Source organism: Felis catus, chromosome A2 (genome assembly GCF_018350175.1).
Source record: "Felis catus isolate Fca126 chromosome A2, F.catus_Fca126_mat1.0, whole genome shotgun sequence".
In the NCBI taxonomy this organism is placed as follows: domain Eukaryota; kingdom Metazoa; phylum Chordata; class Mammalia; order Carnivora; family Felidae; genus Felis; species Felis catus.
The window spans coordinates 105,694,600-105,838,778 of NC_058369.1; the positions used below are offsets into that span (position 1 = coordinate 105,694,600).

At 38.4% G+C, this 144,179-nt stretch overlaps 2 protein-coding genes, 1 long non-coding RNA gene and 1 other non-coding gene across 9 annotated transcripts; 3 read left to right on the plus strand and 1 right to left on the minus strand.

Annotated features, from left to right (window-relative positions):
* Positions 1–921: 921 nt before the first annotated feature.
* Positions 922–80,980, plus strand: SCIN (scinderin). The gene is made up of 16 exons (XM_003982807.6): positions 922–1,220; positions 6,872–7,026; positions 11,257–11,418; positions 27,687–27,836; positions 49,689–49,781; positions 52,470–52,602; positions 53,545–53,633; positions 54,482–54,697; positions 58,026–58,147; positions 63,553–63,643; positions 66,302–66,472; positions 72,564–72,741; positions 72,999–73,120; positions 77,170–77,247; positions 79,465–79,525; positions 80,157–80,980. Exons 1-16 carry the CDS (start codon positions 1,022–1,024, stop codon positions 80,282–80,284), a joined length of 2,148 nt encoding a protein of 715 aa, XP_003982856.3. The 5' UTR covers positions 922–1,021; the 3' UTR covers positions 80,285–80,980.
* LOC123383891 lies at positions 50,162–69,123 on the minus strand. Its single transcript, XR_006594244.1, has 3 exons — positions 68,649–69,123; positions 56,768–56,861; positions 50,162–50,799 (listed from the first exon to the last, which is right to left on the minus strand). It is a non-coding gene; the product is annotated as an uncharacterized LOC123383891 (long non-coding RNA).
* On the plus strand, positions 74,515–74,650 carry LOC111559681. Its single transcript, XR_002740793.2, has one exon. It is a non-coding gene; the product is annotated as a U4 spliceosomal RNA (small nuclear RNA).
* A 46,482-nt stretch (positions 80,981–127,462) lies between the features above and the next one.
* Positions 127,463–129,799, plus strand: ARL4A (ADP ribosylation factor like GTPase 4A). 6 transcript variants are annotated; one of them, XM_006929219.4, is made up of 2 exons: positions 127,463–127,602; positions 128,789–129,799. In XM_006929219.4, the coding sequence occupies exon 2, from the start codon at positions 128,878–128,880 to the stop codon at positions 129,478–129,480; it is 603 nt and encodes a 200-aa protein (XP_006929281.1). In that variant the 5' UTR covers positions 127,463–127,602; positions 128,789–128,877; the 3' UTR covers positions 129,481–129,799. The 6 variants fall into 6 exon arrangements, with proteins under 6 accessions (XP_006929281.1, XP_006929282.1, XP_006929284.1 ...); XM_006929220.4 differs by having other exon boundaries at positions 128,792–129,799; XM_006929222.4 differs by having other exon boundaries at positions 127,469–127,611; positions 128,792–129,799.
* The last annotated feature ends 14,380 nt before the right edge of the window (positions 129,800–144,179 follow it).

A 144,179-nucleotide genomic window follows, 5' to 3' on the forward strand; every position in this document is an offset into this window, starting at 1 on the left:
ATTAAGGAAAAATCGAATTGCATATTATTAGTGATCATCTGGGGACTCTTGTAATTTGGGAAACAGTGAAAGAAAATGCACCTGCATAAACATCAGTTTTCTAAATCTTTAGATCCCTAGTGACTGGCTTTTTCAGAACAAAAGCCTTTGCCATACCCGCTTCTGTTAAAAGAATGCACAATAAAACGTAAACTTCCACACACTCGTGTTACAGTGCTGCAAAAGCAAAAACTATAGGGTAAACAGTGAGAAATCAATCCCTTGAAGACAGATAACAGGTAACTCACAAGGCAAGCTGCGCATAACACCACAAACAACCCAGTCTTGAGAACACTCCAGGAGGAGGACTGCTCTCTTTTCAACAACTTTCCTGGACAAAAAAAGCAAAGAGCTTAACCACTGCTTCTGAACCCCGGGGGATTTACAGAGAGCTCTGTCTTCTGCGTAGGACCACCAGCCTACTAGGTTTTCGTCCTTTCCAAGAAACCTGACATTTTTGTTTTTCACGGCACATTCGAACTGGAAAGATCAAGACGGAAATTTCGGCTATCAGAGATGGAGCGACTGGCAAGTGAAATGATGGAGTTGGTGATTATGACTGTTACCTGGATAGTCATTTTTCTTTTTAAAAGAACGTTGCGCCCGTCCGAGTTTCAATTGTTAATCTCCTCCATCTGATATCGAAAAAAAATGTCCTTCCTTAGACTAGGAGGCATTTCCAGGAGTGTCTGTAAATTCCTCTCGGATCTCATGATTTCTGAGATTGTGAATCTGCTGCTAACTCAGAGTAGGGCGGAGGCGGTGGGTGCTAGGCGCATCGCTCAGATTGAGACGGGATCCCCTGCTACCCGAGCAACCCCGCCTAGGGTATTTAGCCCCTCCCGCTTCCGAGCCCCGCCTCCCCTCAGGGCGAGCTCTATAAAGTCGCGGAGCACAGTCTCTTCTGCCCATCTCGGATTAGTTCGACTCCAAGACCGACGAGGTGCCCCGCCCCTTGCCCAGAGCGCTGCCTGCAGGAGCAATGGCCCACGGGCTGTACCACGAGGAGTTCGCCCGAGCGGGCCAGCAGGCGGGGCTGCAGGTCTGGAGGGTCGAGAAGCTGGAGCTCGTGCCGGTGCCCGAGAGCGCTTACGGCAACTTCTACGTCGGGGATGCGTACCTGGTGCTGCACACGGCCAGGGCGAGCCGGGGCTTCTCCTACCGCCTGCACTTCTGGCTAGGTAAGGGGGTGGCAGGCTGCGAGACCACGACGCGCCCAGGTCGGGGTGGGGCGAGGCGGCTAAACTGAGATTTGCAGGCTGGAGGGGGGGGGGGGCGGGTGAGGTGCAGGTGAAGTTGGGGGAGAGGGGAGTCGCAAACCGGGCGGGCCCGTAGACCCGTCGCGCCTGTCGCGCCCCCTCCCGACCGCCCCCTTTGGACTGGCCGCCTTCTCCCCGCCAGAGCCCGCTCGTGCGAACGCGGCAGGAAACGCGGGGCGCGGCGAGGTCGGGAGCAATCTTATCCCATGGACTTTGACCTTTGTCAGGCGCATCACCCGGGCTTGGAGACTGGTTCCCCCATATTCTCCCCCTTTCACCTTCCATTCTGCAAACCCGCGCCCGCCCAGGGCCGCTACTTAGCGCACCCCGGCTCTGGCCAAGTCCCGCTCTCCTTGCGACAAGTTCAGTCCTGGTTTCCCTGTCCGGGAGGAGATGCAGTCAAACAAGTTTGCAGGCATCCACCGCAGCTGGCGAGAACTAACCGCCCCCCCCCCCCCGCCCTTTTCTCTAATTAATTTATTTTTAGTTTTTGCCTTTAGGCCCCAGCTTCTGTTTGTCCACAAATTTCGGCGGTTAATGCTCTGGGTGGCTTTAAATCAAGACCAACGTGCTCACGCGTTCTGCTAACAGAAATTCTTGTTGATCAGGTGTTGGCGACCCTGGATGGAAGAGAGGAAAAAAAAATACAGATATCGTCAATATAAATAAATAGCTTTATATGGCATATAGATGAGTTGCTCTACTATGATAATTATTTTAAAAAAATATTATTTATCTACTTGAACAAGGGCACCGTGCGAAACAAAACAGCTCCTTCAGCAGTAGTAATTATTTTGGGCTGCACTCGTGCCAGGATGTCAGAATACTGGGCCTTGTGTGTTCTACTTTTTCCACCTTCTACTTTTACTCGTAAACATCCTGAATGTCCAACCTCTCCCCGTAAGATCCTGTGCCAGTGGGCACACCCCTTCTAACAACGTGCCGATTATCTGAGACTTACTGCCTTCTTTTTAGACTAGATTGCCTCCCCTAGACTTCTGTTTCTATATTTTTAGCTTTATTCCTGAGCCTGTGGGAGAACACGAAACCACACACACACTTTGAGGTCCTTGAAAAACCATCATGTTTATTTCTAACGTTTGAAGCTTTTAAGAAATAGAATGGCAGAAAACATTGAGAAAGGATGCTCTCAGTGGTAGTGAACACCTCAGCAGACGCTCCAAATGAGAACTATAATGAGGGAAAAGGGCTGTTTTTATTATAGCATTCAATAGTACAATTTTGTGCTCACTTGGTGGAGTACAAGCTGAGTTCCAAGCACATTGTGGTTTCCTAGTGTAGTGTCACTATTCCTATCATATTAGACATTGATTGATTTAAATTTTACACCAGAAGTCACTGAAACCTTAATATAAAACCATGTTCACGAATGAATGATGCCAGAGAGAATAGTAATGTTCTCATCTTGGTTTATGTATTCAGAACTTGGATCTGGAGTGAATAAGAGTGTCTGAAATGCCACATTGGAAATTTTGGTCAATTAAGGTGTGAAAGGACTTTGTATCCTGCTGTAGACAACAGTTAAGTTTGACTTTGTTGGGAGACTGTAAGAGGGCTGTGAATACAGGTGTTTGTTTTTTTTTTTTTAATTTTTTTTGGTTTTTGTTTTTCTTATTTTATAGATTCTTTCTTATCCAAAGAAGCTCATTAAGCAAATTGTTTTTTAGGGTTTACAGATTCACATTAACTCATTATTCACATTATTCATTTAGGTGTCACCAATTTCAAAAATTGTAATAGAAAATGCCTTGAGCAGAAACACTTCATGATTTTAAAGACTTGCTAAAGCTGAAGTTAATAGTATGTTAAGTAATAAGTGAATTCAGTAATTACTCAGTATGCCCAACATTGTGTAAGGCATTTTTGCATGTGAATAATTTATGAGCCTTCCCTTAAAGTATATAATCTCAAAGATACAATAAGATGAACAGTGATACAACACAGATAAAATGTGCTAAACACCATGAAAAAGAGAGTGTCTGTATTTCTGGGACACAGGGAAGTAGAGAAGCTTTGACGGAAAAAAGGAAAATGAGGATAATTGGGAGGGATCGACTCCAAGAGAAAATCATGAGGAGCATGGAAAAGTTTAGAGTAAAATAGTAACCAGGGCCTTTAGATGGAATTGTTTAGCAGTTCTTCCTACTTTAGTTCCCTGAAGCTAGCTGTATTTCATCCAAAATATTCTACCCAGGACCTGAATTTGTATGAGTTCATGAGGGTTAATCAGAGAGACAGACTGAGAAAAAGTTCCAAGAGGGAGAGCTGAAAGTTCGGGGGGAAAGGAGGTTTGACTATAAATCGTTTGGAAGGAGGATGAAAGGCACTGAAATTAGAACCAGGTTGGGATGGAAAAGGTGCATTGGAGAGAAAAAAGAAACAGGCCAAGTGAGAGGAGGAAAGGGGAAACAAGGAGAAGCAGGACCCAGAATGGAAGAATAGAGGAAGAGCCCTCTTCCCTGCTCTCTCCCTCATTGGCTTTCTGCGATGCCCTTGCAGAGCTTAGATTATTCCCTTTTATTATTGTTTCTTTATTTACTTTACAAAATAATAATTTGTTGCCTATAACTTAAAAGTTGTTGCATTGGTCCTTCCTAAAAAATATTTTTAGCTTTGCACCTAGCAGTTTAAATGCATCCACCTTCTGCTTCTAGTTCCTTAGAGCATCATGACTATGAGCATGACTGGGTAATAAAGCTACTCTGTCACATCCTGGGCCTACACTACAAACATTCGCTCACCCCGATCCTTTCTCTTTCCAGTTTTAAACTTTACATAAATGTATTTGAGAGTAGCAAACATGTGTGGTATATCTAGTCTGTGCTTGGCTGTCTGCGAGGCACTGAAAATCCAAAGAATTGGATTGCAGTATGCAGTGTACAATACAAAGAACTTAGACTATACAAGGGCTGGTGAGGATGCTGAGAAACTGGATTTTTATACATTGCTTAGGGGGGAGTATAAAATGGTACAACCATTATGAAGAAGAGTTTGACACTTTCTTATAAAACTAAACTTGCAGCTGCCATATGACCCAGCAATTGCATTCATGGGTATTTCTTCCAGAGGAATGAAAATTTAGATTCATGTAAAAACCTACACACAGATGTCCATAGCAGCTTTATTTGGATAGACAAAAACTTGAATTAGCCCAGATATCCTTCCACAGGTGACTGGTTAAACAAACTGTGGTATATCTATGCCAGAGAACACTACGGAGCAATAAAAAGGAACAAAACTATCAATACGCACAACAACTCAGATGAATCCTTGGGAAATTTTGCTGAGTGAAAGAAAAAGCAATGCCAAAAGGTCCTCTGGTGTATGATTCCGTGTACATAAAACGTTCTTGAAATTATAGAATTTTACATTCGTTGTTATCAGGGGTTAGGGATGGGGTGGGAAGGGGGTGGTGCAGGTGGGAGGCGGTGGTAGTTATGAAAGGGCAACATTTAAGGGATTTTTAGGTGATCTAACTGCACAGTTTTTTTTACTGGGATGACGAATACATGAATTTGCACATGTGATCAAATTTTAGAGAACTAAATGTACAAACACACAGATCAGCACAAGTGAAATTGGGGAAATATGACAAAGATAAGTGGGTTGTATCAATGTCTGTATCCTGGTGTCTGCATTCTGTGCTGTGCTGTACTTATGTATTTGTGCTTTTTTTTAATTTTGATATTAAAACTTTAATATTAAAAATTTTGATATTGATAACTTCTGATATTAACCTTGATTTAAGCTTCCCTCTTAAAACATCTCAGTGCAAATCTACATCTTTGCCTTTATTAGTATTCTCGTTTATGGATGGGAAAGTGGGCAGAAGAATGATACTAGTATTCTTTTGGACTGTAAACTTTCATGTGTTTTTTTCCTGTGACCACAAGAAGTTCACAAAATTGATACCATGGCAAATATGCTTCTAGCTAGTGGATTTTTTTTTCCTGAGAAGATAACTAGCTATACAGGTCCCCTTTGAGAGTAAGGGAGGAATGTAAATAAATACACTTCTTAAATTAATATAGCTGACTGTTTTCCTTTCTTCAGTTTTAGTGAATACTCACCATATGGGGGTTTCAGGTGAACTATAGTATTGTTATAACTTCTACACTTTTCTACATCAGTTACATCTGGAGGAAAATAACTACCCCAGATATCACAGAATGTTTCTGCTGTGAGAATCTGAGTATAAAAACTCTCTATTGGTGTTGTGGTTTCTAAAAGCCTGTGCTTCAGAATCACGGAAACCCGCTTCTGGGTTGTGTTCTACCAAAGGTCAACTTTAGGACCTCAGGGAAGCTACTTGGCCTTTCTAAGCCTCCATTTCTTTTGTTGTGACATGGTGGGAAATATTTCTGCTGCATGCAGTTGCTTGAAGATTAAATGAGATCATCCATGTAAAGCACTAGCACAGTATCTGGCCCAGTGCAAGGATACTATAAATGTATACATGTTAGCTATTGTTATTTCTAAAATCATTTATCACTTGCACACAGCTCAAATATAGCAAGGGTTTTGGAATGTCTTTTATAAAATTTGAGTTCCTCTCAGGACTGTCCCAGCTCTGGTCCTTGTGCACACTGAAGGATGTGAATTAGTGTTTTGACCTCAGTGAGGTTGGCTAGATGCGATCTGTACTAGAATTGTGAAAACTAAGTGTGTGTTGTGTGTTAAATTCCTGGGATAATAGTACATACATTCACATTCAACAGATGTTAGCGTCTATTTCCTTTACTCTCCCTTTCCCCTCAGGGAATAGGATCTTACACCAATAAGATAATGAAGTGCGGACTGTGATACTTGAAAAGAGGGGTAAGGTCAAGTTACACTCATTTTCCCATTCTACAAACCACTTGCTTTTTTATTTATTTATTTATTTATTTATTTATTTATTTATTTAATTTTTGGGACAGAGAGAGACAGAGCATGAACGGGGGGAGGGGCAGAGAGAGAGGGAGACACAGAATCGGAAACAGGCTCCAGGCTCCGAGCCATCAGCCCAGAGCCTGACGCGGGGCTCGACCTCACGGACCGCGAGATCGTGACCTGGCTGAAGTCGGACGCTTAACTGACTGCGCCACCCAGGCGCCCCAACCACTTGCTTTTTTAAAGCTATTTATCTATGGCCTATGATGTTCATATTCCTTACAAATATTAACATAGTGACTTATTGGAAGCCTGAAGATCGACGGTAATAAAGGCTGAAACAATTGGAAAACATTCTCATAGTCTGATCTGGTTACCAAATGAATCTGAATCCTACTAGAATATAGTGTTATATCTTCTTAAGCGTATACAGACGTCAGTATTTCTTTTAGAAAATTTTTTAAAGAGAATTGGAAAGCAAGAGCAAAACAATTCTTTTAGATATTAGCAAAGTAGTATTTGTATATGACACCATTTCTGCTAAAAGACTGTTCCGCCCAAGACCATTTATTATATTGCTGTGTAACTCAAAGAAAATATCTGAGCTTTTTCTTATCAGAAGTTCTGCCTTAGTCCTTTGCCTTGCTCGAGTAGTGACGTGCTGTCCTGTGCAATTTCAGGAAAGGAGTGTACTCAGGATGAAGGCACAGCTGCTGCCATCTTCACTGTTCAGATGGATGACTATTTGGGTGGCAAGCCGGTACAGAGTAGAGAACTTCAAGGCCATGAATCTACTGACTTTGTTGGCTACTTCAAAGGAGGTCTGAAATACAAGGTAAGCAGTTCTCTCGAATTGTTTCCATTATGACCCCCTTTCTCTTCCCATGCATTCACACCTCATGTCTTCACAGGATGGATGTTCATGAAGGACAGGGTTTTTGCTTTGCTTTTGCTTCAGTCTGTTTTGTTTACTGATTTATACCAGTGCCTGCTGGACACACAGTAGGTGCTCATTAAACGCTTGTGGAATGTGGGTATAATATGGGAAAAATTCTGACTTAATTTCATTTAACAGGTCAATTTTTAATGAAGTTAAGAGCTCTTGGGCATGTTGTCACAGGAAAGCCCTTAAAAATTTTGTGGAGTTACTTCAAAAATTAAGTGTTGGCAACTTAGGTATTAACATTTTTTTTTTTAAAGCTATTCTAGAGAACATCTGAATTTACTGCAAATAACCCAGGACTTGGGAATCTCAGTTTTTCTGGAACAGGTTAATACAATATTTATAACAGTTAATATTCCAGTTAATAGCAAGAGCTATACACACATTTCCCAAATAGTGTGGTTTGATCTTGGAAATGATACAAATGAAACAACACTGAGTTGAATATATGTGTGGTTCAGCCTCACAAAGTCAAGTATACATATACTACCACACACACATATGTGCCCCATTTATGTGTTTTGGCCTGAAACACTAAGCATCAACTGGCTTTGTTTTGGGGGAAAACAAAAACAAAAACAAGTTAAATGGTTTTCTCCTTTTAAGGCAACCTTTAACGAAGGACCGCCTTTTTTCTGGAATTCTCTCCATGACTCTTACAGACCGGCCACCCTTCACGATCCCCCCTTCCCCCAAGAGTGTTCAGTGAAAGTGTGAGAAATACCTCCCTAGACAAACAGTTTGGAAGCAATCTTATTCAAAATCAAACCTGCTCTAACAGGTGTTCTGCTGACCCTCACCGTTTGAGCATATTAGCCTATTGAAGACCTAAAACCTCAGAGCTAAACCCGAATTCTGAATATATATTAAATTTGTCTACTACAGTGACGGGGTTTGTTTCTACTTTTACCTGGTCAGAGCCTTAATGAATATTTTGTGATGCCATGGAGATGAGAATAAATACTTAATAAGTTCTCTTCTCTCTTAAAATCTTTCTTTTCACTCTAGGATGTGAACAACCCTAAATATGAAACCATTGCCTCCAATTTTATTTAATTCACATGAGTTCCGACAGTTTTTGTCAAATGATCCTGAAACTTCCTTTGTCAGTGAGCTCAACATTTTGAATAAGCTGGGTCTTGTGGTTACTAAAAGCATTTACTGTGACATCATCTTGGTGATAAACCCATTTCTGCTACATATAACTTGTTTGCCTCAGGGCAACTGTGCTCAGTTTCCCCAAATATATAATGGGTATAAAACAAGCTTCCTCAAATAGGTGTTGTAAGGATTAAAGATTAAATTAAATAATAAAATACATATATACTGCATATGCAATCAGTAAGAACTTGTGGTATTATTAATCCTTCTGGCTATTAGCGGGACTACTGAAATCAAACTTCTGGATACATATTTAAAAGTGGACATGAAAAAGCAGTTTTACAGTTATAAGATAATTATCTTCTAATTATCAATGTCAAAACCACCACAAATCAGCATATTTTAGAAATAAGATATTTGCCAATGGAGGTCAAATTTATCAGGAAAAAAATCAATTCACTGTCTTATCATCAGTGACATTGAGCAGATGACAACGCGTACAGTTGCAAAGTACTTGATAGGAAACGTGGAAGCAAAAATAACTTGCTACCCAGAATAGCAAAGACTATTATGTTATACTTAATTTTATGCTTGGAAGAATGTGCTAAGCCCTTCGTGGGTGTTCGTGGGTGTTATCTCATGTAATCCAAGTAGTGCCCCATGCTGCAGTTTCCAGAATTGCCACCCTATTAAGGTAACTAAGCAAACTCGTTGAGGAACTATGTAACTTGCCAAGATCTAATAGCTGTTAAGTGACTAGGGCCCCATCTGACTTCAGTGCCTAAGCTGGTAATCATTATACTATGATGCTCTAAACATAAATAAATGGTTCAAATATCGGCATGAATTTCTTACTTAAGATTACCCGATGAAACAGGGGATTGTGTCTGTTTGGAACGGACACGATTTGGCAAAGCCTACCATTACCAAGCCAACAACAGCCATGTTTAGTTACCATGTATAACGTAAAGATTCAGCTAGGCAACATTAAGACCATCTCCTCATGTCATTTAAATGATGTGAGGGTTTTTTTTTTAATGAGGTTTTTAAGGGGGTTAGGGGGTTATAGATGACTGTTATTTGCCACTACTCCCTTATATTAAATCTCTGGTTAATCACACCTTTCCCAAGCTCAAGACCCAGCTCTCAGCCATGATTGTAATAGCGACCTTGAAACATCCATCAGTCAGCAAAACTTTATGGTGCCACTGACTTAGAGGATCATGTACCTTGCTTTCATTCTGCCTTGTGAAAGCAGAAAGAGACTGGGAGTTTCTAGGGTTAATTCAAACATTATTACAGAACTACTTACTATCAAATACAAACATATAGAAGCTTACAGTTTTTCTTTTGTGCCTTTCTCACATCAAATATTAAAGACAAAATTAATTTTTAAAATACTGTTAAATGTTCAGACTGGTTATCACTCTGATGGTTCACTATATGACATTAGGTTAAATGTTATGGAAGTATCCTCGGTCTAAGTCTGTTTTGTATTTTATAACTTTTTTCAAATAACAGTGTTCTTACACTGTTTATCAGGTGATAATGTACTTATTTTTTAAAAAGTGAAATGGCCAAGAACAGTAGTATATAGATGAAAACTTATATTTATTTTTATTGTATAATACCTAGTTTGTTCATTTATGGCATTCTTTGTAAAATTATGCGCTGAGGAATTATTAGGTATTTCTTAAAATATGTGGTTACAATTGTCTCAAAGTCAACATTTAGCCTATACTAATAAAACCTTTCTATTTATGAGGGTCCTTTCTTGGAGAATGGTGGAAATTTAAAGTCAATGGAAATTTCAAGAATGTGCTGACGGTTACATAGGCAACTTAACTTCTTTCTTTGGATTTACTGTGTATGTTTATGTAATAAAGTTGAAAATTAGATTATTTTACAGGTTTCCTATACTGCTGATTTTCTTACCATATTATTGTAGGAGGCTTGAGCAATAAAAGTGATTTGCTTACACTACATATTTATTATGCATATTGCCTCATAATTAATTATGGAAATAAATAAATATTATTGCTTCTAACATTTAATTGTAGAAAACAATGAAAAGGTAAAGCCTGATTTCAAATAGGGTAAGAAGATGTACTTGATCTGATTATTTTCTTTAACAATTTTTATTTAAACAAATTTTTTTAATGTTTATTTTTGAGAGAGCGAGACCGAATGCAAGGAGGGGAGGGGCAGAGAGAGAGGGAGACACAGAATCTGAAGCAGGCTCCAGGCTCTGAGCTGTCAGCACACAGCCTGATGCGGGGCTCGAACTCATGAACTGTGAGATCATGACCTGAGCTGAGGTTGGACGCTTAACTGACTGAGCCACCCAGGTGACCCTGTCTTTTAACATTTTTTTGATTGAACATAGTTTCATTTTGTTTTGTTTTGGGATGTGCAACCAAATTTAGGGTATAAATACTCAGGCCTGCATATTAAGAAACAAAAGGAAGAAAGATTTTTTAATAATGTTATAACAGAGACCATAAATAGGATCCACTTATATACCTAGCCAGTATTCATCCCCCCTTCTCTGTCCTATCACTGTGTGTGTCATGGGAATTTGGGGGTGTCTAGTTCTCTCCTCTCTTGTTCTTGTTACCTGTGAGTCTTCCCCATCTGCCTGTCTCCTTCTTCCCTGAAATTTATTTGCCTCCTCACTCAGTGACTTGAGAATCATTAGTTCCCAAAGGATAAGAGCTACTGCTTCCTCTCATTTATGTACCAGGTTTTATGCACTGAAGTAAAAACTTGCAATGTTAAATTGAATGGTTAAAACAGGAAAGACAAAAGGCCTTAAACAAAAAAAAGTTAAAAAAAAAAAAAGTGTTGATTTGCCAAGTCATTCTCCTCTGCATACTTAATTTTTCACATGTTCTTAGGTGCAGTTTTATTTTGGTCTGACAGGCAGTTTTGGCTTGTACACCTTGGTTTTATATGTTTTTGTATTTAGTTAGAAGCCTCATCTGTTTTTGTTTTGTTTTCTCTCTTCCTCCCACTGATCAGGCTGGAGATGTGGCATCTGGGCTAAATCATGTTCTCACGAATGACTTGACCGCTAAGAGGCTCCTGCATGTGAAGGGTCGAAGAGTGGTCAGGGCCACAGAAGTTCCTCTTAGCTGGGACAGTTTCAACAAGGGTGACTGCTTCATCATTGACCTTGGCACGGTAAGTCTTATATATACATGCAGACATCTAAAGGAAAGTGAATTGTCATTAGATCAAATCCAATGTACCTGCCATGGAGGATAATCCCCTTTTCTACACACTAGAAAGAGGTCATGTTTATGTGAGAGGCAATCATATCATATGACAAATTGGCAAGTATTTAAATAACACAAAGTGGGACTTCAAAGTTTTTATTTTCTCTGATAGGTTTAGAATGGAGTAGTGATTTAGTTCTTCCTACCATAGAACACACATTGAATAATTTTTAATATATTTACCCTTCTGTCTGAACAGAGCTTCCGCTAATTATTTTTGTCCTTAACTGGGTGTGGGAAAACATTATGTGAGGGGAAAATTGATCTCCCCAGAAAGCAAAGTTTCTAGAATTTCAAATGGATACAGGATGAGTCTAAACAGCCTGCCTGGGGGGTTTTAGGAGGTATTTTAGTATATATATCACTCGTACCCTACACTATATTATTTCATACTTTTTGATTATTTTAAATTAAAATTAGGCACAAGTAAAATATCAAGTATCATCTTAATGGGATGGGCAACATCTGACTTATTTTTTCTTCCAGGAAGAGAGGCCCCTCTAAGTTCAGGTATACTTATTATTAATCATTGTTACCTTGAAAAGAAGTATTATTGCAGGGTCTTGTGTGGCCTCTAGAAGGTGGGATTGAAGTTGGGGCTTTTAAACTTTGTAAGGTGGAAATACAATAAAGTAGAAATAAAAGGCATTCCCTACCATTGAAAACCCATGGGCAAAGTTGAGAAGGCGGGAAGACACGAGCACATTTATGATGCCCTTTGCGTCCTCCTCATGATCATAATTCTCACTACACCAAGGACATCAGCATCCTACTCACTGTTCCTAACATTTCTTGGCCGAGCATTGTACAGAGACTGGCTCTGACCTGTACTGCGTCGGTTAGCCTGAGGCTTGCACTGGCTGTGGAATTTGCTCAAGGTTGTACAGCCAGGGAATGGTGAAGCCAAGATTGAACCCTCAGGATGTCAGATTCCCACCTGCATGTTTTATTTTACTACCTCTCCTTGGACAGTATTTTGGGGGGGGGGTGTTGAAAGCATCAGACAAAAGCCCAAAGTGTTTATTCCACATGCACAGAGAAGGACACTAAGGATTTTGAAAATAGAGCTACAAAGTCAAGGTTCTGTTTAAGCAGTATTAATTTGGTGACAGCACAGAGATTAAGTGTGCTAAGGTTATAAATTGTTTGGAAAATGGCCCCAAGCTATAAACTTCATGGGTTTCTCTAAGGAGACACCTATAGTTGTTTTTTTGTTTTGTTTTGTTTTGTTTTACTGCTAGTGTGTAATTCAACTGCCTTCGATCACACCAGCTTGTGTACACAGTTGAGATCATAATATTAATGCCCAAAGTACAATTCTCAGTGTCACACTTAGACATATGCACCCAAAATGGCAGTACTGCTTCCCTGAATCGCACCATGAATTTCTTGGAAAAGTCCTTTTCAACTTTAAATGCTAACCCATTGTAACCACCTCAAGTCCTGACCCTTGGGTCGAGGCAGAAAACTGACACTGTTGCATCCCTCTGTTTCTCTGAGGCCAACTCCATAACTTACACAAATGTTGCCCACATGTATCATCAAGCCACACAGTTCCAAAGCCAGTTAAAACATTCAGAGTCTCTCAAGCCTATACATAATAAATTGTCTACCTCAACATTCATCTCACTACTTACATTTTCTAGCTCTTTATCTTCTGATAATTCATGAAGTGTTTTAACATATAAGATAGTATTTTTCGGGGCATCTGGGTAATTCAGTCAGTTAAGCGTCCGACTCTTGATTTCGGCTCATGTCATGATTTCACCGTTCATTGGATCGAGCCCCGCATGGGACTCCACAGTGACAGCAAGGAGCCTGCATGGTATTCGCGCTCTCCCTTTCTCTCTGCCCCTCCCCTGCTTGCGTGTGTTCTCTCTTTCTCAAAATAAATAAATGTTTAAAAAAAAGATACTATTTTTCATAGAAAAAAAAGACTTCAGTCTTCGTCCAAATTGACTTTAACCTCAGATTCATTGATAAAAGCGGGGTATTTGATTAGATAATCTTTGGGGCCCCTAAACGGAAGAGCATTTCCCGTTGATAATGTAATTCATTACTGCCATTACTTGAAAATATTTTTCTTAACATAACTTTGTATGTGTAATGTAATTGCTCCATACATGCAGTAATCTGTTTAATTACCATGAATGGCTTCCAGTTCAGCTTTACAACTACCTACTCTTTCATCTAGAGCAAGTCGTTAACCTCTTCAAGCCCTAACTTCTTCATTTATTGTTTCTGTCTCGACTCTGGTTTCTGATGGTACGTCTAACCTTTGCTGACTATGATTCAGTCTCCTCTGACACAGAGTCACATCTGGAAATGACAGTTGTCCTTGTGGTTTCACTAGAGAAAAAAAGTTATACAGGGTGTGAGCAAGTCACTTGCATTGATACAGGTTGGGTGGTGACCTGGGTGTGACCTGGGGTTTTCTAGTCTTAATTTATATTCTTTTCACTATACTAAGCTAACTTGGTAGGATAAGATGGTGTGGCTCTATAACAGAATCTGCTGAATTCAGAATTATGTCTAATCTACCTTAAAATCTACTGAAAGTAGTGTTGTTAATGAAATCATCTATTATTTTCTTGAGCAAGTATTGAGCTTCCACAGTGGGTAGATAGGTGGGTGCTGTGGTAGGAAGATTGTAGTTCCAATGACATATTTTCTCTTCCCATGGGTAATATCTGCCATGGAAGAGTATGACCCATAAATATAGGCTCATAAAATAGGGGCAGAGCCTGTATTATGAGATTCAAGGACATTCGTGTTATTCGTTTATTAGTAAATTACATTTCATTTATATAGTTAATTACCTGTAATGACTTCCAAGTTGTCTCCTGCTTTCATGCCTGGTTAGAGACGTTTGGAGTAATTTTGTTTTGGAGGTCATTGGGTTGGATTATCTCTTATTTGTAGAAATATTCTACATCCCAAAGGGATACCCTCATAAGAATCAAGCATTGGAGTACTACATACATTCTCTTTTACTCACATGATCTCTTTTTATGCTACTAACCTTTAACCAGTTGGTATGTTGCCAATAATTTCTAAATGGTGATAAGATCTTGCAATTACCTTGGGGACTTTAGTTTTGAGGTGTGTCACAGTCAACAAAGAAGGACATCAGAACAAAATTTTCTCTATTGTAATATTTTAATAGGAGTAACTGAGTTCACAATTTCATAGCCACTTCCTGCATTAGAGAGTACAAAAAGAAGCCAGTTCAATTTCTTCAAGTTTGTTTTATTATACAGGTATGAAAAAAGTAGGTTAGACACCCAAAGCTCTCATCTAACTAGAGCCAGCTGGCCAAGACTAAGGTTATGGATATTATCTAAATCCTATATTTTGATTGTGTTTGAGGGAAACCAACCTTTTTGATAAACAATCACTATCATTAATATGATATGCCATATATTTGCTGTTATAGGATATGAGACTACGGTAAATATTTCCTAGATATGACAGTGTAACCACCTCAATCAATTTAATCACTTTGAAAATCATCAGCATTTTAGAAGATGATTTAGAATAGCTATCTTATATTTAATGTATTTTCAGAAAATAATATGGAACATGGCTAGATCTTAGGAACCTGGAATGTACTGAATCTTGGGAGAAGGGCTTTTGAACTGTATTTTAATGTTGGTGAATTTATTAATCATCATTTCCCCACTGTTTTTAAAGCTATGAGGTAGTTGAGGTACTTGTAGATGACTAACAAAATCACACCTAAATATATTGCAACAAAGCCATCAGCAACTACAGAAGGTGAGTGATAATGAAAAAAGTCCATATTCCCAAAGTTTGGGATCTGGATCTAATTCTTTCAGAAATATGTGTCAGCATCAGCCACTAGGGGAGAGTTGGATTTCATAGGAGGAGGAATTTCGGTGGTGAGTTACTAATTGTGCTGTTGGGCATGTTCTGTTTCCTTGTTAACTTGTTTGGTCAGTTTTGTCCCACTCGCCTTGCTATTTATAACCTATCACCCCCTCTCTCATTGTTCCCTCCTGCTACTTTGAAACATCAGTCTTCACTTCCTCATTTACCAGTCAGTCTGCAACCCACGCTTCCTGACTTTCACTCCCACCATTTCTTTGAATCTGTTCATCTTATGATCAACAATGCCTTCTGCTAAATCCAATGGACATTTTGCACAGTACCCACTCCGTTCCTGGGCCGCAGTTGACACTGTTGATCACCTCCTTTTACTTCAGCATCACCCCTCCCCTGGCTCCCTGCTGCTGTTCCCTTTCAAGCCATTCTTTCTCATTCTTCTTTGCCTGGTCTGCCCACCCCCATGAGTCTTTGTTTTTTTTTTTTTGATTTAATTTTTAATTTTTTAAAATTTATATCCAAATTAGTTAGCATATAGTGAAATAATGATTTCAGGAGTAGATTCCTTAATTCCCCTTACCCATTTAGCCCATCCCCCCCTCCCGCAATCCCTCCAGCAACCCTGTTTGTTCTCCATATTTTTGAGTCTCTTCTGTTTTGTCCCCACCCTGTTTTTATATTATTTTTGTTTATCTTCCCTTATGTTCATCTGTTTTGTCTCTTAAAGTCCTCATGTGAGTGAAGTCATATGATTTTTGTCTTTCTCTGAGTAATTGCACTTAGCATAATACCCTCCAGTTCCATCCACGTAGTTGCAAATGGCAAGATTTCATTCTTTTTGATTGCCGAGTAATACTCCTTATATATATATATATACACACACCACATCTTCTTTATCCATTCATCCCTCCATGGACATTTGGGCTCGTTCCATACTTTGGCTATTGTTGATAGTGCTGCTATAAACATGGCAGTGCACATATCCCTTCGAAACAGCACACCTGTATCCTGTGGATAAATGCCTAGTAGTGCAATTGCTGGGTCGTTGGGTAGTTCTATTTTTAGTTTTTTGAGGAACCTCCATACTGTTTTCCAGAGTGGCTGCACCAGTTTGCATTGCCACCAACAACGCAAAAGAGATCCTCTCTCTCCTTATGCTCGCCAACATCTGTTGTTGCCTGAGTTGTTCATGTTAGCCATTCTGACAGGTGTAAGGTGGTATTGTGGTTTGATTTGTATTTCCCTGATGATGAGTGATGTGGAGCATTTTTTCATGTGTCAGTTGGCCATCTGGGTGTCTTCCTTGGAGAAGTGTCTGTTCATGTCTTTTGCCCATTTCTTCACTGGATTGTTTTTTGGGTGTGGAGTTTGATAAGTTCTGTATAGATTTTGGATACTAACCCTTTATCTGATATGTCGTTTGCAAATATCTTCTCCCATTCTGTCAGTTGCCTTTTAGTTTTGCTGATTGTTTCCTTCGCTGTGCAGAAGCTTTTTGTTTTGATGAGGTCCCAGTAGTTCATTTTTGCTTTTGTTTCTCTTGCCTCCAGAGATGTGTTGAGTAAGAAGTTGCTGCGGGCAAGATCAAAGAGATTTTTGCCTGCTTTCTCTTCGAGGATTTTGATGGCTTCCTGTCTTACATTGAGTTCTTTCATCCATTTTGAGTTTATTTTTGTGTATGGTGTAAGAAAGTGGTCCAGATTCATTCTTCTGCATGTCTCTGTCCAGTTTTCCCAGCACCACTTCTGAAGAGACTGTCTTTATTCCACTGGATATTCTTTCCTGCTTTGTCAAAGATTAGTTGGCCATACATTTGTGGGTCCATTTCTGGGTTCTCTATTCTGTTCCATTGATCTGAGTGTCTCTTCTTGTGCCAGTACCATACTGTCTTGATGATTACAGCTTTGTAGTATAGCTTAAAGTCTGGGATTGTGATGCCTCCTGCTTTGGATTTCTTTTTCAAGATTGCTTTGGCTATTCGGGGTCTTTTCTGGTTCCATACAAATTTTAGGATTGTTTGTTCTAGCTCTGTGAAGAATGCTGGTGTTACTTTGATGGGGATTGCATTGAATATGTAGATTGCTTTGGGTAGTATTGGCATTTTAACAATATTTGTTCTTCCTATCCAGGAGCATGGAATCTTTTTCTGGGTTTTTTTGTTTTTTTTTTTTTTTTTTTTTTTTTTTTTTGTGTGTGTGTGTGTGTGTGTGTGTGTGTGTGTGTTTTCTTCAGTTTCTTTCATAAGCTTTCTATAATTTTCAGTGTATAGATTTTTCACCCCTTTGGTTAGATTTATTCCTAGGTATTTTATGGTTTTTTGTGCAACTGAATATGGGATCAATTCCTTGATTTCTCTGTCACTCCATTGTTGGTGTATAGGAATGCAACCAATTTCTGTGCATTGATTTTATATCCTGCAACTTTACTGAATGCATGAATCAATTCTAGCAGTTTTTTGGTGGAATCTTTTGGGTTTTCCATATAGAGTATCATGTCATCTGCGAAGAGTGAAAGTTTGACCTCCTCCTGGCCGATTTGGATGCCTTTTATTTCTTTGTGTTGTCTGATTGCAGAGGCTAAGACTTCCAATACTATGTTGAATAACAGTGGCGTGAGTGGACATCCCTGTCTTGTTCCTGACCTTAAAGGATTCCACTTTTATCATTGTCTCTTTACTCATTCTTACTGAGCAAACATATCCTCACCCAAAAGCTTCAACTACTCACCCACTGGTAAATCTGCCTGAGCTCTGTATCAGTATTTCACACTACCTCCCAGATGTTTCTTGTGTATATCACAAGATCCTCACTGGATAAGTCTAAAAATGGAACCTACAACCTCACCCTCTGATTCCAAAATGATTTCGTATCTTCTTGTTCTCATGAGTTGAATGAAGCTACCAGTCATTTAGACCTCCAACCCCAAATCCAGAAGTCATCCAGATGACTTCTCCCAGGGGCTGCACATTCATTCAGTCACTAGGTCTGCTCTCTTCTACTTCCTGAGTGTCTCCTGAATCCTTCCCGTGTTCTTCATCACCATGGTACTATCTCATTGTGCTGGGCATGAGACTTCCCCTCAAGTCACCATGTTTTTGCTTTTACACACATTATTTCCTTTGCCTAGAATCCACTTTTCCTCTGCAACACTTTTCTTTGGTAAGCATCCCATTGTCATCTCATCCTTAATATTCAACTGTGATATTGCTTCTTTATAATGTACTCCTTGACCTCTTCCTCCCTTCTTCCCCTGTCCTACATCACGCTCCTGTAAAATTAGGCAATCCTTTATCTCATATTTCCTGTTACCATGCACACTTACTTTGAGTGTTTTCCATATTGCCTCTCCACTCACTTATTAGCCTCACTCACTCACTCACTTTGTCTATGATATAAGGCCCAGAAAGTACAGTCACTCAAGAAATGTTTCAACAAATGTACATCTGTCTAACATAAAGCGTATAGTCTCATGCAGTCATGTATATAGAGATGTAATTCTCTTTTTTCATCTATAGTTCAGCTTGACTTTATAGTTAAGCTTCTATTGCTACAGAAGGGTTAAAAATAAAATAATCTTGCCCTATTAAGGTGAGCTTTGTTTATCATTAAAGCAAATCATACTTATCTCACCAATTCTCTTTTCCATCCATCAGGTACAGGGGATGTTTGTGTAATATTATGGACTGGGGATGGGGGACGAGATTGACATCGGAAGTGAATCTGGTTTGCAGGCTTTAGCCCTCACTCCTCTCTATCATTCATTGAGTCTTGGCCCTTTCATTCATCTTTGAGCTTTGGGTTTTAAGCTTTGGGCTTTGGTCTCTGTCCCAAGATTTTTGCTGGAAAAATATCTATGGCCTTATTTGATCTGATATGTCCACATATCCACCGCAAGACCCTTTCTGGTTTTGTCAGTCATTCCGGTAGCCCCTCAGGAATTCTGCCTTATTTTTCCCATACATATTTTTCCCTTATTTTTGCCACATGCAGTTGTGGGGACACTGTACCCACATTGTACCAGTAGACATTGGTCTGATTGCCTGGACACTGCCCACAGGTGTTTCTACTCTAATGCTCAGGGTCATGGATGAATATATGACAAATATGTTGGAGGGGAATGTACTGAGCTCTTCTCAAAGATTCATTGCATCTGATTCTAGTTCCCCTATAATCTACTTTTCTCTCCCTGGACCTGACAAGTCAGCCTGACACCATTTCACAGTGCTGCCTGCTCCTTGGTTCCTGCAGTACACTCTAGCCCCTAAGGCCAAGACTCTTGCTGTGCAAAACTAAATTTCTATTGGTTGCATCCTCACTCCTTCCCTCAGAGAACTTTTACAAAATCAAAGCTCTTATAAATGAAACCTATGTTGGCTTTCAGACTTTGTGTCTGCTATCACTTAAAAATGTTTACCTTAGAACAAAAAAATGGACAATTCTTTGTTCTGAATAAATTTGTCATTACCCAAAAATAATGCATTCCATTAGACTGATAAGGGGAAAGCCTTGAGGCAGCAAGAGAAGATAATGGGAAAGATAAACCTATTATTAAATTTCTAAAATTTACCCTGCAACAAAAGTAGGGATGAATGATAGTTATTGTGCACTTAGTGTGCACTGGGTACCTGAGTATAATGATGGAAACCAGCTAACCTTTGGCCTCCAGGTGCTCTCAAATGGTGAGAGGCACAGACACATACAAGCCTTGGGGTATGACAAGGTAGAAGGTGAGAAGTGCTAGAATGCAGACACAGACACATTACAAGGGCCCTAGGAAAGACAACTCCCAAGGTAAAATGATTTATGTTTTAATTCTCAGTTTCACGTTAGAATCACTAGGAAGAGATTTGAATAATTTTTTTAATGTTTATTTATTTTTGAAAGAGAGAGAGACTGTGAGCAGGTGAGGGGCAGAGAGAGGGGGAGACACAGAATCCTTAGCAGGCTCCAGGCTCTGAGCTCTGAGCCCAGAGCTGGATGGCCAGACTTGAACTCACTAGCCATGATGTCATGACCTGAGCCAAAGTCGGACCCTTAACTGACTGAGCCACCCAGTTGCCCCATCACTAGGAAAAGTTTTTTAAAATACTGATGCCTATATGAATTGACCCATAAAGATTCTGATTTTAATGGTTTGGGATGGGACTTTGGTGTAAGTAGTTTTTGGGCCTCAACCTGGGTCATTTTATTGTACAGTTAACATTGAAAACCATTTCAATATGGCAAACATCTAAAGGTGCTGAAAAATTCAGGGTTATGTGTCTGAAAAACCAGTAAACAGAATTAAAAATAGTTAAGTCACCAACTTACATGGCTGGCAGAAGTTATTTTGATGAAAAGTGACGATAAAACTTGTTTGATTTTCCAAGTAGTCTGAAGAGTATAAAGAACATAATTTCACCACCTCCCACTATTGTTGTGAAAGGAATGATCCCAAAGCTGTCACCTCATGACATCACTACCAGCAGCCAGTCTAGAAGGGCGCAAGTCATATCCCCCTCGCCCGGTCTTACAGGATACATCCAAAGGGCATTGTAGACCAATCCTGTAGGCTTTAACCTTTTAGCTATTGCTCGATTCTTCTCTTCTCCATCACCATTGCTGTGCTCTAGTTCATATTGCAATCCCTTCCTTTCTTGTCACCAAGCCTTTAGTGGCCATACACACACAATCTATTCATCTTCCATTCTTCAATCAGAGGTGTTTTTAAAAATACACATATGGGTCAGTGAATGATATTGGCCTTGTTTGGGTTTGAACAACAAAATAGGATGTAAATAAATACTTGTTTGTCTAAAAGCTAAACAAAAAAAAATAAAAGTCATGGTTTAAAGTTTTGAAATAGAAACAGGAGGTATCTCACAAGTCATTACCATGTTTAAGTTATGCTTAGAGAGCCTCCAGCAAAAAGGGATATCTGAATAAACTTTTATATTTAGTTAACTAGATCTAAGGGAAAACTACACACAGTAAAAATAAAGCCAGTAGAGGCAAGGGAAAGGAAGAGGTCTGGCCCCTCTTTTCCTTTTATAAAATTATAGATGTATTTAGAATAAAAAACTTAGTAAAAGACAAAAGAATAATGAGTCTGTGATGAATTCCTTGCATGTTATGAGTCAACATCACATGGGCAGTTGTGGGTGCTCCTTAAACTCAGCTTCTGAAATCTTGTTTCCCTTCAAGGACATCACTGAGCATTGTTTTATTTCTGCTCTTATTTCCTGTCCTCAAATGAGGTTTGACTGCACTTTTATGTTTTGTTAACTCTGACCACGTAGTTTAAAGGAAATTTTGGAAACGTCTACTTTGTCCTTGGTGTGGTTGTTTCCATAAATTTCACTCAGTTGCTTTTATTTCTTGTTATTGGTGGTCCAAATGAATTGCCTGTAACAGATTTATATTTACTGTCTTATGTACTTTTCCAGTTATCCAGAGTAATTTTGTTTTCCTTTAATAGTTTGTATATTAAGAGTTAATTGTAATTTCACAAACTTCCAACTGTAGGGTGTCCAGAAGCAATATGTACATCAGCAAATATTTGCCAGAATTTAAGTGCATTTCATTCTGAAGCAAATGGATGCTTCCCTATTGACAAAGGGTTTTATGTCCCTTCCCCCAAAGAAGTAGAACATTTAGTGTTGAGTTGTCAAATTCCTTAGGATCCTAGAGGGTAAATAGTTACCCCTGAAACCATGTTTGCTTTGTAATTTTCAACGTTGAGTCTACTTAAATCAGATTTACAACAGGCTTTTTAAATAAATCCCATTAAAGTATTATAAATAAAACCATTTAAATTACAATGAAAACTTTTTGTTGTAGTAATACATATCAACCTATTACATCAGTTCAGGGATTTTTTAGCTTTGTGTAGCATTTTTGGGTTTTTTTTTTTTTTTCTTTAGCTCACTCTTTCCAAAAAATAGGGTGAGTTAAATTACAAGCACAAGGCCAATTGAGTACAGAGTTTCCTTGTGCACAGAGTGGTGAAGTGGTCTTAACCAGCTACCTCTGAATAAAGTAAGTGTTGTCAGTACAACTTATTAATAGTACTGCACACATTTATTTCAGTACAGTAGAGCTTTGTTAAAATGTGATGTCCTAAACACATCATCCACCCGTGATAGAATTTAAATTGCTCAAATTTAATGGATTGCTAAGATTCCGTTTAAAATTTAAATAGATTTTTCTGTTTAAAATGTAAAACATGTTTTAATGCATTGCTGCCATGATCAAATGAAATATATTTTGCAGAAAAACTTAAGCAACTTTGAAAGAAAAGGGTTTTTTTAATTAATATAACTCTTTAAACAATTCTGGCTTTTGGCAGTTTATAAGTGCAGTGTATATTTCATTGTATTTCATGTCTGAATTAACCATGGAAAATTAAGTCTAGTAAATAAGATAATCTGTTGCTTTTATAGAAATAGCAGCACAAAATAAATGACAAAAGAGTAAGCATAACACAAAGCGTTCATTTTCATGTCCAATTAGAAATTTTGTCACGCTTTCTTTAGTGATTTGGTCATTTTGAGTTAAAAGGAAAATTCTACTTTTAAAAGTTTTGTTATTTTTATGAGCATTTCCTACATAAGATTTCACTATTTAAAAATTTTTTTATTGAAGTATAGTTGCCATACAATGTTGTATTAGTTTCAGGTGTACAACATAGGGATTTGACAGTTCCACACATTACACAGCATTCACCACGATAAGTGTGGTCACCATCTGTCACCATATAATGTTATTACAATGTTGTTGATTATATTTCTTATGCTGTACTTTTCATCCCTGTGACTCATTTATCTTATAACTAGAAGTTTGTATCTCTTAATCCCAGTAACCTATTTCATCCACCCTTCTCCTTTCTGGCAACCACTAGTTTGTTCTCTGTATTTATGATTCTGTTTCTGGTTTTTGTCTGTTTTTTTTTTTTAGATTCCACATTTAAGTGAAATCTTGATATTTGTCTTTCTCTGTATGACTTATTTTACTTACCATATTACCCTTTAGGTCTATCCATGTTGTCACAAATGATATAATCCTGTTCTTTCTTATGCCTGAGTAATATCAGGTGTGTGTATGTGTGTGTCTTCTTTATCCATTCATTTATCAGGTGGATGTATAGGTTGCTTACACAGCTTGGCTATTATAAATAATGCGGCAGTGAACATGGAGTGTGTATACTTTTTCAAGTTAGTGTTTTCATTTTCTTTATTCCAAGAGCGGAATTAGTGGATCATAGGGTAGTTCTATTTTTAATTTTTGAGAACATCCATACTGTTTTCCACGGTGGTTGCACCAATTTACGTCCCCATCCACAGTGCATAAGGGTTCCCTTTTTGCCACATCCTCACCAACACTTGTGATCTCTTGTCCTTTTGATTCTAGCCATTCTGACAGGGGTAAAATGATATCTCATTGTGGTTTTGGTCTGGACTTCTCTGATGATGAGTGATGTTGAGCATGTTTTCCTGTGTCTGTTGGCCATCTGTCTGTATGTCTTCTTTGAAAACATGTCTATTCGGGTGCTCTGCCCATTTTTTTAAATCAGATTTTTTTTTTTTTTGGTGTTGAGTTGTATGAGTTCTTTATATATTTTGGATATTAACTCCTCATTGGATATATCATTTGCAAATATTTTCTCCTATTCAGTAGTTTGCCTTTTCATTATGTTGATAGTTTCCTTCACTGCACAAATGCTTTTTACTTTGACGTAGTCTCAATTGTTCATTTTCATTTTTATTTCTCTTGCCTGAGGAGGCACATCCAGAAAAATGTTGCTAGGGCTAATGTCCAGGAGATTACTGCCTATAATTTCCTTTAGGAATTTATGGTTTCAGGTCTTACATTTAGGTATTTAATCTATTTTGGGTTTATTTTTGTGTGTGGTGAAAGAAAGTGTTCTAGTGTCACTCATTTTCATGTAGCCGTCCAGTTTTCCCAACACCATATATTGAAAAGACTGTTTTTTCCTCATTACAAATGCTTGCATCCTTTGTCATAGATTAAGTGATTAGATAGGAATGGGTGTATTTCTGGGTTCTCTAATCTAAGTGTCTGCTTTTGCACTTGTACCATATTGTTTTGATCACTGTAGCTTTGTAGTATATCTTGAAATCATGGATTGTGATATCTCCAGCTTTTTTCTTTTTGCTATTTTCAAAGTGGAAACTGAGGCCTATCAGTAATGGTGAGGAATATTTTCTATAACTAAATTTATCTGTGAACTGATACTACACATAGAAACTCCCAGCCCAAGGTAATATCATAGAAAATATATTGGGTTTCATGGAACGTGGTAAAATTCTACATTAAATAATAATTATATTAAATTATTATCTACAATTCTTTTCGAAACACATTTTGCCAAGCTTCCATAATGCTTTACAGAAGCTAATGAAATTTAGCATGATTTATATCATCTCTTTGAAGTAAGGTAGGGAGAAAATAAACACCTGTTGGACAATTATATAAATACAAGTCAGTAGTGAAAGTTGCTAGTAAGTCTGAGAAATCTAGAGATCTGATCTTCTGATCTATGCCCTATATTTCCCCATAATGTAAATATTAGAAGTTTGTTTTCTCAAACATTCTGAGAAAAGAATCATTTACAAAGTCTCATGGAATAGCATGGGAAAGAAATCTGAGCCAAGAGGCTAGATGTACTTCGCAGAGAAGCCTGCTTGGCTGCATTGAGTAATTAGATGTTACAGATTCTTTGTAAAAGCCTGCCAGGCGCAATGTGCTAGGGCACCAGCAGGGCTGAGGGGTTCTCAGCACTTGTTGAATGCTAGAACCATCTAAGGTGCGTTCAAAAAACAGGGCTGCCCAGAACACACCTGAGAGTCCCTAAGGTATCACTCAAGTATCTGTATTTTTCAAAATCACCTTTCCTACCCCATCACCTGATTTTAATGCTCAGTGATAGGCACTGACTAATTGTTGGCGACCATTTGTTTATACTCTGTTAACTGCTGACCTGGGCATAGTATTCAAATTGACTCCAAATGTGATTCTCTATATTCAGATGCCTAGATGTAGAAAAGAAAATAGACAGGAAACAATAACAGTGTACCATTCTTTTAAAAACAGAAAAGAAATGCCCCTTGACCACGTAGACTAGTTCAGATTCTAGAGTGAAAGGAGTTGCAAGACATAGTCTTTTTTATTTTACTTCTTATAAAGGCTTGAATTCCTAAAACGTGTATTTTATTCTTGAAGAGGAATATGGAATAGGTGCATCAGGAACATGGTTGGGTGAGGGATCAGAGAGACTGTCCCAGGCCTTTGCGATTCAAAGTTGGGCCCCTAGGGCCCAGAAGACAGCTTGCCTATTTTAGCCAATCAGTAAACTAATTTTAAATAAAGAAAAGACTCTGAGCTGGAAATGTCTTATCATCAGAGAAAAGAGCCAATCTCTCTGAATGCTTGGGCGCTCTTTGATGTTGTTGTTAATTGATGTGCTCTTTTGAAAATTGTAAACCCAAGGTCATATAGATGGTAAGTTGCCACCGGGATCTGTCTTCTTCACACTAACCACTGTGGTAACCAGCTCTCTAAGACTAACTAGAAGAACCCTGTGTGGAACCCTTTTGAAAACTGAGTGTAGTGCAAATATACTAGCATTCGTTGTTTACATATCAATCCCTCCTTGCTAGCTTTCTCATTCTTCTCTCTATACCCAACCTCTAGCTCATAATAGGCACCTAATAAATGTGAGTGACTTTAAAAAAGAAAAGAAAACAAAAACCTTTTAACTTAGATACAGTGAAAGTTGAAGGCTTTCTTTCTGTGTATATGCCTCTATCCATCTGGTAAAACTGCGTATCTTTAAAAGTATTTTTCTGGGGCGCCTGGGTGGCTCAGTCGGTTGGGTGTCCGACTTCGGCTCAGGTCATGATCTCGCAGTTCGTGAGTTCGAGCCCCGCGTCAGGCTCCGTGCTGATAGCTCAGATCCTGGAGCCTGCTTCCGATTCTGTATCTCCCTCTCTCTCTGCCCCTTCCCTACTCACACCCTGTCAAAAATAAATAAACATTAAAAAAATTAAAAAAAAATAGAAGTATTTTTCTGCAAACCCAGAAACAGAGCTTATGATTTTGTTTCCACTTAAATAGAACTATATTATTCTGTGTCTTTATTTTATTTTGGATGGTATAACTTGAATAATTGTCTATGTCAGTATTTAAACATTTTCCTCAGTTTTAAGCCATTGAGGAATAGTCTGCAATATCCATAGAACAACATTTATACAGCCATCTCCCTATTGATGGGCATTTGTGGCTTTTTTGTTTTGTTTTGCTGTAAGCCATGTCCGAATATTTCTGTAATATAACTAGAAATGGAATTTCCTGATTCTAAAAACACGTATAATTTTTTGATACAATGTCAAACTTCCCTCATAAAATGATTGTGTCAGTTTATACAATCCAAATAGAGAGTGATAATGCCCATTCCCACACCCCCACCAAACCTAGGTACCATTATATTTTTCTTTCTTTCATTGAACCACATTTAATGGAGAAAATTTTATTTGGCTATTTTACATTTGTATCTATACCTTCTAAACACTGTACCTGAGTCAAAATCATACAATGTTTTAATCTAAATGGCAGCTAATATAATCTACTTACTGTATAATACATCAAAACTGTCATTCTATTTTTATTTTTATAAATTTCTGTGTTAAAATATAACTTTGATATTAAGTATCTGTTTTTTCTATGGATCATAATTATATATAACTGTTATCTTATTACTGAGCATTTAATGTCTTCCCAATGCCTTACTAGTTATATGGAAATGAAAACCCTTGTACACATGGTTTTTCCTAATCTTTATGAATAATTTATTAAAATGAATTCCAGGTAGTGTTATGACTGGGTCAAAGGTTTTAATTATTCTTATGGCTCTTGGTAAGATTCATTAGGTTGCTTTAGAAAAGTGTTAGATCAATTTTTATAAATCAAGAACACATTACTACAACAGACTCTCGACTACCTTTCTGAAATATGGTAAATTTTTATTTTAAATTTGAGTAGTATATACAACTCTTCTTTCATAAATTGTAATTAGTGGATATATAAAAAGAATGGTGAGTAAATATTTATGTTTCCCATGTTTAAAAAGTGGTTATGTTATGATGCTAACTCAAAGCAACAGGATACAGAATGAAGTATAAAATCATGTATATACCTCAACAGTAGATAACTTTAATTTCATTTTTTATATCTTTTTATTTTTTTCCTAATTAATCACAGTGAGTATAACAACAGGGCTGAATGTCCTCCACGTATTTCTGTGGTCAAAGGATCTGTCTCTTTCTTTTAGGAAATTTACCAGTGGTGTGGTTCCTCATGTAACAAATACGAGCGTCTGAAGGCAAGCCAAGTTGCCATTGGCATTCGGGACAATGAAAGGAAAGGAAGATCACAACTAATTGTGGTGGAAGACGGAAGTGAACCATCAGTACTCACAAAGGTGTTGTGATTTGTTTTTTAAAGGTTTACCACTCTAAGTCGTGTGTGTGTGTGTGTGTGTGTGTGTGTGTGTGTGTGTGTGTGTGTTAATTTAAGCTAATTCTCTAAAACTAAGTCTAGGCCAAGATTAGGTAAGAAGAAACATCAAGGTTGTCTAAGTGATGGTATAGAGAAAATAGAAAGTCATGACTGTTTTCTTTCACCCTTGGTATGACCACCAGAGGAGGCTCTGACTTCATCGTCTGTCACACAGGACAAACAGGGAACAGTTCTGAGATTGGCTATAGTAATATATTTTGGAAGTAAAATATATGTATTTTTAATGCAGGGATGTTTTTCAATTTTAAAGTTAATTATTATACTAAAAGACTGAAATAAAATCTTATTCCAAAAGATTAAATATACCAATATTTTAAATACTTCAATCATTTTAAACCACGAATTATAGGCAAGACACTTATGATTATAGTATAGTGGTTAAATTAATTTGAAAATTATCTCCATGGCTCTTTATACCTACGTTATTTACTTAACAATTTTAGCAGTCTTAGACGTTTAGTTGTGAACAATGTTACTCCTTAAAGAAAACTGCAGTGAGTGCCAAAGTGTATATATTTTATATTTGCCCTTACAATTATGGGTCAAGGGTATAATCATATTCATGTGTCTTGATATATATTGCTATATTGATTCCCATTTGTTCAATAAACAATATTTATTGAACCCCTGTGGTATGTCAAGCACTAAAATGTTTGTACCAATGTTTGTTCCCTCTTGACTTTACAGAACCCCATCAAAATTTACTGATATAATAATATTGTCTTGAATCCTCCTGCATATAAAGGTGATATCTCTTTGAGTTCTCATTTTTCTCATTTCCTGGGATATTACACATTTTCCTCAATGATTTTAGCTATTTGCACTTAAATTTTTCTAATGATTATCTTGTACACGTTTTTAACAATTTTAATTTACAGCGTTTTTATACATGAGAGTCACTTGATGTAGCAATAGCCTCCATAATCTGCTGATCAAAAATTAACTGTGAGATAATTTTATTATTGTAATTTCTTGTTTTTTTTTAATGTTTGTTTATCTTTGAGAGAGAGACAGACAGACAGACAGACAGAATGGGAGCAGGGAAGGGGCAGAGAGAGAGGGAGTGAAAGAATCTGAAGCAGGCTCCAGGCTCCGAGCTGTCGGCACAAAGGCTGATGTGGGGTTTGAACTCACCAACCACTAGATCGTGACCTGAGCTGAAGTTGGATGCTCAACCGACTGAGCCACCCAAGCACCCCTTTTATTGTAATATCTTTAAACTTTACTATTTTAATAACCACCAAACACAGATATTCATGTTAGTGATTTTTGAGAAGTGACTTTTATTCACTGGGAAAATGTTCATGGTTAAATGCTAAGAGAAAAGGCAGGATATAAAATTTTACATATAATAATAATATATAAGTTTATATATAGGTATATAGCTATATATTCATATATACATATATATCTGGAAAGAAATATGCTGAAATATTGGCAATATTACTAATTTTGCCTTTGGCTCTTGGCTGCTTGTTATTTTTTTTCTGTTTTTGTCTTTGTATTTTCAAAGTTTATTGTAATAGTGTAATAGATGTGTGTTTTCATTTTATAATCAGGGAAAAAAGGATATCCAACAAAACAAAGTAAAATTAGAGGTTAACTGGCTTTTCAATAGTCATAATAACATGGCTAATAAATTAGACTTTGGAAGCTATTCAAAACAACTTCTTGAACTTTTAATATTCTTTAAAGGCCTCTGTTGTAAAATGTAATCACCACTTAAGGCTTCCAAGTTTCATACTTGGAAGCAAAAATTTATAAGTAGGATGTACTTCTACTTGATTGTAACCTCTTGTTTCAGTAACTGTGCTTTGGTAGGTGTGGACCCAGGTCCAAGATTTGCCCTGGTGGAGTAGTGGAGGAGGGGCTGTGTTAACTATCTGATGAGCTTTTCTACTGTCATCTTGGGTCCCAAGCCAAGTCCCTTAGCTTCTGTTGTCTCTGGTTCCTCATTTGTGAAGTAAAGGGTTGGGCAGGGTGGCTTCTGGTCCCTTTAAGGTCCAGTGTCTGTCATTCCACCTTGTCTCTTAGGCAGTTTCTGTGTTTAATTACCAAATCATTTCTACTCTCTTCCAGGAAGTGAAACCACTGAGGTTGAGGGCCTGAATTATGCATATATACATTTGATACACTTGCTTATTGGATTTCTTTCAGAGTTTTGAGAGAAAAAAAGTGTAAGCATTACACTGTTAAATTTGTAAAGGAAGTGCAAACCTGAAGAAAAAAGTTGTAAAAATATAACTATGATTTTAAAATATTACTGATAGAGATAAAGGACATAATGCTTAATATAAAATGTGATGTCTTTTTTAAAGGAGATTTTCATTTTTTGGTTTTTAAAATACTCTAGCAAACATCTACTTTGCTTTCTATTCAATTCATTCAGTATATACTGCATTATATTTCATAGGTCTCAGTTACACAATGAATTTTCATTTTAAAAGAATTTGTTGGGCTTTTTGTTTTCACAAATGTTGTTTTGTAGCCTGATTACAATGGTAAATAGTTGTTTGATGAATAAATCATGCACCTATAATAAACTAGTTTGACTTTCTAGGCTTTCTTAATATTGTACCCACAAATGATAAAATTCAAAGAGCTCATTAACTAGGTTAGGAGAAAATTACCTTATTTCTACTAACCTTTTCATGAAAACCTTCTCCAAGTGTGAATTATAGTTGATGAAACAGTAGCATAAGCAGCATCTGTGACTTTTCAGGTCATGTTATTGCAGATAACTTTAAAATATCATTGCTGTTGGTCACTTCTTGGTAATTATGATAGTTATTAGACCTGCTGTTCAATATTGTTATTTAATGAGTAAATGAAAACTCTTATATATAACTTTATCACATTTAGAAAATACATTTTGATAGTTGTATCCCAATATAATAGGTTTCCATTGTAGTACTTTGTATTCTATTTTATGTGATTAAAAAGTTTTTTTCTTAGAAGAGGGTTATAGGATTCAGAAGTTATCCAAAGTGGTTTATAGCGCACGTGTGCGCACACACACACACACACACACACACACACGCACACAAAAGGTTTCCTTGTAGAAGACAATGGAATGTCATTTCTTTTTCTGAGACTCTAATGCAACTACTGATATTGCTAGAAAAGGATTCTAAAAATCTAAAAATCTTTCAAAATGTCTTTTAAAATGGTCCTTTTAAATGATTCGTTTTTAATGATATTCTTTTAAAGTTATTTGTCTTCAGAAACTTTGAAAGTATATGATTAGTAATGACTTAAAATCAAAGACTTCTAAGCTATTTAAATGATTCTGTTATCATTACTCTATATTGGATGCTGAGTATTTGGAATATGTCTAACATATCAAAGTGCTAAACACAATAAATAGTGAAAAAAACTTTGAGAGTTTTTTAAAGAATTCATCTTTATTTTTAGAGATTGCTGCTATCTGTTCATACCATACCATTCATATAATTTTAATATGATTTAATTCTATGATGATCGTAAATTTACCCTTCAAACCAAAATACTTGGGGGAGTAATTAAGGGGGGCCCACATGAGACAGCACTAAGAGACAACATGTATTAACAAGACTGTCTGGGGAAATAGGGTGTATGTTCAGCTTCTTTCCTGTATCTTTAGCACTTTTAAAAACTCATCTGCCTGGGGCGCCTGGGTGGCGCAGTCGGTTAAGCGTCCGACTTCAGCCAGGTCACGATCTCGCGGTCCGTGAGTTCGAGCCCCGCGTCGGGCTCTGGGCTGATGGCTCGGAGCCTGGAGCCTGTTTCCGATTCTGTGTCTCCCTCTCTCTCTGCCCCTCCCCCGTTCATGCTTTGTCTCTCTCTGTCCCAAAAATAAATAAACGTTGAAAAAAAAATTAAAAAAAAAATAAAAAAAAACTCATCTGCCTAAAAACGAAAATTATTCTGTCCATGGAACTAAACTAAAGCCTGTAGGTAAAGTCACATTTCACCCATATTTTTTCATCACTGTAAATGTATTTACCAGGAAAAACTGCCCATAAATTATGGAAAGCTTTTTTCTTGCTCTTTCTTCTTTTCCTATTTAAAAGAAACAATCAATGAATGTGAAGGAAAATTAAATATGCCACTAACCCTAAGGTTCAAAACTTTCTTCATTGGTCCTATTCATCCTCTAAATGTTAGGAGGGAAGCTAAAAGAGTGCCCTGAGGAAAAATTGCAAGGTTGATAATTTATCAGTTTTATAGACTCATTTTTTAAAAAGCACCATCTGGTAGATATCAAAAATAGAATGTCGAAGGGGCAAAATTTTTTGAAATAACAGAAATCAACTAATTTGCCTTAACCTCAAAAGACTTCTTTTCAATATAATTTAATGAGCTTATTAAGTCTATCATCACTGTAAATGCTAGCTGAAGAATACTGGCAGTAACCATTCTATAAGGAAATTGTAAGCAAGTGCTATATTGCCGAACCGTTAGATTTCTTGCTTTTATAAAAATACTAAGGCTCCCTGGGAAGTCAGTGCAATCATTTTTCAGGTTCTGGACAAGAAAGAAAATTGGCATATCATGTTATGTGTCAGTTAATAAGTATTTATTGAGCCCTCTGTTCATTCCCAGTGAAGCTCAGAAATTACTTATTTTATTGTCTGAGAAGAAAAGCACACATTAGATCTAAGACAGAGTCAGAAAATGGGAGCAGATTGTGAGGGTCCACAAATACCAGAAAGCATACCACCACGATTGGAAGCCTTCTCATGATGAAATTCGTATATTTTAGGCTATATGATAATAGCACATAGGCTAAATTAACCTCCGAAGGATCTCCCAATATAGGACTTGTGTTCATCTTATTCTAAGTCATAGTTGACAACTTGAAAATAAAATAGCGTTTTCAGTCATTCTCTCGGCAAGTTGATTGGATATGTATGATGTGCTCATCTGCGTATCTTGTGAGTAAAATCTGGAGTTAAATAGTGTAAGTATTTCTTAAATTACTCTTTAGAGATGTCTGTTTAAGCTAAGAATAAAAATTTAGTTCTATTTTTCCCAAGTATTTTGCCAAATAAAATTTATGTGTTATCATTTGCCAGGCTAAGTTCCTTGAGGGAAGACACTAAACTGCCTTTAGATCTGTGTTGCCTTTATAGCTCTAACTCCTTGATCATTCGTATTTGGATAATTAATACAATTAACTATGAACTACATGGTACCAGAAACCCATTACATTTGTTTTTCTATTTTCTAAAGGATAGTAGTATCTCTTAAAAAAACTCTTCTATGTTTTAGATAATAGTGTTGGTGAAGATATGAAAAAGATGTACTGTTGATTGTTTTAAAATCAACTGCATTTACAAAACAGCAGTTGAAATTTAGATAAGTACAATTCATATATTCTACTAGTCTTCTATCTGCAGGTGGATAGTTAACAACTAACCTTTTGGAAAATAATAGCTGAGTCTTGGGCTTGTTTATATTGACTACAATACCTTCCCATGTGTTAGTCCCATGTGTACTTCAGGTGAAAGCATGTAGCACATTAAAAATAAGTAACTGGAAGGGGCGCCTGGGTGGCTCAGTCGGTTTGGCATCCGACTTCGGCTCAGGTCATGATCTCACGGTTTGTGAGTTCGAGCCCTGCATTGGCTTCTGTGCTGACAGCTCAGAGCCTGGAGCCTGCTTCAGATTCTGTGTCTCCCTCTCTCTCTGCCCCTCCCCTGCTCATTTTCTGTCTTTCTCTGTCTCAAAAATAAATAAAACATTAAAAAAAATTTTTTTTTTTAAAGTAACTGGTATATCGGGACACCTGGATGGTTCAGTTGGTTAAACTCTGACTTCAGCTCAGGTCATGGTCTCATGGCTCATGGGTTCGATCCCCACCTTGGGCCCTGTGCTCTCAGCTCAGAGCCTGGAGTCTGCTTCAGATTCTCCATCTCTGCCTGCCCCTTCCCTGCTCTCGCTCTCACTGTGTCCTCTCTCTCTCAAAAATAAACGTTAAAAAAATTAAAAAAAAAAAAAAAAGAAAAAAGTAGCTGGTATCTAAAACTTTTCATCCTATGATAAAAATGCATGTTTCCAGGAGCTGTAGTTGGATACTCTTATCTGTGGAGTGCTTCCTTCCAGGTCAGCTCACCTCCCCACTTAACGTCCAGCTACCACAAAAACCCACTTCTCTCTCTCTCTAGCACACAACACTGCTGTCCACTGACCTTGACTACTTTGTTTGGCTGTGGCCCACAGTGCTGGTGCTGCCTCTTCTCATCGCTAGATTAAAAGTGAATATACCCCATGAACCCCAAGGAACTATACAAGTGTAGAGCTTTATTTTTAAAATCACCTGGTATATTTGTGTTATTCTTCCTCCAAAGTTAACATCAAAAGGAATTGCATATTATTAATGCTTCCTAAGTTCTTATATAATCTAAATTTACAGAGAGGTAAAACTTGGAGTGATTTTGAACAGCTAGTAACCTGGATATTGGAATAGTTATATATTTTATTTAGCATGCAAAGTAGAAGATTAAGAAAGAAAAAGTTGGAAATACTTGGAAATTTGGAAATTTATAATTCTGTCAAAGTTTCTCTGTGGAAATGTTTGTTTCATAACATAATGTTGGGCTTATTGAATTTCCATGGGATCACAATTCAATCTTTTAACTAAAATATTGTATGTTTAAATTAAGCATGATCATTTTGAAAATGTTGCTATATAGAGAGTGGGACAGACTATTTTCTGGGGATGACCTTTGTTTAGATAGATCAGTCCCCATTTATCTTTGTAGAATAGTATCAAATGATACCAAAAATAGAAATAGGGAGCTAGGGGTGCCTGGGTGGCTAAGTCGGTTGAGCATCTGACTCTTGATTTTGGCTCGGGTCAGGATCTCCTGGTTTATGAGGTCGAGCCCCACGTCAGGCTTTGTGCTGACAGTGTGGAGCCTGCTTGGAATTCTTTGTCTCCCTCTCCCCCCCACCCCTTTCTCTCTCTTTCTCAAAATAAATAAATAAACATTAAAAAAAAGAAAGAAAGAAATAGGGAGCTGTTTTGAAAATCCCCTCATGACCATTTTGGAACAATGAGTATATAGTATTTTTTAAAGGTTCTAAAGATTTATAGAAAAGTAATATAAAAATAAAAATCACATTGCTTTTCAGCATCTGGGAACAAACATGGGTATTTTGAGCTCCTTAAATGTAAGACTTAAGGTTGTTTTTTGGGTATGTAATAGCACCCCCCACCCATCACTCAGTAAACTATTTTCTCTTGCCTTCTTACTGATTTCATTGTTAGTCACAACTGTGTACTTTGTAAGGGTGGAAATTTGAGCTGCCTGAGATAATTTGGTCAATGGACACAGTAAACACTTAGACAGTAGGAGACAAAAGTTTCGTCAGATCAACACTTCATGAGTGCTGTGCAAGTAGCTTTAGCTTCCTTATTTATCCCTCCATTATTTTCCAGGGTCTTCTTGTAAATTCTTGGGAAGTTGAACATTGTCTTAAATGTTTTGTAATTTCCCATTCTTGTAGCACGTTGTCTGGCACATAGGTGTTCATCAGTATTCATTGCCTGAAATAATATTATTAAGAGAGCCGTGTGGAAAGAGGAGGCCCATTTATGGCCTTAACCATTCAAAGATTTTTAACTTGCCAGGATCCAAAGTATTTGCCAACCTCTCTAGTTTAGTCCTGAGTAGAAAGAAAGCATCAGAGGTACCCTGAAATGGGAATCTTTCCTTTTCTTCTCTCTGTTGCATTATAATTAAATCATTTTTTCCATTTTGCTTTACAGCCACGATACTCAGTACATACTCAAATCCCAAAATGGGTGATGGGTGTTGAGGAGGGCACTTGTTGGGATGACCACTGGGTGTTATATGTAAGCAATGAATCATGGGAATCTACCCCCAAAACCAAGAACACAGTGTATACATTGTATGTTAGCCAACTTGACAATAAATTTTGGTATAGAGAGGGGAGAAACTATTTTCTGGGCATTCACATGAATATGAATATGTATTCATATATAATCATATGTATGTGAATTATAGTGACAAGTAGCACATGCTGCAGAGTTGTAATGCTTTCAGGAACACTGCGGTTGCTATAGATTTTTTTTTTTTTTTGCTATAGCTATTTTTATCTACCATTTATTGATAGTTCACTATGTGTCAGGCACTGTTCAAGGCACCATTCATTGTTGCTATTTATTTATTTATTTTATTTTATTTTTTAAATTTTTTTTTTCAACGTTTATTTATTTTTGGGACAGAGAGAGACAGAGCATGAACGGGGGAGGGGCAGAGAGAGAGGGAGACACAGAATCGGAAACAGGCTCCAGGCTCTGAGCCATCAGCCCAGAGCCCAATGCGGGGCTCGAACTCACGGACCGCGAGATCGTGACCTGGCTGAAGTCGGACGCTTAACCGACTGCGCCACCCAGGCGCCCCTGTTGCTATTTATTTTAATGAGTCTTTTATTTGGATTTCTAATATTGAATTCAGGTACTCATTTAATTTAGGTACTCAGTTATCCAGTGTGGGAAGTTGAAATATTCTGATCAAAGATAAGAAATACAGCGCACTGGACACCTGGGCAGCTGAGTCATTAAGAAATACAGCAATAATGTAGTTAACCATATGCTGCAGTATAATAGTTCAAATAATCTTCCACTTTGTCACACTAAAGGTCAAATGAAGGCTTATGACCTTATTGATCAGGTGTCACTTCTGTATAATGAACGCAAATTAATACTATTTGACAATCATTTTTGAAGGAGGTAACGTTTCATTTAGTTTGCAGCTGAAGTGGGATCTAGTGTGTGATAGGACCTGTAAATAAGATAGTGTGATTCTAGGACAGATGGGCTATATAGAAGGATAGATCCTTTCCCCTACAAAGTCTATATCTGCATCAATAAGCCAATATAAATATTGAACTATAATGGCAGGTTTCATTTTCTTTATTTATATCATTCCTCGTGTTTGTTATAATATTAGTGATAGTATATAATTTTATAAAACTAACAGTAAGACTATTTTCTTTCAGCAGTTTTAGGTCAATTTCATCTTATTCCTTGTGCTAAGAATGAACCAAACTCAGATATCAAAGAACCAGATCTCTAAGATTCAGCGATTCATAATTCCTTGGCATTCATTTTATAACTTTGTTTTTCAATTATTTATTAATATTTATTAACAGTAATACTAATTTTTTAAATGTTTATTTTACTTTTTAAAATTTTTTTGAAGTTTATTTATTTATTTTGAGAGCAAAAGCAGGGAGGGACATAAAAGAGAGGGAGAGAGAATCTCAAGCAAGCTCTGCAGTGCCAGCACAAAGCCTCACGTGGGGCTCGAACTCACGAACCATGAGATCATGACTTGAGTTGAAATCAAGAGTCCTGTGCTTAACTGAGTGAGCACCCAGGCGCCCCAATGTTTATTTTATTTATTTTGAGAAAGAGAGAGAAAGAGAGAGCAAGCAGGGAGGGGAAGAGAGAGAGAGAGAGAGAGAGAGAGAGAGAGAGAGAATCTTAAGCAGGCTATGTACTGCCAACACAGAGCTCGATATGGGGCTCAAACCCATGAACTGTGAGATCATGACCTGAGCAGAAATCAAGTCAGATGCTTAACCAACTGAGCCAACCAGGTGTCACAGTATTATTAATTTTATATCAGTTTCCTCTTATATCTTGTGCTAAGAATGGGCTAAGTCCAGACATTAAAAGTTGACTCTCCAAGATTCAGCAATTCATAATTCCCCAGTATTTATTTTGTAGTGGATATTTGTTTAATATCGTGAGGAAATGTATTCACATATTGGAAAGAACTCCCTAAAATGGAGACCCATTTAAATTGTGTTTCTAAATCCTGTTATCGAAAGCCAAGGATTACACTGTGGTGGAACTGTGTTATATTGGCAGTCCTTGGGCATATGAAAAACCAGTAATTGCTATTAGAAATGCTATTGTGTTTGCAAGGGTATCCAGTACAATTCTACAGTTATATTATTGTGGATATATACATATACATATATATCCAATCATTATATGTATACATATATATAATTTATATTTATTTATATATTATATATTTATATTTTATTTATTATTTATTATATACAATATATATTTTTAAAATATACTTATTGTTTATTTTTAATTTTTATATATTATTTATATTTTATATATATATTAAAAGGATTTTATTTTTTATAAATTTTTTATTTATTTTTGAGAGAGAGAGAGAGAGACAGAGCATGAATGGGGGAGGGTCAGAGAGAGAGAGGGAGACACAAAATCTGAAACAGGCTCCAGGCTCTGAGCTGTCAGCACAGAGCCTGACACGGGGCTTGAACTCATGTACCGCGAGATCATGACCTGAACCGAAGTCGGACGCTCAACCGACTGAGCCACCCAGGCGCCCCTAAAAAGGATTTTAAAGTGACTTTTTCAGGAAACCATGGTTTGTTCACGTAAATATGGTATATTTTTAGTGGAAACCAAGAGGCAATCCTCAGTTCTGGGTATTTCATAACATTTTACAAATCATTAAAGAGTTACCAACACACTGTTAAAAAATATTAAAATATATGAGTACCTTAATGCAAACAAACAAGAGCTATGCAAAATGTACTGGGAAATGAAGTCCTATGCCATGCATAATGGAGAAATGAAATATCAATGCCCGATTTCAATGAATTCCAGCAACTAAAAAACAAACCAAAACTGAAAATAGATTTTAATGAAGTCTGACAAAGTGCATGTGGACAAGACAAATACATTAATTAAACACTATTTCAAACTAAGCAGCAAATGTACTACAATTAAATATCCGTTTTTGTGATATTCACCATCATGGAGTTTTATTGCTATGTGATGGCATAATTTCTCTCATCTTGTTGTGCTGTGGGGGTAAGGGCAAGTGGCTCACGGACAAACTCAATTTTGTTATGTGTTCCTTAATCTTTCAAGTTGTGCTTTTCTTTATATCATAGAAGTCCTACTTAATATTAACACAGAAATTCCATAATCTAAGAAACAAATTTGTGATGGATTTATTTTTGCTGCAGAGGAGGTAACAATAGCCACCATCACGGCAAACATCAGAGCCTACAATCCTTCTATGGGCGTTACAAGGATGAACTCATTTAATTCTTACAATGGCCCTAGAAAGTGGATATATTTGTTATCCACTGTCTTGGTTTGTGTTCCTCCAAAAAAACAACCCTATACAAGGACTTGGGGGCAGGTAGTTATCTGAAGATGATCCTGGAAACACCAAGGAGGAGTAAAGCAAGGCAATACTTTGTGAGTATGTGGTTTACTGCTACGGGGAACTGGGGCTTAGTCCCACAGGGACCCTATGAGAAATTGTATGGAACACACTTTGGAATCAGCCCACAGGAGGCTGAGGAGGCTGTAGGATTTAGGTAGTAATTCCCATCCTTCATTAGTTGAGGGTCACTCTGGGTGTTAACTCCCCAGAACTCCATCCTGCCTTGCGTATGGATACAGTACAGCTCGATGGCCAGATAATCCCATGAGACAGAGAGCAGAAGGCTTTGACCTTTAAGAAATCACCTACAAATGACCTCCAAAGTCGACCAAAGTGAGATGGGCAGAGCACCAAGGGTATCTCTCTATACCCTTATTTGACAGGTGAAGGAAGTAAGTCATAGAGAGGCTGCCTAACTTGTCCAAGTGAGAATGGGAATGGGAGAGCTGCAACTCACGTGCAGACAGTCTTCATTGCAGAGCAATGGTTTTTTTCCTTTTTATTAAAAAAAATTATTAATGTTTATTTTAGAGAGAGAGAGGGAGAAAGAGAGAGAGAGAGAGAGAGAGTGAGCACAAGTTGGAGACGGGGAGACACAGAACCCGAAGCAGGCTCCAGGCTCTGAGCTGTCAGCACAGAGCCCTATGCGGGGCTCTAACTCACAAACCGCGAGATCATGATCTGAGCCAAAGTTGGTTGCTTAACAGACTGAGCCACCCAGGCACCCCCAGAGCAATGGTCTTAAACATACGGACAGATGGGAATCTCATCTGCTGCCAAGTTCTTTCATAACTTCCAAAAATTATGCCACACGCATGTAAAAAAAAAATGTTTATTATGCTTGAGAGAGAGAGAGAGAGAGAGGGAGAGGATCAGAGAAAGAGGGAGACAGAAAATCCCAAGCAGGCTCCAAACTTTCATCACAAAACTCAACATGGGGCTCAAACACACAAATCGTGAGATCATGACCTGAGCTGAAATCAAGAGGCGGTCTCTCAACCCAGTGAGACACCCAGGGGCCCCTGCCGCACACTTTTGACAGTCATACCTATTTTATGTATTCCATATCATAAGTAATACCTTTGGTAACATAATGTTTGTACTCAGTACATTTGTTTCATATCTCTTACTGTCAGCATAAAACCTTTCATCTTTACTGTGGAGGGTCATACAGGATAATTGGGGTAGACATTTTCTTGGAAAGAAAATACATTTTTTTAATGTAGTATAAAAAGCATGGAAACATTTTTTCAGGTACCTCAGAATATATGAAAGCCATTTTGAGTTTGCTCAGTTAAATTTCAGTGCTTGGAAATTTTCTGAATTACGGAGCTAGAGAGGAAGCATTCACAACACTCTTGCCATAAAACATGACTTAGTCTGATCAAATATAATATGTAAATCATATTTATTGACCTCTTCCTAAGGGGATAGAAGGAGGTAAAACAAAATAAATTTATGTCAATATGTGCATATGTGTATGTGGTGAAAAGGAACAGTGAAAACAGTGCTCCTAGAGGTTTATTGAGCTCATGCTATCATACTGGGATGCCCTGTGTAGCTCTTTGTCTCCTTGTCTGCCCCAAAAGAAGAAAGTGGAGAAGAAATGCACTTTCTTCTTCTCCATTCCACCCTTCATCCAACCGAAAGTTTTTCCTCTGATAATCTCCAAATTTGGTGAAAATAAGCAATAAGTTACGAGGGGAGAAGCTCAGAGGCATTATGGTAGAGAGCCAACCTTGAGAGGAGGAAAGTGATCCTGTCTGGACTAGATTTACTTCCTAAACATTTCTGAATTTGAGAATCCTTACAGGCTATTTTCATATATTTAGGGTTAAAAACAAGTGGAAGGTGTGCTGCCACTTCTCCTGCCTTTCCAGGAGGGAAATGACTGGTGGATCATGTTAAATCTTCTCACTAAATTTGGAAGCAACCTCAGAATCTTTCTCTGCAGACTGCTCCTGCAGCCGCTGTCTGTAGTGAGGGTTAGCCAGGTGAAACCTATGTAGCATCCCTGCGCTGAAAGTCAGCTCACCGACGACAAGGGACCACAGCTAACGTATTAGCTGTTATAGCCACAGCCCTTTCCTTTGGTGCTGATATATCATAGACACTCCACGAATAAGCCTTACTGACAAATAAACTGTAACTGATGTATTCTGACTCACCAAAATAAGGTCATATGTACAGGACTAAATGAAATGGGGAGGTACGATTGAACCACATGGGAAGATCAGAGAATCAGTTTTATAACCAAGGATTACTAGGTCTTATTTTCTTTCTCAGCATTATTAACTATTCATTTGCTGATGCACAGGAGACTATTCTTTAGGTTTTGCTTGAAGAGGGATATTTAGATCTACTGGTTATAATTTTAAATCTAAAATGTAAGACTTTGACAAAGGTATGCTGTCAAGACCTAGACTGCTTAGTGACATCATTAGATTAAGACATGAACAAGTAATAAGTGAATAAATGTAAGTCGCAGGGAGATGTGTAGCAAGAAGTTCAGTGGTGAAAATCATCGCGCAAAGAATCAAAGTGGTGGTATGCAAGGTCATAACCAAAGAGAGAGAATGACCCTTTGACCAAGGCAAATTTGATTCAGTGTATATAAGGGTGGATAAAGGATGCAAGATCTGACTTTTGTGGCATTCTCACTATGTGCCAAGTATAGCGACAGTCACTTCACATACATTATTTCATCGTGATGATTATGAGTGGTATTAATTATCAGACCATTTGAAGTGTGGAAACAGAATCGCAGAGTCACTCAGTAGTGGGTCCTCCCAGCTCAGAGTGCCAGAGCCTGCCAGGTGAAGGGATTGTCAAGAAGACAAGGGGGAATGCTCATTGTTAAACATACACATCAGGAATGCCAGAGGCAAACAATGGAAGTTTCTATTCAGGCACTAATCAGGTAGAAATGCCCAAATGAGTTTGAGGTCTTACCCCCCCCCCACACACACACACACAAAAAAGTTTAATGATTCCCAGAAAGGGCAGAAGGACTAAACATCTTTACCTGAGATTTGCTCCAGGACAGCTTCCTGACTGCCAGGCCATGGTAATTTGTCCAGGGGAAGAGTTCCCTGGGAAGCTATTTTAATATCAGGAATGCTTGGCAGACCTGTCCTGATGGTTGAGATGGATGAACCAAGTTAACAGAGCTGATGTCACTAAACCCTTGAGTATACCATAGAAACAGGCCCAGAGGGCTTTGAAAACCCGCAACAGTACCAGGCTTCAATCAGAATCTTGGGCTCAGATTCATACTTTCGTACTGTTTATCATAACTACCCAGATGGTTCTAGAATGTAGCCAGTTAAAACAACTGCTCTAATTTAATCAGTTGGCATTCTGGCTTATGTATTTTAATAATTTGTGAGTTAGCTTTCCATGATAGTGTCTTGTAAGTAGGTTTCCATAGTATGGTAACTTGTGAATTTGCTCTCTACATTATAACTTACAAGTTAACTTTCTTGTGAGTTAGACCTTCTAAATCTAATATCTAATCTGGTGATGTTACTGTAACACTGAGAATCAGACCTGTATCAGGGTGAGTTCCCCAAGGCCACAGGATTCCCTGACTTCTCTAGAACTACACTGTCAAATACAGCATTGACACATATGGCTATTACCGTTCTGATTTAAATTAATTAAGATTAAATGAAATTAAAAACCCAGTTACATGGTCATACTAACCACATTTCAGGTGCTCGGTAGCTGCATGTAGCTAATGACTACCATATTGGACAGCACAGATATGGAATATTTCAATTACAGAAAATTCCACTGGGCGGTCCTGGCCCAGATTATTAAATAACCAGACATCTCTTGCAGACTTGCAATTTACTTTATCCTTTTATCCAAACATGTACTTCACATGCTTTATCTCAGTTTAAAATAACTTTAACCACTATTTGATATATTAAATTACCCTTTTTATTTGATTTCTCCATAAAGGGATAAAGGTATTTCAGGGGCAGAGAAACGCATCACTGGGAACAGCAAATGTTGGAACCTCATATCAGATTAGGTGGAGCCAGCTAAATGGGGTCACATCATTTCTCAGAATTGCCTGTAATTTTATATCTCTGTCTTCCCTGTTATCAAATGTTTATCTGACTTAAGCCATAAAATGCCACAAAGCAAGTAAATATACCATAACAACTAGGTTATATTTCGTCTTTATAATTTATTTGTATTTACCATAGGTTAGGAATCGATTGATTTTTTTTTTTTTTTTCCAGTTGGGGAAAGAAAATAAGACAGGAGAATTTCTGGGTAATTAAAAGGTTAGCCCTTAGGACCTGAGAGCCTCCTTCATTTTTGGTGAGAGTAGAAACAGCCATTTGTACTAAAGTGATTATGAAGACCATGATGCCTCCTTTGCTGTGGTGAGCACTATGGAAGGAGTCCCGAAGTCTGGTTTGCATCCTTTGCTTTACTATTTATAAGACTTGGACCAAAGGCAAAACTCCTAACTTCTCTCATCCTCATTTCCCTAATCTGCCAAACTGAAATCAGCGTTAAGAAACATAGAAGACCCTCTATGTTAAATGCTTTTAGGTCTTGACACTAACTTGGAACATTTTCATCCAACGTGATTTAGAGTCTCGAGTTAGGTATTGTCCTTCCTCCAGACCACACATTATCCCTTCTTTTCCTACTATTCACTCCAAATACTTATTGCACATTGTCCAAACATCCTGACTTTTCTGTAGAAGACAGAGAAAGCACATCCTAAGGGAGCAAGATCATAAATGTTGGAATTTCATATCCCAAATAGGTGGGGCTGGCTAAAAGATTCAAAATAAACAAAGGCAGATGTAAATGTGAAAATTAAGTAAAGATTATGAAGATATAGAAACATTTTTCTTAACTTCCTGGTCCTTCTTTTCTAAAACAAATTTACACATAGGCCTGTTTATGTTTAAAAGAACAAGTCACAATGGGTCATAGAGAAAAAACACAAGACACTGAGGAGGTCTTGGCCCATGTCATGAGAACCCAGGAAATCTGAAGCTAGGAGATTGTGAATTTAAAGCGAGATGGTGTATTTGCTGCCATGATTTAATGTAAATATCTTCTGATTTATTTTGGATTCAACTCCTGTTGAAGGTAAGGAATGAACAGCAGAACAGAAGGTCTGCTTAGTCATAGAACAAAATTGTATTTCCACAAATTTCCAACCTCTCTACTTAAAGTCATGTCTTAAATTGTTAAACATTTCCATTATGATACTGACAAACAGGAGAAGATAGAGGTATTCCCATTTTTCTATTCGTATCACATCTATAACAAAAATAGTACCTGTGACCTTTGGAACCATTTAATTCCTAGTTGAAAAATTAAGGCCCCTGTGCCACTGGTGGCCCCTTCTAGGTCTTTACATTAACAAAAGTTTCTATGATCAAAACACCTAGAGCATTTAGGAATTCATCAAGAATAGTTACTATCCTTTGATGAATTGATTGAGAAAGACTGAAGTAGAAGCTTAAGGTAGATTGTAAGTTAAAAGGAAGTTATAATTACTCCATTTGAAGTAATGAAGTGCCAACTATTTACTCCACAGGGAGAGAAAATAAATACAGAACAAAGAAGTCATTATTTTTTGCTTAATAAAAGCTTTTACAGTTTTATTAAAGAAAAATACCTGTTTATTACTGACATTTTAGCAAATGTAGATAGTCATAATAGAGAAGAAATATATCCCCAAGTCCCATTTTTGAGGAAAAAATAACCAAATTCTTCGTAATCTTTCTTTTCATCTGTGTATCCCTGTGCTTTCTCAAGAACTCTTTCTTGAGACTGCAGACGATGCTTTGCAATATAAATTTTTTACATGAAACATTATGAACATTTTCCTGACCATCAGTTTGTATAATATGTTAATGTCTGTATAGTTTTCCATTCCACAGGTACAGCCTAATTTGTTTAATCACTTTCATGTTGGGCATCTAGGAGGTTTGTGTTTTTTTAATATGTGAAATGCTGCTATGAATATTTATTAGGTTGAATTGTTTGTATGTATTTCAATTATTTCTTTATAATAAACCACTAGAATAGAATTATTCGGTTAAATGATTGGTCCGTTTCTTGGGTTTTTGTTACCTACTTCTAGGCACTTCCTAGAAAATTCCTAAGAATTTTCCTGCTCACCAGAGAGTGCTTGGTAGAATACAGAATCTTTCCCAGCATCTGATGTTGTCAGCTGCTTCCTAACCTTTGACAATTTTATGGGTAACAGAGTACTATTGTTTTATTTTACATTCTTTGGTAGCTCTTTCTTGTTTGTTGAACACTGTCCTATCTTGTTTTAAGGGCTGTTTGCTCACATCACACTCTGATGTGAAGGAAGAACTTCCCTTTAAGGCTCACTTCATAGGCAGAATCGAAAGAAAGGGTAGTGGACAGAGCTTTTGGAGAGAAATGAAAACAGCTGTGGGGAGAGGAGGACAGAAACCATCCCCCTCATAACTAGTGTGTATTTTGCATGGTACATGTGCTATTATGGCTCTAACTGGAACAAGAGAACGGAGAGTGGTCCCCGTGCAGTTTCTGCCATGAAATAGCTTCTTACTTATCTTCAGAGACAAGATCTAAACAGTTAAGTGTCAACCTTTTTGAAATGCCTGTAGAGGCAGCACAGCACACTAGTTACGAGCACATACTCTGGGGCCAGAGTTCAAACCCTGACTTTGGCATTTACCATAAGCTGCATGACGGTGGACAAGTTACTTAATCTGTTTCTTGAGGCATAAAATGGGAAAATAGCAGTGACAGGTTGATATAAAGGAGAAATGACTTGCTAGACCTACAAGTCTTAGACTGGTGTCTGGTAAGTAGTGATATGTAAGTGTCTTGTAAACAAAATTTATAAAGAACCTGGCATGGCACATAGCAGCACTTGAGAAGTGTTAGCTGAATACATGTAATATGCAATAAAAGGCAATACATAGACAAACAGGTTTCAGTACATGTGGTTTAGACAAGAGGGGTACTGGATGTTAAGGGATAGTTTTCAAACAACTAAAATCATGAATCTCATACAAATATAAAATAACCCATATCAAAGAGCTTTTTAATTCATTTAAGAGAACAATAAGATATTATAATTAGTTCAAAGAAGGATCCAAAGAACAGACAAGTGAATGAATGGGTGATCCCCGTTGAGATGAATTTGCTGACAAATGCAAAGCTGGCCTCTTCCACAGGGCAGACATTACTTTCGTCTCCACCAGACAAAATTCCTGTGCATCTCTGTGGACAAAATCATTTGCTGCTATCAGTCTTTACTGGATTGGAAGGTCACTCAAAGAAAAGGAAAGAAAATAACATCATGGTATCAGATCACCAGCAGGAGCCCCTCGACACCATCCTTGGAAAAAATCTTTTGGTCCATTTCCAAGACTTTCCTATTTTCCCTTGATTTAGGGAAGTAGACAACTAATTATTCTAAAAATTATTGAGATTAGGGCATTAAAGGGACTTTGACAGAATTGAAGCCTCAAGCACTGAACAGTTCTGTGAAACAATCACTTCACGACTTTGAGCATCAGTGACCTTTTCTGTAAAAGGAGGATAAGTGTGTCTCGTTCCTGGAATCTCTTATAAAACGAAACAATATGTGTCCAAAGATCCTAATACAGCGTGCGACTCATAGTAGATATTCAATAAGCAGTAGCTATTACTGTGCTAATTATGATGAGCTGAACCAACCAAAGAATAATTGCTCACTTTTGATTCTACCACATGCAGTCAGCCTAGGTAGAAGTTATGTGCAGTATTTGGTAAAGCCCTGGGGAAGGAAATTGTGTGGCTCCCACAGGGGACACTGAAAACATCAGCATGGGGAGGGGGGTTGGTAGAGAATACTGAGAAATAATGCAGTGTAGGTAGCATCCAGTGTCTGAAGAGGCTTTGGAATCCAGTCAGAAGTTTTGGCCGTCAGTAAGCAGCCAATTAAGCAGCATCTGGAGTGCAGATTCCTGGGCCTCACCCCAGACATAATGACTTAATGGCTGGCAGTTGAGAATGTGTATTTTATCAGGTTACCCAGTTACCAGTGTTGCTTTAGCATATTGGAACTTGAAGAATCACTGATGCAAATATAAGATATAAACCTTTATCTGGAGTCATTCTTGAAACTTAGGAGTAAAGTGAAGTAAGGGACCTTCCAGCCAGTGTACATATAGGATAATGTCTGAATGAAAAGATGAGGTGAGCCTGAAGGCATGAGGGAACTGGCAGGTGTAGGTGGAACCTATCCCTGAGGTGATGAGGGATTGCACTAAGGTGGAAATTAAGGAAGAGACAGGAATCAGTGACTCCAAACATTATTATAAAGAAGTAGACTTTAATGACTAAGTTGGTAGGAGATTCAAAATGGAGGACCACAAGTATTCAAAATGATTTTAAGTCCAGGTAAATAGAATAGAGATTCATTGACACAAATTGAGAATTGAGAATGGTCAGTTTCATGGAAAGCTAAGTTCAGTTTGGGGCATGTAAAAGGATGAAGATACTCTTAAGTGGAAATTTATGGAAAATGATTGAAGGAAGGGGAGGGATGAGGAGACTCCAAGCTTGAGTGACAGGTCTTGGCTAGAACAATAGATGAAATTTTTAAGGAACATCTTCAGATAAGTCTTCTCTGTTTCTCTTCCTCTTTAAATTGTCAAAATATATGTTATTTCACACACAAAGGATTTCATGAGTTAAATGCTAATCCCTGTGAGTGTTTCAAATTTATGTATTATCCTATCTATAGAGAAAAAGTAAAGCTGTATTTATAGTTTACTTTAAAGATGAAAACCTAAGGCATAGTTAAGAAGGTGAACATGTTTAATTATTTTCCTCTTTCTAGACAAGATATAAAGCCCTTAAGATTTAGGAAGGTTGTTAGAAACTCATTTGTATATCCCAGTGAGGTATTTGGTAAATGCTTAGTTATTGAACTGAATTTTAAAATGATTCCTGAGGATACCTGACAATGTACAGCCTCTGCCTACCTCTGGAGTTAAGCCTGTTTCTGGTAAATCCTGTGAGTTCAATTCCCAAATGTGCTACAGTCCTTTGAGAAGCTAATTAAGATCCTTGGCTTATATGGGGATTGTTGTCTAAAAATTAAAAGTTAGAGTGTGCTCTAAATCTCAGACTCACATCACCCACTGGGAAACTTCCAAGTATTAGTAAGTCCTCAACTTAAACTGTTGGTTCAAAACCACTCTCTTGGTTGGAGTAGAATCACAAAAGGGTATTTGAAGAGCCTTCTTTTTCTTATAAACTGTACAAACATCTAGCACAGTAAAGCCGTTTTTAAAAAGTGCCTTTGATTGCAAGTGTAGTAATTTTTGTTTTGATCCTACTATTAACAAAAACTAAAAACTGTATTGTAATCATTTAGGATGTACAATAATTGAAGTGTTTTATTGATCATTGTGTCAACAAAAAGATGAGCACGTTCCCAGAGAAAATAAGTTCTCTAGTGAATTTCTCAACTCCAGGCAGTGCCCATACTCCAACAAGGATTAGAATTTATGTACATTTTATTGTTGCCTGGTATTTGGCATTAGGTATTTTCACGCAATGTATTTTTAATGAATATAAAACACAGTATGCAAGGAATTTCGTTGCATATGAAATATTACTGAATCTAAGAGAATACCTCCTTTGCATGTTCTAAACTTGAATTTATGTTTATGTTGTTATAAAAGTCGCGTTGCTTAGAGAAAGTTTATATTTTTATCCTGTCCTTAACATTCTATGACATTTGTGTTGATTGGTTTAATTAAGTTGCTTTATACACCTATTTTTTGTGATTTTAAGTGTGTAGAAACTCAAAGCAGATTCAAATGTACCTTCTGCTAAATGTTTTATGCCCTTGAATTTTTAGATTATTTTATATATGCAAAGAATAAATACATTCATTTATTCATTTGACAACTACTTATCGAACATCTCTTATGCCCCAGACACTGTTCTAAGTGCCAAATACACAGTAGGAAATATAGTATCATGTGGTCAAGAACTGGTCCTTTATCTACCCTATAATATGTCAGTAATGATAATGGTACTCCACCCTCAAACAGTAATTTGATCCAAGTCTTTGTAATTAATCCTATAGATTGATTCTAGAAGCAGAGGTCACAAGAAGAAATTGTTATGGAAGTGAATTTAGACTTCATATTTTAATTGATTCCTGCTCGTCTTCAATAATATGAACATCTTTGCTTTTGAGTGTAGGATTTTATTTCCTTGGAAGTTCCCAGGATGAGCAAACTCAGTGTTGGTTTACTTAATGCGATTGATTTATTTGATCCATGGGAAAAGGCCAATGCAATATGATTGGTGAGAAATGTTTGAACCTGGTCGTTTTAATGGCAAATATTTTATAATCTCTGTTTTTAGAAATCTAAGAAGTTTTACTTTTTTTTTTTTTCTTTTTTTAACTCTGCATCTTTTAATGAGAGGTCTTTATCTTTTATCTGTTCACTGTTTTCCAGGTTTTAGGGACAAAGCCAGAGCTTAGGGATGGAGACGATGATGACGACACCATAGCAGACATAACCAACAGGAAAATGGCTAAACTCTACATGGTGAGTTTACTGTTAGCAAGTTCTATTATTTTTCCTGGACTGGATGCAGCCAGGAGGCCTGTTCTGGGAGGGACTCTCTGGGATAGCTGATAATTATCATTGCCCTGAAAGAGAAATGTGTAGGTAGAATCCATTCTTTGCTCTAGTATGCTTATTAAAATTTTTCTTTTTATTGCTTTTTGTTTTTTTATTAAAAAACGCAAAATAATAAGTGAAATAATTGCTACAACTTAAAATTATATATTGTTGCTGTGCTAGTTTGCAACAATATGTTTTGATATATGACATTTAATAAAATGTTTCCTTCATGGGATAAAAATACTTGGTGAGCTTTTTCTTTTTTTAAAATTTATTTATTTAAATTCAAATTAGTTACCATACAGTGTAGTATTGGTTTCAGGAGTAGAACCAAGTGTCATAAGCTTTTTCTTATAAAGTCTTGATAAGTTATAAAATCTTCATGTTACTTTAAATATCCTGTTTAGCCATAATAAAAACTTTCTTTGTTGCAGGAGGGAAAAGGTATCAAATCAAAGCAGAGTAAACATAGCCCTGTCCTGGGCATTTGAGACCTAGTTCCATGACACCTCTGTGGTGATAACCCACTGGGTGGCCCTGGGCAAGAGATGACCATTGTGGGCCTCAGTTTTCTTAGCGGGGAAAAAAAAAAAAAAGACAGATTACATTAGAAGATTATTCAGGTTCTTTCCAACTCCATCATTTTATGATTTTATTGCTGGTGAAGGCAACAGAAGCCACAAATGCACCAGATGAGGAGATTGCTCAGATGGGATCCTTTAAGAGTTCCCTCCCCTTATAACTTTCCAAGCACATGATTGGGAGCAGATGGTTAATCTTCCTACAGAGCTAAGTAGTCATCCGGCATCACAGGAGGGAGTTACATTTGCTCTTCTTTAAGGGAACTTCTAGCTCAGAATCTCATTTTGAATGAAGATCAAGTTACTAACTTGTGTATTATAACTTGCATTTTGTAAAGGGGAAGTGGAGTCTTTTCTTCCTAGAAGGCAAAGGAAAATGTGGTTACCACTTCTGCTAAATACTGATGATTTTAATATAAGCCATACAAAGATTGTTATTCTGGGCTTCGTGGCAGCTTTTTTTCATTACTGTTTCTAAAACCCATTTTCAACAACTTAACAAATACTTTTTATGCTACATCATCAAATAAAACTGTTTTCCCTCTTGGACAGCATTATAATAAACTAAAGAAATATTTTAAAATGTGAAAATGTGCCATTTCTCCCTCTAGTGGATTTGTAATGTATTGCATTTATATAAAACGCAAAGTCTCTTTGAAAATACTTTAATTTGGAATTGCAGAACAAAGCTGGGAAGCAGAATCACCTGGATAGCTTCCAAAAATACAAAAAACAAACAAACAAACAAAAAAACAGAATTCAAGCCCCACCACAATGCTGCAAAACCCCACCACTGATCTAGGGAAGTCCCTGGAATGTGCATATTTATCCAGTGCCCAGGTGATTACCTTACAGTCTACTAGCTGGCCTTTGAAAAACAGGGACTTCCAACCTGGGCATTAATATCACTTTCAGTTTTGCAAGACCACCTCCACCTTAAAAAAAAACTTAAACTTTTTGACAGTTTAAGTATGCTTAAATTGCAGGACCTAATTTGAAAAAAATCTATGAGCTTAGGCTGTAATATACCAGCGCCTCCATAGCACAATGCTTGGCATATGGCAGGTGCTCAGTAAATGTTAAATGAATGAATGTTTAAGCTTTAGCTTTTGCATGTGTGCAATGTGTAAGATTATTACCTAGTTGAAATGATTGCTATGCAGTTTAGGAACTAATCATGTAAACTTCGTGGCCTGGTGCTTATAATATATAGAAATCTCAACAAACCTTAGCTATTATTATTATCACTATCATTTTCTGATGCTTTAGGTCCACTGTCAAAACTTAGCTTTTTATTAGTGTTTTTTTTTTACCCCAAAAGACTTTAAAAAAATTTTTAAAGTATTATTCATTTTTTTTGGTAAGTTTATTTTTGAGAGAGCGACAGAGACAGAGCAATTGGGAGAGGGGCAGAGAATGAGGGAGAGAGAGAATCCCAGGCAGGCTCTACACTGTCAGTGCAGAGCCCAATGCAGGGCTTGATCTCATGATCTCACATGATTGTGAGATCAAGAACTGAGCTGAAATCAAGAGTCAGATGGCCAATCGACTGAGCCACCCAGGTGACCCGTTACTAATTTCCCTGATGATGAGGGATGTTGAGCATCTTTTCATGTGTCTGTTGGCCATCTGGATGTCTTCATTGGAGAAATGTCTGTTCATGTCTTCTGCCCATTTTTAATTGAATTATTTGGAGTTTTTTGGTGTTGAGTTATAGAAGTTCTTTATATATTTTGAATACTAACCCTTTATCAGATATGTCATTCAAAAATATCTTCTCCCATTCAGTAGGTTATCTTTTAGTCTTGTTAAAGTCTTTTAAAAAGACTTTTAGGGTATAATTGAGCTCGTGGATGTTTTTTTGTTTTTTTAAACAGCTTTGTTGAGTTATAATTTACATTCCCTGCCCATTTAAGGTATTCAGTTCAATGGTTTTTAATTACATTTATAGAGTTGTACAACCATCACCATAATGTAATTTTAGGACATTTTTTATTATCTACAAACAAGCTCATGGTTTTTATATTAGGTTTCAGATGCCAGTGGATCCATGAGAGTGACTGTGGTGGCAGAAGAAAACCCCTTCTCCATGGCAATGCTACTTTCTGAAGAATGTTTTATTTTGGACCACGGTGCTGCAAAACAAATTTTCGTATGGAAAGGTAAAAAATGCCATTGACATTGTGGCTGTGCTTCAGATATACAGCTATTTCTGTAGAAGCGTAAAGAAAACATCTTTTCTGATTTTATTTTTTTTAACATTTATTTATTTTTGAGAGAGAGAGAGAGAGGCAGAGCACAAGCAGGGAAGGAGCAGAGAAAGGGGAGACACAGAATCTGAAGCAGGTTCCAGGCTCTGAGCTGTCAGCACAGAGCCCGACTTGGGGCTCAAACCCTCTAATTGCAAGATCATGACCTGAGCTGAAGTCAGACACTCAACTGACTGAGCCACCCAGGTGCCCCTTTTTCTGATTTTAAAAAAAGTCTATCTTTTTGAGACTTGATCTGTAAACAGCTCATATAAAATGCAGACGTCGACACCATGTTTTCTTCCTACTGGTATCATTTGCCAGAAATGATGGGGTTAAAGAAAGCATTAGAGAAACATGAAAAGATATCTATATCTATATCTATATCTATATCTATATATATATATCTTTATATATATACGTATGTATATATAAAATAGTGATCATTATGATATTTCTAAATATGTTTAACATACTAGGAAATTTTTACCATTCTCAGTGTTCTATTTAAATTATAATTGTGTTCACTGCTTGGTGTGCAAGTATTTATTAAACATATAATATCTTCCCTCTCTGAGATTCTTTTTTTAATGCTATATTTCATTTTTTTTAATTAATTTTTTTATTTTGAGAGAGTGAGAGAGCGAGGGAATGAGAGTAGGGAAGGGGCAGAGAGAGAGGGAGAGCGAGAGAATCCCAAGCAGGCTCTGCACTGTCAGAGCAGAGCCAATGCAGGGCTCAAACCCGTGAACTGCAAGATCATGACCTGAGCCAAAATCAAAAGTTGGATGCTTAACCAACTGAGCCACCCTGGTGCCCCAAGATTCTGTCTTTTTAATTTATCTTCCATTTTAGGTAAAGATGCTAATCCCCAGGAGAGAAAGGCTGCAATGAAGACAGCTGAAGAATTTCTAAAGCAAATGAATTATTCCACCAATACCCAAGTATGTGTGGACATGAACTGGCTAGAAAAAAAAAAAAAAAAAAAAAAGAACATGGGAGCTCCTCCTATTGCCACAAAACTCATGAGAGAATTTGGTTCAAAGTAATATAGGCATGGGAGTCACTCTTCACTTACATGTGTGCAACATGGTATCCTGTTGGGCCTAGAAAGCTAGGCCCATAACTTTGTAGAGGATGGAATTTTGCAGAAACTGAAGATCATCCCTTCTGTGGGGCTGTGTGATGAAAATAAGACCCTATCTGCTTCCTGTACAGCATTTCAGTCAAGATAATCAGCCACAGTTGAGTTAACTGAGAGCACTTTTCAGTTAGTCCTTAGAGCAAGTTGTACAGACGTGGGCTGATAGCCAGACAATATTTGGCCTCACTGAAATGAGCTTAGATACCTGCTAGTTACTCCTCCTTTTCTGAATCTTTCAGACTCATCCTTTCTCTTCATTTTTGCATCCTAGCACAAGTAACACAATGAGATTGTTTCTTCCAGGTCACAGACCTCTTATAAACCTAATGCAGAAAAACAGTCCAGTGTGTTTGACTATAATGGTAACATAGGAAAGAACTTTGTTCTTATTTCACACATCCAAATTCAGTGGCAGTCACTGTAGTTGTGACAAAAAGCATTGGATTGTTTTACCTTCATATTTGGTCACCTTCCATCTTACATTCCGGTAAGAATCCTAGCTTCTAAGTTTACATCTGTCATCACAGGTGCCAAGACAATCTTTTTCGTTTCCTTAGTTTTTTTTTCTCCATTCCTGGTTGAATGTTTTTCCTCAGTCTCTTTTTTTCCTCTGCATAATTATTACTTTTTTTTTTTTTTTAACTTTAGATTCAAGTTCTTCCAGAAGGAGGGGAAACACCAATCTTCAAACAGTTCTTTAAGGACTGGAGAGATAAAGATCAGAGTGATGGCTTCGGGAAAGTGTACGTCACCGAGAAAGTGGCTCGAATAAAACAAATTCCTTTCGATGCCTCAAAACTACATAGTTCTCCGCAGATGGCAGCCCAGCACAATATGGTGGATGATGGTTCTGGCAAAGTGGAGGTATTTGGCTATTTCTGCTTGTGTTTTTTGTTTTCAGCAAGCCCATTTATGCCAGTGCACTTGGAGATGTAACTTCAGGAAACTACAAACTTTGTAAAATGTGAATTTTATTTATGAATAAAGGTGACCCATGACTATATATTAAGTCAGGGAATTTAAAGCTGGAAGAGATGATCTCTGACCTTCAGTCCTATTTTACAATGTGTATGTTGAGATTCCAAGAAGTTAGGTGATCTGTGCAAGATCACCTAATTATCATCTTAGAGACGTGGAACCCAGCCGTCTTTTTTCCTGGTGCAGAATCGCTCCAGCTCTTGGAACTGGGATTGTCCGGTGATACTGTACCAAATATCATTAGTTAGTCCTTTCTTGTAGCTTACAGGCATTCCCAAAGCAAATTGGACATGTGCTAAAATCACAGATATTTTTAGAGCATTCAAATTGTTTGATGTTACTCCTTTTTTTTTTTTTTTGACAAAAATGCTAATAACCCTCTAATAATTCTCCCTAACTCAGCTCTCACCACACTCTATTCTTGAGTCACTTCACTTAATGAGAACTGGGTAATGTCACATCTTATTATAAAATATTTTAATGGTGGGGCGCCTGGGTGGCTCAGTCTGTTATGGGTCCGACTTTGGCTCAGATCATGATCTCACGGTTTGTGAGATGGAGCCCCGCATCAGGCTCTGTGCTGACAGCTTGGAGCCTGGGACCTGCTTCAGATTCTCTCTCTCTCTCTTTCTCTCTCTCTCTCTCTCTCTCGCCCCACCCCCATCCCCCAACTTGTGTTCTGTCTCTATCTCTCAAAAATAAATAAATGTTAAAAAAAAATTTAAAAATAATTAAAAAAAAGGGGGCACCTTGGTGGCTCAGTCGGTTAAGCATCCGACTTCAGCTCAGGTCATCATCTCATGGTCTGTGAGTTCAAGCCCTGCATTGGGCTCTGTGCTGACAGCTCAGAGCTTGGAGGCTCATTCGGATTCTTTGTCTCTCTCTCTCTGTTTCTCTCTACCCCTCCCCCACTCATGCTCTGTCTCTGTCTCAAAAATAAACATTAAAAAAATTTTTTTTAAATAATAAAAAAAAATACTTTAATGTCTCTGCATAGTATTCCTGAGAATATTCATCTTAAGCTGGGCCTACAAGGCCTTCAGTGCCTAGATCCTGGTTGTCCTCTCTGCCTCACCGTTCCACTGCCTGAGGGCACTTCCCCTCCTCCCTCGGGCTAACATCCCCACTCCTCCTTTGTAATTCAGTTAAGTCACAAGCTGCATCTCTTGGAGAAGCCTTTCCTCCCATACTGGAACAGCCTTTCTCTGTGCTCAAACCAACCAGTATTTTTCACAGAACCCATCGTACTGTTCATTAACTTACAAACTTACAAAGCAGAATTGTTCAATTACTTAGAAAGTTCTCCTCCTAGACCTCTTGTTAGTTCCTTGAGGGCAGGAATTGAATATTTTATCTTCGTATTCTCAAGGCTTACCACCAATATTTGGAGCAAAGTATAGGGTAAAGAGATTTAAGATGCAGTTTTTCCTCATTTTGAAAGGCATGAAGTGAGAATCTAAGGTGCCCAGGGTTGTGGGAACAGTGAAGGGAGAAATGGCAGAGGGGTCTCAGCTTCTGGTCTGGGTCTGTCTCCTGCCCAGCAGGTCTCGTGGCAGACTTTGCTGCCAGCACCAACTATGTTCCCACTGCATTCTCCATTTGTCACAGGTCACTGCGTCTCAGAGATGTCCTCCTGAGTCACCCCAGGACTGCTGAAATCTGGGGCTCTCTCTAGGCTTTTGGGCTTAGCCTGGCAGCTCTGGGGTTTCTCCTCTGCTCACCAGGATGGCACTGGAAGGCTTCTGTCTGCGAGCTCTGCCACCTACTCATCTCTCTAAATTTCGAAGTGAGGGGTGTACCCTGCCCCTGCCCAGGAGGGCGGGCATGCGCACAGTGCCTGGCGGGCTCTCTCCTGTTACTTTCCTGGTTCATCTACAGCTCTGCTTTCTCCAGCTTGGAGTGTCTTTAATCTGTGATGAGGATGAGAAACTAGAAAAAAAAAAATGGTTCTCCTACTTTTGTGCATTCGGTCTTCTGCCTACATGGCACCTTTTAAAAACAATCATGCAATCGGTGTCTTGATTATGTGGTCTCCATCTGCCACTCTTGCCTGAGAAGATAATAGTTTCATGCATTAAAATTCAGGGAAAAAATTTTTTTAAATAAACAAACAAGGTATCTCCCAATGGATGAGAAATGTGATGCAAACTAAGAGATATATTTCTGAGCTGAATATTTTAGTTCATTATTCCACTGGAGTCTAGTGCTGTTTTCACTAGTCAATCAAGCAATAGTTATGTATTAATCAATAGGCTCAGAACTGAGCTAAGTACTATGGAGGATGCAAAAAATTTATATAATTGCTTAGAAATGCAGTAAACAAATTGTCAAATAGATAAAATTTGGTCTCATTGCTTAATTTGTAAGCTAATTAGAGAAGTAATTTATGAATTTTTTATTGGGCTCTAAAGTAAAAAAATAAAAAGGGGCGCCTGGGTGGCTCAGTTAAGAGTCTGACTCTTCTTGGGGCGCCTGGGTGGCGCAGTCGGTTAAGCGTCCAACTTCAGCCAGGTCACGATCTCGCGGTCCGGGAGTTCGAGCCCCGCATCAGGCTCTGGGCTGATGGCTCAGAGCCTGGAGCCTGTTTCCGATTCTGTGTCTCCCTCTCTCTCTGCCCCTCCCCCGTTCATGCTCTGTCTCTCTCTGTCCCAAAAATAAATAAACGTTGAAAAAAAAAAAATTAAAAAAAAAAAAAAAAGTCTGACTCTTCTTGATTTTGGCTCACATTGTGGTCATGAGATCAAACCCTACATAAGGCTCCTTAGGCCTGCTTAGGATTCTCTGTTTGTCTCCCTCTGCCATTTTCCCCCACTTGAATGCACACGTTTTCTCTCTCTTTCTGTCTCTCTCAAATAAGAAATAAATTTTAAAAAAGTTATTGGGGCATCTGGGTAGCTAAGTCAGTTGAGAGTCCAATTTTGGCTCAGGTCATGATCTCACAGTTCCTGAGTTTGAGCCCTACATCTGGCTCACTGCTGTAAGCACAGTGCCCAGTTTGGATCTTCTGTCCCCCTCTGTCTCTGCCCTTCCCTGTTCACGTTCTCTCTCAAAAATGAATAAACATTTATATATATATATATATATATATATATATATATATATATATATATAAACTTATTTAGTGATAGATCTAAACCAAAAAAAAATTTTAACTTATAAGTACTATTATATCAAGAAAATGTTAATTTTGGTATGCACATTCGATTCCTTTCAGATTTGGCGTGTAGAAAATAATGGTAGGATTGAAATCGACCGGAACTCGTATGGTGAATTCTATGGTGGAGACTGCTACATTATACTCTACACTTATCCCAGAGGACAAATTATCTACACGTGGTAGGTTTCCCTCTTTCATAAGATCTCAAGTTCCAAGGAGGACAGATTTTGCTCCAAAGTTGCATTTCATTAAATTTCTTGGGAGAGGGGTAGAATTATCCTATAGTTACCCCAGTGAGATTTGTATAGCATACTTGTGATATTTTCTTTCAATATGGTTTTAACTATATTTTGTAGGGGTTAGATAAAAATCATCCTTTCTAGTCTAGGAAAAAAGGTTTTGGTATCCAGAGGTAGTGTTCTTTTAGTAGATATGTAGTTGAATGTCTCATCTTCTGTGCAAGCTAACACTCTAGCTGGCCAGCACTGGCTACCAGGTGTTCTTATTGTTAAAATTCACAGAGGGCCATCCTGATTGAAACTGCAGAGTTGCAGTGAGGCAAACACTCTAAGGAAGGGTTTATATATATTATATATATAATATTATATAATAATAATAATATAATTATATTATTATATATAATATAATTTTATAATATTATAATTTTATTTTAATATTATTAAAATAAATAATATATTTATTTAAAATAATTTATATAAAATAAATATTATTTTATATTATTATAAATTTTATAATAATTTTATATAATATATATAAAATTTATGATTCTGATTCATACTCCAGTAAAAACTGATACAGTTTTACTCTTGGTCCCCATGAAATTCATGGCAGTAAAGGAGAAAAAAATGCCATTGTGTCCATACTTCATACAGTTTTGCATAATGATTTGAGTTATTTGAAGGTTAAGTTTACTTAGAGTCCATGCCAAGGCCCTGTTCAATGGGGAGTGTCCAATCAGTTAAGTTAGATGCACATACCATGGCTGAGTTGTTTCAAAGGGATGGGGATTCTATAACAAATCATACTCATGTGGGATTCTCAAACTTTTTATTAATATAGTGAAATCTGGTAAAATATTTCTGAGAAGACTGGGAAAAAAATTCTCAAAAAAAGATCTTAAGACTGGACGGTGCAAGGGTGAAGCATGTTCCTACATGGTGATGGCAAACTTCAGTGGGTGTATTGAATACACATGGACACAAGTTTCTGCTGATATGGTGACATTCCTCTATGGTGAGGGTCCCACCAGATGAGAGAGTCTCCTCCACCCCTACAGTGTGACCACTTATCACGTACACTGACTAGTGCATTGAGCCCAACTAAGTTCAGGAGACCGGATGATTATCTTTATCCTATAGGCTTTTGGTACCAAAGGGTGGTCCAGGAACCAGAAGCATCAGCATCACCTGGGAGCTAGTTGGAAATGGAGAATTCCACCACCCGCTTTTGGCCCACTAAAGCAGAACCTGCATTTTAATGAGAACCCCAGATGATTCATATGCCCTTTCGTGATTAACAGTCACTGCCTTAGGCAATGGGTCACATCATATCCCATTAAAGATTAACATTAGCTATTTAACTGAGTGTTTATGATGTCATCTTCATAGCAACTTTTTTTTCTTTTTTTTGAGCAGCATGTTTGTGTCAGCAAAGTGCTGGATGTTTCCATATATTATGTTTCTTCCTCACAACCAGGTTATTTTCAAAAGACAAAAAGGGAGGAGGGAATCAAACAGATAAAGTAACTTAACCCAAATTCACAACTGTTGTAACTAGTGAAGCAACATGTCACACCTTGATCTACCGCTCTCTTTAATTCTCCAGCTGAGTGTGGCTACCCCCTGGTATAGGCTATGTTCTTCTTTTGCAGTTTCCTCTTCTACAATTGTAATTCAGAACGGTGTTTGTGCAAAGCATGGCATTTATAGGGATAAACCAGTCATTCCCAGTCAGCTTTTCTTCTATATTATTTTTTGGTCTGCCTCTTAATTCTCTTTTGTATGTAAAAATGTGATTGTGGTGCTTAGATCAAGAAAGACTAATAAACAAGCGATTCAAGAGAATATTTTGAAAAGTTAACAATTTGCAATCTACATAAATAACAATGTGAATATAACTAAAACACACTAAATCAGATTATAAACATTCATTGCGGTTATTATTTCTCAAATCATTTCAAAGTATTCACGGAGCACTTTCTATATGCCAAGCACTGTGCTAGGTAGATACTAAAGACACAGTGGTGAGAAAATTATATAACGTGTCCCAAGAATTTTTATTTTAAAAAGAAGCAGATGAGGGGCACCTGGGTGCCTCAGTTGGTGAAACATCTGGCTCTTGGTTTCGGCTCAGGTTTGAGCTCATGATTCGTGGGATTGAGTCCCACACTGGGCTCTCCGCTGCGAGAATTCTCTACCCCTGGCATTCTGCCCTTCCCCTGAAAATGCACACATGCACGCGCCCTCTCTCTCTCTTTTTCAAAATAAATAAACTTTAAAAAAAAAGAAGCAGATTATTAACAAGCATTTCAATGAAGTATGGAGGATTTTAAGAGAAAAGCAAGCTAAGTGATCTTTGGAGAGTTCTAGACCGACACCCAAACCCCCTTCTAGGCTATTGGGGAAGAACTCCTAGAAGGAGTGACATCTTAGTGGGAGCAGAAGTAGCAGCTAGGCAGACAAGCAAATAGAGAAGTTGTTCTAAGCAATGCAGGTAAGGGTGCTCTAACCTACTAGTAATGACATATGGCTGCAGCAAAGTTAGGAAGCAAAAGATAAAATCAGAGAAATTATAAGGAGTCAAATTGTGAATGGCCTTGTAACCGTCCTGGGGAGGATACACTTTAGTGTCAGGGCCTTGGAGATGTCAGTCAAGGAGTTTTCTTAGGGGAGTAGCATGATTGGCTTTCATATTAAAGAAAATATTCTGGGTTGACATCTAAAAGAATGGACTGATGGGAGGAGATTGGTGGCAGGGAGGCCACTGGGAATGTGTTGCAATAATCCCAGTTGAATGATAATGTGGCCAGAACTCAGCGTAAGGGCAACAGGGAATGCATAAGGTAAGTTTGTACAGTGTTAAGGAGTTGACATCTGAAAGACTAGTTATGGGAAGTAGGGAAGATGAGCAAATAAAGGGTGCCCCCCGCCCAGATTTCCGGTCCATGCACAAAGGCATAGTGTTTCATTCACTGAGATAAGAAACTTAAGAAGAAGACAGGCTTGGCTCTCTCTCAAAAATTCTAAGGGAAAAATGTGAGAAGATGCCACACTCTTCATAGTTCCTCTCTTTGGGATGGGACTGGGATGGAAGGGGTGGTCATTTAATTTTCTTCTTTCCAACTTGATGTGTTCAAGGTTTCTGTGATGATAATTACGATTTTTGAGATATTAAGACTATAAATTAGGTATTGAGAGTCCTTATTTTGAGAGTCTTTGCCATTTAATACCACAGATGTTGAATATAAGTGTGTTAATGTATGGTTTGCACGACTTCAAGCGCTTCTATAGTGGTAGTGAAGAGACATTTAGAAAACAAGCAGATCTCCTGAAGATTAGCTTTCAAACTAACAACTTCCCAGTTTATGTGATCATTTTGAAACAGGAGTATAAGTAGTTTAAGTCCAGGAGGCACAGTAAAAGGTGAAGGACTAGAATTGTCACCTACTGAATACACAAAGTTGTTGTTTCTTTTTAATTTCTAAAACCACTTATATTCTAACATGATAGGAGAAAAATAACTTTGCCAATGGTCTTTTCTCTGGAATGTCAGGTAATTGAAATTGAACAAACACTGAACAATGGCAGCGATGAATCTCTCAATGCAATAAATTCTATTTCCATGCAGCATTCATTTTCAACAACTAACAAGTGCCAAAGGTTTATAAAGAAGAAATCATGTCAGGGAGATTGCTCTCCCCTTCCACCCCCCAAGCAAAGGATTTCAAAACTAGGGAAAAGAGCAACTTTATTATGTCTTGGTTGTACAAGTGGAGTACTTGACCCCTTAGGTCATAGATCCATAAAACAAATTAGTGTTAATCTCTGTGGATGGGAGCATGGGTCACTTTGACAGCAAGTGGAAGAAGGGCTGGAGATAAGTAGTGAAAAACTTATTAGGAGTGTCAGAAGGTGAAAGTTTGGCGAGGCTTTCCAGGTTTGCTGGTTGAAATACTGCAGGGAAAAAAAAAAAGGAAATCGAGACAAAAGTTTGGTGATATTGTCTATAGTCAGTTGAAGTTTTTTCCTGCAGGGGGAAGAAAAAGGAAATGGAGAAATAATTAGGAAACTGCAGATGTGACAGAGAAATGACGGATGTTAGGAGAGCCAGCTATTATCCTCAGCTGTGTGCTACTCCCTGCTCTGTGCTGTCAGTAGCTCACAGAAGCTTTTGTTAACATTATTGGCTCCTGGAAAATTTAGGCTATTAGCATTGAAAGACTATGGAATACATTTTTATGATGTCTTTATTAAGGATACCTTCTTATTTTCTTTTAAATGTGTGCCTCACATGAGCATGTCCTTATTTTTCTTTCTTGCTGCCCTTTGTAGAATATTTTTATATCATTTGATTCTGCTGGTGCCATGAAACATTCTAAAATAAATAAAACTTGTTTCCTGTACCCAGTGTTTTGGGATATCTGTGTGTATATGTGTACATATGTGTGTGTTGCCCAGTATAGGAAGTTATTGGTAATCTGTTCTGGGTATGAGACAGGTAGGTCACTCTTAAAGTTTCAGAAGTGTGTGGTTAACTTCTGAAATCCAGTTCCAGAATTAGTATTTCTAATTAGTATATCTCCGGACAGAGATGGGAGAATTGGCTAGAAACAACCATTGCTCAGTGCTTTGGTTTTTTCCCCCTCACAAACTCATCAAATAAGCAGATCTCCCAAACGTTGCCTTATAGGTTAAGCTAGTGATTGGAGTTCTAGGCACAAGCTTCTTAGGAAGAGAAACTGCAAATGAACTGGATGAACTGATTTATTGACCCCTTTCTGGGCCGCTGGTAGTTCAGCCTCGCTTATGGTTTTATTTGTAATTCCTTGTCGTTGTAGACAAGATTGCCTACTTCTTATGATTATTTCCTTAATTTTCCTGGGTCCAGACATTTGTTACTATGGTCACCAAATGTTCATGTAAAGATAGGATACTTTTAATAGCCAGCCTAATAGGTTAGGCTGATGTTCTACTCAGATGGGTTATTTTTACTGCAAAGATGGATTCCCAAAATAGGTAGCTTCAACCTGAAGTCAGACAGACCTGATTACTTAGCTAAGTTATATTTTACTTAGCTAAGTTATATGTAAGGAGGCAGGCCTTAATTTATTTTCCTATAAAATGGAGATAAAAAATAATTATCATGTATAGTTCTAGGCAATACACAGGGCAATTCATTGCCTAATGTTTGTACTTTCAAAAAACGATGGCTTCTATGGCCATATCATGTCAAAACAGTTGGTCTCATCTTGATCTTTCATGATGACTTAAGTCTCTGAAATGCCTACATGAGAAAGTCTTAGAACTCAAATACAAACTAAATGACTTTACTTTGGTTCCTCCAGGCAAGGAGCAAATGCCACAAGAGACGAGCTGACTACATCTGCATTCCTGACTGTTCAGTTGGATAGGTCGCTCGGAGGACAGGCTGTGCAGGTTGGGCTATTTTTACTCCCGGAACTCATACAAGTTGAAGTTTGGCTAGCTCAGTAACTAGTTAAAGCTTTCGTCTCAAGTTGGGATGGGAATTTTAACATTTTCTAAATACTACATTTTTTTCATTTTGGAATTTAAATGTTCCTATTCTCATGCCATGGTAGTTCTCTCAGATTCTGGAAAATAAGGAGCAAACAAAATGAAAAAAACGACAAAAAAAACATATTAACAGACCTAAGGAACCAAATGAACTGACAGGTACTTGACATGAAACTGTTCTACCCAAGTTATTACTTATAGCAGCTCACTTTCCAGCTTTCAAATCTTTGTAAATGTGTCATTACTTCTTAAAAAATAATAATTAAATAGAGAGGTAAGTCAGATACTTTAGTACAGACAATCTAAGCTGTGTAGGCCAAATTTGTTTTTCCAGCTGGGTTTTTTTTTTCCATCTTTGCCTGGAAGTTAGACCTAAATTTAAAGCAAGTTAAATCTAAATGTAAAGGTGCATGTTAACTTTTTACTTGTTTTTATTTTTAGTTTTTTAAGTTTATTTATTCATTTTTGATAGTGAGCAAGAGTGAGAGAGAGACGGAGAAAGAGAATCCCAAGAAGACGCCGCTGTCGGCACAGAGCCCGATGCGGGGCTCCATCCCACAAACTGTGAGATCATGACCTGAGCTGAAATCAAGAGTTAGACACTTAACTGACTGATCCACCCAGGCGACCCAATTTTTAAATTTTTTACAAATTAGCAAGATGACTGAACCCTTTAAATTCACTTAACTCTACTTTCCCATGAACTGTTGTATTCACTTCTTGAATGAAATACTTCTAGGGGCACCTGGATGGCCCAGTCGGTTAAGCATCCGACTCTTGATTTCAGCTCAGGTCATGAGATCATGGTTCATGAGGTGAAGCACCAAGTTGGGCTTTGCACTGACAGCAAGGAGCCTGCTTGAGATTCTCTCTCTCTCTCTGCCCCTCCCCTGCCCTCTCTCTCAAAAATAAATAAACATGTTTAAAAAAGAAAGAAATATTTCCGGCTAAGAACTGACATCAGTCATTTAATTGATCTTTAAAGTGTTCCTTACCAAGTTATGCAAAAACTTTGAAGATATGCATTGTGCTTTATAAATTCTATGTTTCATAATAAAATACTTGATATACCCAATGAACTAATTTGCATTCATTGTTAGCCAATGTGAATCCTAAATTCACTATGAAATGGTAATGTTTAGTTTAACCACTAGATGGCAGTAGTTTACAATAATATATAAACAACTCCAGTCCTGCACTGCTGTTTGAAACATTCCTTTGCAGAGTATATTAACTGTAGTGAAGATTTTTCAATTTACCTTTTATCTCTTTTATCTTAATTTAGCAGTGGAAAATGAGTCTTATTCAGTGGCCCACTTTTTTGTGTGTTGGCCGTTGAGGTTTTCTCAATGTCACCCCAAGTTTGGAGTTGTGACTTAGAAGACATTTGCATAAGTTGCTACTTGCTTATTTGCATGTTTGCTAATAGAAAGATATCTGTGGGGTGTGCCTGGCCGGCTCGGTCAGTAGAGCATGCAACTCTTGATCTCAGGGTTGTGAGTTCAAGCTCCATGGTGGGTATAGAACTAACTTTAAAAAATAAATAAGTAAATAAAAAAGAAAAGAAAAAAGAAAAATATCTGTGAAGTTAGTTATTTTAGTGCTCCCTGGGCCTCCGGGCTATGGTTTGTACATCAGCATTCCCATTTACTTGGCTTCTAACAAAAGACACACCAGGGTGACTGAGACAGTTCAGTTTTAGCATAGAGCAAAATAATTGAAGAAAACAGAGAACTGACACAAAATTTGAGCTGTTTGTGTAAGGAATTACATCAGTAATTTATGTAAGAAACAGGAGATTTGTTTCTAATCCAATATCTGGTGTTCAGCTACTAGGTGAAGTTAAATGATTTACTATTTACTTCCTTCAATTTCTTTATCCTGAAGAGTCCTTATATTACATATTGTAAGTGGTTATATTTAGCAAATCTATTACCATTTCTATAGATAAGAAGTAGAAAATATATTCAATTTTTGTTTTTGCCAGCTTTTGATGTTTGGATTGAAATCTATTCATCTGAAGATTATCACAATGTTTTCATAGTTGTAGAGATGTAGAAATAATAAATATGCCTTGGCGTTGCCTTATTTTGGGAAGCATTTAAATGTACATCTCTTCACCTTCTGAACAAGATCCAAAACGTTTCAGAAACAAATATATCACTAAACATCTGTAGTGTTGGTGCTCTTGAAAAAAGTAATTTTTATAAATGATGGCATACACAAGGACTTTGTTGTGTTTTTCTCTTTTGGAGATGTAGATGAACAGCCTTATCTGTTTATACTTTCTGGAAGCAGAGAGTGGTACAGTGTGGTGATGTTTCCCCTGAGAAGAAACTGCTCAGGGTGCTGTGTCTGGAGAAAAAGATTCTTAAGTCAGCAGGAAAACTGTGCTTGATTTGCATTAACCTATATTTTCTGTTAATCATCATGCCTTCTGCGCTTCATTTTTAATTTGTTTTTTGTTTTGTTTTCAAAAAGGAAAATAACACATGTGGAAATACAGCCTTCTTTCACTGCACCCTTTATTACGTTTCTTTTATCCCCCCTGCCCCCCAGATCCGAGTCTCTCAAGGCAAAGAGCCTGCTCACCTGCTGAGTTTGTTCAAAGACAAACCGCTCATTATTTACAAGAACGGAACATCAAAGAAAGGAGGTCAGGCACCTGCTCCCCCTATACGCCTCTTTCAAGTCCGGAGAAACCTGGCATCTATCACCAGAATCATGGAGGTAATGTCACGCATTCAATGAAACATGCCCTGTTTACAGACTTCCCGGTGGACCTGAGCTATCAACAAATAGTAGTCTTCAAAAAATTGGCAAATTCCTTTTATTTCGATAGTTAATCCATTGTTCACAATAACAAATTGCTAAAAGCAGGAGAACCAAATTAGCTCCAGATATCAGGCCTGTCACACTTTTCGTCTGCATTGTACCAAAACAAATACATTTTAAGAGTAATGTAACAAATCAAACGGTCAAAGGCCCGAGGAAGCTGAAACTGTCTTGAAAGGCCTGGAGGAAGATGAATGGCATGTAATGGCCAAGTGGTCATAGTGGGGAAATCCAAGAGGGAGAGCCCATGTTTGTGTAGGTGTAACAGCTGTGGAAGGTAAGCTTCATCGCACATGGGGCCAGAACCATAACTCAACAAGCCACATAAGCTGTCTCTGACAGCAACTGTGAAAGAAATCAAACCCCATATCACAGGTCATAAGACAAGACCTCCAGGTATGGACAAGGCTGGCAGGCATGGGTGTTTATATGGCTGGTGTTTTCACCTCTAGGCTGGTGTTTTCATCACTTTTCATCATCCAGACCCTTCAGTCACCATTGAAATCCAAGTCTCCCCAGTCAGCCCTAAACTGCCCTGCACATTCTGTACTCCCCACACCTGGACCCACCTGCGAACCCTTCCCCTTCACACAAACCATTCAGCTGAGCCATTGAAGCTAGGTGGGTCATAGCATCCCCCCACTACAATCTGTTCCCTATATCACCCTCCCCCTTTTTGCACTATGGCTGTCCTCTGAGGACATTGCCCATACAGCCCTCTTAAGTGGCAGGTGTTTTTCCCCAGTGCCCTCTTACCAGACGTGGGGGCGGCTGGAGTATCCTTGCTCAGCCTTGGCTGTTTGACTTTTGTCCTTCTTATCAGACTCTCCCTCCCTCAGCTTCCTTGTGCTGTTGTCCATGGAGCTGCCAGTCCTTCCCCTCTTATTCTTTGGTGGTTTCAGCCATTGTTTGACTATGTCCATCACTCTGGCTTCTCTCATCCAACAGTCTTATTGTTGACCCCTTTTATCTCACACTCATGTGGTCCTGTATTAAACCTTGCCATTGACAATCACTTTAGCACCTCAGAAATCTGTTTCAGACATCTAATCTCTGACAACCATCTGCTGTCATTTGGCCCCTTTACTCTGGGATGCACATCCCAGCAATCTCAAACCTGAATCCATGCACCCCCTCCATCCATCACACCCTTCATATCCTCCACTCTCCAGATCTCTCCTTTGAGAACTGAGTCAGAGTTTCAGAGAACATAAACGTAATCACACAAGAGTCACTTATCTACTCCCCAAGTTCACCATTGTGCCTGCATCTGTTCATATATATTCTCCTTCTTGCCTGTTTTGTGGAATACATGTTTATTTATATTTAACAATTCATAGGTATTTTATAACAGTTACTTATATATAAATACCAAATTATTTTATAAATTGATATTGATATACTCATATCCATAAATTAACAATGCAAATTAATGTTTGTAAAAAGTAATATATCGGTAAATAAATTAATACATGTTTATTACATAAACAAACAAAATGTGACTTCTGTCCTAAGGCTGAATTCTTACCACCTGTCACCACCAACTTCTGTCCAGAACCTCCCACCCTCTTGCCTTCCTACGGGCTTCCTTGGATTCCACTCTGTCCCATGTTCTTATCTCACTTCCCATTCATCATTATGGCTGGCAGTAATCTCCTTTCTCTTCTCTGTCATCGGTGTATTCTTCTCTTCTGGATTATTTACTTCACAATACAAGCATGCCTTCAAAACACTCCCATCTTCCTTTAAAAACTATCTTTTGACCCCGATCCTGCCAGCTACCGTATCCTTTTTCTGCCCTCCTTAAGAGCACAGATCCTCAAAAGCATTGCCCTCGCTCACTCCCTATCCGTACACGTGTAAGCCTCTTCTCTGTAAAGCCGTTCTCCTCAGGCATCCATTCCCACCACGCCTATGCTGTTATCTAGTTGCCAGTGCCCCCCATTCACCATCTTTTCGGACCCCTTTACTTAACCTTCCATTAGCCTTTGCGACAGTTGCCCTTCCCTGGCTTCTTGAAACACTATTATTTTTATTTTATTTTTTTCACCAGGCCTCTGAAGCCACTTACAAGATTTCTTCCAAACTTCTGAAGAGTGTTTTTGTTCCACTTCTCATACTAAACCAGTTTCTGCTTCTCCTCTGCTGTGTGTTCTCCAAGCCCCCTAAGGCTCAGTCTTGGCCCTCTCCATGACGATCGCATTCAGTCATATCATTTAAATGCTATCATGTACACTGATCTCATCCAGAACATTCTGTACACGGGTTCTGATGTGTTCAATGATGACTAATTATTATTTTTTTTTAATCTATCAAATTAACCATTAAGCTCTCATCTATAGGTACACTCAGCTGATGTCAGATAGAAGAGTTGACAAGAATCCTTGCATTCCTGGTCTCTTCCTTGCACATCTTTATGAGACATGCAAGCTCCCTGTGATGTGGTTCCTTTGTGTCCTTTCAGGCTCTGAAACTGGCCTTCACATTCCTAGCCTCTCTGAAATGTGCTAGTCAAAACCATGTTTGTGAGGCTTTCTGTTTTCATCTCCTGGGACGCTAATGCTTTATAATGTTCTATTTTGGAACTACCTCCCTGATGTCACACTAGTCCCTGTGTGGGCCTGTTGCCCCCTGTCTATCATCCAACCTCTTTCTTCTGTACCGATAAAGAGACATTTGGATGAGAAATTGGAAGTCCTGGTTCCTAGCAATCTCCATCATCACATCTGATAGATTCCTTTGACTGTTGGTCCAAGAGACCTTGTTTCTACTGAAAAAGGATGATAACCACTTCCCTGAATGTTACCAACCCCTGGAACACATCTTTAACATTTCCAACAGATTGTGTGTCAACTATATTTTAATTAACAAATAAAAACCAGAACTTCCAATGATTCCTTCCTCCTCTGGGGCACTCTCTGGGGATAGGGCCCTGGCAAACCTGGTGAAATCCAGCTCTCCATGTTAGTTGATGGCACTTCAACCCAGTTGGCCAAGTGCCAGCATTTGGCAGCTGAGCATCACCTCCTTCTTGAAACGCTCTCTGCACTTGGCCTTGAGCACACCACACTTGGGTTTTCTTCCTCTCTCATGGTTGTTCCATCTCAGTCTTTCTCACTGGCTCTTCTTCATCACATTGAGCCCCACAGTTGTGCAGAAAGTCATACTGTCAGTGACACAGTCATGCGGTCAGACAGGTTCTCACAGAGTCTGACACAGAGTCACAGAATCACAAGGTCATAGGCAGGAAAACACCCATCCTGGGACCCTTGGGCTCACTAGCAGGCCCGACACTGCACATGCTTGCCCTGCCCCGAGGTTCCATGTCCAGCCTCACCCTCAGGTGAGAGTCTGGGCCCGTCTGGGTCCTTCTCTCTCCTCTGTGGCCATAGGGAGCACAACTGTGCTCACCTGGCCAGTCCCTGAGAGTGGCCATGGCTTTGTGGTTGAAAGGAAGGGGCATGTCAGTGCTGTGTTTTTAATCTGCTATAGTCTTTTATAATTTGACTTATGATTTATCTGAGCCTGGAGAACCTTTTAGTGAATTTGCATTGTTATCTCTTTGCCAACATTGGACTCCAGTTCCGATTTTATAATTCCTAGGTGTCCTTTGTAAGTTTTTGGTGTTTTTTTTTTTTTTTTTTTAATTTCAGTATGATTAACATACAGTGTTATATTAATTCCAGGTATACAATATAGTGATTCACCAGTTCCATACATTACTCAGGGCTCATCAAGATAAGTGTACTCTTCATATCCTTTATATATTTTATCCATCCTTCCCCTCTTCCCTCTGGTGATAATCAGTTTGTCCTCTGTAGTTAAAGGTCTGTTTTTTTTTTTTTTTTTTTTTTGGTTTGTCTCTTTTTTTCCCTTTGTTCATTTGTTTTAATCCACTTATGAATGGAATTATATGGTGTTTGTCTTTCTCTCACTGGCTTATTTCATTTAGTATTATACTCTGTAGCTCCATCTATGTTGTTGCAAATGACAAGATTTCGTTGCTTTTTAGACTCAGTAATATATATAGCTGGAAGTTTTATACACACACACACACACAGTCACTTCTTTATTATCTATTCATCTATTGATGGACACTTGGGCTGCTTCCATAATCTGGCCATTGTAAATGCTGCCTCAGTAAATATAGGCATATATATATATCCTTTTGAATTTGTGTTTCTCATGTTCTTCGGGTGAATACCCAATAGTACAATTACTGGATCATAGTGTAGTTCTATTTTTAGGTTTTTGAAGAACCTCCATACTGTCTACACAGTGGCTGCACCAATTTGCATTCCCACCAACAGTGCAGGAGGGTTCCCCTTTCTCCACATCCTTGCCACTATTTGTTCTTTCTTGTGCTGTTGATATTAGCCATTCTGATAGGTGTGAGGTGATACCTTATCGTGGTTTTGATTTGCATTTCCCTGATAATGAGTGATGTGGAGCATTCCTTCATGTGTCTGTTGGCCACCTAAATGTCTTCTTTGGAAAAATGTCTGTTCATGTCTTCTGCTCATTTTTAATTGGATTATTTGTATTTTTTGGTGTTGGGTTATATAAGTTCTTTATGTATTTTTGATACTAACTCTTTATTGGATATGTCACTTGCAAATATCTTCTCCCATTCAGTCGGCTGTCTTAATTTTGTTGGTCGTGTCCTCTGCTGTGTAGAAGTTTTTATTTTGATGTAGTGCCAAAAGTTTTGCTTTTGTTTCCCTTGCCTCAGAGACATATGTAGAAAGAGGTTGCTATTGCCAAGCCAGAGAAATGACTGCCTATGCTCTCTTCTGGGATTTGTATAGTTTCAGGTCTTACATTTGGATCCTTAAGCCATTTTGAGTTAATTTTTGTGTATGGTGTAAGAAAGTGGTCCAGTTTCATTACTTTGCATTCTTTTGCATTCTAGATGCATTTCTGCATCTATTTTGTATCATTTGCATGTTGCTGTCCAGTTTTCCCAACACCATTTGTTGAAGAGACTGTCTTTTTCCCATTGCATATTCTTGCCTCCTTTCTCAAAGATTAAGTGACCATATAATTGTGGGTTCATTTCTGGGTTTTCCATGTTAGTTGATTTAGGTGTCTATTTATGTGCCAGTACCATACTGTTTTTATTGCTACAGCTTTGTAATATAACTTGAAGTCTGGAATTGTGATATCTCTAGTTTTGTTTTTCTTTTCCAAGATTGCTTTGGCTCTTCAGGGTCTTTTGTAGTTCCATACAAACTTTAGGATTGTCTGTTTTAGTTCTGTGAAAAATGCTGTTGGTATTTTCATAGGGATTGCATTAAGTCTGTAGACTGCTTTGGAAAGGTTTCCTTTTGATTATTTGAAAAACCCCTTTAAGCTGGGGAAAGAAAAACTGAACATCTTTTGCTTTATGTGTGTCATTTGTGTACATTACACCCACTTTCCAACCATCATTTATAGCCTATACTTGTTCTTATGATTTCTTTGAATATCATTTTTGTTACTTATCACTTACATTTGGGTAATTTTATTTGTAGAGCCCTATGCTTGTCTGGGGGCAGATAAGCATTCTAAGGTGACACAGAGAAAAGTGCTACTAATGTTTCTTTTTTTAAGAAAGTGTTTATTTATTTTGAAGCAGACAGAGAGCTCTAGCGGGAGAGGGGGAAAGAGAAAGGGAGAGAGAGAGAGAGAGAGAGAGAGAGAGAGAGAGAGAGAGAGAGAGAGAATCCCAGGCAGGCTCTTCACTGTCAGCCCAGAGCCCAACATGGGGCTTGATCTCACAAACCGTGAGATCATGACCTGAGTGGAAATCAAAAATGGGACACTTAAGCGACTAAGCCACCCAGCTGCCCCCAATGTTTCTAATACCGTAGTGGTGTCCTAGTGCCACCCTGGGATCATGACAAAAGGCAAAGGATGGTTTGTCCCTGTCACAGCTTCTCAGGCATGTTTATTGAGGGAACAGCAATGAATTTGAATCACTGTGTTATTTTTCTTTATACTCTAGGTAGATGTTGATGCACATTCCTTGAATTCCAATGATGTTTTTGTCTTGAAACTGCGGCAAAACAATGGCTACATCTGGATAGGAAGAGGTGCTAGCCAGGAGGAGGAGAAAGGAGCAGAGTATGTAGTGAGTGTCCTCAAATGCAGAACCACAAGGATTCGGGAAGGCAGGGAACCAGGTGTGTACTGTGGGGAGAAGGAATGCAGCCAGCATTTCTATTTGGTATCATTGCTAATCATGTGTTTATTTATTTTGATAAATAGGGCCTTTGTAATGGTTACAGGGCATTAAAAATCCTTCCACTAGTTGCAAAAGTGGGTGATGGTACCTGTCATATTTAAGTAATTTCTTAACATTAAAGTCAAGGTTAATGTAAAGCAATACCAACTCCATGCTCCTGGAAAAGCATTCAGTAACTCATTGTATTTTTCACAGAGGAGTTTTGGAATTCCCTTGGAGGGAAAAAAGGCTACCAGACTTCTCCACTGCTAGAAACCCAGGCAGAAGACCATCCGCCTCGGCTTTATGGCTGCTCTAACAAAACTGGAAGATTCATTGTGAGTGTCTTACAGAACATGGGAGTAGAACTGAACGACCTTGGGAGAGGCATTCTGGTGTGGCTCTGACACTTTTTAGCCATGTTAGTGCTCTGATTCTCAGTTTTAGCTTGCTTGTCTGCAAACAGGTGATAATCTTAGCTCTATGCAGGGTCGCTTTAAGAGTCAATGAGTCAGTGATGTGGGGCATTGGGGTGGCTCAGTTGGCTAAGCCTCGGACTCTTGATTTCGGCTCAGGTCACAATCTCATGGTTTGTGAGAAAGAGCCCCATGTCGGGCTCTGCGCTGACAGTGCAGAGCCTGCGTGGAATTCTCACTTTCCCTCTCTGTCTCTGTCTCTGTCTCTCTCTCTCTATCTCTGCCCCTACCCCATGTGCATGCATGCACACACACTCTCTCTCAAAATTATTAAATAAACATTCTTAAAAAAAAGAGTCAATGATGTAATGGATGTGAAAGCATAGGAATACTGTAAAGTACTATATAAATCAAACTGCTCATAAAAATATCAGCTGCTTTGCACCTGTGTCAACATGAGGTTGTTGTGATACGAATATGCATATGGTTGGATTTACTAATTTAATAATTTGACACTGTCTGTGGGAAACCATAGTGGTCTGTGATCAGACTATGTCAGTTTTGCACTTCAATTTCCCAGGGATTAAAAGTTTCACCACATTGACTGAATAAAAATATTATGGAAATATTATGATCATTGAGCAGAATCAGAGAAAGCTATACATGCACCTGCAAATTAACTGAAATCAGCAAAAAATGTTTTATTTCATTCACAGGCTTTGAGTTCCAGACGTTTCAAAGTAAAAGTATTTGTGTACAAGACTGATTTTATACTGGGCTCCAAAATATCTTGGAGTGCAGCCCCTCATCTCATTTCAACCATAAAAATTTGGTTTTCTCTGTTTGACATGTGAGGGCTTCGTGTAAATTTTTTTATTTAAAGGACAAACTTCTTTCCTATATAAAATTTGATCTCAAGGTTTGGTCACCATGTCCTGGTGAATACAAGCTTTGTTTTTCAATACACACACACACACACACACACACACACACACACACACACACGAAAATTGCCTAAGTCTTTTCCCAGGTACATTGCTTGCTAGAAATAAAATGTTTTGGGGCGCCCGGGTGGCTCAGTTGGTTAAGTGTCTGACTTATCCTCCAGTCATATCTCACAGTTCATGAATTCGAGCCCCACATCAGGCTCTGTGCTGACAAGTCAGAACCTAGAGCCTGCTTCGGATTCTATGTTTCCCACTCTCTGCCCCTCCCCCTCTTGTTCTCTCTCTCTCTCTGTCTCTCTGTCTCTCTCTCTAAAAAATAAATAGACATTAAAAACATTATTGAAAGAGTGCTTTGAAGAAGAAACTGCTAGCTTTGCGCAGTGGCAGTATCGTAGCCAATGAGGTTTATCCAAGGCGCGATTATTGCTAAATGAAGAAGAAACTGCTCATGTTCACTTGAAACAGTGAAGTGATTTGACCTAAATATTAAAGGTTTAAATTAAAAATTAGAGTTTTGATAAATATTTGGCTGTTGGGCACCATAGTTGCTCACCTACTTTCTAGGAAATCCCTGTATTTTAGAAACTTGTTAGAAAAAAATCTATTTTACTCTTTTGACTGTTAATTTTATGTGGCATCCAACTAACTTCTTACTCAACTAATGCTTCTATAATTTCTTAGTATGGTTTGCTCACATTGCTAAAATTAACATGCTCACATTGCTAAAATTAAATGAAGATATATTTTACAAAAATAATATCTAGGCTTTGTTCTCAGTCAGTCTTGAAAAATTCTATTAGTTTTTGTGGGTTTTTTTTTGTCATGAACATATTTAAAGGAAATATACTTTTTCTCTACACCTACTCATTTTCTTGTTTGATTTTTGGAACTCTGGCTATTCTCTTCACAAGTTAAGGAAAAGTAGTGTCACTAACAAGTTTTTGATCTTATCATCACAAGCTGAAAGCTGGCTTTAGACTAGATTTGCATAAAGTAGCAGAGCATGTTGCTTAAAAGAACAAGTTTCAGAACCAGTCTGCAGGTACAGTATCACGTACTTACTGGCTGTGTGACCTTAGGCTGGTTATTTACCTTCTCTGTGCTGTAATTTTCTCATCTATAAAATAGGGATAACCCTAGTATCTACTATATAGTGTTGTTGTGAATATTAAATCAGTTCTTGCATATAAAGGATTAGAATAGTGCCTGACTTGGAGTAAATGATATTTTAGGTTTTTGCTTTTATAAATCATTATGTGGTTGGTAAAAATTCTGTAAGAACAATATAAACTAACTTTTTGCTTTTGGTAAATAGTTTTTGTTTGTTTGTTTTTTATATGACAGTCTCAGAATCTCATCAGATTACGACAAATGTGTATTCCGCTCAGAGAGCTCCAGGTTGCCTGGGGCCAGCTTTACTTAGGCTGGGCCCAGCTGGGAGATTCTCCTTTGGGCTGTGGTTCCATTGATGCCTGTTTTTCCCATGACTCAGCCCAGGAGTACAAGAGGGCCCTTGATGAGTCAAATTTACTAATTGACTTGGCCAAAGACAAGGTTACCTCCACTTACTGGACTGTACCACAAAGTCACACAGCAGAGGGACTAGAGTCCAATCTGCCACACCTTCCTAAATATCAGAGGGTTCTTTATCCAGAATCCTTTAAACTTTGTGAACTTCAGATTAATACCTGCCCACTGGTAGTGGGTGCGTTAAACTAACCCTCCCGAGTATCCTTTGATGTTAACTATAGAGAACAGAATTTAACACATTTAAAATAATAATAATAAAACTTTGCTTACAGAATATTATGTTGTATCATCTTGTCAAAAATTGTCAACTTAAAAAATGACCAGACCTACTGATCTTATTAAAATAATCTTGGCCTACAATATAAAAGACAGCTTAATACTTAGACCATAAACTCAAATACCTTTAGGGACTACAAAGGTGACAGAAATCCGTGAAGCAGCTTGTCACAAGGACTGTCATAGAGCTTGTCATAGAGCTGTGGTCAGACTGTTTGTAGCCTACCTAGGACATTCAGGTGCAGTGTTGATATTAAGTACTGTGCTTCCCAGACAAGATTCCATCAGTTTGTGATATATGAGTAAACAGATAAACAATTTTTTAAATCTTTATTACCCACATCACATCATGCCAGTCAGAGTGGCTAAAATGAACAAATCAGGAGACTATAGATGCTGGAAAGGATGTGGAGAAACGGGAACCCTCTTGCACTGTTGGTGGGAATGCAAAATGGTGCAGCCGCTCTGGAAAACAGAGTGGAGGTTCCTCAAAAAATTAAAAATAGATCTACCCTACGACCCAGCAATAGCACTGCTAGGAATTTACCCAAAGGATACAGGAGTGCTGATGCATAGGGGCACTTGTACCCCAAAGTTTATAGCAGCACTTTCAACAATAGCCAAGTTATGGAAAGAGCCTAAATGTCCATCAACTGATGAATGGATAAAGAATTTTGGTTTATATACACAATGGAATAGTACGTGGCCATGAGAAAGAATGAAATATGGCCTTTTGTAGCAATGTGGATGGAACTGGAGAGTGTTATGCTAAGTGAAATAAGTCATGCAGAAAAAACAGATACCATATGTTTTCACTTTTATGTGGATCCTGAGAAACTTAACAGAAGACCATGGGGGAGGAGAAGGGGGAAAAAAGTTAAAGAGGGAGGGAGGCAAACCATAAGAGACTCTTAAAAACTGAGAATAAACTGAGGTTGATGGGGGGTCGAGGGAGGGGAGGGTGGGTGATGGGCATTGAGGAGGGCACCTGTTGGGATGAGCACTGGGTGTTGTATAGAAACCAATTTGACAATAAATTTCATATTAAAAAATAAAAATTAAAAAAATAATCTTTATTACCCCAAAAAACAAAAACAAAAAGAAACTAGCAAACTTTATTTTTGTGGTGCTCCAAAAGAATACAATACATTCATATCCTATATACTAGAAAAATTACTGCTCTACTGTTGGATCATAAAGCTTCTTCATACATTTCAGATTGAAGAAGTTCCAGGAGAGTTTACCCAGGATGATTTGGCAGAAGATGATGTCATGTTACTGGATGCTTGGGAACAGGTAAAACTATATTTGATGGTAAGAAGAGAGTGTGCTTATAGCTGGGAACTCACAAAACCAGCTTTGAAAAATGGCAAGTCTAATAATAAATGGACTTATGGATTTAGGCTGTGTTTGAAAAAGACCCAACACAGTCTGGCAAAAGGTAAAACTGGTACTTGTAGCCAATTTATTTCCTAATGTGGAAATAATTCTATGGCTACCATCTGTGGCTGTATAGTTTTAGGAAAAGAAAAAAAAAACCACTACTATTTTTCATTTCACTCCTAACTTATTCATGCATTCATCTCTCCATTTAACTAATAAATGCATTAGTGGGTACAATGCCTTGGAGGTGCAATGCCAAGAGGAAGACTGAGAGATTCAGAAGTTTTCTTGAAATCTGACATGAAGTCATAGGGGACCTTTCCCCTGGGGAAGAAACAGATGCAGGATAGTTTTGAATCTACACAGTAAAATACATTATTGTTATATATATCTTTATTTGGGAGACAACGAATGGGGATTTGGCATGCCATATCTGAGAGTTGGGTTTTGTGGGTTTTTTTTTAACCCTTTATGTAAACTGATTAAATAGTGAAAGGGAAAAATAAATATATTAGGAATTAAAGTGTATACAGCAATTATGAAACCTGCATCTGAATTAGGCCTAGTCTTAGAGTGAGCCCTGCTAATTGTTACGTTCAGATCTGTTCTTAATTGCTAAAGCCATTTGTTTATTTTACACCTTAGCTTCTTGGTCTAGAAATAATCATATTTGAATTTGACACCTAACTACAGATTCTCCCCAGGTGAATGGATCACTTATTTATAGATATGAAATTTATTTTTTTTAATTTTTTTGTTAATGTGTATTTAGTTTTGAGAGACAGAGAGAGACAGAGCATGAGCGGGGGAGGGACAGAGAGAGAGAGGGAGACACAGAATCCGAAGCAGGCTCCAGGCTTTGAGCTGTCAGCACAGAGCCTGGCACGGGGCTTGCACTCACAAACTGCGAGATTGTGACCTGAGCCAAAGTTGGACGTTTAACCGACTGAACCACCCAGGTTGCTCTAGATACGAAATTTATTTTTTTTTTTAATTTTTTTTTCAACGTTTATTTATTTTTGGGGACAGAGAGAGACAGAGCATGAATGGGGGAGGGGCAGAGAGAGAGGGAGACACAGAATCGGAAACAGGCTCCAGGCTCTGAGCCGTCAGCCCAGAGCCCGACGCGGGGCTCGAACTCCCAGACTGCGAGATCGTGACCTGGCTGAAGTCGGACGCTTAACCGACTGCGCCACCCAGGCGCCCCTAGATACGAAATTTAAAACCGCATGTCAAAACACCTTTGTGTATTAAGAATTAAAATGAGAATGACATTTCCTTATTCAGAAGAATTTAATTCTCTCCATTTGTAGTCAATTCTATAGTCATGGATACTTTAGAATATTTCCCTTACTACATTTTATTTTTTTAATCACATTTTTCATTTATATTACCATGATGTCATGGTTTGTTCTGTGCCCTGCAAGCAAATATTTCAGTACTTTCAGTATGAATTAGAATACAACCAAAACTAATTTGACCAACATTTCTCTGCCAACAAGTTACTCTAAAGTGATTTAAGTATAAGGTAATTCAAGAGAATGCTTCAGCACTGAAGTTCCCAACCTACACATTTGACAAGAAGAATATGTACGGAATATATAATTACATCAGTTAAAAAAAAAAAAAAAAACTCAATATTTAAATACTAAACATTATAGCACTTTTACCAAAGTGTTACAGGATACGGTTTTATAGGTGTAAACTATAGGCTTAAGTCAAATATTCCTAAAGGGAGTCTGAGGTCCCCACAAACAAACTAAGCCTGGTCCTCCCCGGATAATACTAAAATGGAGATAATGACTGCCTTACATTCTCCAGGAGTGGGTACAGAAGATGGCCAATATGTTGTTTTGAGAAGGTCTATAAACTAGAAAATACTATGTAAACACGGAATATCAGGATGTGAAATCTGGAGTCAAACTGGCTGGCTCTCCATTTAGGTGTCTCCTAATACGGAAAACACTGGGAAAGTGGTGTAACTTCTCTTCACCTCCTTGTCCACATCCTTAACTCCAGGGCTTGTGGTGAAGAGTATAAATGAATGGTGTGTGAGAAGCACTTTCCTGAGGGCTTGCGCCGAATCAGTACTCCCCAAACACTACATATGATTATTGTTCCATTTTTCAGATTTTTATTTGGGTTGGCAAAGATGCCAATGAAGTCGAGAGAACAGAATCTCTGAAGTCTGGTAAGTGAGATCCCATGGAGGCTGTTACCCCGAATGGTTACGACTAAGTCCCTGACTGCTCTTCTCAGCACAGTTTTCAAAACTACACATTCAAACTGAGGGGACTCTAATAAGCTTTCACTTTCACAACTAAAGAGTAATGGAAATTTTTTAAACTGAAGAATTTCAGAATGAGAAAAGTAGGTTTTGTTACCTAATGTAGAATATGGTTACATCAATTTGTGCTGAAAAATTTAAATTCACTGAAATAATATTTTATTATTATTATTTAAATTCACTGAAGTACTATTGAAACCTCTATAACTGTGATAACCTAGATCTTTTAAAATTCCTTTTGAGTAATGCTGTTCTTTCAGGCACAGCTGCTGTTTATTATTGAAAAGTATAAGAATAATTATGCCATAAGGATTATTCTTTAAAGTTTGGTTTATTTTTAGGCAGTCATGAGACGCTCATGTGCAATCCATAGCAGTTGAGAGAAATCAATAAGGAATTGTTCATGTGGAACAGTATCTGGCTACTTTGGGGCAATGAACATTTGATCCATTACTTTAATTGGAAGACTTTTCATTCCGTCATTTTAGGTTAATCAAAACTAACCGAATGTGTATGTCTCTGCATTTCTTTATAGCCAAAATGTACCTTGAGACAGACCCTTCTGGAAGAGACAAGAGGACACCAATTGTCATCGTAAAACAGGGCCATGAACCACCCACATTCACGGGCTGGTTCCTGGGCTGGGATTCCCACCGGTGGTAAACTGGTTTTTGTAGGAAAAACCAAACAAATATTATGGCGCAACTGTCCCATTGCTGTTTTGGGGGAAGGAAGGTTTTTGTTGTGTGTTGGACTTTAGAAAGTTAACTTCAGCCGTGTGGCTATTGTTTTTGTGCCTAATATTGGGTTGAAATTCTTTTTAACTAGAATTTTCTTATGTTAGTATTTTAAAATAACCTAAAGTAAATTTTTGTTATGGACCAAGAGTAGCTCTGCTGGAAACTGGGATTTATATCTTTTTATATGAAATTTGTGCATAATCTAGGGGAGTTTATCAGGGAATTTTATAAATCAGGAGCCATTAGCCAAACTTTTTCTTTAATATGCCAGAGAAGTAAGCCGTAATGCCTTTGAGGCTATTCTCCTATGTGTTGTGTTCAAAAGGATAGTATATTTGTGGTGAGGTTGATGTTAAGGGGGGGGTTAAAAGTTTGTTGTTATTTTGCTTCTTCAGCCAATATGACTCTGACACCATTAACTCCCAAGTGTCATTTCCTAAGAGTAACTTTACCATGTTTGCCTTTTTAAAAGACTTTGAAATCACAGCTTTTTCATGACAAAATAGTCTACCTGGATATACGTATTTGACAGTGCTTGTTTAATACCACAAAGGCTATGTACAAAAAAATTCATTCATGCTGTCTTTCATCATGAAAATATACCTCTTTTTGAAAGGGTTTTTTGTTGTGACATTTTATTCAAATATGACATGTAAATTAATTACACAATTAGTTTTAAGGTTAAATACTTTTATTCACAAATACAAATTAATCTTTCTCTTAAAAAAATTTTTAATGTTTATTTATTTTTGAGAGAGAGAGAGAGACAAAGCAAGGAGGGGCAGAGAGAGAGGGGGACACAGAATCCAGAGCAGGTTCCACACTCTGAGCTGTCTGTACAGAGCCCGACACGGGGCTAGAATTCATGAATCATGAGATCATGACCTAAACCGAAGTCAGACACTTAACTGACTCAGCCACCCAGGCACTCCTCAAATTTAATATTTCTTATTCATCCTCATTAAGTGGTCAAAATTAAACAACCTTTCTAAAGTTACATAATTAAAAAAGATTTTAAATATATTGTGCATCTGAAACCTGGGCCCTGTTAAAAGATAAATTGAGGCATATTAAACATTTCAAGAGTTTATCTGAGTAAAAAATCCATCCAGATTGGGCAGTGCCAGACTAGAAGCAGTTAGGAGCACTCTACCAGAAGGAACTCAGGGAGAGACTTTTGTAGAGAAAGAGTAAAACAAAGTAAGGATATTACTGACTGGTTAGGCTTAAAGTCCAGTTGGCTGTTTGTGATTGGTTGTCCTCAGGTTTTGGTTTTGTAACCTTGAGGCATTTACAGGCTTGGATTTGGGTTTGCTTACATAGGTCTCCACAGCATTAGAGCCACATCAGTCTAATGGCCTCCTTGTTTAAATCATTTAACAGACCCCCCAAAAAGGAGTTGGGATAGAAGGTGGAGATCCAATAAAGTAGAAGCCAACTTTGGAAGTAGGCTAGAAGGTGGCTCATTGAGGAGCAGAAGGTACATTTCCATGGAAAGGGGAATCAGAGCCAAGGAGTGATTTAAGAAATTATCACACTCTCTCTGTGCGGAATGAATGGCGTGCGCATTTCAGACTGAGTCCTGGTGTGGGTTGGCATGGAGAAGTGAGCCCAGTACCATTATGGCTGAAAAGTAAATAGTCTTGTGGGGACCTGCAGCTTGTGCGAGTGCTAAGGAAGCAGTGAGAAGCCACGCTTCCAGGCACTGTTCCTTCATTCAGCACATAATTTTATTAGGTGTCTATTTGGTGTCAGGCACTATTCTAGGCACTTTGGATCCAACATGAATGAAACAAAGTCCAAACTGTCACAGAGTTTGTACTCCAGGGAAGAAGCTAACAAAAACAAGTCGATACAGAGTCCCCACTTAGGCTCAGTCTTGCTTTCCATGGTTTCAGTTAACTGAGGTCAGCTGTGGTCAGGAAGCAGCTGATTCTCCTTCTGGTGCATATGCGGGAGATCAATAGTAGCCTAACGCTACGACGCAGTGGCTACACCTTTTACTTCACTGCATCACGTAGGCATTTTATCATCTCACATCACCACAGGATGAAGCGTGAGTACAGTGCATTAAGGTATTTTGAGAGAGGGAAAGAAAGCCCATATTCACATAACTTTTATTACAGTATCTTGTTATAATTGTTCTATTTTACTGTTGTTGGTATGCTCTTGCAAGAACTAATTTATAAATTAAAATTTATCAGAGCTATGTATGTATAGGAAAAAAACAGTATATATAGGGTTCTGTACTAACCATAGTTTCAGGCATCCACCGGGGATCTTGGAATATTCCCTGTGGCTAGGTTGAGACCACTGTATATTATAAAATATATTAGAATATAAATTCTGTGGAGGGAAGATGTATAGGGAAGGAGGACAGGAGATCTTAGGTGAGAGGGGGGAAGAGTGCAATTTTAATAGGGTGGTTCCGGAAGTCCCTGTGAAGTAGATGATATTCAAACATGGAATAGACGGGGAGGGATGAATCTTGTGGTCACACCCAGGGACAAGGAATTCCAAGTGCACAGGTGCAGAGCTGGGAGCATTGTCTCATGCCTGAGTTCTAAAGAAGCAGGGAGAGCCCTCAGGGTTCTCTCCTTTCAACACTGGACTAGAACAAATACATCTTAAGCAGAACTGCTGTTTTAAGCCTGAGCTGTGAAAACATTGCTTTCCTAAATCCTAAACCCACGTACCCGAGGCAGAGATGGTGACACCTAAGGAGACAGCCACACGTCATCAGCACAAGCCCTATGGGGAGGTTGTATCCATTGAGCAGCGTGCCCAGCTAAAACACTGGAGGCGGCCACAGAAATTACCAGCAACTACAGCTGCTACATCAGGATTTATAAGCTCTACATTTAGTAAAGGGAAGGGCACCTGGTGGCGAGATAGGAAAAAGAGGATTTGTAAAAATTACCTGGAAAGACTAAGCTAGGGAGTTGTTTTTTCTAGCTTCATACCCAAAGCTGATATGGCTTTGAACAAACACCTGCAAATCATGTAAAGTCATTATGAGGGGAGGGGAACCTGTCCACCCGTAAAAAGATGATTGGTGGATTATAAAAGGGTCATCAGTCTATGGTGCTGTGTAGTCTTAAAACTCCAATTATGTGTAAAGCCCTGTAGAAATTAGTCTTCTGGCTTTAAAATACAGTTGTATATAACCTAAATTGATAGCTATAATAGTTTCATAATTTTCTGCATCTCTTGAACTATTGCTTATTATTAATTTTTTTATTTTTATTTTTTTGTTTAAAAAATTTTTTTTAACATTCATTTTTTGAGAGACACAGTACAAGCAGGGGAAGGACAGAGAGAGGGAGACACAGAATCAGAAGCAGGTTCCAGGCTCTGAGCTGTCAGCACAGAGCCCCATGCGGGGCTCCAACCCACGAACTGTGAGATCATGACCTGAGCCGAAGTCAGATGCTTAACCGATTGAGCCACCCAGGCACCCCACTTATTATTAATTTTTAATATGAATCTTAGATTTCTTTCTTCTCTTTGAATTTCCTCAAAGATTTTTGGGATGAAAAACCAAAACAAATATAAGTTACTCCTCAGCTACTAGTGCTTTAAAAAAAAATTTTTTTTTTTACATTTATTCATTTTTGAGAGACAGATGGACAGAACACAAGTGGGGGAGGGGCAGAGAGAGAGGGAAACACAGAATCAGCAACAGGCTGCAGGCTCCAAGCTGTCAGCACAGAGCCTGAAGTGGGGCTTGAACTGACAAACCCTGAGATCATGACCTGAGCTGAGGTCGGATGCTTAACCAACTGAGCCACCCAAGCACCCCCTCAGATACTAGTGCTTTTATAGACCTTTCTTTGCATCAAATATTATAGCACACTCATTTTTGTATGAAATATGTGACTAGAAAACAAAATTTAGTGAATGCAGTAAAACAAAGTGCTAACCAGAAATAAGTATTCTAGCCAGAAGTAGCATATCTTAGGAATTTTATTTATTTACTTTTTATTTTTGTTTAAAGTTTATTTGTGTATTTTGAGAGAGCACACACACGTGCATGTGAGCTGGGGGAGGGGCAGAGAGACAGGGGGAGAGAGAGAGAGAGAGAGGAGAGAGAGAGAGAGAGAGAGAGAGAGAGAGAGAGAGAGAGAGAGAGAAAGAATTCCAAGGAGGCTCCATACTGTCAGTGTAGAACCTAATGCAGGGCTCAAACTCACCAACCACGAGATCATGACCTGAGCTAAAATCAAGGGTTGGACACTCAACCGAGTGAGCCACCCAAGTGCCCCTCTCAGCAGTTTTAAATAAGAATTCAGGGGCGCCTGGGTGGCGCAGTTGGTTAAGAGTCCGACTTCAGCCAGGTCATGATCTCGCGGTCCGTGAGTTCGAGCCCCGCGTCGGGCTCTGGGCTGATGGCTCGGAGCCTGGAGCCTGTTTCCGATTCTGTGTTTCCCTCTCTCTCTGCCCCTCCCCCGTTCATGCTCTGTCTCTCTCTGTCCCAAAAATAAATAAACGTTGAAAAAAAAAAAAAAAAGAATTCAGATTGCGGTATTAACTGAGCAAAAGACAAAGGAAACAAGGAACCTATAGAAAATCAACTAAATTGTTTTTTGTTAGTATTTGTTTTATTTTGCAAGACCATTAGAGAATCGGCTTAAAAAAACTTTTTTTTGTCCATTTCTTTTTTTTAAATATAATTTATTGTCAAATTGGTTTCCATACAACATCTAGTGCTCATCCCAACAAGTGCCCTCCTCCATGCCCATCACCCATTTTCCCCTCTCCCCACCCCCATCAACCCTCAGCAAAATAACTTCTGTATTGTACAGGTTATTCACAGAGATGGAATTCTAGTCAAAATAAAGGAAAGAATAATAGTATTTATTATATATATATATATATAGAGAGAGAGAGAGAGAGGATACATATGTCGTACTTCAAAAAGTGTATGTTTGAAACTTTTTCTTGCTGTCTTACTTTTTTTTCCACTATGATTTCTTCTCTTTAGTTTTAAAGGCTTACATTAGATTTTTTAAAGTATAGTATATATTTTACAAATTCTCTAAAATAATTTTCTCTCTTAAATACCATCCTTACCCTACTACCAAAAATATTAATGATGAACTACTTTGGTGCTGGGAGAAGAAAAAGGGGAGGTTGGATCCACATTTTACTGTATGTGCCTAGATCAACTTCGTGTGGTTCAGAAGTTAAAGTGTAAATGAAACTATGAAAATAGTGAAGCAAACACAGAGTTCCATCGTAATAGGGAAATCATCTCTCAGTAGCTGGTAGAAGAGAAGAAAATCAGTAAGGAGACAGGGGTCTCAAACAACATTCTCAACTAATTTAATCTCACTGATATATACTGAATACTCCACCAATAATAGCAACATAACTCTATGCTTTTTAAGGGCATTTAAAATATTCACCAAGAGAGAAAATAATACCTTCTGGGCCAGAAGACAAATTTCCACAAATTTAAGGTATTGAAAAATCATATAAACTATGTTCTCTAACCACAGTGGAATTAAACTAGATATTAACGACAGGGAAATATCTGCCTAGTCTCCAAATACTTGGATAAAGGAAATCACAAGAGAAATGAGGAAATATTTTTATCTCAGTGAAAATTGAAATGCTGCCTATCAAAAGGTGTAGGATATGGCTGACTCAGTATTTGAAAGGAAACATAGCATTAAATGTTAACATTAGAGAAATGGAAAGGCCTTGAGTCAGTGATGTAAGCTTCTGCCTTAAGAAACCCGAAGAAGAGCAGACTAAATCCAAAGAAAGCAGGGAGAAGGGAATGATGAATACAGACTAACACAGAAAAAGGGGAAAATATATAAATCACTAATATCAGGGGAAAACGAGGGGTATTGCCACAGGACCTTTGGACACTAAAAAGAAAATAAGAAACATAATTTTATGCTTGTAAATTTGACATTGATGACCAGGCACATTCCTCAGGAGACAGAAACTAGTAAAGCTAACTCAAGGAGTGGAGCCACATAAATAGCAATGTGTACGTATACTAAAGCAATTGAATTCTTAGTTGCACCTTCTAGCAGAGAAAAGCGTAGGCCTAACTGAACTTCACTGGTGATTTCTATCATTTAAGAAAGTAATAAAATCAGTTCTATATGAACTCTTCCAGATAATAGAAGATGATGATTAAAATAATAAGACATTTCCTGATTCATTTATAAGGCCAGTATTACCCTGATATCAAAAAGAAACAGATCATAAAGAAAGAAAAACTACATACCAGTATTTCTCAAAACACAGATATAAAAACCTTTAAGATAGATCGAATTGAATCCAACAATATGTAAAAATCCAAGGAGTTTATCCATGGAATCCATTTTAATGCTTAAAAATTAGTCAAGAATTCTCCGTAGTATCAGAATTAAAAGGAAAAACCATACGAAAATCTGAATAGATGCAGAAAAGCATTTAATAAAATTCAATAACCATTCATAATACAAACTAGGAATAGAATGGACGTTCCTCAATTTTGAAAAGAGTATCTGCAAAAAAATTTAGATCAAATAGGAAAGGAAAACCAAATATTTCCCGCTAAGATCTAGAACAAGATACAGTTGTTTGTTCTCATCATTTCTATCCCTTATTTTACTGGAGGTTATAAGCAGCCTCATAAGGCAGGGTTTCTAAACCTTGGCACCATTGACATTTTGATAATTCTTTGTTTGGGGACGGGGAGGCAGGTGGGGGGGGGGCGCTGTCCTGTGCTTTACAGGATGTTTAGTAGCATCTCTGCTTACCAGATACCAGTAGTGCTCTCCTCTACCTCCACTGAAAATGCCTCCAGATAGTTCCAAATGTCCCTGGGGACACAGAGAAGCAAAATTGTTCCTCCTCGGAGAACCACTTCAGTAAGATATGAGAAAGAACTAGAAGGCTCAAAGGTTGAAAAAGAAGAAGTGCTCCTGGTGAAAGTGATCTGGACATTAATAATTTTTAAATGCTCCCAGGTGACTATAATATGCAGCACAATTAGAGACCTACTAGAGCCTTCTGCGAATGGAATACAGCTCTCAAAAACTATAATTATTTATCTTTCAGTCACAGTATTTTTTACTGGCAAACATCCTTTTGACTTAAAAATTCTGTCCATGTCCTACTCTAGCCTCAAATCGAATTTAAGGCAGTGAAAATTCCATTATAATAAATCTACATGCCAACGTGTAAGATTTACTTACTCCGTTTATTCCAGAAAGAGATTTTCACTTTAAAGCTATAAGAATGGAAATTTTCTATTTGGAAATCTCTTCAAATTCATTAAAACAATGTTCTGTCTGATTAAAACCAAAATTAAGTCATCTTTAAAAAAACCTTCAGAACTGTGTACATCTAAACATCACAGTAGAGGGCACTCTTTCTCCATGTTAATAGTCTTGGCTAGTTTGTGAAAACACTGAGAAACATTCGTATTTACTTTTATTTTAGATTGAAAAAGAATAGTGCTTCTAGGCAGGTCAAATGTGGCTGTGTTCTCGGTCTAAAAATATTTTATACTATCTTCTAAATTTGAGCTTCAACAGAGTGCAATCATATATTGATTTTATGATATATTTGCTATATGCCAGCCTATACTGGTGTGTATATCCTGGTGTGTGTGTGTGTGTGTGTGTGTGTGTGTGTGTGTGTGTGTATGTGTGTATAAACTGGTGATACAGCAGAGAACAGATAGTTAAGGATGCCCTGCCCTCAATGGAGCTACATTTTAGTAGGCAGAAAGAGAAAAGAAGCAAAACTCAATATGTATTCTGTTGTATAGCAACAAGTGTTATAAAGAAAAAGAAGACTAGAAAGAGGGATAGCATCTGTGAGATGAGGAATTCTATTTTAGATAGAGTGGATAGGAAAGCCCTCTCTAAGGTGACATTTCATCAGAGAACAAAAGGAAGTGAAGATATAATCCTCTGATGGTTAATTTTATGTGTCACCTTGACCTGGCCATGGGATGCCCAGATATCTGGTTAAAGATTGTTTCTGGGTGTGTCTGTAGTGGAGTTTCTCAAAGAGATTAGCATTTGAACTGGAAGACTGAGTAAAGCAAGTGGCCTTCTCCAATATGGGTGGACATCATTCATTCTGTGGAGGGCCTGAATAGAACAAGATGGTGGTGGAAGGTTGAATCGGCTCTTTTTAACTTTTTGAACTCAGATAGCAGTTTTTCATCCCAGGACTGTGATTTATACCATCAACTCTCTCAATTCTCAGGACTTTGTACTCAGATTAGAATTTATACCACCTGCTTTCCTGTGTCCCCAGGTTGTAGACAGCATAGTGTGGAACTTCTCGGTCTTCATAATCATGTAAGCAAATTTCTTAAAAGTAATTCTCATTTGGGGTGCCTGGGTGGCTCAGTCGGTTGAGCGGCCGACTTCAGCTCGCGTTCGGCTGTGGGTTTGAGCCCCGCGTCGGGCTCTGTGCTGACAGCTCAGAGCGTGGAGCCTGCTTCAAATTCTGTGTCTCCCTCTCTCTCTGCCCCTCCCCCACTTGCACTCTGTCTCTGTCTCTCAAAAATGAATAAACGTTAAAAAAAAAGTATTAAAAAAAAGTAATTCCCATTTCACACACAGACTCACACACACATCTCCTGTTGGTTTTGTTTCCCTGGAGAACCATGACTGATGACTTACACCTTGGGCATATCTCTGGGTGGATCCGGCAGAGTTTTTCATGCAGAGGGAAAAGAAACTGGCTTGTTCAAGGCATTGTGAGGAAGCTAGTGTGGCCAGAGAGGATTGAGGGGGGTGGAGAAGTCTGAGAGATGAGGCAGAAAGGTAGTAGAAGCAAAATCATACAGAACTTGTGGTATTTTCATTTTCCCTCTGGATGAGATATGGTGGGATGACACGATTTGTCTCAGATCTTAAGAGACCCACGAAGAGCATCTGGTTATGATCTATGGTGGTGGTGAGGAGGGACTAGATTCAGACATGTTCAGAGTATGAAGCCAATAGGAAGATAATGGATTTGATAGTGAGTGTGAGAAAAATGAGAGAAATTGACTCTCACAGGAGTTGCCATTTACTGAGCTGGGAAACTCAGTGGGGGAGAAGTTTGGGAAACGGGAGTTGAACATGTTCATTTTTGAGATGCTTAGCCTACTGGACAATGAAAGTTGTCAGGTAGGCTCTTCAAGTTCAATAGAGAATTCATGGCCAGGGACGTGTATTTGCTATGAGTCAGTGCATAGATAGATTTAAAGACCTGAGAGTGGGCATGATGACAAAGGGTGTGAGTGTAGATAAAGAAGGCATCTGAGATGATAACTGAGTCTCGGGATGTTCCATCACTGAGAGACGGGAGAGGTGGGGAGGAGCAGCAAAGAGGATGAGAAAAAGATCTCAGTGAAGCAAGAAGAAATCCAAGGCAGTCCATGATGCCAGTGTTTTAGTGAGGATGTCAGCCTCCTTTAGTCATACAACAACCTGTGCCTTTCTGATAATATTCCAATAATATCACCATATTCTTGTGAATGTTGTAGTGGATGCTTAATGGGTACTTATCGCCAAATTGTACATTATCTAAAGCAGTGACTTTCAAACAGAGCTAATTTGCTCCCCAGGGCACACATGGCAATGTCTGTTGACATTTTTGTTATCACAGCTGGGGAACATCAAGTGCTACTGGCATCTAGTGGGTTGAACCCAGGGATGTCACTATCCATCCTACAGCACAGGAGAGCCCCTCGCAACGAAGGATTATCTAGACCAAAAGGCCGAGAATCCCTAACCTAGAGAAACTACATTTCAATTGGAAAAAAAAATAGTGTGTTACCACAGGGAAATTTTAAGGAAATAAGCTAAAATGAGATATTATAACACAATAGGACAGCTGCTTTAAAAAACAAACAAAAACATGATGTTTCACATAAAGGACAAAGATCTTCAAATTAATTAACTAAATTTGCCATATCCTTCTCAGCATGTAATAGAGACCCTAAGACTTAATTGTTTAGCAGATATTAAAATATATACAAGTACGGGGGCACCTGGGTGGCTTGGTCGGTTAAGCGTCCGACTTCGGCTCAGGTCATGATCTCACGGTCCGTGAGTTCAAGCCCCGCGTCGGGCTCTGTGCTGACAGCTCAGAGCCTGGAGCCTGCTTCAGATTCGGCGTCTCCCTCTCTCTCTGCCCCTCCCCTGTTCATGCTCTGTCTCTCTCTGTCTCAAAAATAAATAAACGTTAAAAAAAATTAAAAAAAATATATACAAGTACGTGAATAGTTTTTTTAAATTTTCAACACTACAATTTTGATACTCCATATTTAAAATAGATGTTGTTGAATCATGGTATATTCATTTCCTATTGCTGATGTAACAAGTTATCCCAAATTTAGTGGCTTAAAACAACACAAATACATTGTCTTCTAGTTCTGGAGCTTGGAATCATAAAATGGGTCATCACTGTTACATTTTTTCTGGAGGCTGTGGGGGAAGAATCCCTCTCCTTGTCTTTTCCAACTCCTAGTACCCTCCTGCATTCTTCCATCTTCAAAGCTCACGGTGCAGCATCTTCAAAAATCTCTCTCTCTCCTTAGCTGGCCTTTGCTATGTGACCATTAGTAGTGTCTTCTACTCTGACTCTGACTTTCCTACCTCTTCTCCTTCCTTCAGTTATAAGGACTTTGCCATTACATTGGATCCTACTGGATAATCTCCCCATCTCAAGATCCTTAATTTAATCACATCTGTATCCCTTTGCCACATCCAGACAAGATGTGGTCATCTTTGAGGGTTTGTTATTCCATCTATCATACTGGGTAGAAAGGTATACAAAGAAACCAGTATAATAGTCAGTTGGCATATTGAGTGAAAGCTGAGAAACTGATAGATTTGTCCTACTCTCTTCTACCTCTGCCTTCAGCTTAGACCCTCATTTCCGAAATAGAAAATAAATATAATTGTAGCTGGGGGGAAACCTACTCGGCATTTCATCTCTTTCCTAATTCTTGCAAAGTTGCTATTCTTGCTCCAACCTGAGAATCTTATAAATGGAGGCAGAAAGAAATCGCTCATACTGGTCTTAGATAAGGCAGTTGCTATTATGTGTACAATTATAGTAACGCTACTTGAAAGACAAAAGTAAATATGGGACAATTACGGAGACAAGGGAGTGGGGAAATATTTCATTTGGGTTTAGCCAGAACCAAAATATTTTGAACAGCCAAGGATCTAATTTAATACGATAATTTTGAGCTTTGGTCTTTGAGAGTGGCACTTTTCTATTCTCAGGCACAGACGTCTGTGAACTTCCTGTATTTGAAGATAGAGTAGAGACATTGCTAGAATGATAATATTCTCAGCAGGTCATCAGTGAGGTTAGCCAACAGGCTTCTAATGGTGCATAATATTCAACCCAGGGTTGAATGAGAAGAATCGTTATTGGAAACTTTGACTTCTGAATATAAAAGTACTTCAAAAAGGTCATGTTTTTATCAGGTCAAGTATTATTTTACATGAACCTTTATGAAGGCACTGCAGAGAATATCTGGTTTTACAATCCTTGAATCGGCTGCTCATTTAAGGCTGCATTTGATTCTTGCCTTTGTCATGTTTTAGGCGCCAAGAGGTCATCAGTTACTCAAAGCGGAAAATGTGTATAATGTCTACCTGTCCCTATAGAATCCACACAACCCTCTTCTTTAGGATATTCCTGAGGAAAAGAGGCTGTTGCCCAACACAATATATTTCTCAGGGAATTGTACAAATGGCACATAGGTGCAAATCACTTCATTCCAGTACCAAACTGTCACAAGCTCGACAGAATGTTGTATAGGCCAAAATAGCCACAGAATAATGATTCCACAGCTTTAAAAGCTGTGAAAAGACATGAATAAGCAGTTATTATGTTCTAGTTTCTCATAAGGATTACAGGTATTCTATAGTCAGCTAAAATATTCTATGCTCCTAAAATGTCTAGCTCTATGAGTTTTTATTTTTTAAGTGTATTTAGTACTTGCTGATTTTTAGGATAATCATTAAGTGAAACCCAAAAGGTTTCATTCCAGGCATGGTTTTCGCCACAGAAAGGAAACTACTCAATCTTAGCAGAACCAGATTCCCTCCTGGACATCCCTGTGATAACACCTAATATAAATATAATGGAGAGATTACTGATGTGTTGGACTTGTTTTGCTTTGTCAGAAAGCAGTGTAGTTGGTTAGGATATGAACACAACACTAAAGAACACTATGTGGTGTCTTGATAGGGCCTTTAGCTAAACGACCTTGGGAAGAATCCTGGCTCCATCATTACTAGTTGGGATAGACATATTAGCTAAATCACTTAATTGCTTTTTTTTTTTTTTAATTTTTTTTTTCAATATTTATTCACCTTTGGGACAGAGAGAGACAGAGCATGAATGGGGGAGGGGCAGAGAGAGAGGGAGACACAGAATCGGAAACAGGCTCCAGGCTCTGAGCCATCAGCCCAGAGCCTGACGCGGGGCTCGAACTCATGGACCGCGAGATCATGACCTGGCTGAAGTCGGACGCTCAACCGACTGCGCCACCCAGGCGCCCCACTTAATTGCTTTTTTAAAAAAAATTTAATGTTTATTTATTTTTGAGAGAGAAAGAGAGACACAGAGTGTGATCAGGGGAGGGGAAGAGAGAGGGAGACACAGAATCAGAAGCAGGCTCCAGGCTCTGAGCTGTCAGCACAGAACGCAATACAGGGCTCTAACTCACATACCACAAGATCATGACCTGAGCTTAAGTGGGCTGCATAACTGACTGAGCCACCCAGGTGCCCCAGAATCAGTTAACTGCTTTTTAACCTCAGTTTGCCCAACAGTTGAGCATGCATTTGCTTGCCTACTCACCTTACAATCCACATATATAAGATGGTCTTCACTGATGAGCATGGATTTTGGAAAAAATACAACATGACTGCCAGAAATCAGGTCATTGAGCTGCCACACCAGCCTAGGCCAAATGACAAGAGAAGGAGACCATGAACAAGAGCATGGCCAGTCTTTGGATGTACAGAATATGAAAAGATAAGAAAACCTGTCTGAACAAACCAAAATAAACAAATGTGTCAAAAAGTGGATATGCTACGGAAGGGATTTATAAGCATGATTAATTGTTCACTATCCATGGAAACCTTGGGGATAAGGAGGGGATGTTGGAAGAAGCTCAAAGATTGAGTAGAATAAATAAAATAATAATGGTGGTGCGGGTGGGGTGACAGTGAATAAAACTCAATGCCAGAAAATTTACTAGTACTTTGTGTTTGACAAGATTTGTTATATATGCAGAGTTGAGGTGTAAAAAAATAAAATAAACAAAACTTATGCAGAAGGCAGGGAAAAGTCCTTCTTTTTTTGGAAGAAAAAATCCACCTCTTATAGGGATGCGATTAAACATTTTATGTATTCACTCAATTTTTTTTGTTATTATTCTCAAATTAGTTAACATACAGTGTAGTCTTGGCTTTGGGAGTAGAATCCAGTGATTCATCACCTACATATACCACCCAGTGCTCATCTCAACAGGTGCCCTCCTTAATGCCCATCACCCATTTAGCCCATTCCCCTACAGACTTCAGCAACCCTCAGTTTGTTCTCCATATTGAAGAGTCTCTTGTGGGGCACCTGGGTGGCTCAGTCAGTTAAGTGTCCAACTTAAGCTCAACTCATGATCTCATGGTGTGTGGGTTCGAGCCCCATGTTGGGCTCTGTGCTGACAGCTCAGAGCCTGTTTCCTATTTTGTGCCTCCCTTCTCTCTGCCCCTCCCCCACTCATGCTCTGTCTCTCTCTGTCTCAAAAATACATAAACACTAAAAGAAAAAATTTAAGAGTCTCTTATGGTTTGCCTCCCTCTCTGTTTTTATCTTATTTTCCTACCCTTCCCTTATGATCATGTGTTAAGTTTCTCAAGTTCTACATGTGACGTATTCACTCACTTTTTGCGTTTACCAGGTATAGTCTTCTACCAACAAGCACATCAATTATATTGAACATTCAGAAGGTAGAAGGTAGAAGTTTAGAGAGGCATTCTCTCTAGCTCTGGAAAAAAAATGAGAATATCCTGGAGGACAAAGAACAATAAAAAAAAAGCAGAATGCATTGAAAATAAAAGATATTTTTATTGATAGTGACTTGGTGCTGATAAATAGTCTGAATATTCAAAAGATATGAAATCTACATTGAAATAATTTTGTATGTAACTTGGGAGCTAAAAAATATTGTTTCTCAGTATATGTGTGTTTTTCCCTCAAAGTGATGTCATACAAACAAACAAACAAACAAACAAGGGAGGAACAAAACATATTAATGTGGTATCTGTATTTGCTACTTGATTTCTCTTATCCATTCTTCCCTTTTTCCTTTTAGTAATAGAAACTCACCTACTTGCCTTCATAGTTCACATTCTTCTCATTCCCAGTAGCAAGGTGTGGTCATCTGACTAAATTCTGGCCAATGAGCAGAAGTTCCTTGAGTTTTAAGGGCAGGTTTCTAGTCAATTCCTTAAAAAGGAAGTTCTTTGTCTTCCATTTTTCTATTCTCTTTACCACTAGCCGGAAAGTGATGAGAGCTTGAATACCTACTCTGGGCCAAGAGACTGATGCCACAGTAGTAAATGACAGATCATGTCTACTTTGACTTGGATCTGCTTATTTTAAGATGGATAAATAAAAAGAACATTCTATCATATTTGAGCCACTGTATTGTGGAATCTCTTTAGAGCAGGTCAGCCTGTACCCTAATTAATATAAAAACTGATATCAGAAGTGGAGTTTTTCGTAAAATATGTTCTAATGTATGGCGCCCTGCCTTAATGATAGACTTGCTAAGAGTGAGTAAATACATATTGTAGGTGGAGATGCTGTCAATCCTTCGTATGGTAAAACCTTAAATACAGTGTTACCAGTGGTAACTAAGAAGGCAGATCAGATGCCTCTTAAGGTTGGGAAAATGCAGAATGTTAATGTGTGTTGGCTGTTCCATGCAGCTTTTAGCAATGTGCTGTAAGAGAGATGAAGTCAGGCAAGAATTAATCAGTTTAAAGCAGGGATGAAAGGGGATCTAAATCTGCTCTATTCTCAGCAGGTGGCCTTTAATCTAAATTGACTAAGGGATTAGTAACTTGGAAAAGCCAACTGTTTCTATAAACAAAATAACAGTAGATAAAGTTGTCACTCAGGAGTTTGTTCAAGAGCCTTCCTTTAAGTGTTCTCAGCCAGGAATGTGAGCCAATCCAAAATCAGATTAAGCTACCCAGTGTAGCTGCTCTTAATTCAAGGGAGAGAGGGATGGTATCGTTGTTAGTGTTATATCCAGATAAATCTTCAGATTGTGGTTTCTTTCATATACAAGTTCCTGGAACCAAGTAGACAGGGAGTCAATTCTGGTTTTGAGCAAATTGTATCGCTGAAGAATTTACAGTCTAATCTACAAGTATTTGTGATTATTTAATCAGAAAGCACTTCCTGAGATCCCCTCAGCAAAGAGTTCAGAAACCTGTGCTTCATTCTACTCAAAACCTAGAACTCCTTGTCTATCATCTCACCTAAAGTGGAAAAGAAGGTATGGTCTCCAACATGCACAGTAGCTGTGCTGGGGATTATGGACAGAGGAGAGTTTCCCAAAGAACAAAGCCCGGAGACCAAAAGGATAACGGGCAAAGGAGTTTTCCAGACAGAAGAGCAGAATTTAATTGACGAATTTTCTCCACCACTGGCGAGGGTACTCTTCACCATTTCCACCCAGCAGGATCTCAGCACTGCTGTAGATAAGTGATTCTGTAAGTTTCCCATTCTTTGTATGTCCAAGTAGGAATTTTTCTTGCAGTTTTCCTGGTTGTATTTCATCCCTGTATGTCAGGGTATTTGTACTTGTGTGTGCGGACTTGGGGGCTGAGAGTGTGGCAGTCAAAATATCCACTGGTGTAGATCACGGGACTAGACGAAGCCTCATCAGAGTTCATGGAAATAATTTTGCATCATGTAGAGATTAGATTTTGAGCTAAACTGGATTGAACTCTACACTGTTTACCCTCAGAAAAGAAGAGTGTGGGATGAAAGAGACAGGAGATAATTGAGCTACCTTGCAAATAGGCCATAGTACTAGGTCCCCTAGTATTCAATATCCCTTAATCCCTTCTTAACATATAACCAACCAGAATTTTAGCAAATATTTGGCTGACCAGGTAGAACTGAAATTTCTCAGCCTCCCTTGGAGCTCATTGTGGCCACATGAGTCAGTACTGACATTTACCTAATAGACATTGACCCATATACTAATAAAGATAGCACTTGAGCTTTCAACAAGAATGAGATAGGAAGGCACTTAACTATTTCTAGGAATAATAATGGAATGAAAAGCAATGAAAATATATTTATGAGCATCTTATGAGGCAAGTTTAATATTATACTTATTTAAGACTGGTGAGAAGGAAATATTTAAACAGCACTTTTCTGCAAAATTAATAAAGAGCAAGGTTAGTGATTCAGTGTACATTGTATTTGACTATGGTTCTGTAGTTTCTCTAGTGGCTCTTTCTTATCTCTGATTTGTAGGCCTATAGTAGGGTCTGAGTTACTACATATTGAATGACAGTCTCGGGTGGGATAGGCAGCAAGATGATATGGTTGGAAAGCCTAAAATGATCATTCAGTTCGGTTGCCGAGTTTTAACCTACCCAAAAGAAGGAGAAGAGAAGAAAGCACAGTTATATAATTTCTGAATGCATCACAGCAAAAACATATGCTCTCAGAAGGCATAAAAGAACAAACTTTTCCTACAAGAAATACAGCCAATCAGAAGTCCTGCATTACCCTCTGTGTTGGAGAGCCATTTAGAGATCATCTGTATTTACTCAAGCATAATGCTTACTATTCCCATCTCCTATCTCAGTAGTTTATCAAATTATTCTTCACACCACCCACTTCTAACAATCTTGCTAAAGAGCATTGCCTCCACATTGTATTTTTAGCAACATTTGGCTTCCACTAATGGTTAGAAACCCACTATAGATTTGAACACTAAGCATCTATCCACCAGGCTCATCAATCAGGCACACAACAATTCTCATGCCAGTAATTTCCCAAAGCAACAGAGAAACCGGCCCTTCTTCTAAAAATAGTAACTGGAAACTTACCTTGAATTAATAGAAAAAAAGCCCTAACGTTTATTTTAAGCCTGATGCATTTGAACAGGGTTTGAATTTAAAGGTCTGCATATGCCCAGCATATGTAGAATGACCATTCATTCCAGTTGGCTGTTGTCCCTGGGGAAGAAAAACAGCCTGAGAGGCGGGGAGAAAGGCTTATAAATGCACTTCATCAAAAAAAAGAAAAAAAAAGAAAAAAGAAAAACGATATAAAGAAAGCCATTACACCTATAAAAAGTGGTTCAACTTGATTACTCATTAGGGAATAGCCAAAATCAAGTATTTTACTTGACAATACCGGTAAAAACACTAGTGAGGATATGGTGCATCTGGAACTCTCATCCACTGCTGGTTCAAATTTGAATGGACACGTTGGTTTTGAAAAACTTTCACTTTCTATTAAAATGAACATCCATATACCCTATGACCCAGAAATTTCACTCCGTGGTACATACCCAGCAGAAATGCATACGGAAGTGCACCAAAGGATCCAGCCCAATTTATAAGTGATAAATTTATTTGTTTATTTATTTCTTGCATTGGCAAAGGAATGAAGATACTGAATAGCAATTTCCTTGTATAATGCAATCAGTGGAAGGCAAATCAGAGGTATTATTTCCCTTGTGCTTGCAACTTGTTTTGTTTTTTTCTCGTTCATGCCGATGTGAAAAGCAGCTGACTATTATTTGACAACATCAGTCCTGTCATTTTCAGTATCTAATTGAGTACAACATTTGCATTTATTTCATCAGGTCTCCATCTCTTCAGAGAGATCTCTGATACATTTTTTCTCCTGACGCCAGAATAAGAATTCAGTAGTCATAATGTTTTTTGTAACCTTTTGAGTTAGCTAATAGGACAAAGTCCATTTTCTTTACAGGGATTATATTTAATGTTATTATGAGAAAAATGATACCTTTATTAAAAATGCTTGATCATAAAATAATTTCCATGCTGATTGCAAACACTACTGAATTAAAATATTATTCCTGTAAATTTACTATGACACAGTCTAAGGTTTTAATAATTCATGAATTAAGATTAATGTTGATGTTATCCAAATGATTCTGGCTAATGTCAACTCCTAAGTAAACAAATAAACAAAAATGAGATAATTTCAATTTTCCTAATTATCTGACATTGGCATTAGCTTGTGCTAGATCTGTATCAGGGTATATAATGTCTTTCCTCTCAGGGGACTGATGATCTCTGGCTGGAAGGGAGCAACAGGGGATGACCTTAACTCCTTAGAATGATCAAACGAAGCGACGAATGGGGACAAGTTTTCACTGGAACGTTGACCCACCAAAGATGCCATACAGGTGGAAACCCTCCTGACCTCTTCCTTTTCCAATGAACTGGAAATAACAGCTGAATATGGAGTCTTCAGTAACAATGTCTTTTGGAATAGAGTCTCGCTAACATTTTAGGTGTTTGCTATGCATAATGAAGCTCATGTCAGACAGAGTTCATGGAATAAGATGAAAAAAGGCAGGCAGGCAATTGAAGTGAGGCTGACTGTCTCCCTCATTTTATAAGGAACCAGATGCTTGGAAAGGGTGTTTGTGATGCAAGGTAATACCAAGGCTCATTCATAAGATCTCTCTCTAGCTGGTACAATCTCTTCTCCCTGCCCTTTGCGTGTGGGAAGGAACTCTGGAGGTATTTATATCAATCTTATCATTTCCTTTAGATACAGATTACCTCCAGGGTAACAACGAAGTTGGGGAATTCGTGGAATATGAGAAACAGAAAATGTAATTGCTACAGAGAATAACCCATTCTGGTGGAGCTGTTAGATTTTTTAATTCAGTGGGGTGAATGTCAACAACACTACCACTGCATATACTTTTTGGAAAGCACATTTATTGACCTGTTTGTCTGTGGGTTTAATCCATTTCTTTATGGATGGTAAACGATGGAGAGGTAAATACTGATTTGACTATATCTCAACACCATCTTTAAAAATTAGAAGCCATACATCAGGTAGATAGACTTGTCTATGGAGTCAGGAGATGAACTGGTGATGTTTGGAGTGGAGATAAGAGGTGTACTAGAGACCATGTGCCATTTTGGTGTGGGTACGTAATACCACCATGATAGCTTTGTATTAATGAAGGAGATAAAATCCAGAATAAGTGTCTCTATGGTCATCCAGGAGAAGAAGATGGTTTAAACAATCCATTTTACTACTACTTAACCTGGAGACAGATGTCACAAGTAGACATAATACAAAACGCTGTCCCTATTCTAAACATATTTAAAATGTTTAATACAGTGCTCGGCTAAGAGGGCACAGTGGCAAATCCTGCCCATAGGCTGCCCTGTGCCAAATATACAGTCCCCCACTTTATATAGATCACATCACACTTAGCCTTGGAATTTTTATATACATAGCCTGCTGTATGTATTCGATACACACAGTGGCTTCACTCCTTCAGTATCAAATGGGAATTAACAAAAGCAAAGTTTTCAGAGCAGGAGTATTCTCATGTTTGCACCTTGTCTATAAATTGACTGCTGGAGTTCAGGGGTTCCATAATATTGCTAATGGTGCTGCTCTTGTTGTTTTGGGGGGATGCCCTGCATGGAGATTATGGCAGGTTTGCAGTGCTAGGATATGCAGGCTATGGGGCCTAAGGAGGGAGAGTCTGGGGGCTGTGCAACTGCTCCAGGCTACAGCGGATTATAATCAGATTAGTGCTACAGCACCTAGAAGGCAGATTTGACAAGTAATTTCCATTTTTAGATAAGAGAATAGGACTTTGGGGGTCAGTTTCCCAGGAAAATCATGCAGGGATGGAAGCTCCTAAGACTAGCAGAAAACATCTGTTGTCCAATGGGAGGCAGAGGTCCTGGGAGTGTCCGTCTGGATGGGTCAGGGCACCCCTGGTCCGGGCGGAAGTAGAGGAATCTTTTCTTCTCCTGAACACCTGTAGCCATCTCTGAATACAAGGTATCAAGAGTACCCTGGTGTGTACACACACACACACACACACACACACACACACACACTTTTGTTTTGTCAAAGAGAACTTTCTGATTATAAAAGTGTAACCTAATTTTTTTTTTAATTTTTTTTTAACGTTTATTTATTTTTGGGACAGAGAGAGACAGAGCATGAACGGGGGAGGGGCAGAGAGAGAGAGAGAGACACAGAATCGGAAGCAGGCTCCAGGCTCTGAGCCATCAGCCCAGAGGCTGACGCGGGGCTCGAAGTCACGGACCGTGAGATCGTGACCTGAGCTGAAGTCGGACGCTCAACCGACTGAGCCACCCAGGTGCCCCAAGTGTAACCTAATTTAAGTGCCCCTCACCACCATGCTAATCTCAGCATAGCAATGCATCCTAAAGAAACAAAGACCCAGCTCCAGGAAGCCTCTGAAATAGTTCCAGTGTTTGTCGAAGTTCTCTTGAGAAGGCTACAAAAGGGAATTAATATATTAGAACATAGAGCAGGCCTCCCTCCGAATCTGTTCATAGAAGCTGCTCGTGTTTCCCACTTTTTCTCATTCTCTTGCCACCCTCCCTGTCCTCAGCTTCCAGCCCGATTCCTGCTCTTAACGCGATTCTCCTTTGCACCCTTCACCATGACCAAGCACAAAAACAACAAAAACAAACACTAGAGGGCTGAGCCGACACAAGAATGCTTGTTTCCTTAGAAGGGAGGGGAGGTCAGGAGGATTAAAAATCTTATTTAATGGTATTTATTTTATTATTGTCACAAACTGTTTGTTTCCTAAGGCAGCCATCACAAATTACCACAAACTTGGTGGCTGAAAACTACAGAAATTTATTCTCTCACAGTTCTGGAAGCCAGAAATCCAAAGTCAAGGTTTCCTCTGGGTCATGTTCACTATGAAGACTCTTCATCATCAAGAATCTTCTTTTTTAGATTCAGGAAGTTCCAGATGTTTCTTGGCTCATCGCACACAGCTCCAAGCTCTGACTCCTTCAGATGGCCTCCTTCACTGTGTCTTCTCCTTCTATAAGGACACTTGTCATTGCATTTAGGGTCCAGTCAGTTACTACAGGATGATCTAATTTCAAGAGCCTTAATTATAGCAAGAACCCATTTTCGAAATGAGGTCACAGTCACAGGTACAAATGAATACCACAACTCTTGTTTCCTTGTTTAACTATGCACAGAGTAAAAGCCTAGAAGGACATCTGTCTTTCCCTGTTGTCTTCCCTGATATTGTCCAGAGTATAGCTGGTAAAATTGGCCGAGCTGTGATTTGAACACAGAGCATGTACTTTTGGCCTCTATGACCCATTATTAGCCAACACTTGCCAACGTCTAAGTGCATCTACCTGGCAATGAAAACTCCCCACTACCCAGACCTACCCTAGAACGTAGAGTAGCTTTTCTTTCTTTCTTTTTTTTTTTTTAAGAAAAATTGTTTAAGTTTATTTATTTATTTTGAGAGAGAGCAAGAGAGTAGGCCTCACGAGCAGGGGAGGGACCGAGAGAGAGGGAAAGAGAGAATCCCAAGCAGGCTCCACACTGTCATCATAAAGCCCAACATGGGGCTCGATCACACAAATTGTGAGATTGTGACCTGAGCCAAAATCAAGAGTTGGACCCTTAAGCGACAGAGCCACCCAGGTGCCCCTGGAGCAGCTTCTCTAGAGTTGAAACAGAGAATATATTTCAGAGCAGAAACAGAAAGATGGGAGGGTCTTTCTATAACAAGATAGTTTTTATCTGCCAGGGCAAAGTTTGAATCACTACCCCATCCCTGTCTGTCAGGAGAGGAGGGAACTTGCTTAAACACATGGAGAAATCCTGCTGACATCAATGGACCATCTATATGTTTATCTCTCATAAGTGAAGAAGACTATGACCTTGTAACAGCTGAACATGAAAAAAGTTGCTTGAAACCTTCTTAGGAAAGATACTGGACAAGGTGAGGAGTGAGTATGGCTCAGCCTCATCTAGTGCTTTGGTGTCCGTGTCTCCCCAAATGTGGCCTCAGCGAGTCTGAGAGGCCAGTAATCAGCTTGGAGGAAGCAGGGCTACCATAAACCATGCCAACTCCTCCAGAGACAAGCCTGAGTGATGTATTTATCATACAAGGAAATCTAAAGGGGGAAGAAGGGCAGTTATCAGTGGGACAATTTTTTTTTTTTTTGAGGGAGATTCAGTTATAAGGGAAGGGGGTTATCTGGACTGGAAGAAGTAAAACATTTTGGATAGTGAGAGAGAAAAAGTACCAATAGTTTGGTCTCCTGTTAACAAATAGAGAGCAAGGTTCTGCTAGCCTTTGCACCCTTTTTAAGATACCAGGCAATATAATAGGGTAAGGACAGGAAACTAAAGTTGAAGTTCTTCATGCCTTAGTGGAAAACTGGTAGCAACTGAGAAGGACAGCCTAACATGGAAATTGAGCTGGAAGTGTCGTAAGCATCGTTAGAAGATAAATTAAAATTAAAGCTATAGAAAACAAGCTAAGAGCAAAGAGCAGAATCCACAGCAAAGAGTTGATTAAAAAACAATAAAAGCACAAAAAAAAAAATAATTCCCCTGGCAGAGTCTGGCAAGTTCTATGGGGAAGCAAGGACAGGTATGGAGGTACGCTTCCTAATAGCCAGTGGAGCCAGTAAGGGCTCTGAGCTGATTTGGCAGTAACCTACTGAAAGGACTCAACAGCAAGGAAAATTCAGAGGACCTAATATTTAGCATTATTATAACTAATAATACTGTAGTATATACTTGAACATTGCTAGGAGAGCAGATCTTAAATTTTCTCACCACAAAAAAGGTGGTAATCATTTTGCGATATGTTAACATGTACCTCTTAAACTTACATGATATTATGTGCCAATTATACCTCAATAAATTTACGGGGAAAATAAGAAGAAATGGAGAAACACTGGTTCCAGGTTTTGGAGCAAACATTTGCTCAGAAAAATACACAAGTCCCCTCATATTACAGCATGTGAGAAATTTAGATAAAGATAAATAGAATGCGTAAGCAATGGTTTATTTACAAGTTGACTTTTGACTCGCTTATGCCTTCAAGTTCCCTGTTATTTAATTGTTTTCATCCTGTGTTCACAACCTTATGATAACTCCCTGAAAATACAAATGCTTTGCCTCAGATGTCATCACTTATTCATATTAGTGAAAACTTTAGAGTTAAATTTTATATTTGATTCAGAGCTAAGGCTCGTTTTCCCAAAACATATTCTCTGGTGGCTGTTCCATTTAGAATGACATTAGCTAATATAAACACATCCTGAGTCTTAATTTTCAGTTTATATTTTAATTTTTCTTTAATTTTCAGAAAGCATTATTTCATAAGTAATTTATCTAGATTTTGAGCCCATGTTTAGCCAAATGTGAGGATTCCTGTATTAAATCATCAGTACAGGTCATAAGAGAATGATGAGCAAAGAAAGACAGAATTATGCCCTAGGAAAAAATTAGGCCTAAGGAACCTGCATGGAGTCTTAGCCTTCTGCACAATACAACATGAAAATCCCTAGACAAGAATTTCTAACCTAAGTCTTACCAAATCTTCATTATTTTTCTCCTAACGTGAGGAAAATGCCATGTTCCTGGTACATATTTCATCCAACAAATATTTATTTAGTATCTGCTAAGATTTTGTGAAGTGTGAAAAGATGCATAATGACATTTGAAAGTTGATGTTAATAGTTGAAAACATGCATAAGAATTCATAAAGTGGAGGGGTGCCTGGGTGGCTCAGTCGGTTGAATGACTCGATTTCAGTTGAGGTCGTGATCCCAGGGTCATGGGATCGAGCCCCACATTGGGCTCTGTGCTGAGCATGGAGCCTGCTTGGGATTCTCTCTCCTCCTCTGCCCCTTGCCCCCACTTGTGCTCTCTCTCAAATAAAAAATAGAAAGACAGAGGAGAAAGAAAGAAAGAAAGAAAGAAAGAAAGAAAGAAAGAAAGAAAAGAAAGAGTGAATTCATAAAGTAGAAATAAAACTATGTTGTCTAGTTAGAAAGCTTTCATTGCCCAGGTGAGAAAAGTATTAGAATCTCTCCTTTGATCCATTACCTGCTGTATTTTTAAATTTTGATCTTTATACTAGTTGTTTATTTCTTCAAAGTAACTAGCTCCTTTAAATCTCAGTGAACTGTTTTAAATATACTAACACTGGAGTCTGAAAACTCTGACAAAAATAAGCAAGTAGCCCAGAGAAGGATAATTCCAGTACCATAATGGGGGGCAGAGGGGCATATTCCTAATTATAAAAAAAATTAATCCGCCTCATACGATTCACCCCATATTTATTTCCAAATATGTTCTAATTTTGTGGATCTCTTTCTACTGTGTTAAATATATATGATAATATATACAGTCTATATATCCTTACCATCATTATCCTATTCATGTATATTTCATATCGACTCAACAATTTATATTGAGTACATATACTGTGTGCTACAAGCATGCCACAGGAATCAAAATAGGCACAGTCTAGTGGAAAAGTTGGACCATTAAAGAGAAAATTATATCACATTTTAAAATCCCAATCATGCTGAGAGTACATAAAAACCCCAATCATGGTAGTCTGGAATTTGAGGGAAGGTAGGATAGGAGGACCTCAAAGAAGACCATCTACCAGGAGCCACATTTAAGCTAGACCTGAAGAATAGACGTTAGCCAGGCAAATAAGTTTTCTGAAAAACTATTCCAGGGGAAAGAGTAACGGGGACCATGATAAAAGGATCTTACAGAGAATGTTTCGCATTTCAGGAATTCAGAGTAAGCTCCTGTGGTAAATGCTATTATTTAGCCCATATGTAACTTTTACTTCTTTCTTATGAACAGAACTCAGATTTTGTTCAACGGAGAAAAACGTGTAGGTTAAAAATATATAAAAACAAACCCAAAAAACAACATATTTCTGACTCATAGTTAAGGGCCATTTGGCAGAGTTCCGGCCAATGAGACATAAACAGATGTTTAGTGGATTTGTGAGTAGGTATTTCTCTCCTGATCTGCATGCTGTCTCTTCTTCCTTATTTTTCCTCCCTCATACCCTGTCTCGAGTATGGACGTATCTCTGGAGGTGGAGCAGCCATCTTGAAACCAAGAAGGAACCATAAGGAGAAAAGCCCGAGCTGTGAGCTGTGGTGTAGAAAGGTGTAAGAAGGAGACTGGGCAGTTGATGATATCATGGAGCCAGTGTCCTAGCCCTGAACTGTCTACCCTTGAACTTCTTGATATTTAAAAAATGATAATAATGAACCCACCCCCAATTTCAGTGACTTGGGTCACTATTTACATACAGCTGGATGTAATCTCATGTAGTCCATACAGCTGCTGCATTGTGTGTGAAGATTAAGGCTGACAATGGGTGCCCGGCTGGCTCATCAGAAGAGCATGGGACTCTTGATCTCGGAGTTGTGAGTTCAAGCCTCACGTTGGGTGTAGAGATTACTGAAAAATAAAATCTTTAAGAAAAAAAGAAAAAGATTAAGGCTGACAAGCGAGCAGGAACAAGATCAATGAAAGACCTTAAAACATGTTAAAGAGTTTGGACTTTATCCTTGGAGCCTTTGGGATACCACTAAAAGATTTTAGATAAAGAAGCCAGTAACAAAATTTGCATAATAGAAAGTTCCCTTGGCTGCAGTGTGGCAAATGTACTGGAAGGGGCAAGACAGGAGGCAGAAAACCACTGAAGCTGGGCAGCCATCCAGACCTGAGATAGTAATAGTATAAACTAGAGTAGTGGCTGCAGGGATGGAGAGAAGTGAAAAGTTCTGAGAGATACTGAAGTAGTAAATCAGTAGGAAGAACTTTGCAGTTCCAGCTATAGCTGGGTTTAAAGGGTGAGACACATAGATGAGCAAAGGTGATGGCAGTTTTCTGACTCAGTCAGCTGAGAGGGTGGTGTTATCATTTCATGAAAGAGAGACCGAGTGTGGAAACAGGCAAGCTTTGAGGAAGATGAGCTTGGTTTGGAGCATTCAGAGTCTGTGATGTCCATGAGACCATGCGAGGTAAAGTGTTGGAAACACAGATCAGGAACTTGGGATACATCTCTAGGTAGAGGATATAGATTTGGGAGTTGTCATCATTTAGATGATATTCAGAACCATGAGAGGAAATGCAGAAGCCCAAGGAGGCACATGGAGAAGGAAAAGTTGAGGTCAAGGTCAAAGGCTGGGAAATGATACCACTTAAAAATAGACATTAGGGAAATGAAGACTTCTAAGGACACCAAGAGAAGAGGCCAAAGAAAGAGGAAGAGGGAAACCAGACCATGATAGCCGAGAAATCTGGGGGAAAGAAGTGTCTACGGTGTCAAAGGGGCTGAGCGATCAAGGAGGATACAATGCAAGCGTTGTCTGTCAGCTGCAGCTCTAATCGCCTTTCCTGACTTCTGTGAGAACAGTTACCATGGGAGCTCAAGGGCTGAGGAGGGAGCGTGAGGTGACATCCTTGAAAGAGCTTGTACAAAAAATTCTTAAGAGAAGTTTGGCATGGGTTTTGGCTGCGTAGCCCCTAAGCCAGGGTCTCTGGCTCTCCCACAGATTCAAAGAACTATCTGACATTTTTACATGTTCCCTTTCTGCTTAACTAACTGGAACTGATTTCATTTGTTGGCAGCTTGGAACCTCAACTGCTACACAGAGACCAAAGTATTGGAGTTAAGGGTTTCCTGAAAAAAAAAAAATTTTTTTTCTGACGCAGTCACCTTTAATTCTTACCTCAGTGAGGGCTGTGATTCCAGAACATCAGCGGATAATGCAGAAAACTCCATCATCTCAGGAGAATCCTCAGAGTTGCTTTGGTAGATAATTGCAGATATCTCTAAAATCTAAGAAAGAACCAAAAGTTTCTTTCTTCCATGGGTGAAATGATTTGTTGTCAGAGCTCCTCAGGATGGAAAAAGGGAAATCTGTTGTCCTGGTCCCTTTTAGTCACTTAGTCACAAGTTATGTACATAGAAGAGGCACGGGAGAAACAAAGCAAATTTAAATTTTAGTGTTCTATGTAATTGATCAAATAATTTATAACGTGTTTAGCACTAACATCATGAAGGAAGATAATATGTGGTGAGACCTATTATAACAGTGGCTAAAGAACATCTTGTATTTCGTGCATGTTTTTCATAAATAGGTATCAATATGCATCTTATTTCCCTAGAGCCTAGCACCGTGCTGGCAAGAAGAGACTATAAATATTGTACATATGTATGGTTATACTCTGCCTTTGCACACATGCATGTTTAATTTCCAAGACATAAATATCAGGCTGCAAAAGGAATTCATATACATAACACTGTCTGTGTTTATGCCAGAGTTTTACCAGTCACATGCGTGTTCAGCTCGGTAAAGAGTCAGAGTGTTCAGCCTGGATTAGAATGTATACAAACACAGCTGCCAAAACTGAGATTTGTGTCTCCGTCTCCTGGCACAATGGATTGCCAAATACCTTTGCTTAATCTTTGTTTAGTCCTCTTTGATGTTGTAGCAGTGCAGTTTTTATACTTTATTTGGAATGAATTATCTGTGAGACGAAAACATAGCAGACACAATCCTAAACTCAACCCCTCCAAGGCATCCTGTTGTTTCTTGGAGGCTTGCATATGTAACTGAAACTGGTACATGTTAATTATTTCCTTGTCAACCAATCACTCCTCAGATGACCAGACATTTTGATACAAAGACTCAAGATCTATGAAAGCCTGATACTATTTGCCCTTTGAAGTAAAAGAACTGCAATGAATTCAATCATATGTCTGTTCTTCTGAACACACCATGAAGGATAGCCTATACATCCATCCCGAAAAATTGGAGTATTGCATTTTTTTATTTTATTTTTTTACCGCTTTGTGCTAGATTTAAATATCCTTGTATCTGAACAGGCATGGGAGTCTTTTTTTTTTTTAATTTTTTTTTAACGTTTATTTATTTTTGAGACAGAGAGAGACAGATCATGAACGGGGGAGGGTCAGAGAGAGAGAGAGAGAGGGAGACACAGAATCTGAAACAGGCTCCAGGCTCTGAGCTGTCACCACAGAGCCCGACGCGGGGCTCGAACTCACGAACCGTGGGATTATGACCTGAGCCGAAGTCGGAAGCTTAACGGACTGAGCCACCCAGGCACCCCCATGGAAGTCTTTTTAAAAGACATGATTTACTTGGAAAAACTGGTTCGTTTTTGAGAGATTACTATTGCCTTCCTTTAAAAAAAACCAATTAAATGGTTTTTGGCATATTCACAGTGGTACAATCATCACCAAGATCAATTTTAGGACATTTTTATCACCATGAAAAAGAAACCCACTTACCATTTTTTCCCCATCCCTCTCTCTTTCCAGCCTGAGGCAACCATAAATACACTTTGTGTCTCTATAGATTTGCCCATAATGGATATTTCATGTCAGTGGAATCATATAGTATGTGGTTTTTGTGACTCACTTCTTTCCCCTGGCATGTCTGCAGGGTTCATTCATGCATCGCATGTGACAATATTTCATTTATTCTTATTGCCAAATAGTATTCCTTTGTGTGGATACACCACATTTTGTTTATCCATTTCATCGTTTGATGGGCATTTGGGTTGTTTCCACTTTTTGGCTATTATGAATAATGCTGCTCTGAACATCCATATACAAATTTTTGCTTGAACATGTTTTCGTTTCTCTTGAGAATATGCCCCGGAGTGGAACTGCTTGCGTCTACGGTAATTCTGTTCAACCTTTGGAGGAGATGCCAGAGTTTCCACAGCAGCTGCCCCATTGTGTATTCCCATCAGCAGTTGCATATGATTTTGAATATCCAAATATTTACATATTCTTGGAATTCATTACGTTTGAATCTCTGCACCTAATAATATAATAATCTGTAATGTTTGAGGAAAGTCTAAACAAATGGAATTGTTTAATTCTTTGGAAATTAGAGTTTTGAATATAAAATATTAAATGGTAATTGAATTTTAGAAGCCTCATTTTAATATACATTTCTTCAAAGAAAGTAACAATTTTTTTGGCTGTTTTACATATAATTATACTTTATAACTTTACAAGTTGTATAGGAACCTTAGAAGATCAAACAACATTCTGCTTTTTCATTCCTGAATTACAAGCTGATCGAATGCCCTACACTAACCTCTGACTAAATAAACGGAAATCCCATTTACTGACAAAAAGTAGAAAATATTAACCACACTCATCACATATAACTTCCTTTTTAAAATAGAATATACAAAGTTATTTTCCAGATATATTTACCATTTATATATATGAATAAACAGAACTAAGTATAATTCTACTCCTAGATATAAAACATTACATTTTAAACTGATTTTTTGATGCTAATAGCTTAGCAAATATAGTCCGACATTAACAGATTTTGGTGAATCATTTATACTTTCTCCTTACCTCTATTTTAGAATGGAATCTTTTTTTTTGTTTTTGTTTTTTCTGGTATGAGACAAAAAAGGTAGGATTGGGTTCTATTTTGTTCTATATTACAAGCAGAATTTCAAACTGAATACTCTATCTTCGTAATTATTCACACGCACAGCTTCCTAATATTTCAGATTTTTTGTGAAACATAACATTGCTTTATTATACTTACTTAGTATGAAGATATCACAGAGATAAGTTTAATTTCAGCATCATAGAAATTATAATGAGAACCTGGCTTGGTACCATATGTCTATGCAATGTCTTAAGCTGTAAGTTATAACAGAAGTGAATTCTCAGTCAATTAGGATGATTTTTAGATTCTGAAGAAGCATATTGATGCTCTGTTTAATAAGTCATCCAGCATACTTTCAATTTATATCACAGAGAGTTATTATTCTAAAGAACACATGAAGACCAACTGATGATCACATGGGGCATCAAGAAAAGCCCCAATTTTCTACTAAAAGGCAGTGTTATCTTTAAATAGAAGAAAGCAGGATAGTCCCTCGGCGCTCGTGGTTTCTGAATGGTAAGCTTCAACCTTGATTTCATTCCCCTGTTTTGAAACTACATCTGGATATGCCTTAAGACCAGCCAGTCCTTTTGGAGTGAGAATATCACAAATTTGCTACCAACTCTCAATAGATTCCAGACTGATAGTTACTAATCCTCAAATACTATGTCTTCATGATAAACGCAGCATACTGACGAATTAATGAGCTAAAACCAGAAAGTGTACTTTCAATACAAGAACCTATTGACCTTCCTTGTTTTTTTGCTGCTCTAGTCTGTTATACTGGAAACTTTGTGAAATAACTTTCTTCCCTCCCTTGCTCTCCACGTCCCAAAGTAAGTCAGCACATGGTCATAGAGCTCTTACCTGGACTAAGTCAAATTACAACTCTAAAACACTGGCTTAGTGATCCTTGGCCAATAAATGACTTAACCTCACAGAGCCTCAGTTTCTTCACTTATAAAATTGGGATAAATCACATAGCTCTTGCTGATAAGGCAGTTTGGAGGATAATTGATAAATGTGGAAAACTCCTTTTCAAAATAAAAAAAAAAACTCCTTATTTTAAAAATAAGCTTGTAAGGGTACCTGGGTGGCTTAGTCAGTTAAGTGTCTGACTCTTGATCTTGGCTGAGGTCATGATCTCGTGGGTTCATGAGTTCGAGCCCCACATCAGGCTCTGTGCAGCTGACAGAGAGTAGTCCGCTTGGGATTCTGTCTTCTCCCCTCTCTCTGCCCCTCCCCCACTGGCACTGCCTCTTTCTTTCTCAAAATAAATAAATAAACTTTAAGAAAACAAAATAAGTCTGTAAATTATAATTGCTCTTCATGTATTCATTAACAAATTGATTTTGTAAAATGTTAATGATTTATCAGATATCAAATCTAGGACCCAGTTTCTTCATTAAATTACTTGCAAATAGCCAACAATTTTATTTTTCTTTTCAATACATCAGACACGATGCTGCATCTTTGCTGAGTTTGCCTGTTTAGTGCCAAAAATGTCAGTAGTTTAGAGTAATCTTTAATTTTTTTAAATGCTTATTTATTTTTGAGAGAGAGGGAATATGAACAGGGGAGGGAGTGGGGTAGAGAGAGAGGGAGACACAGAATCTGAAGCAGGCTCCATGCTCTGATCTGTCAGCACAGAGCCCAATACAGGGCTCCAACTCAAAAACTGTGACATCATGACCTGAGCCGAAGTCGGTCGCTTAACTGACTGAGCCACTCAGGCGCCCCTAGAGTAATCTTTAAATCTTAATTACTTGTAACTAAAATGCTGTTTAGTTAATAAGTTCTGTGCTCTTCAGAAAGCTAAAAAAATAAAAGTAATCATAAATAAAATACTATTTTTATGCTATGAAATCACATAAAGTACTATTTTATCTAACAATTGTTGGCCTTATGCAGAGTAACTTTATTCAGTGCCCAAAAACAAGCCGAGGAGGAAACGAGGCACATCGATCCTGAGGCACACTTAATTTGTTTATTTATTCACTCTGAATATTTTCTAAATGCCTATTAGTTGGCAGGTATGGGACTAGTAGAATCCGTAAGAACGAAGGTTGTTTGAGTCTTCCCCTGATCTGGTATGACCTACAGAGGGCGCCCTTTCACTCCTGTCTCAGGGCTCTGCTGTTAACTTGATTCTACTTTGGCAGCACGGCCTGTGGGTGGTGGGGGATGACCTACGTTCCCTTCTGAAAGGAAGACCCAACATCGGTACTTAACACTGTTGATTAAATGTAGCCGATCAGTAGCAACTCCCCCCTGGGCCTCTGCCCACGCCCCCTTTCAGTTCGCTCACAAAACATCACAATGTTCATACATTCTGGCCTGGATCCTATGCTTGATGGAAAAGCTCCCCTGCCAGAGCAAACACACCCGTTCTGACGCCCATCCCTCTGGCACCATCTCGTCTGACCTCCTCCTGACAGTTTGAACAATTGTACGAAGTAGTGCAACTTTTAGAAATTTCTACGAACGTGAACACACAGGCTTTCCTCCAAGTTTCTGTCCTCCCCTTGTCTCTAGTAATCACACCTACCATGCATCTATGCCAGTAACTCTAGAAATTTATTCCATACCGACTTCTGTCCTCAACTTCAGTCAGTAGTTGCCAGCTGCTTCTTATTCTAGAAGTTGTTTAAGAACTTAGCCTTACGTGGTCTGATTTGGTGGGTTTGGGTGGGAAAATTGTAAAATCTTTTGACCGTACGTTAGAGTTACATTCCTAAGAGACCATGCATTATCACAAAGTGTGGTATTAAAGCAAATACCTCAATGAAAAACAAAAAAGAGAATTAGAATCTAAAAATTTTTAGACACATAGAAAAACATTTTCTTCTATGTTTTTTTAAATGATAATAAATATGCCTATATAATAGATACAAAATCAAGCAAATCTGGATAGGATTTTATATAGAGTTTCCTATTACTGCCCTTCCAGAACTCTTATTAGCACAGGAATTCTTAGATACAACTTAGCACTTAAGTTACTGACATGGGAGGCACAAAGCCACACGAAGTGGCTGTTGCCCAAGAACACATCTTTTATTTTAGTGTCTGCTGCTGTTTTCCAATCACTATTTATCTGCTACATTCTGCTCATGGTCATATTATAATCAATGGCAGTTTGTAGCAGTGTGAGGAAACCAGAATGTGTTACCTGCTTAATCCATCATGACATATTGAACTGCAATCTAAAAATTCCAACTGTGACAGAACTTTCTGCAGTAAAGAAGCAAACACCCCTCACCATCTGTTTCTGGTAACAGTTTTGAAAACCGCTGGGCTAGACTGCTCTGTATGTGTATACCCACATCACCACCAAGTGACGCATGCTTTCTTATTTCAGACCGGTTAAATTCTCCCATGCTGATTTCACCTTTGTGCTTCCTATTGTTTGTTAATGGTTCCAACATTTTTCTGGTTACTCTGCTTAATACACAGGAGCCATATGACACTATTCCCACCTCGGGTATCAGTTTCTAGGACCTGTCAATCTTCTCTCCAAATTAGTTAACTTCCGTTTTCCCATCAATCCACTCTCTCTGCTACTAACCTTTCTTCGGACTTCGATTGCCTCTAAGCAGGAGTCTTACCCAGCTGCCTGACTAGCCCTCCTCCTCACTCTGTTCTTAACCAGTTTTTGTCAGAGTAATCTTTCTAAACCACAGATCTGAAATTGGCAATCTTCAAATGAAAAAAAACAAAAAAACAAAAACAACTTTGACCATTTATTCTGTAATTGGCAGGACCCACCTCAAGAGCTGAGGATACAAGTAAGATTACAAAAACTATTTTTCAAAATAAAACCACCTCAGAGTCACCTGGGTGGCTCAGTCACTTAAGCGTCCAACTTCGGGTCAGGTCATGATCTCATGGTTCATGGATTAGAGGTCCATGTCAGGCTTTGCGCTGGCAGCATGGAACCTGCTTGGAATTCTTTCGCTCTCCTTGTCTCTCTCTCTCTCTCTCTCTCTCTTTCTCAAAATAAATACACAAAATAAAACCACCTCAGAATCAAATATTAGGTTAGCAGGAAGACCGGTATCTTCCTCTTGGGGCCTCTCACCTTTCCGTGAAGGATCTCATAACCATAGGAACTGAATTTAAAGAAGCAGCCTTCTTTTTAAATACCTTTTGACGATAGAGTTGAGGATAATATGACCATATGACCAGTCTCCTAGTGGCTTGGTTTTCAGCCACTTTATCTCCGTCTGTCCTGTAGTGTTGTTGTTCTGAACAAGACTTACTATCATCATGTGATGATTGGTTGAGATTTCTTCAAAGACTGCAGTAGTTCTGACATAAAGGAAGAGTGAGCTTACCTGTGGCAGAAGGAAGACAGGATGAGGGCAGGCTGTTGCACTCACCCATGGTACACACCGGAACCAGGCCTTTCTCCCACGACTGTTCAAACCCTGTTGTTGAGACCAGGTCTCCAGGGCAGACCTAACTTTTCTTACACAAGTTCCCACTGGAAGCCTCTTCCTGCTATAGACCTTAGCTGAGGCCATGTCAATCTAAAAAAAAAAAAAAAAGATTCAATCAGATACATGTCTTTTATTCCTTTTGCAACCAAGATGTTCCTTGGCTTTACACAAGGTTTTGTACCTTTTCCTAGCTAGCAATTCCATTCGGGGTGGCAGTACTGTTTACAAAAAAAGGGCCCATTCTGTCTTCTTCCCCAGGCAATCTTTACCTAATTGCCTTGTATTTATTTAACTAAAAAGGACATTTAAGCTGCTTCTTTACAACCAAAGATATGCCTCAATGAGACTTACACTCACTCCCAGTCAGAGAGGCAGCTGGCAACTTTTATACGGCAGATGTGTCTGGATTTTAAAAATAATCAGTCTAATAGCTCACCTGGCTGTGATAAATTCTGTACCAGCATTGCTCAAGACATTGGAGATCAAAGAGTCTAGCAGGAGAATTAGACACGAAAACAGAATTTCAAAGGGATTGGCGCTTAAGTAGGGGTAGATAGATACATGAAATGGAAGTGGTGCAAAGAGAACAGCAACTTACTCTGGTTGGGAAACTGAGGAAAGCCGCACCAAAGTGCAGGCTCTGGAACCTTGTATTGAACAATAAATAGATTTCCAAGGCGACAAGGGGTAGTGCACGGCTGGGCAGGGGATGGATATGGGACATTGTGGGCATTGTATAAAAAGTACAAAGGCACTTTTGTACCTGCCCCAATTTAGTTCTGCCCCAATCCAACATCATTCTTTTGTAACACCTTATACTTCATGTTTCTTTTTCATTCTTACTTTTTAAAAAAAGCATAAAATGCATACAAGGAAAAACAAAAATCATAAGTGTGCAGCTTGTCAACCTATAAGAAAGTGAACACATCTATGTAACTACTGTGAAGAAATAGAACAGTATTGTCTACTTTTAAGGAGTGACTGCCCTGGCCAGGCACTCACTCTACTAAGTGTTGTATGTAGATTTGGGAACTGACTGGGTGTGGCATGATAATATTAAGGAGTCCTCAATGGCTGAAGTCCAACTTCCTTTACCAAGATGTAAAGACTATCCACCATCAGGGTCCTTTTTTTTTTTTTTTTTTTTTTACTTTCTGAATTTGCCTCATGCCACAGAGCCCTATGTTGTTGTTAGTTGATAAATTACTTGCTGTTTCCTTGGAACACACCCTAGTTCTCTCTGGTGCCTTTGCTCGTGCTGTTCCTTCTTCTTCTGGGAGCACAGCTCCTTCTCCTGGTCTGTTTCTCTGTCCTGCCCTCCCCCAGCACACGCAGGCTCAAAGCCCTCTTGTGGGACTCCACTTCAACAACACCTTTTCAGCGGTGGGTGACAGCTCTTCCCGACTGCAGGTAAGTCCGCATCTTCAGACGTTTTCACAGCATTGTGTGTATCCTGCTATAGCCCTTATCTTTTTCTACATTGGATTATTATCTTCATTTTATATCCATTGTGTATCATTTTATCATTTTGCATTGACTTATTCTTAAAATACCATCTCGAAAGATTAACCATGGTACTTTGTACACATGTCGTTTTATCAGCCATCACTTATATTGTTTAAATTTTTGTTAATGTTTGTTTATTTTTGAAAGAGAGACAGAGCCAGAGACAAAGCATGAGTGGTGGAGGGGCAGAGAGAGAGAGGGGTACACAGAATACGAAGCAGGCTCCAGGCTCTGAGCCATTGGCACAGAGCCCAACGCGGGGCTCGAACCCATGAACTGTGAGATCATGACCTGAGCCGAAGTCAGACGCTTCACCGACTGAGCTTATATCACTTATATTTTAAACCAGTGAGCTTTCATCACTTATATTTTAAACCATAAAAAAGTTTTTTATGCTCAGCAACGTGAACATCAAAGTAAAATAACTGATGTACATAGGGTAGCACGGAAGCATTCAATATACATCTCAGATGTGATCAAAGATTTCCTCAATGTAAACTTGGAATGTAAAATAAAATAGGGAGTAGAAATTTAATTGTTTTTAATGTTTATTTTTATTCTCGAGAGACAGACAGAGGTGGGAGAGGTGCACAGACAGAGGGAGACACAGAATCTGAAGCAGGCTCCAGGCTCGAAGTTGTCAGCACAGAGCCCAACTCATGGCTTCAGCTCATGAACCATGAGATCATGACCTAAGCTGAAGTCAGCCGCTCAACTGACTGAGCCACCCAGGTGCCCCAACCATTATCTTTTTCCTGATTAAAAAATATTTTCTTTTCATCCGTCAACAACAAAGTTCCTAGTAAAGCATTTTGTTTTTCATTAGTACATGAGAACGCAAAGAAAGGAAGCAAAGATTCTACTTGACTTATAATTTTAAAATAAACCACACTTCAGTCTTCCCTTAAATGCTAAATGTAAGACAATGAAAAAGTTGCATCGTAAATAACTCATTCCTTCCTCAGGATTATAAATCATATTTGATTACTTGACTTCTTCGTTGCCTCCCTTCCACATTATAACTTGCCTCACCCGGTCAACTACTCTAATGCTGTTATACAAACTCACATATACCCACTCACACACACTCACACGGATATACTCACATGCAGACACACACACACACACACACACACACACACACTCGCACATACCATTAGGGCAAAGATCAACTGTGGTTTTCTAAATATCTATTCTAGTACTAGACTACTGCTCTAAAAACTGTTTATGAAATTGGTGTTTTAGTAAGGGAATTAATAAACAAATAAAAATGGGCTCAAGAGTAATGTAACAGAACTTTCTCTTCTCATTTTCTCTAGGATATTAGGCCATAGTTTTTCTAAATTGTCCTAATAAAATTACTTACTAGATGGTTTCTTGCAAAGAGAACTAATCTATTGTTTGTTTTATGTATATTCATAAAACTCATTTAAAGATACCTTAAACTGTTAGGGATTCTTCAATAATGGGGGAGGATATGAGGCAATATTTCTGCTATGTATCCTTTCATTAGATATTAAAGTGTTGTTTTGTCTTAATTAAAATGCCCCAAAGTGCTATGATATCAATTCTATTCTGGGTAATAACTAATTTTCCTAACTACACAGAGGTCCAGTTTAGATTAGAGAATTTGAAATTAGTTATCTAAATCCCTTATTCCGTGTTTGGCAAAAGGAGAAGCACTTTAATTATACGTGGTTGTTCTAAACAGTCATTTCAAGGGGCGCCTGGGTGTCTCAGTCGGCTAAGTGTCTGACTTTGGATCAGATCATGTACTCACAGCTCATGAGTTTGGCCCCATGTCGGGCTCTGTGCTGAGAGCACGGATCCTGCTTTAGATCTTCTGTCTCCGTCTCTCTGCCCCTCCCCATCCCTCAAAAATACATAAATATTAAAAAAGAAAATATTTTAAATAAAATAAAGAGTCATTTTAAGAGTGATTGCCACAGGGGCACCTGGGTGGTTCAGTCAGTTAAGCGTCTGACTTTGGCTCAGGTCATGATGTCATGGCTCGTGGGTTTGAGCCCCGCATTGGGCTCTGGGCTGACAGCTCAGAGCCTGGAGCCTGCTTCGGCTTCTGTGTCTCCTTCTCTCTCTGCCCCTCCACCTGCTCATGCTCTGTCTTTGTCTCTCAAAAATAAATAAACGTAAAAAAATTATGTTTTTTTTGGTTTGAAGGTAGAGGAAATTATTATTTTCAAAATCATAATTAGTTACTGCCTCAAAAGTTGTAAGGATCTGAACACTACTTTGGGTCCCCCTGCTCTTGGGATTGAGAAAACCACTGGAAGGGCGCCATGAGTTGCATTGGTTACAGCAAGTACCTGGTGACTAGTTTCGGGAGTACTGAAGTAACTACTAAACTTAATGGAGATATTTTAAATGGGGAAGCTAAGCATTCTGTTTTGTCATAATGGTGCATTCGAAGCTGTTTCTCTAGGGTCTGTTGCCTGTTTAAGAATCAGCATGTGCAAGTTATTTGTTTTGCTTTTTTCTCTGTGTAGAGTTCTGCCTTTAAGATTATCACTTGTTTTTATGGAGATCAGCTGGCTCCTGTTTGAGCAATTATTCTTAGGATGTGAAACATTCATTCAATAAATTCTGACCTCCTACTAAGTGCCAGACCCTGCAGTAGACACTAGGGGTGGAGTGGCACATGACATTGACATTCTCCTTGCCTGTGGGAAGTTATAATGGAAAAGGGGACAGATAGTGAGGGCACACAGTAAACAAATACAAATTCTAGGAAGAAGAAATAAAGCAGAGTAAAGAATCGAAAATGGTGGCGGCCATGGAAGGGGGTTCTGGGCAGATACTTGAGATATTCGGGATGGCCTTTCTCAGGAGGTAACATTTGAGCCTGGCCCTTTCTCAGGAGGTGACATTTGAGCCTGAGGGGAGAACCTTCCCCAGAAGCAGAGAGACCACACGAGAGGACCAGAAACACACCGGACATGGACTGGAGTGTGGGGTGGTAAGGCAGCAGTGGGGTGGTAAGTGGTAATTTGGTTTGGATGTATATATCCCTGGATGGGTTAGATATGGTATATGAGGATGACTCCTAAGTCCTTGCTCTGAGAAAGTAGGTAAATTGGGTGCTAATGTATAGGGTGGGATATGCTCAGTCTGAGGAGTAGGTTTAGGAATTGTTTGAGATGTTTATATTCATCTCAGTTGTGGATTTCAGGGAATAGGTCCGGGTTGGAAACAAATTTGGCAGAATAAAGGGTGTTTAAAGTCCTGGTGCTAGATGAGATTACCTAAAGACTGAGCTTTGGAGCGTTCCAACAAGAGAATGTGAATGTGACGGAGAGGATCACAATGCTCATGAAAGAGGGTAGAAATGTAAAAATGACTGGACAGGACTGGACTGTTGAAATCAGATATAACACACAGGGCTTGTTAAAAAGAGCAGAATCAGGACACATCTGTTCGGATGTGATGGCCTTACCGGGGTGCTGTCACACTGGACATTCTCACTGTCAGTCATAGCCAAAGGGACAGGTCCAAGGCCAGAGGGACACAGAGAGTAGACCTTGTTTGTGTTATGGCATGATAACTTTCCACCACTGTGCCTTTGGGCAGCTGGGTCTTGACTAGGTGTCTAGAGGCATGTGATGGCCCTCTCAGAAGAAATGGCAAACTGCCTCATGACTTAGAACCCGGCGAAACTCGCCCTTGAAGCTGCCCATAAAAGAAGTTCATGAGGAGAGTTTTGGACCCATGGGCCTGGTGAATTCTTATCTAGGAGTCATTCTATGTAAATCTGAGGTTGTACTTCTGACATTTTCTTTTTAAAGTCTTGTCAAAATTGTACCGTGGCTTTGTGCTGTAGTGGATCAAAGTGAATTAGCCTAAATTAGGACTCCCTTGAGCATAATGAAGAAGAAAAGACACTGGTGCCAGACATAGGGGACAAATCCCAGTGCCACTGCCTGTTAACCGGAAAATCAGTTAGGAGGTAAATTAACTAGTTTAGGAGAGACATTATAAGAACCAGATGTAAGTACTGGAAATGGAATGTAAAGAAAGAAATGGATTAAAGAGACAGGTGGCTAATTGTACGGGGGACAAAGGAGAATTTTTTAAATGGCTCTGAGATTTTACCTGCGGCTCTTAAATGAACTCCTATAAGCCAAAACAAGGACGAAAAGAGAAGGGTCATATTTCAGCAACAGTAATAATAAGGTGATAATTAAGTTTTGAACATTCTGGGCCTTTGGTAGAGAAGTTCAAGAGACAATTCAAAATGGAGTTTAGCTGAAAAAAACTTTCTGATATAAGGTTATGAAACATGAATAGTTTATCATGAATATGAATGATATTGACACACTTTAGAAACATAAAATGTATCCATTTTTATTCTATCAGTTGATGTTCAGGAAAATATCCTTTTGCTGGCACATCTGTTTTCCCTCAGCTTTATTGAGATATAATTGACAGGTAACATCATGTAAGTTTAATGTGTACAATGTGATGGTTTTGGTATATTGTGAAACGATTACTACAATAAAGTTAGTAAAAATATCCATCATCTCACAAGGTTCCCATTCCTGTGTGTGTGTGTGGTGATAACATTTCTGATCTACTTTCTTAGCATGTTTCAAGCAACAATACATTATGTTAATTATAGTCCCCATGCTGTACATTAGATCCTTAGAACTTATAACTAGAAGTTTGTACCCTTGACCAATATCTCCCCTTTTTTTCCTTCCTACCAATGCTTAGCAACCACCATTGTACTCTCTTTTTCTATGGTTCAACATTTTTTATTAAAAAAATTTTTTTAAATGTTTTTATTTTTGAGAGAGAGAGACAGCACAAGTGGGGGAGGGGCAGAGAGAGAGGGAGATACAGAATCTGAAGCAGGTTTCAGGCTCTGAACTGTCAGCACAGCTCAAACTCACGAACTGCAAGATATGACTGAGCTGAAGTCGGACACCCTACTGACTGAGCCACCCAGGAGTCCCTGTAGGGTTCAACTTTTTAAGATTCACAGATAAATGGTATCATACACTATTCTTTCTGTCTGATTTATTTCACTTAGCATATTGCCCACCAAGTTTGTTCATGTTGCAAATGGCAGAATTTGCTTTTTTTTTTTTTATGGTGAATAATATTCAATTGTATACATATACCACATTTTCTTTATCCATTCATCATCCGATACTTAGGTTGTTTCCATGTCTTAATATTGTGAATAATACTGCAATAAACATAGGGGTGGGGATATCTCTTCAAGACAGTGATTTCAATGTGTTGCTGGATCATGTAATAGTTCTATTTTTAATTTTTTGAGGAACCTCCATACTCTTTTCCATAGTGGCTGCACCAATTCACATTCCCACCAACAGTGCATAAGTGTTCCCTTTTCTATCCATCCAAACCAACAGGTTTTCTCTTATCTTCATAATAGCCATCCTAACAAGTGTGAGGTGATATCTCATTGTAGTTTGATTTACATTTCCCTGGTGACTAGTGATGTTGAGCACCTTGTGGTGTATCAGTTGGCTATTAGTGTGTCTTCTCTGGAAAATGTCCAGTCAGGTCCTTTACCCACTTTTAACTGAATTGAATTTTAATTGAATGTTTATATTGTTTTATGGTGGTTTTTTTTGTTTGTTTTTGGTTTTTTGTTTGTTTTGTTTTGTTTTTGCTATTGAGTTGTATGAGTTCTTTATATATTTTGGGTATTAACCACATGTCTATCTATTATCAGATAGATACTTTTCAAATATTTTCTCTTAGTCCATAGGTTTTCTTCTCATTTTGTTGATTGTTTCTTTTTCTGTGCTGAGGCTTTTTAGTTTGATGTAATCCCACTCATTGATATTTGCTTTTGTTGCTTGTGCTTTTAGTGTCAGATTTAAAACATTATTGCCAAGACCAGTGTCAAGGAGACTCTTCTATTTTCTTCTAGAAGTTTCATGGTTTCAGGTCTTACATTTAAGTCTTTAAGGATAAGAGTCCAATTTCATTCTTAGCCAATGAATATCCAATTTTCCTATCCCCTTCTGTTGAAGAGACTGTCCTTTTCCTATTGAGTATTCTTGGCACCTTTGTCATAGATTAGTTAAGCACATATGCATGACAATTTCTGGGATCTCAGTTCTATTCTATAGAAGTGTTCTGTATGTCTGTATTCATGGCATTGCCATACTTGTTTTATTACTATAGTTTTATAATATACTTTGAAGACAGAAAGTGTGATGCCTCAAGCTTTGTTCTTTCTCAAGATTGCTTTGGTTATTTGGGGTCTTTTGTGGCTTCATATGGATTTTAGGATTATTTTTACTATTTTTGTGAAAAAGATCATTGGAATTTGGGGAGAGATTGCAGTCAGTCTATTGATTGCTTGGGTTAATATGAACATTTTAACAATATAAATTCTTGAGATCCACGAGCACAGAATATCTTTTCATTTATTTGTGTCCTCTTTAATTTCTTTCATCAGTGCTTTATACTTTTCAGTGTATAGATCTTTTTTATTATTTTACTATTTATTTTATTTTACTTTTATTTTATTTTATTTTATTTTATTTTATTTTAGAGACAGAGCACACAAGCAGGGGAGAGAGGCAAAGGGGAAGAGACATAAAATCCTAAGCAGGCTCCATGTTCAGTGTGGAGCCCGACACTAGCCCACTAGCAGAATGCCAGGCTCATGCCTGAAACCCTGGGATCATGACCTGAGTGTAAATCAAGAGTTGGATGCTCAACTCACTGAGCCATCCAGGTGCCCAGTGTACAGATCTTTTGCTTTCTTAGTTGAATTTATTCCTACATATTCTATTTTTCTGGTCTTATTGTAAGTGGGATTATTTATTTTGTTTATATAGTTTGCTAGTGTATAAAAACACAGCTGATTTTTTATGTTGATTTTGTATCCTACAACTTTACTGAATTTGCTTACTAGATGCAAGGTTTTTTTCTGGAGTCTTTAGTGTTTTCTATATATAAGATCATATCTGCAAACCATGACAATTTTATTTCTTCTTTTCTGATTTAGATGACTTTTATTTCTTTTTCTTGCTTAATTGCTATGTCTAGAACTTCCAGTACTATGTTGAATAGGAATGGTGAATGGGACTGGGCACTTTTGTCTTGTTGCTGGTTTAAGAGAAAAAGCTTTGAACCTTTCACCATTGGGTATGATATATCTGTGGGCTAGTCTTATATGACCTTTATTATGCTGACATACATTTCTTCATACTCAGTTTATTGAGAGTTTTTATCAAAAAGGATGTTAAATTTTTCAAATGCTTTTTCTGAATCTTTTGAGGTGATCATATGACTTGCATTCTTTTTTTTTTTTTAATGTTTATTTTATTTTTGAGAGAAAGAGAGCACAAGCAGGGTAGGGACAGAGAGAGAGGGAGACAGAGAATCCAAAGCAGGCTCCAGGCTCTGAGCTGTCAGCACAAAGCCTGATGCGGGACTCATACTCACAAGCCTTGAGATCATGACCTGAGCCCAAGTCAGACACTTAACTGACTGAGCCACCCAGGTGCCCCACCCTTTTTTTTTTTTTTTTGCATTCTTAATTCTATTAATGTGGTATATCACATTTATTGATTTGCATATTTTGAACCAAACTTGAGGTGTTAAAATGTTACTTGACATTTTTATTTTTTCTTAAAGTAGGTATTTATAGCTATAAACTTTCCTCTTAAAATTGCTTTTGCTGCATCTAAGAAGTTTTGTTCTGTTGTTTCCATTTTCATTTGTCTCATAATTTTTTAGATTTTTTTATTCTTCTTTGATCTGTTATTTGTTCCAGAGTATGCTATTTAATTTCCATGTATTTGTGAATTTTCCAGTATTTCTCCTGTTAGTGATTTCTAATTTTATCCCATTGTGGTCAGAAAAGATACTTGATGTATTTTGAATCTTCCTGAATTTATTGAGACTTGTTTTGTGATCTAACATACGATCTGTCTTGACTCATGTTCCAAATGGGTTTGAGAAGAATGTGTATTCTACTGCTGTTGGATGAACTGTTCTGTATATGTCTGTTAGGTCTATTTGGTCTATGGTGTTGTTCAACTGCTGTTTCCTCATTGATTTTCTGCCTGGGTGATTTATCTATTGTTGAGAATGGAGGATTAAAGTCCCCCTAACACATCTTTTTTTTTTTTTTTTTCCTATGGGAAATTATAATCTCCTCTTTTTGGATGTTTGAGCATATCATAGATGTTATGCTTCCGTGCTCTGTGTACTGTTGCTTCTAGCTGCAATTCTTTTCCCCTACACTTTGTCTGGTATTGAGTTCTTTTAATATTCAGCTTTAAAATTACATTTTTTCCTGACCTTGACTCTGTCAGATAAAGTTTGTACAAGTATATGACTTGATAATAAGTTCTATTTTACCACTCAGAAGTCCTATTGTATATCGTAGCAATTATGTGCTGTGTGTCTATTGCCTCCACTGAACCAATTCCTTCCACCATAGCCCATGCCTTCTGTTTACCCAGACCTTCAAACTTGGGAGATTCCAGTAAATATGTACTAGTTATAAGCCTATGTGAGGTATCCTAGAAAACCCAACCCTGTTCTAGTTATAAGCCCAAGTGAGGTATCCTAGAAAACAGTGTGCAAAGGTCATGAAGGACATTAGCTACGGTGTGTGTTTGCTTAATTTAAGCACATCATAGAAAATCAGATTATGGAAGAGGAAAAATGCTACAGGCATCAGATTTGATCTGGGTCCTGGTATTCAAAAAGGAGAAAAAAGGTAAATTACTCAATTGTATTTCAAAGGAGAAAGCTTACGGATTTCTTAAGATCAGTATTTCTTCAAAATGTCTCACCATTTAACCTGAGATTCTTGTTGGATACAGATCACTAGCTCCTTCCCTAATGATTCTCATTTGGCAGGTCTGTGATGGAGACCAAGAATGTATATTTTTACAACCACTACCAGATGCTTCTCCTTATTAGTAAAGTTTGGAAAACCATAACTAAAGGCAGGGGTTCACAGAACCTCTTGTCTAACTTTTTCATGGTGCCTCAGGCCCAAAGAAATATCCCAAATTTCCATTTAAGTAGATAGATCCAGTCAGCTTAATAGTTACAGTTGTTAATAGAGTCCAACAGATGGCACTGTGTTTCCCTCAAAAAGTTAAAATCTCCCATAGAATCCTCATGAGTTCCTGAGGCACCCCAGAGCACCTCAACACGCAGCCTATGAACTATAGCTTAAAAGGAACACTTTCCTGGAATAGCATCTAAATAAAATATCTGAACTTGCCTTCTACAGGAAGGTTGTGCAACAAAGTAAATGGTGTATTCCATTAATTCCATTGCTTTTTATATCATTTAATGCAGTTTTCGTATGGTTGTTATTACTTACAGAGGAGGAGTATCATTTTTCTCTAAAGAGCTGGAGAGAAAATATTTTAGGTTTTGTGAGCCATAAGTGGCCTCTATTGTATATTCTTATCTTTTCTGTTGCAGCCCTTTAACCATGTAAAAACCATTCTTATCTCCTGATATAGGCAAATTCACACAGGCTGTAGTTTGCCAACCCTGTTCTAGTTATAAGCCTATGTTATTAGCATTAAGTGTAATTCCATGAAGGTGATTCTGCCAGGGTAGAAACTCTTAGTATTTTCCCATCTCCTTTTTTCTCCAGGGAAAAGTGTACAGATATGCACCCTTGCAACTAACAGGGAAAGGCCTACTTAATTGTAAAGCTATTGTAAACACAAGGCTGTTAGGGACTCTTGTTCTTAATTCTTGATTTCATGACAATTTTCAAGTTTTTCCAGTTTAATAAAGAATATTTGTTAAATTTCTAAGAAAAGACTAGTTATTACACTAAGCCCTTTATCATTTACTTGCTGATTATTGTAAATGGCTAATGCTAACTAATGGCTGTAAATGGCTAATGATAACTAACAAGGCAAGCTTTAGCTTACACTAGATTCAGCAACTCGATGTAATATGCTATTTGAGATTTCTAGCTTTATTTTCAAAATTAGTGGTGTGGTCTTGAAAATATACACTGTACTTAGACATAAAGTTTTATGTCTATTCTTTAAAATAATTTTTTAATGTTTATTTTTAAATTTTTTTTCAACGTTTATTTATTTTTGGGACAGAGAGAGACAGAGCATGAACGGGGGAGGGGCAGAGAGAGAGGGAGACACAGAATCGGAAAGAGGCTCCAGGCTCTGAGCCACCAGCCCAGAGCCTGACGCGGGGCTCGAACTCACGGACCGCGAGATCGTGACCTGGCTGAAGTCGGACACTTAACCGACTGCGCCACCCAGGCGCCCCTAATGTTTATTTTTGAGAGAGGAGAGAGAGAGAGAGAGAGAGAGAGAGAGAGAGAGAAGCAGAGTGTAAGAAGGGCAGGGCAGGGAGAGGAGGAGACACAGAATTCAAAGTAGGCTTCAGGCTCTGAACTGTCAGCACAGAGCCCCACCTGGGGCTAGAACTCATGAACTGTGAGATCACAACTGGAACTGAAGTTGGAGGCTTAACAGACTGAGCCACCCAGCTGCCCCTTATGTCTGTTACTTTAAAAAAATCTAGTAATAAAGGTAATAAATATCACTAGCAATGATGGTGTTGAGAAACATAAATTTCTTGAGGAAACTTCAATCTGTATTTTCAAAGTGAAATTGTTTTTAATGTGCACCATGTATATTCTTCCAAGTTCCAATCTCTTACAGTCGCAACCCAAAAGATGTTTGTTGACACTTTCCCAGTACCACACCTTCAATGTTGTCTAAGTATCCTGAAATTATCAGTGATCACATTTTTAATTAAATTTTTTCATGTGTCAATTTGGTTACTCTTTTGCTCCCAATGAGACCAACATTCCAGGAGACAGAGACAAGGTCTGATTTCTTCACCATTCTATCCCTGAGGACATAGAATTGTCCTTACTGCCTGTTAAGTCAGGCTTGACTTATGAGTCAAGCACACAACTGCCATTTAGGGTCAGAATTATTCAACAGGAAGCATTAGGCATTTAATGACTAGTAAGTAGACCTTAAGTTCCACTAATTTTCCTTGGGTTAATAGAAACGCCTATTTAATGTTTCAGTTTATTTCCTCATTTGTGAAACCGGGATATTTCTACCTCACGGGGATGTTGCTAGGGTCGTGTGGGAGAGAGGGAATTTATTTGCTTTGCAAAAGGATGATGAGTTTCAGACACCATTCTGCCCCAGACGTTCAGGCCAGTTACTGAGGCACGCCCACGTCATCCCGTTATATAAGGGGCCCGCCCGTCCGGGATCTTCTGAAATCTCTGACGGTACGTCACCGGCCACCGCCCAGAGGACACCGTACGGCGCCGGGAGGATAGGCGGTGCAGGGTGGGACCCGCCGGGAACTGTCTCAAGCCACCCGCCGGCTGGAGAAAGCGTCGGAGACAGCAACTGCTCTGGAAGCTGAAGCCGGAAGCTCCGCCCGACCTCGCCTGTGGCGGGTTCGGGTTAGGCCAGTTCGAACGTGACCTTGTTTTGCCGTTGCTAGGAGACCGGGCTCCCGCCCGCCCCCCAATGGCCAGCTCCCGGGTGCGCGCTGAAGGGGGGCGGGGCCGCGGTTGCTGAGCTGAGGGATCGGCCGGGCACCGTTAGGAGGCCTGGCGCACGGCGCCAGCCGGGCGCCCCTAGAAGCCGCGTATCACCCTCGGCCACCAACGGGGCCTCACTGGTGCCTTCCGACAGGTAGCAGCGCGCTCCCGAGCGGCTGTGAGCGACGCTGGGTCCAGACCAGGAAAGACGGTGAGTCAGGTGAGCCGCAGCGGGGCGGGCAGCTGGTGTGGCCACGCCCTGCCGAGGGAGAGGAGGCGGCCGGGTGCGGAGGGGCGAGGTATAGGGATCGTGCTGGTGGGACAGTGACCCTGCCCGTGCGGGAGCCGCACATCGAATCATTCACGCCTGGGGGTTAGCACGGCCTCGGCGAGCACCTTTCACCAGCGGACGAAGGGTTAACGCGCCGCCGGTGATCGTGGGTCCCGGATGTGGGAGCCCTGGCCCGGCGTTCGCCGGCCGCGCTGCAGGTGCGCCAGAGCGGGCGGAACGAGGTGTCTGGCAGCGACCTGACCGGCCGGTCGAGGCTCCTTGTCACCTGCAGGGGCCACTCGGCTTCCTCCGTGGGCGCCTTGTTTTCTAACTTAAGGGCAACAGGTGGTGCCTGTGGACCGAGGGAGAGCCCTGCTCGGCCGCACTGGGAGCGGCAGTTATTCTCACCAATTAGGGCACTGGGGCGTGTGTGTATTGGACGTGCTGACGCGGGTGACCAATGGGATTTGGGCTCGTGGGTGGGCAGTGAGGAGTGGGCGTGGTCAGAGTCCGAAGCTACGGTTTCTAGTGCAGCAACTGCCAGAGCTGCGTGGAGAGCTAAGCTGAGCGGTCGTGGGGTGCTTTTCTCTACAACCCCGTGCGTGAAAAACGTCTAACAAATGCTTTCCTATTTGGATCCAGACTCCAGTTCCGGAGGTGAGAGCACTGTGCTGTTTGCCAGGGGGGGCGAGGGGGGGCGGGGGTGGTGGTTCGTGAAGGGGGGATAATAGTGACCCTGGGTATGCTGTTAAGCACGTGGAATTAGATCCCTAAAATAGGATTACGTGTTACGAGTTTTCTGCCAAAAAAGGCACTTCTGTGGTTATTGTAAGTCGAACCAGATACTGGTGATTAGGTTATCTTCAGAATGAGGTCTTTGAGATTTGGAACCCAGGGACGTAGAGAAGTACGTGTTACTGCAATTTTCATGACTGTGAAAGAATTTGAATCACAAGGATTATTCTGTCTTTTGCCTTGGTTTGCGTGCGTTTCAGATCTCATTTGGCTTATTTACTCAAACAAGTTTTATTTTCAAGTTCCTCGTCTTAACATAAGAAGAAAGGGAGAGAGAAAAACAGTTGTAGTACGGTATTTCAAAGAATAACTTATTCATTTTTCCCCTCAGCAGTCTTGTAGCTGGATCCCCTAGGAAGAGAAATTCTGAAGCCGTAAGAAGAAAGCATTTCAATTTGGAACACTAATTTGCACCTGGAAATGGGGAATGGACTGTCAGACCAGACTTCTATCCTGTCCAGCCTGCCTTCATTTCAGTCCTTTCACATTGTTATTTTGGGTTTGGACTGTGCTGGAAAGACAACTGTATTATACAGGCTGCAGTTCAATGAGTTTGTAAATACTGTACCTACCAAAGGATTTAACACTGAAAAAATTAAGGTAACCTTGGGAAATTCTAAAACAGTCACCTTTCACTTCTGGGATGTAGGTGGCCAGGAGAAATTAAGGCCGCTGTGGAAGTCATATACCAGATGCACAGATGGCATTGTGTTTGTTGTGGACTCTGTTGATGTTGAAAGAATGGAAGAAGCCAAAACTGAACTTCATAAAATAACCAGGATATCAGAAAATCAGGGAGTCCCTGTACTTATAGTTGCTAACAAGCAAGACCTGAGGAACTCATTGTCTCTCTCAGAAATTGAGAAATTGTTAGCAATGGGTGAACTGAGCTCTTCCACTCCCTGGCATTTGCAGCCCACCTGTGCAATCATAGGAGATGGACTGAAGGAAGGACTTGAGAAACTACATGATATGATAATTAAAAGAAGAAAAATGTTGCGGCAACAGAAAAAGAAGAGATGAATGGTAATACCTTTTCTATCTGTGTGGAGTAGGTTTTCTCCAGTCTGGTTTTGACAAATGGAAGAGTGTCTACAGCCTGGTTTGCCTGCCTGCCCTCCTGGATGCTGATAAAGCTTTGTTTTGTTGAACAATCAGATGCCCAACTCTTTTGCCTTGTGGAAGATGCGTAAATGCAGTGCTTCTTAAAATGGTCTCTTCTCCCTACCCCACAAATCTTTTGGTACTACCATTCTGGGAAGCCAAGCATGGATAGCAAATTGACCAGAAAACACTTGTGGAAATTTGACCTGAAGTTAGTGAAATAAAACTTTGAAGAGTATCTGCCTAGTGTTTTGTATTTGCATCTTTTGGGGGGAAGCCTTTACGAGGAAATTACAATAGAAGGCTCTGTATGTTAAGATGAAATGCTAATGAATGGAAATGTTAAGGTAGATTAATATATATACAGTTGTATTGATCACATTGGTCCAACCAGTAAGGGATAAGGAGGAAGTGTTTGTTTTTTTAAGTTTTGGCCAAATGCATTTTGACATTTTCTGGAATCAAATGATGTAATGCTCTATCTTAATTCTGGGCAATGTTTTAAATTGGTCTAACTTAAAATAATAAAAATAAGGTATTGGCATATTCAAGTGCATGAATTAGTTTTCCTGACAATGCATGTTTTGGTGTGTAGTTGTTTACTTTTTAGAAGTAGCTATGCATCTTTCTCCATGGTCAGGTTTAAAACACCCTTTGGGGGATTTAGGGCTGTTGTAGAAATAGTTTATTGTCAGGAGCACTTTCACTTGAACCTAAAATAAGTTACTTAATTTTTTTATATCGTAAATTAGGGCACGTAGACTAATCATAAATGCACACGCTTGGTATATGTATGGATTTATGAAGAAAGCAATTGACGAATTCAGTCAAGAGGATGTAATTACAGTACATGGTCTCTAAAGTATTCCAGTTGTAAAATATTTGTTTTCTTGACGCTGGCTGAACACAGATGTGGTTTCATATATTTTTGTAGTCTTTTGAGAGGAGCAAAAGCTTTATAAACAACACCTGATGCACTGTGGAGTGAAAATGTAAGAGGTATCCTATAAGTGCTCTGAGCTTTAATTTTTTGTTTACAATCCAAGCAGCGTTATGTGGGCAGTCAAGTCCTGATTATAAGGTAGGAAGAAATGAAACAGTACTGCTGATAAAAATTACGGTTCTAGAAAATGAAGGAGAAAGTAGCAAAGCTATGTTTTATGAAAATTCGCTGGTGCTGTTTACACTGGAATCCAAAAAACCCTCTAAATTAAAAGGAGGAAAACCCTCTACCTGATTCTTACCTACAAGCAAGGACTTATTTCCAGTGATCGTATATTAGCAAATCTACATAATTTCTACGTGTAAAGCCAACAGCTGTTTGTTCTGAAGATAACCAAAAGGACTGCACTTTGCTAACAGGCTTTTATTTGGATTTGGTTTTCTGTTTTGGGGGTTGGTTTTGTTTTTAGTGGTACAGTTAGGTTTTCGGAACCTCGATCCTTGTTACACACGAAATAAAGTAGCTTCCTGTGGAGCTCTCGTTGTTAAATGTACCTGCACTAGTGACATTCACTTAGAATGTTTATATTTATAAAAACGTGGATAATAACTACGAATAAAGTACTGGAGGCACTAGGAGAACAGTGTTTGAGTTTTAATGTATTTCCATTTGCTGAAGCTTTTAATGAGGTGTGTAAAAACAACCCTGACAGCTGAGTTACAGAGTCCTAAAGTAGTTTTATTTCTCTGAAGTGTGGCAGAGGCACCAAAGACTGTTGTCTGGGAGAACCTTTTTTTTTTTCCTTTCTCTGAATGAAATCATGATATACTCTAAACATCACTAGATCCGTGATGGATTAATAAAGCTTGCTGAAAAAAACAAAACAAAACAAAAACAGGGAATGGATTTAGATTTTTAGCCTTCCGGTACTTTGTATATACTTGCTGTATAAAATTGTACTGTTTTAACGATCACTTGAAAGTTTAAGCGTGCTGACCCTTATTTTGTAGCCTAAGAATTTGATAAGCAAATTCATGTTATCTAAGCATTTCATATTTAGTGCACAACTGAACAACAAAATAGCGACACTACTATACTAGCTTTTATTTATGAAATACATTTTCAACTCCAAAACTGGTTGTAATGTTTTCCATTTTGCTAAGTTGAAGTTCCCCAGCACCTTTTCTAGCTATTAATACCATAGGATGATGGGATGGTAGGAATCTTCCCACAATACACCCAAAGAGTTTAGACAATGCTCTTATATCCAGTTTTTTATTAAGGTACAACTTTTCTCAAGTGTATTTCTAAAATATTTTCTTATAGTTAAGGTTACTTGGTTTAATACCAAACCTTAAGGACTGGATGATTCTAAATGCAAATTACTATCAAAGAAAGTTAAATATAAAAAAGTTTAGGGTAATTCCCAAATGGATTATAAGCATTTAGGGGGAAAAAAAAAAGAGTTGTGTAGTTTATGTAGCCACCATAGGTTTACTAAGAGTCATGGAAAAATGAATGAAGCCTTGGAAGTTGAAAAGTGAAGCTACTGGTAAAAATAAATGTATGGAGAGAAAATGACTAGCATGTAGAAGCTTGATGGTTTCTGAGCAGAGGGAAAGACATAGAATGTTTTTGTTGTACAAGCCATTTGACACTTAAACGGTGTTTGGTTAATTATTCATATTGACCTGGAGGGAGGTCTTAGGTAGAGTGTTTTCGGGGGTTCTATTTAATACAACAATTTCATCAGTAATGTAAACACGATGGTTTCTTAAGTGATAGCAAAAGACACAAAAAATGTTTTGTTTTTTTTTTAACTTTTGGTGATGTAACACTCAGCATTTAGTTAATACAACTTGGAACTTTGAATATAGCATCGTCTGAAGTTGGAATTTTACATTTAAGGTTTCAATTTAGCAGAAGATTCTTACATGGATAGTGGTAATGCTTGTGTAACATTGTGAATGTACTTAATGCCACTGAGTTACGTGTCCGAAAATTGTTAAAAATAGTAAATATTGTATATATATTTCACCATGATAAAAGATTTAGAATATTAAGTGTACACTTCATTTCAAAGAATCAGCCAAAAGTAAAGTGAGGGCATCCTAATTTAGAGGCGAAATTTCATTATAAATTTCGTGGAAGATGGGTATTTTTTAAAAATTTTTTTTAATGTTTATTTATTTCTGAGACAGAGAGAGAGACAGAGCACGAGTGGGGGAGGGGCAGAGAGAGAGGGAGACACAGAATCAGAAGCAGGCTCCAGGCTCTGAGCCGTCAGCTCAGAGACTGATGCGGGGCTTGAAGTCACAAACCATGAGATCATGACCTGAGCCGAAGTCGGTCACTCAACCGACTGAGCCACCCAGGCACCCCGAAGATGGGTATTTAAAGCTTAATATGAACGAATGTAGCATGCTAAAACTAATAATCATAAAATTAGTATTAAAATATGTGCTATAATAGTCTAAACCACAGCTGAAGTATGTACCCAAGATAGAACTGTAGGAATAACTACACGGGAGGCTAGTGGAGCTTCAGAGTCAGGTGAGGGTTCAAATCCCAGCTCTCCCACTATATACTTGTAACCTTTTGGCAAGTTCTTTGAAACTTCTCATGATGTGAGTACCCTCCTGGTAAAATAAAGACTGTCACAGAGAATTTTGAGAGAATTGAGTGAAATAATGTCAGCTATTTAGCTCTTTATTTCATAAGAACTCAATAAATGGTAGCTATTATTGTTAACCAATATGGATCACTAGGTGTTGAGAGGCAGTTGATAATGATTGTAGAAATTCAAATTTGATTCTTAGATACACGATTTACTAGTTTCATTTTGGACAATTTATTCGCCCTCAGCCTTAGTTTCTTCACTGGTAAAATGAGCATATACCTACTATTTGGGTTTAATTGACTAAAAGGATTAAATAAACAACGAATGAATACCTGACACATGGTAAACATTGAATGGATACCTGTTAATAACCAGGATATTTTCTGATAAATGTACTTAAAACCTATTCTGGAGAGGAATGTGACACAGAAAGCTCCTAATTTGTTTTTCTTAGCACTCCTGCAGTATGGCACAGAATGGGAGGTTAGTGGAGCCTGGGTAAGACTAAACATAGTGAATTCTCTTGAAATCCACATCATTTCCTTAAATTTCTAAAGCACCAGTCAACTTAGCAAATATAATCTCACCTTCCCCAGTAAGAAACAAAATTAAAATCATGGTTATTTTTGGGGATAGACATAAATCAAAATAGAACACCGCAGAAATTAAAAATCTGGAACTGTGTACATTGTGGTTCAAAATATCTCAAGATCGTTATTAATTTGTAAATTTTATCTAGTGATGAGTAGGGATTTGTATGCTGAAACTTGTATGGAAACTTAATATTTGTGGGCATGTCTGGTGGATGATGACGGACAAATGTGCGTGCTGTGTTATTTTCTAATTTCAGTTTGGGGTCATGTTTTTATGTGTTCTGCTTATGTTTTGTCGAAGTTGAGATTACCCATATTAGGCGTTGGGTTATAAAGAAATTGAGTAGAAAATCCTGGATTATTAGCCAAAATAAGCCTATACTTTTTTTGGCCCTCTCTTCTGTGAGTCTGTAATAAGGAAGAAATTAAAGCAGTGCCAAAATAGAAGTATTATCTGGACCATTGTACCCACCCCTTTCCTTCCTGTTTGAAGACTAACTCAGGTAATGCATCTTTGTGTGTGTGTGTGTGTGTGTGTGTGTGTGTGTGTGTGTGTGCGCTGTATTTATGTCTTCTAAATGAGTGAAACTGGTATGGGTTCTCAAAGTATGGTTCCTGGAACAGAAGTATTAGCATTACCAAGAAACTTGCTAGAAATGCAAATTCTTAGGCTCTATTCCAGTAAAAATTTGGGTTTGGGCCCAGCAGTCTGGGCTCTCATAAGCCCAGCAGGTGATTCTGAGCTTCACTAAAGTTAACCATTGAGTTAACAGAAAACCCAGGCATTTATCATGCTAAAAAAGTTGAGTTAAGATAAATTCCAATACCATAAGATTTAGGCCTTTTTTAACCATGCTTTTTCAGAAGCATGATGTTTGACTTAAAGTAGTCATCCAATAAAACCTAGCTGAATAAACTTTAATCATGCCAGCAGAAACATATCTTTCATTTTATACATATACATAAGGGAAAGGAGCTTTGTGAACTGTGTGCTAAGATGTATAGCATCCTCAAAATGAGTGGTTGTTGCGCCTGGGTGGCTCAGCGGGTTGAGTGTCCGACTTTGGCTCAGGTCATGATCTCACAGTTCCTGAGTTAGAGCCCTGCCTTGGGCTCTGTGCTGACAGCTCAGAGCCTGGAGCCTGCTTCAGATTCCGTGTCTCCTTCTCTCTGCCCCTACCCCTATTCCATTGTGTCTCTTTCTCTCAAAAATAAATAAACATTAAAAAGAAATTTAGGGGTCCCTGTGTGGTTCAGTCGGTTAAGCGTCAGACTTCCGCTCAGGTCAAGATCTTCCTGCTCCTGGGTTCAGCCTTGATCCTGCGTCAGACTCTGTCTCCTCTGCCCCTCCCCTGCTTTGTGCTCTCTCTCTCTCTCTCAAATATAAATAAACATTAATTAATAATAATAATAATAATGGGTGGTTGAAGAGAGACTGTGAGGTTGATTCATTTCAATGATGCTCTAGTTTTGTTTTATTTTTTTAAATTTTTTTAGTGTTTATTTATTTATTTTAATGTTTTTATTTATTTTTGAAGGAGAGAGAGAGACAGCATGAGTGGGGGAGGAACAGAGAGAGAGGGAGACACAGAATCCGAAGCAGGCTCCAGGCTCTGAGCTGTCACCACAGAGCCCGATCTGGGGCTTGAACCCACGAACTGTGAGATCATGACCTGAGCCGAAGTCGGACGCTTAACCGACTGAGCCACCCAGGTGCCCCAATGATGCTCTAGTTTTAAATAAAAATCTTAACCTTTTATTATGACAAATCTCAAACTTACATAAAAGTAGAATAGCTTAATGAACACCCAAGTATCTCTCATCTAGTTTCAGTAATTATCAATTTTTGGCCAATCTCGTTTACTCTGTATTCCATCCACCTCCTTCTCTGTGACCTTCTCCTCTCTCCCCTGTACTATTTTGAAGTCCTAAAAATAACATTTTATTTATAAATAGTTTATGTCTCTAAAAGATAAGCACTGTTTTTTTTTAATTTCAAGTTTTTATTTAAGTTCTTGTTAATGTATAGTGCAGTACTGGTTCAGGAGTACAATTTAGTGATTCACCACTCACATATAACACCCAGGATAGGCACTCTTCTTAAAAATAATCTCAATATCATCACATGTAAAAAAAATACTTTTTCAAAATAATCAAATATCTGTTCAATGTTTAGATTTCCCCAATGACTTTAAAATTTTGAAAAGTTTTTTTGCACTGGAAGACATCTGCTATGGAACAGTCTGGTTGAAAAAGGACTTAATCTTGTCTTTCTATCGCTGCTGTATGTAATATCAACATGAATATGAATAGTCATGTTTCCTTTTTAATGCAGAAATGGAATAACTAAACAGCAGGTAAGATTGGAAACCATGGGCATCCAGTGGGTGAATGTATTTTTTAAATATTAAAATGAGAAATACTTGTCCCCCTTAATCCATTATCTACCTATCTATAGATACCCTGAAATGGGTCAGTAGCAAAATGGAGTTCCCCGGAACAACGTTTTCCCAAACTGGCTATACCACAGAATGGCTTAAGGAGCTTTTAGAACTCCCTAGACTGTACCTGGGACATTTTGAATCAAGTATCTAGAGGATGGAGCCAGTAACTTATTTTCAAACTCTTGCTAGCTTTTTAACACACCTACATTGGCTAGATTTAGAAACCATTGCTTTGTTGGGGATGATAGAGGGATGGTACATTTAGTGGCAGATAAAGAGATCATAAATAGAACTGGCTGGTTGAACGTTTACCTGGCTGTCTTAGATCCTTTTTTTTTTCCCCATGAGGTGTGATTTTCTGTTGGTTTGACATTGATGTCAAAATAACCAAACTGAGAACTTTGATTCAAAGACAGATTGGATAGCTTAGGGGAAATCTGAGAAAGCCCAGCGGAAAGGCAATATGGAATAGACACTCTTCCTTCCATGGACTGTGTGTATAGTTGATGCTAAGGGGAGGAAGGAATCCTGGAAATTGATAAGGAGTCCTGCTCATCTCAGAAAAACTACAGACCAGTTAGAGACTTAGAGATAAAATACTAACTTGCCTGCAATGTTGCTTTTCTGTAATCCTCATGGGAACTTTGGATATCACAGGCTTCAATGATCATGATCATGACCAATTATTTTGGGACTACCAGGTCTGATAAAGAAAAATCACAGATGTATTATAGTTGCAACACCTAAATAAAATGGGTGTTGCCAAAGGATCTAGACTAAACCCCTGACACATTTGATTAATAAAATAAACAAACACTTTCAGTCCTTCAGTTTGGTGGACAAAGATGGTTCATTCCTCTTGCTGGATCAGTCTGTCAACGATACCCCATGCTAAACTCTGGTACTTGTTTTCAATTTTACAGAGAGTTAAAACCACGATCTTGACCTATATTGGCTATGTGACTGAACGCAAGTTACTTAATTTCCCTGAGTTGCAGCCTTCTCACCTTAAAATGGTGATACTCCCTCTCTTACAGGGTTATATTGTGAAAGACTTGTAAGTCATCTGGTATGATTCTGGCACATACATCAAACATTCACTCAAGAAGTATTTGAATGACTGCCTCGTGCTGCCAGGTGTTTGGGATACAGCAGTGAGCAAAACCAGAGATGGGTACTGTTTCTATCTTCTGCACTAGAAAGTAAGCTCCAGCAGGGTAAGGAATTTATCCATTGTTGTATCCTTCACGCTTAAAATGCTACATGGCACGTGCACATACTCACCACTTAAAGGGCAGAGGAAGGACAACAATAGGAGGGGCTGACTGTTGATAGAGTCGTTTGGGAAGATTTTTCTGATCTATCCAAAGAGCTATGGAGAGACTAGAGGGAAAAGCATTTCAGGCAGAGGGCCTTTCGATGCAAAGGCCTTGACTCTGACAATCACTAAATTGAGTTGAGAACTGAGAGTAGACTTGAAGGGTCAGAACTAGTGAGAAAAGGAGAAAATGGCAGGACATGAAGTTGAAAGATCGGGGTAAGACTTTTTATGTAGTTTGACAACTGTGTTTTAGTGAGACTATTTAGTTTGCTTTTATTTTGTCTTTAACATTTATCTATTTTTGAGAGACAGAGAGACACGGAGCTTTAGTGGGGGAGGGACAGAGAGAGAGGGAGACACAGAATCCGAAGCAGGCTCCGGGCTCTGAGCTGTCAGCACAGAGTGTGATGCTGGGCTCGAACTCAGGAACTGTGAGATTATGACCTGAGCCAAAGTCGGACATTTAACCAGCTGAGCCACTGAGGTGCCCCTTATTCAGTCTTTATATATTTAAATACATATTAGTGTTATCTTTGTTTAAATCTGCCATAATATTTTTCATTTGTTTGACTATTTCTGTTTTTCTAAAATGTCTTTTTCTTTTTTGATTTGTTGAGTATTATTCTTTTTTTTTTATTAACTTATAAAGTTTTCTACTGACCTTTTTTTTTGTTGCCATAATTACCACATACATCCTTGATTTAGGGAGGTTGAATATAAATTAGCACTTTTGCCATTTCTACTTTTTGGGCAAATATGAAAAACAGAGCACTTTTAACTGCATTTACTTCCTTTGTGGTAAAGAGGCTGTTAGTGTCGTATATTTTATACACATTGGAGATCTTCTAAGACACAATTATTTATTTATTGCCTACGTATTCTTTTTGCTCTCTACTTTTTCTTGAATCCCTTGAGGTATAATCCGGGATAATTTTCCTTCTGCCTGAAGAAACTCTTTTACTATTTTCTCTAGTATGATCCAGTGACAACAAATCCTTCCATATTTGGTTTCTGAAAATACTTATTTTGCTTTTATTTTTAAAGGGTACTTTTACCGTGCATAGTTTTAAGTGGGTTTTGTTGTTGTTTTCGACACTTGAAAATATGTCATTTTGTTGTCTTCTTATCAGGAGGTCAGCTGTTAGTGTCATTTGTGTGTGTGTGTGTGTGCGTGCGTGTGTGTGTGTGTGTGTGTGTGTGCTTACATGAGAGTAGTATGTCTTTTATGCTCTGGCCCCTTATAAGATTTTTCTCGGTGTTCAGGTTTTACAATTTGACTATATGTGTAGGGGTGGTTTCATTTGTGTCTCTTTTGGTTGGGATTTATAGTTTCCTCAATTCGTGCCTGTCACATAACACTAACATCTGGTTATCTGTGAGTCTTGTTTGTCTTCCATTTTTTAATTAAATTTTGCCCTATTATATTTTTGTTTATCTTCTGACTACCATACATCGTAAATAAAATTTTAGTGATATTTGAGGCTCTACAGCATGTCATTCTCCAGAAAGAATTTACTTTTGTTGCTGGCAGCTAAGCAAGGGTTCATCTCTCTGGGCTTCTTTTTTCTTTTGGCTCCTTCCCCTAAGTCCCCAGTGTCTCTGCAGCTCTCTTTTCCCTTCAGATAGACTTAAAAACACCAATTGTCTAGCTTTTCTAGTTTCTATTAAGTAGTAGCTTGGTCTGAAGGAAATTAAAAGAAATATTCTAAAAGCTCTAGGAACTTATTAAAGAGTTTCAAGGATTTGACATAATCGGATTCCTATTGTTAGGATGATATTTAAAATTATTTATTTTGTCATCCCTTCCCTTAAAATGTCTCTAAAGTTGCCTTTTATCTCCATTTCTACTGTTATCATCCTGATCTAAAGTCTAGTTACTGGCTTGAGTATTGCTTTATCTTACTCTCTCAGTCCCTGAAGGCCATGCAGTAAGCATATCAAGGTTAGATTCTTTTCCCTGAGATCCTGTTTCTTTTATGTCTAGATTTGGAACCTAAAAATAGCTCCGGAATCCTTTTACTTAAGTAGGTAGTTTTAATAGTCACTTTTATAGAAGAGCAAAGTGGCTTAAGGTGGTTAAAGAACTTGTTCAGATGGAGCTACAGGTTGAACGCAGGCTTCTTGAATTTCAGAAGGTAGAGCTACTATTCTGTAACCGAGCTGTATTCTACTCAGACTGTATTTACTCCAAATGTAGCAGCATTTGTATTCTGTTGCTGCTGCAGAAAAAACTTAGTTAAAATTTAAACAATAAGAAAACGTTAACACTTATCGCTGTTCATGCTCACTGACATCAAAGTTGCTTGGACCGAAACTTCTTTTCAAAGATGTTCAGAGATTTTTTTCCGAGACATTTAACAATGGCCTATACAATTGTTAATAATATTTTAGAATAGGGATCCTTTCTATTTATATACAAACATTTAATATTATTTCACATACACACACATAACACACACATATATATACACAGATGCATAAGAATTTTAGAAAGCATGAAGATATTAAATTTAGTGCTTTGCTGGGGCCCAGTCGATTAAGTGTCCAGATCTTAGTTTCAGCTCAGGTCATGATCTCACGCGTTCATGAGTTGAAGCCCTAAGTTGAGCCCCACCTCGGGCTCCGAGCTGACAGTGCAGACCCTGCTTGGGATTCTCCACCCCTCTCCCCCCGCCCTACCTTTAGAATAAATAAATGAATGTGTAAAAAAGAAAATAGTACTTGGCAATTTTTATTATCTAATCGTATATGTATATATATATACACACACATATATATATATATATATATATATATATATATATATTTTTTTTTTTAAAGGATCAGAGAAATTTGTTTCCTGGACTACAGATTCTATCTTTAATTTGGTATTTCCTAGGTACTTTGGTATTCTTATTTTTGAGGTATTTTTAGATATATCAAGTGCTTAAATCACTTATTTCCTCATATATTGGGCTACATGTATGTCTATAAGTCTGGGCATAGATTGGGGGGGGGTGTAGGGAGGCAATGCTTTTGTCATTTTTTTCTTAAAATGAAATTGCTAATAACATTCTACTCATTAATCTATGCCCTAATATGTGCCATTTATACTTATTGGATTAAAGTTTCAACTCCATCTCAAATACATCCTAGATTCTTGATATCATGTGTGTCTAGCTCACATATTTTGAACAATAACTGGATTCCTATATATCCTGGAGTGACTATTTTTAAACCCCTGAATTTGAAATATTAGAATTTCAGATCCGATAGAACAGAAGTTAGAGTGAAATGGCAGTGATGAGTTGTAAAGCTCTCTGAGAGAAGGTATGACATCGTTGTGAAGAGCTTAGCTTCTGGAACCAAACTGACTGGGTCCAAATGTTGGTTTTACCATTTATCAACTGTGTAACTTTGGATAGGTTACTTAACCTCGTCGGCACAATATTATCAACTATAAAATCAGATGAATAATAATATACTCTTTTAGAGTTGTTGTAAGTATTAAAATAACCATGACATGTTAAGTGTTCAGAATCTTGTCCCACCCTTAGTGGGCATTTATTTATTATTATTATTATTATTATTACCAATAAAATTTTCTCTGAAGTGGCCCAGACCTAATTGGGTTTGTATGGAAGATCTTTGCAATCCATGACATTCTGTCAATTGATGTAGTTTCCAGAGATTCTTCAGCAGTTTGAATGAGCTGTGACTCTCCAATATGATATTGTTTATATCTGTACCAGTTCTGCATGTGGCAATCTGTGGTCTGTATACTAATATGCAAATGTTCATGTAAAACTCAGTGTTACAAGAGTGAAGGGTAGATTCTGACACAAATAAACAGGACATAACTAAAGAGATTTTTCAAGAGGCAGCAATAAAATTCTGCTTCCTGGCTGCAGAGAGGAATGTTCAGGGAGGTCTGATTCCAAAGGAGGACCAACAAGGAGCCTACCACAAGTTCCTCCAGGTTCTGCCTTAATTGAGTTTCTCTGACCCCATTTGTAATTGAAAGTCAGGTGGACAGAGGGCTTCTGGTGTATCCAGCAAGTCACTAATATTTCTAAGTAATACATGTTACCACTTTAATTATACAGCCTTGCCGAAATGTTGATGGCCTCAGGTTTCACAGGTGTAGTGTAATGCTAAATTGGCCATGACCACAAACAGGATGTCATTGTCATTCCTTTCAAACTACAGAGCAGTAATCTGGTAATGAGTGAACACCTGGATTCGTACTGCCTTTAACCTAAAAAAAAAAAAAAAAAAAAAAAAAAAGGGAGAGGAATGGCCTGAATCTAGTTTTGTCCTTATGAGAGCTGACCCATGGCTCTCCATCCCTTTACAAGCATTGTATTTGGGTATGTGCCTATGTATGTGTACATTTTTATTTTTTAGAACAGCTCCTTGAGGGAACCATTACTTTTGCCATATTATGTACAGCAACGTGGGTGCTAAATGAATGTTAAGTACTAATAATAACAATACCAGTAATTTACAGGTGAGGCACTGGTTAGTCACCACTTGTTATGTGTTCAATATTTAAACTTGGTTATAAAAATGTATCAGATATTTCTTCTATGAATTTAACTTTTAGCATAATCCCTGGAGTCATTGTTAAGGAAGAGCCTTTTAAATGTTTTTTGTTTTGTTTTGTTTTACTTTTTTATTCACTTTGTTAATTTTGAGACAGAAAGAGAGGGAGTGGGAGGGGGCAGAGATAGAGGGAGGCAGAGAATCCCAAGCAGGCTCTGCCCTGTCAGCTTGGAGCCCAACGTGGGGCTCAAACTCACTAAACCTTGAGATCATGACCTGAGTGGAAACCAAGAGTTGGCCGCTTAACCTACTGGGCCAACAGGCTCTGCTGTTTTGTTTTACTTTCAGTTTTGGAACAATTTTAAACTTGGAGAAAACTTGTAAGAATTGAACTGAAAAAAAAAAAGAAAGAAAGAAAGAAAGAAAGAAAGAAAGAAAGAAAGAAAGAAAGAAAGAGAAAGAAAGAAAAAAAGAAAGAAGGAAGGAAGGAAGGAAGAAGGAAGGAAGGAAGGAAGGAAGGAAGGAAGGAAGGAAGGAGAGAAAGAAAGAAAGAAAGAAAGAAAGAAAGAAAGAAAGAAAGAAAGAAAGAAAGAAAGAAGAAAAAAAAATTTAGCCCAGGAACTTCATCCAAGGTTGGCTGATTGTCTCAATAACATCCTTTATGACACAAGATGCACTCCAGGATCAATTGTGGTACCTGGTTGTCTCATTTATTCTGGAACAATTCCTCCTTTCCTTGACTTTCTTGGCCATATCATTTTGAAGATTATAGGCCAGTTTTTGGAGGCTGTCCCTCAATTAGTGTTTATCCAATGTTTCCTCATAGTTATATCCAGGTCATGCATTTTTTTGAACAAAATCTCACAGAACTGGTACTTAGCTCTTTTCCTTGCACCTAATCATTTTGCACATGGTGTTAATTTTTTTCATTACTGATGACCTTGACTTTGATCACTTGAATAAGATCATATCTCTGAGGTCTCTTTACTATAAAAGGTATGATTTTTTTTACATTTTGGAATTAGTAATTATCTGGTAGGGAGAAATTTTGACACTGTAAAATCTTGTTCCTTGGCCCACTTTCGCTGGTTAGTTTTAGTATCCTTGCTAAATAATAGCTAATAATAATAATAATGATAGCTATTGCTATTTCTTGCCTGATTATTACTATATTGGTTGAGAAATGTTGGTGTCTAATTTCTTCATTCCTTCTACAGAAAGGAAATTCCTTTCTTTTCTCCCCATTTGTTTGTCTCTATCATTTGAGGACTCATGAATTCTTTTTTTTTTATTCCATGAGCTATAGTTAGGTACTGTCATTATTTATTTTGATGTTCAAATTATCCCAGATTTGACTAGTAGACCCTTCAGTCTGGCTTTTGTGTCCTTTTGACATGTAGCCATCATTCTTACTTTCTGGTACAGTCAGATGATCCAAGCTCATCTTGTTCTTTCTTTATACCAGCCCTGGGATGAGCCATTTCACTAAGAAGCTCTGTTTCTTTTAGTAGAAGGGTACTAAACTAGCCCTAGAAGCTAAGATCAAGATGACTGCAAGGTATGCCCATTGCTGGGATAGATACTCCTGCTTCTAGGCTCCTCTAGTGGAAAAAGGAAATTTATACATATACATACATATACCTCTGTTTCTCTCTCCAGCTCTCTCTTTATATGTGTGTGTGTGTATGTGTATATGTATAGACACATATTTATTTATTAATACAAACCGTATTTCCAATTCGTTATTTCCTAACACCACAGAACTCATTATAGGCATTTCCCTGGCTTACGATGGGGTTACTTACTGATAAACCCACCTAAAGTTGAAAATATCATCAGTCAAAAATGCCATGAATATACATAACCTCTTGAACATCATAGCTTAGCCTAGCCTACCTTATTGTGCTCACAACACTTACAATTAGCCTGCAGTTGGGCAAAATCATCTAACACAAAGTCAATTTTATAACTAAGTGTTGAATATCTCATGGAAGTTGCTGACTACTGTACTAAAAGTGACAAGCAGAATGGTTGTCTGGTACACAGTGTTTGGAAGTGTATTAGTTGTTCACCTTCATAATCACAGGGCTGTCTGGCATCATGAGAAGGGATTGTATGGCATATCACTGGCCTGGGAGAGGATCCAAATTCCCAATCTAAAGTGTGGTTTCTA

Excerpts from the sequence above, each read along its gene's own strand:
- SCIN (XM_003982807.6), top strand. The coding sequence starts at position 1,022 with ATGGCCCACGGGCTGTACCACGAGGAGTTCGCCCGAGCGGGCCAGCAG. Across the intron at positions 53,634-54,481 it reads ATTATTCCACCAATACCCAA|ATTCAAGTTCTTCCAGAAGG; the intron begins GTATGTGTGGAC and ends TTTTAACTTTAG. Across the intron at positions 72,742-72,998 it reads TCGGGAAGGCAGGGAACCAG|AGGAGTTTTGGAATTCCCTT; the intron begins GTGTGTACTGTG and ends TATTTTTCACAG.
- ARL4A (XM_006929219.4), top strand. The coding sequence starts at position 128,878 with ATGGGGAATGGACTGTCAGACCAGACTTCTATCCTGTCCAGCCTGCCT.